We start from the raw sequence: 143720 nt of genomic DNA, 5'->3' as shown, positions 1-143720 counted from the left end.
GCCAGGCGCCCCTGGGATTCATGCTCTTATACAAGAGCCCCACCGAGCTCTCAAGCTTCTCCCTTCTGCCCCGTGAGGCTACCAGTAAGAACTCTGCAGCTCAAAAGAGGACCTTCACCCAAGCAGGCTGACTTCCTGATCTCACACTTCCAGTTTCCAGAAGTATGAGAAATAAGTTTGTGTTGTTCATAAGCACCCAGCCTGTGCTAATTTGTTATAGCAGACGGAACACACTAAGACCCCCATTTCCTGGGCCTTGAAGACTGGTACAATATTTTTTCTGGAGTTAAGAATTCTGGGGCCAGAGTTAATGTTCCATTAATTATTTGCCAGACACCCAGCTTCATTGTGGTCCCTGATTTTAAATACACCACCCAGAACTACCCAGACCAGAATGAAAGTCTTGCCCCTCATTGGTTCAGAGTTGCAAAGACGTTAAAAGAATCAGGGACGTAGCTGTCCTTGAACGTTCAGGGGTCAAGGGTGGTTTGAACTAGCAACAGAGCTGTGGAGCGAAAGTCGATAAACAACTTGTTTCCCAAGGCCTTTGTGTAGCCCGCCCTTCCTCTCCTCCGCTTTTCCTGCTGCGTCCCAAGGGACCTGCGCCCTGCGCATCAGTTCTGCTGGAACAAGTTATGGTAAGGGCGGCTTCGAAAGAAGAAAACAATTCACAAGTGCCCTTGCCGGTCCCTCCAATGCAAACATTTTCCAAAGTATTTTTTCCACATTTTTGCATCTCTTGTTTGAATAAGTCTCCATTTACTGCTGCTGGCTGAGCCAGAACAGTCTACACATCCCAGGGGAGGGCCTGCCCCAATAGAAAGAATTCCAGACTAACTAGCTGAAGAAATAAGTATTTGGTAATGAGCGTGCAGAGGACACTGAGCCTGCCTTCCCAAGCTCCACCTTGGGCTTCCTGTGGCTGCTACTGCCAAGAAAACAGCTTCTTATCCACTCTGGCAGTTAGGGGAAATGTGACAGCCCTGGATCTGGTGCCTGCGAAAGGTGTTTACTGGGTCCTGCTCCAGATGGGAACATTCAGGCTCAGTCCCCTCTTCTACATTAAGTCTTCACTCATCCTTTGACTACACCGCCTTTCTGGGGCCTTTGTCATCTGGGGCTGCCTGGGGGAACTGAGCCTGCCTCATCTCCATGGCTAATGAAGTGTCCCAAGGCACTGGTTGCCCCCCTCCATCCCCCTCTAAGTCATGCTTCTGTGGGAGGGGTCCCAACCAATCTCCTGTCCTTACTTAAACTTCCTCCTTTCAGAGGATGACAGAGGCACATCTTTGGGCACCAGGGCCCCTCCCACAGAGAGGCTGAGTACTGGCCCTGGGGGTCGAGAGTCTGGGGAGCAAGAGAGCCAGGAAAAAAACTTGCACCCCGGCTCACAGCCTGGCCATCTTGCTCTGTCCTGCCTGTTAGCTTCAAGCATAATAGTCCTCAAGGAAACTGCCTGTGCTGAGAGGTCAGAGGCTATGACTGGACATACTGTGTATTCCCCACCACTGGAGAGACCACTGCTCACCTGTCTTTCACCTCTCCTTGGGGGTGAATTGCATTTTCCAAAGTTAGCAACAAACGGGATCTCTAACCAACTGAACCTTTGATCTTTGTACAGCCAGCTCTGACCATCCTCCTGCAGAGAGGGAGGGGCTATTTCCCCTTCTCCCAAATCCAGGGATGGTGCCACTTTGGGGTAAGTGATGCTATTTGACTTCTGAGGCCAAGTTACAAATGACGAGACAATTTCTGCCTGGCCCTCTTGGGACTCTCCACTTTGAAAAAAAAATTTTTAATGTTTATTTTTTGAGAGAGAGAGAGACAGCATGAGTGGGGGAGGGACAGAGAGAGAAGGAGACATAGAATCCAAAGCAGGCTGCAATCTCTGAGCTGTCAGCACAGAGCCCGATGCAGGGCTCAAACTCACAAACCATGAGATCATGACCTGAGCCGAAATCGGAGGCTTAACCAACTGAACCACCCAGGTGCCCCTGGACTCTTTGCTTTGAAATGCAACTACCATGCTGTAGAGAGGCCAAACCTGCACAGAAACCACATGGAAGTTTCTCAAAGCAGTCCAAGCCAGCATGTGAGGAGGCAACTCTTCAGGTGAGCAGCCCCAAGTCCAGGGATCCCCTCAGGCTTGGAGTCCTCCCAGTGAGGTCCCAGATGCTGTGAACAGATTCTAGCTTTCCTTGATGTTGTCTTTCCCAAATTCTGATGCTCAGAAACATAATAAAATGATCTAAGCTGCTATGTTTGAGGTAACTCATTATCAGCAACAGTAACTGCATCTTTTCTCTTACAGAAACATCACACTTCCTGCCCCCTTGAAATCACATGTGGCCCTGTGACTTGCTGTGGGCAATGCAATTTGAGTGGAAATGATGTATGACAGTGTTTCATTGCTTGGCTCCATTCTTTGCCTGTTCTTCTGGAAGACATGGAGATGTTGTCTCTGTGGGTCACATTGGACATACAGTAGGAGGAAAACACAAGAGTTTTTTTCTAACCACTGAGATTTGGGGGTTGTTTGTCACCACGTCATATTGTGTCCTGACTGATACACACACTGTTCAAGATGCAGTTGCCTGGCTCAGGGGAGACCATTGCTTATGGACTGAACACTATAGACTCTGGTGTCCTGGTCCCCTACTTGTCCTGTCTCATGGCTTTCCCATCAAACTTAGGGAAGATTCTCTCAATGCAGGGCTTACCCTTTTATACTTTTCCAGAAGCTCTTCAGTGCCAGAAGAACATGCTGTTGACCAGACCCAGGACAAGCTGGGCACATCCAAGTTCTGGTCCAGCCCCTGGAGACAGCGGCCTCAAATATGAGGGCCATCTGGGTTCAGAGGAGCAGACAGTTGGCCATGCAGCCAGAAGAAGGATAGGGACCTAGGAGCTAGAGAGCTAGGTTTAGGTCCTTGCACTGCCTTGGGTAAGTCCTCTGCTTATGAGCCTCAGTTCCCTCATTTGTAAAATGGCATAACATCAGTGTCTTGGTCTGTTCGGGCTGCTGTAATAGGATACCATAGACTGGTGACTTCTAAACAACAATACAGATTTTCCCCCACTTAGGATGAGATTAAATCCCAGTAAACCCATCATAAGTTGAAAATACCTTGCACCAAGGAGCACCTGGGTGGCTCAGTTGGTTGAGCATCTGACTTCGGCTCAGGTCATGATCTCGTGGTTTGTGAGTTCAAGCCCCACATTAGCCTCTGTGCTGATAGTACAGAGCCTGCTTGGGATTCTCTTTCTCTCTCTCTCTCTCTCAAAAATGAACATTAAAAGAAATATCTTAAGTCAAAAATGCATTTAATACACCTAATGTACTAAACATGATAACTAGCCTAGCATACCTTAAACTTGCTCAGAACACTTCCATGACCCTATAGTTGGGCAAAATAATCTTACACAAAGCCTATTTATAATAAAGCATTGACTACCTCATATAATTTGCTGATTACTGTACTGAAGGTGAAGAACTGACCGGCTGTGGGTGTGTGGGTTGTTTACCCTCATGATCGCATGGCTGACTGGGAGCTGTGGCACCCGCCACCACCCCGCATCACAGGAGAGCAGCATACTGCAGATCACTAGTGCAGGAAAAGATCAAAATCCAAAATTCAAAGCATGGTTTCTACCAAATAGATGTTGCTTTTGCACCATTGTAAAGTCAAAAAATCATTAAAACAAACCATTGTAAGTCAGGCACCTTTTGTGTTTATTTCTTACTGTTCTGGATACCAGAAGCCCAAGATGAAGACACTAGAAGATTAAGTGTCTAATAAGAGTTCTCTTCCTGGTTCATAGATAAGTGTCTTCTCGCTGCGTCCTCACATGGTGGAAAGGATGTGGCAGCTCTCTGGGGTCTTCTTTACAGGGGCACTAGTTCCACTCACGAGGGTTCCACCGTCGTGACCTAATCACCTCCCAGAAGCCCTACCTCCTAATGCCATCATATTGGGGGTTAGGATTTTGACATATGAATTTAGGGAGGACACAAACACTCAGACCATAGCATAATGTCTTCGCTCACAGGGCTATTATTTAGGGGATCAAATTCCCATGTGAAGGGCCCTACCCAGGTCAACAGCACAGGTGGCACCATTCAGTGGCAGCCATTGTTCCTGAACGTGTGCTTTTACACACAGCACACACCATCACATCCAGAAGGAAAGGTGCAGTCCCCAGCCACATGCTCCAAGCAGACAGCCCATTAATTACCTCCTTCACCTCCCCAGACCCATGCCTTGTCTCACTCAGGCAAGCTTGGATGGTTCAACTCCTTGTCCCCAAGGGACCTCCCTGTGCAGGTGGGCAACACATTCAAATAACTCTATCTGGAATGACTGGCAGACTTAGTGAAAAAATCATAACTTTGCAGGATAAAAGATAATGTCTCTTCTTCTTCCAAGGTTGGGCTTTTGACTGATTACTGCACCTCCCTCAAAAGGTTGCATGGAGGTGTCAGTAAGGTAATGGCAACTGTATGCTGCTCAGTGCTCAGGCCATAATCTTGGAGCCACTTCATCCTCCTTCTTTTTTGCATGTGTCATATCCACCAAATCCAGTCATTGGTCCCTTCGCAGTGTGGTCAACATCCATCAACTATCACACACACACACACACAAAACCACCACCACTACGCACACTGTCTCAGGACATCTCCCCAACAACTGCCTCCTGCCTGGTCTCCGGCTTCCCCCTTCCCCACCCCTCCTTTCTCCACACAGCACAGTGAGCCATTTAAAACCCAAGCCGGGGACTCTAGCATATTTCCCAAAGCCATCAAGCAACTCTCCAATTCTCAGCAAACATCAACTGGATGGATGCCCCACAAATTTAACTCAATTCAGATATGACCTACCTGGATACGGCATCAAATCCCACAGCTTAGGGGTTCAGGCCCATGAGAGAGGCCCCTACTTCAGACACCAGTTACAAGTCCAGGTTGTCACCTGTGCTTCTGACCACCTGGCTGTAAATCAGAGTTCCCATGACCTCCTTCTTGGGTTCAATTAATTTGCTAGAGCAGCTCAGAGAACTTTGAGAGCACTTACTTACAAGTCCCAGTTTATTATAGAGGATACAGATGGAAAACCAGATAAAGAGGTATACAGGGCAAGATCTGGAAGGGTCTTAGATGCAGGGGCTTCTGTCTCTGAGGAGCTGGGGTATGCCACCCTCCCCTCTTGTGGAGGTATTCACTGACCTGGAAGCTCATCAAATCTTGTTGTTCAAGAGGTTTTATGGAGCTTAATCTGCAGCCCCCCATCCTTCTCCTTCCCAGAGGTCAGTGGGAGGGACTGAAAATTCTAACCTTCTAATTCTTCAGTCTTTCTAGTGACCAGCCTATCCTGCAATCAAGCAGGTGTCCCACCCTAAGTCACCTCATTAGCATAAACTCAGATGTGTTTGAATAACAAAAGACACTCCTATCACTCAAGAAATTCCAAGGGTTTTAGGAGTTTTGTGCTAGGAGCCAGGGACAAGACCAAATACGTTTCTTCTTATACCACAGGGCCAGTCACCCCTCTGCTCTCCTCCAGCCCTGGGCCTAGGAGCTGTCCTGCCCACACCTTCATCTCAAGACCTTGAATTTGCCCTTCTGTCTGCCTGGAAACTCTTCACCTGGATATCGGTAAGCCCCATTAACTCAGCTTTCTCAGATGTTTATTTAAATGTCCCTGTTCCAGGAGGGCTTCCTGGTCAACCCATTTAAACCTGTAGACCACCCCTTCCACTTGGGGTCCCCTTCCCTTCATTATTGTTATCTGTTTATCACTATCACCACCTGACACACAGGTGTTTATTGCCCCTTGCCCAATTAAAATCCAAGCATGAGAAGGGCAGCTGGGTGGCTCAGTTGGTTAAGCGTCTGACTCCTGACTTTGGCTCTGGTCATGGTGTCACAGTTTCTGAGTCTGAGCCCCACATCAGGCTCTGTGCTGACAGTGCAAAGCCTGTTTGAGATTTTCTTTCTCCCTCTTTCTCTCTGCTCCTCCCCTGCGCTCTCTCACTCTTTCTCTCTTTCTCTGTGTCTCTCAAAATAAATCAATAAAATAAACTTTAAAAAAATAAAATGAAATAAAATCCAAGCATGGAAGTGAAGGCAGGGCTTCATCTTCATCCATTCCACTGCCCTCACTCTGGCGATTCCTGGGAGTAAATTCATGTGGGAATGCCATTTTCCCACTGACAAATGCCAAGCAGGGGGACAGGAGGGTGAGGATGGCAGGATGAGCAGGACCCAGCACCTGGCAGGCAGATGAGAACCACTTGCTACAGCTTCTGTGGATCCAAGTGGCACTGAGAGAAGCCTGGAGGTCTGAGTTACCCTTCCCACAGCAAGTGCAGTGGAAAGCCCCTGGGTAAGGGTCAGAAACAGAGTTCAAAGGGGATCGCTAAAGATGCGAGGGGTTGGTCATCCAGCAAAAGGGCCCTGGAACCCTCAAGGCACTGACGTGGGGGACCCAGTGTGGAAGAAAGCCTGGAACTCAGAGCCAAGCTCTCACTTCCTCCCTGGCAGACCCGGACGAAACATGTGAGACAGAACAAGCCTGAGGCCCATGTGAGCACAAAGAGCTCCTGGGCCACAGGACCCTGCCTGGCAGTGGTTGGTGCCCCTGTGCCCTGCAGCAACCCCACCCTAGCACACCCACCCATGGTGAGCTAGCTCTGACTCAGACTGTCCTGCACCCAGCCCATGGATGGTGGTTGGGCGGTTTTCGGCACTCTTGGACCCATCTTGGAATAGAGGGGGCAGGCCCAGGCCTGGACCAAGAGCAGTGGGTGTCAAGGAACCCCCAGAGGCTAGCCTAGCACCTGCATGGGCCTGATGGCTCCAGGAAACCAAAAGGATTATCTGGTGGTTTGGCACAGTTGACCCCAGAAAATGCAGGGATGCAGATACCCTGCCAGGTGAGTTTTCACCCTTGTTCCCCCCATCAATCCTTGGCTCTTGAGGACCTGCCAGGCTGAGGCCCCTTCTATTTCCAAGGGATCTCAATTCCCCTCAGAGGGGTATTAGATAAGCATGGCTGAGGGGGTCTTAGCTCTACCTCTGACCAGCGCTGTCCTCCTCCAGGACAGCCTGCATCATCCTCTCCAGAAAGGCAGTGAGAGGGACCTTGGACTCTGCCAGGGACACACAGGGCCCTGGGGCCAGGAGGAGGCTGGTCCTCCCCAGTCACAGTCTCCAGGGAAAACCTCACTGAGGATGCAGCCCCACCCAGCGGGCAGATCAAAGAGAGTTGCGTGGGCGAGTTCAGTGGGGCTGGCCCCACACTTCCAGGCCTGGCTGCCCAGTTGTCCGCCCACTGGGCGCCTGTGGCTGCCCTGGCCAGGAGGGGAGAGGGGTACTGTGGTGAGGCCCGCCTTCCTGCTTCGTAGCTACACAGCTCCAGGGCCTTGGCCTCCTGCCTGGTCTCTCCAGGGCCTGGGGTCCTGCTCCAAAGTCAGTCCTGATGTAGCACTGCAGCCCCGAGGCAAAGATGGCTCAGAGAGACTTGTTGCTGAGCCCTGGGGACAGGGGGCACCTCCCTTCTGGAAGGGGCCCAGAGGTCAGTCAGAACTTGCTCCAGGGCATTCCTGGATGGCAGGCAGGCAGGCAGGCACCTGCATGGGGAGGGGGACAACAACATTGAACACATCCCTGGAACAGACACTGAACTTGAGCCTGGGAGTGTACAGTGGGGTTGGCCCCACAACAGAGCTGTCATGACTCCCACCAGCCACTACACACAGATGCCAAGAACTGACTTGGAGGTTTCTCCCCTCCTCTTGTAACATTTGTCAGTAAAGCTCAGGTTTGGTCTCTTCTGTCCCCTTGCAGCTCTGTCCCCTGATGCTTGCTCACTGGGGAGATGCTCTTGCTTGGGAGGGCTGGGCTCCCACAGGTTATAGGGGGAGGGAGGAAGCCTGGAAAACACCACAATTAGGCCCCACCCCGAGCACGGTGTGCTTTGTGATGGGAACCTGTCCAGGCAAAGGCCTTATCCTAGAGATCTGGCAAATTACTGGGTAGCCATCAGAATGGAGCCAGAGCACAGACGTGCGTGCAGCAGGCACCTTATTAGGCTAATTATGAGCTGTCTCCTTGGCCCACCGATACTGTGTAAAATGTAAAATAAACTCAGGGTTGGCCTAGAAAGCCACTCCAAGGTGGTGTTTTCCTTGGGAGGAGTGCTTGCCAAAGGTCCTCTGGCTGAGGCCCCCGGGGGGGAAAATGTGGAAGAAGTGTCAGGGTGGAGAACCCCAAAAAAAGCAGAGAGATCTGCAGACCCAAAACCAACCTACAAACTGCACGAACCCCTCCCCCACTTCCTTATCTGTAAAGTTCATCCCTTCACACGTATGATGTGCCAGGAATTCCTGGCCCCTGGGTTTGGTTGATATGATAATGTTACTAATACAACTGGCTCTGCACTCTACACCGATTAGCTCATTTAATCCTTGAGGTAAACCCATTCTCTTTTCACAGATGGGAAAACTGAGGCCCAGAGATGTTAAAGAGCTTGCTGACAACTGTCAGAGCCTGGAACCAAGAAGCAGCCCAGCCCTAAAGGACAACCAGGCCCAGGAACTTCCCAGAACAGATAAGCCTGTGGGATGTGACATGCTGGGGAGACCAGCGCCCCTCCCTGAGGGCCAGTCCCCGCAGGTTCATAGGCAGCCCCTAGGCCTGTCAACTGACAGCCAGCACGGGGAGTCACTGGGAGGGAGGACGCCAGGCCCAGGCCCCAGCATGTGAATGCTTGGCTGCTGCGGAGGCTGGCAGGCAGGGCGGTGGCCAGTGGCTCCAAGTCAGGTAATCACACTGGGCACCCTGCACACCCCTACCCCACCTGATCGCACCAGCCCCCACCTCCCTCAACACCCTCTCTTGAATTTGGCAAATTCAAGCTCTTGGGAAATGAGCGCTGAGGCTGTCTCCTGTCAAAAGAAAAGTAAGGACATAAAGAAGGAAGGTATCCACTGGGACCATGGGGCCCAGGAAGGGACACTGCCCCACCCTCTCCCCTAAGGCTTCCATGACCCACCAAGATTCTACATCCAGTCACCTGGTCCCTTTCCCTTCCCAACATACAATGTCACACTCACAGGCCTGGCTGGGTCAGTACCTCCAGGGCCCAGCCTGTCCCTTGATGCCTATGCACTCCCCATGGGCTTCAAAGCTTTGAGGACAGAGATGACCAGGTCTCATCCACACCCACGGTAGGACCCAGTCAGGGTGAGACAGGACCAAACACAAAAGGCCAAGGGCCCCTCCCTTGGGGGCCATCAGAAGTCACTCAGAAACCCCAAGTCCTTCCCCAAGGTCCCTTCATCCACAGGGCCTGGGGTCTTTTAAGAAAAGGAGGGCGGGTGTCTGGGTGGCTCAGTTGGTTAAGCGTGGACTTCGGCTCAGGTCATGATCTTGAGCTTCATGAGTTTGAGCCTCACATTGGGCTCTGTGCTGATAGCTGGGACCCTGGAGCCTGCTTCAGACTGTGTCTCCCTCTCTCTCTGCCCCTCCCCCACTCATGTGCTCTTGCTGTCTCAAAAATAAATAAACATTAAAAGAAAAGAAAGAAGGAAGGAAGGAAGGAAGAAAAGAAAGAAAGAAAGAAAAGAAGGGAGCACATCAAGTTCTAAATTGAACCTAAGGGGCTTACCCGGCTTTACCCATCTCTTTTCACTCTTCTTTTCATTCAGTGAAAAGAACAAAGGGGCACAGCCTTGTTTTAGTGACCATCCTCAGAGTATATTCTGGACCCACAGCCACAGCAGGCTTGGGAAATAACTAGGCTCTCCCCAGACTTCCTGGGTCAGAAACTCTGGGAGTGGGGCCAGCACTAGGTTTTTAACAAGCCCTCCAAGGGGGTCTGGGGCAGGTACAGTGTGAGAGCTCCTGGCTAACAGCTTCCCTCTTCCACCCTCAGACACCCCCCCCCTCAGACCGCCCCCATTGATTGCCTCAATTGGTTCTTCCTAGCAGAGAGCCCAGAACCCCAAAAGGCTTCTTTAAAGAAATACCTCCTAAGGGATCCTCCTAGTTTTTGTTTTGTTTTGTTTTGGTTTTTTGTCTAAAAACCACACCCTGGCTGATGCCTGAAATTCTAATCTGTCTGAATGTCCCTCTCACCAATGGTGGGACTGGGGCAGGTGGGGGACTTGAAGGTCAGATCCCCTCCTTAGCTCACAAACTGGAAGCCCCTTCCAACAAGGCCAGGGGCTTCCAGATCTGTCTCAGTGTCTGATCTCCTTTTCAAAGGCAGTGTTAAGCATCTAAGTGAGGAAAGAATAGAACATTCTGCAAGCCCAGCCTGCCTGAGAGATAAAGAACAGAAAGGAAGTGCGGAGGTGGCGGTGGCTTTCACAGTAAGTCGCCTGGACCTGTACCCCAAGAGGCCACCATAGCCTGCCATGGCACCCCAACTGTCCCTCCACTGTCCCAGATAACAGAGTCGGGGCTGATGGGATGATTTTTCATGGTCCAGCCCTGACCCTTGTGCCACGGAGGGAGGTGTGCTCACCCTGCCTCCTGTCAGTTCTCCATGCAAATATGAGCTGAGTTACATAAGGTGCAGGAGCCCCCAGGAGCTGCTTCACCCCACTCCCCAAATCTCAGGGCTAGAGCTCTGTATGTCCCTGTCTCAGCCCCACCTGGTAGTGTATCAGACACTGCCTCGGGCACCCAGGAGGCATCTATATACACTCGACATTCTGATTGAGGACACACGAACATCAGAGAAAAGGGACAAAAAATGTTAGGAGGAAAAGGGAAAGAAGATACAGTGACTACCAGGACAGAGGGCTCCCTCAGACTGGGTGGTCAGGGGCATCTGCCAAGGAGAGGAAAGGTAAGAAGGAGCTGGTGGGTGCAGGAAGAGGAAGCATCCAGCAGCACACAGCAGCTAGTACAGTCTCTAGACGGCAGCCTCTCAGTGATTCCAAGGACAGATGGGAGGCCAGAGAGGGTGGGTGGTGGGGGAGGGGAAACAGGGGACAGATGGCCAGAGAGGGTGGCAGGAGCAGTGTACAGAGCTAGGGTTTTATTCCGAGGGTGACAGGAACACATCATGAGATTAAGCAGGGGTCACACTTTTAAATGGTCCCTCTGGTTGCGGTGGAGATAGATTTAGGACTGACCACAGTAGACAAGACCACTCTGGGCCAGTGCCTGTGGCAGGGCAGTCCTGCTCACCCTGGGAACACTCCTGGGCCCCCGTGGGCCAAAGCAGTGAAAGGAATTCTCCCAGAGCCCTCTACCTCACTCCAGTGCAACGGGAGATTTGTTTTATATCTTCAAAGGGTACATTTTGTCAATAAAATTCAGAGCTTACTTTATTTAAAAATTAAAAAATTAATACTCAATTCAACAAAGTCCCAGATATAAAGGGACTAGTTCTTCCTTCAGCTTTTAAATTGTCTTACTAAATGGCTTATTTTATACATAAACCTAGCAAGTTTTAGTCATCACTTTGTTCAGGAAGGGCTTTGATTTATGTTTTGGCCCATCCACATATTTTGTTAATTATACTCCTTTAAATGTTTTAAACTACATTTGTGCATTTAATTTTAATTTGATTTTAACTACTTCAATTGTATCAATGAAAAAAAAAAAAACCTTCCCAAGTACTTCAGTACTGTTTTATAAATCTAATACATTAAACTATAGAGACTCACATTCTCAGAGTATTCCAATACTGTATAAGAACTTAGATTTCTAGTTAAAAATCTCAAGTCTAAATTAATTACTCAATTATGGCTTTAAATTCTAATTAGAAAGTTGGTCTATGAGTCTAATCGCCCAGATTATCTTAAACATGACGAATGCTGGAAAGACCAAAAGCATCTGTTTAAACAATGTTAAAATTGTGGGTTTCCTTCTCTTAGACATTTGGATTGACAATTCTACAGTTTTGTCATCCAAAATAATATCAGAGTTACCTTTCTAAGAAATGTCGGGCTGTGTTCTTGGCTGGCAGAACATTTACTGTTGGGAGAGGTCCTGCCTCGTGCCTGTCTGCCCGGCAGGCTGGGCCTGACCTACAATTGCTCTTCCAAACCCTTTTCAATTTAACAGAGAGCCAGTCTTCCCAGTCAAGTCTCTAGACACGAGTCACCTGTCATCTAATTCCTGTCTCTATTCATAGATGTTTGCAGTCCCCACACTCCTGACTTTACACTTTTCTCCAACTGGCCTATGTACTGCTTCATTCAGTTCTGGATTCTTTTCCAGGTCTTCCTATCTGTTAGGAGGCATTTAAATGGCATCTGGCTGACTGTCCCCCAGCCTGGTGACACCTGACTGCTGCTGCTCGATAATGTTGTCCTCTGTGTTCTGGCCGTCTTTCCCTAACCAGTCAAGTAGACTGTGCTGTTTGGTGGCCCCAGCCCACCCTAGACAGATGTCCAGTAGCACAGACAAGATGACAGGGGTGTCCCAAACCCCTCCATGGATCTGGAGTACCAGTCTGTGTGAGGAGAAAGCCCCAGCCATGGGCATCCCCTAGAACCAGCCTCCTAGCAACAACCCCACTCACCCACTCACCCAGCCTGGTATATTCAGAGATGGACAATAACAAGTGTGAGAACATGGAGGAATTGGAAATCTCATTCATACACTGCTGGTTGAAATGTGAAATGGTACAAGATGGAACACAGACTGGCAATTCCTCAAATGGTTAAACATAGGGTCACCACATGACCCAGCAATTCCACTCCTAGGTATAGACCCGAAAGAAATGGGCATATGCCCACATAAAAACGTGTGCATGAATGCTCAAAGAAGCATCATTCATGAGCGTCATAAAGTACAAACAACCCAAATGTCCATCAACTGATGAATGGATTAAAAAAAAGTGGTATATCCATTCAATGGATAGTTATTCAGCCATAAAAAGGAATGAAGTTCAGGGGCACCTGGGTGGCTCAGTCAGGTAAGCGTCCAACTTCAGCTCATGTCATGATCTTGCAGTTCCTGGGTTCGAGCCCCGTGTTGGGCTCTGTGCTGACAGCTCAGAGTCTGGAGCCTTCTTCAGATTCTGTGTCTCCCTCTCTCTCTGCCCCTCTCCTACTTGCAGTCTGTCTCTCTCTGTCTCTCAAAAATGAATAAACGTTATTTATTTATTTATTTTTTAATTGGGGCGCCTAGGTGGCTCAGTCGGTTAAGTGCCTGAATTCGTTCAGGTCATGATCTCATTGTTCATGAATTCAAGCCCCGTGTTGGGTTCTCTGCTGACAGCTCAAGCCTGGAGCCTGCTTCATTTTCTGTCTCCCTCTCTCTCTGCCCCTCACCCACTCATGCTATGTCTCTCTCTCTCTCTCAAAAACAAATAAACATTAAAATTTTTTTTAATTAAAAAAAAAGGAATGAAGTACTGATATGCCCTATAATATGGATGAACCTTGAAAATATTATGATAAGTGAAAAGAAGCCAGACAAAAATGCCATATATTAAATGGTTCCAATTCACATGAAATAGTCAGAATAATAAATGACTGTGGGGGGGGGAAGGGGAATAGTGGGGGTGAGAGATAAAGGGTATGTTTTAAGGTGATGAAAGTGTTCTAAAATTGTCTGTGGGGATGGTTGCACTTATCTCCAAATATACCAAAATCCATTGAATTGTATCCATGAAGTGGGTGAATTGTATGATATATGAATTATACCTCAATGAAACTGTTGTATCAAAAAATGTGTGCCCAGAGAAATCTTGTTTCCACTCCTACTCCCTCTGCCTGTATCCACAGGACTTCTTTTTGCAAAATAGGTGAAGTGTATATATATATATACATATTTTTTTAATGTCCCCTACTTTCTTATAAAAGTAGTGGTGTCTTATGTGAACAATTTGGCACCTTACTTTTTTTTTTAATTTTTTTTTTTTTAACTTAACAGTGTATCCTAACGCCAGCTGTTTCCATGTCTCTCCGTCTTTTCGATGGGTACCCAGGACCTCCTGGTGGGGGGTGTCATGCACCACTAGGAACACCCATGCCTACCTGTCGCTTCATCTCTGTCCTGGTGGTTCACTGGGGGAGGCTCCTGAATCCAGGCACACTTGAGCGCTCTTTGGTGGCTATTGCGCACTGCCGTACCCTCCAGCTCCGTAGCTGGTCCCTGCCACCTCCAACTTCTCACCTGCAAACCGGCTGTTGTGGGAGTCAAGCAAGTTGATACTGGTCGAAGACGTAGAACAGTGTCTGGGACATAATGACCATGATTTAAGTGGGAACTCCTATTATCATTACCCTCACCTTCAAGGCCAAGCAAGCCAATGTCTGGCTGGGAAGATCCGCCTGCCACCTGGCCCAGTGCCTCCTCTTTGTGCTTTGAGGGCAGAGGCAGCCGACGCCTCACCGCAGAGTACAGTGGGGCTGAGTACAGTAAAAGGGGGAGACAAGTAAGGGCATGAGCAGGGGCCTTCAAATGGAAGAACAAAGGGTGGGACAGCCTAAGTGCATCCTACTTCGGTCAGAGTGATTCTGGGAGGGGCCGAGAGTGATGGGGCAGGTGTGCTCCCCTCATGAGGAGCATTTGTGCAGAGGCCTGCACAGAGTGAGGAGCAAACCTTGCTATCTGGGTCAGAAATTTCAGAGGCCCCAGGCAGGGTTTACTTGCTGTATGCCAGACTCTGCAGGGAAGCCCGTGTGGTTCCAGCAGGGTAGGGGCTGGCAAGAAGGTAGAGGTGAGGCAAAGCTCTGGGAGAGGCACATGCCAAGTCAAGTAGGGTCTGGCTCTGTGTGAGTGGGAAGGGAAGCCACCTTCAGGTTCTCATCAGAAAAGGATCCACCCATCTGCCTCTAGAGTTGTAAGGCTCCTGGGGGGGTCTGGGTTGGACATAAGTTGCATGTAGCTTGTCAGTGGTGGCTGCTCTCTTAATCCAGGGAGGAGAAGACAAGGTCTGGAGCCAGAGTGGCCTCTGGGGAGGTGTGGTAAAGCCTTCAGAGAAGGATCTACTTTGATGATAGGGCCAACAGAATTTGCATCTGTCCATCTCCATATGCAGCAGGGCCTAGCTGAGCCCTGGGCATGTATCCAGAGTTGTTAGCACAAGCCTATGTCTGCTGCAGAGACCTCCCGGAAGCTTCCAGAGATAAGAGGGTAAGAGTGTCAATAGAGGAAATGCGTGTGGATCCCCAGATGGGGCTCTAGGCCCAGTTCCCCCATGTGACCCATGTCTGAGGTCCATCCAGAGCCCACATTGTTAAAATAACATGAACAGACTCTACTGAATTTCCAAAATGACACCTGTCCAAGCTACTCTGGTCCTCCCCAAGATATCCTTGGGGGTCCTCTGGACATTATGGCCCCAAGGGCTCCAGAACATGGAGGAAGGAGCCCCATGGGATGAAGCAGAGCAGCAGTGGCCCCAAAGGACAGGCATGAGGGAGCAGAAGAGTCACTGGGATGCGCCTGCAGACCTCTCTAGTAGGTGGAGGACAAAGGACATGTAATCGTGGACCAGAGAAACCTGGGGATTCTGGTCTGGTAGGGGAGGACCCTGGGGCCACTGTCCTCACAGATGGAGCATGGCAAGACCTTGAGAGGGCTCCAGGCTCAGCCCCTCGCTGTGGCCACAGCCAGGTATGTGGCCTGCGGAGCCTCAGTGTGCCTTCTGTAAATGAGGATGGAGTCTCCACTCCCTGTCTCCGGGAGGATCATCATCAGCATTAAATGAACTCATGTGAGTAAAAGCACCTTAAAATTGCAAAGTGCATAGAAGTATGCAAGTTACGATTATCGTCACTGTTCCCTGAAACTATGGCATCCTCTTTCTATCACATAAGTAGTGTGTGTGTGTCCCAGAGTGGATTATATTCTCAGAACCAGAGGGTTGAAAGACATTTGGGGGTTAGAAATACAAACTGCAGCAGCAAGGGCAGCATCTAGGAGTCCTTGGGCCCGACCTTGGGCGGAAGCTGAACGCGGAAGCCGAAGGGCGCTTCCTGGGGAGCAAAGGGCAAAGCCAGAAATCCACCCCGCTCTGGTATGGAAGTGGGTAGATAGTGCGAGGGTGGACTGGGGCACTCCTGGGGACACGGGATGCAACGGGAGAATTCAGATGTAGGTGGAGACACTGTGGGTGCCTGCATGAATGTCTGGTGTGGGAGGGCCCACGGGTGTGGCGGGAGCCTGAGACAACACGGAATGTCATCTCACATGGAACTAAGTGGAGCTGTGAAGGAAAGCAGAGCTTTGGGAGGGGTGAACCGTGACGAGCGGGGTCTGGTTTAGAGGGAGAGGCTGGATGTGAGCACCCAGCCTCGGTGAAGAAGCCCCCTGCCTCTAGCCCTGTTGTTACATGAGCTGACTCTTTGACAACTACCTGTCAGCCCAGACAGGAATCCTGACCCTTCCTGGTTTCTACAGAAAACCCTCTCGCTGGGAGCAGTTGATGAATTTCAGGAATTTACTGGAGCCTTGGGAAGCAAGGCTGGCTTGCCTGGCCCCTCTCGCCTTCCTCCTTCCCACACCTCTTATCCCCTCTCCCTGAAAGTTTCGAGGAGCCCCTGAAGGCCTGGACGGTGCAGTGTCCCATAGCCTCAACCCACAGCCCCACCCACGGCCCCGCCCACAGCCCCGAAATCACCGCCCACCGTCCCGAAAGCCCCGCCCAAAGCTTCACACATAGCCCCGCCAACAGCACTAGGAGCTCCGCCCACAGTCCCCAAAGCCCTCACAGCCTCCACAGTCCTGCCCACAGCCCAGCCCACAATCCCCGCAGCCCTGCCCACAGACTCGCCCACAACTCCGCCCACAGTCCCCCACCTCCCCGCCTATAACTCCACCCTACAGTCTCCCAAACTCCCCCACAGTACCCCCTACAGACCCACCCCACAGTCTCCCACAGCCCTCCACCTGGTAGAGGAGGCTCAGGCGGTGAGAATCCCGCATCCTTTCCCGCTTTGGTAGCCTAGTTAAGAGTCAGGACAAGGTGCTTCCAGCCGAGGCGGCCTGGGCACTGGCTGAGGACAGGGATGCCAGGGAGGGCTGGAAAAGAACAGGAGTGTGGTCTGGGTCTTAGAGGATATGTGAGATTTGAGTAAAGAAGCCCATTCCAACTCAGCGAGCAGACCAGGAGGTAAGAGGGAAGATAAATGAGAGGATAATCCAGGACAGAAAAAGTGAAAGCAGAGACAAGAGATACAGAAGGCTGACTCTGTAAATCTACCTTCAACTACTATGAAACAAAAAAGGAGAGAACATGAAGTGAGGAAAATTTGCAACAAAATATCAGAAGAAAACATTTCCAGGTCTAAAGAGACACATGGGACAAAGAATGAAGGAAAAATGACCTGCCCTTAGAAATATCTGCATGAAAGCACAAAACAACAGGGAGGAAGAAAAGGTTGAAAGGTTGCAAAAAGGGTAAAAGTAAACGGTTTGCTGCAAAGGAGAATCACAGTGGTTCAGACTTCCCATCAGTAGCAATGGATGTAAGAAGACACTCGGGAAGTAATTTTGAACCTAGTTTTCTATACTTGACCAAATTACCACTCAGAGTATGAGACAGAATAAATATATCTTCACACCTCCAAGGATTCAAAAATACATATACACCTCACAAATATCCTTCCTTGGACAGTTACTTGAGGACATGCTGCAGCAAAGTGAGAAAGAAAACCAAAAAAAAAGACACGGCATCTGGAGTATAGAGTATAGAGTGACCCTCTCTGGGGCAGTAGAGGGAGTCCCAGGTAACAGCTGTGCAGAGTCAGGGAGCAAGCAGCCAGATTGGGGCAGGAGCAGGGGCCATGCTAGGGAGGAGGCCTTGGGAACAAAACAGTGGTAAAATTGACGCTATGGCAGAGGCACCTTATAGTTTGTTAATAAGAAGGAAGAAAGGTAATTAAAAACTACAGAAGAGGGGCACTTGGGTAGCTCAGTCAGTTAAGTGTCTGACTACAGCTCAGGTCATGATCTCACAGTTTTGCAGTTCGAGCCCCATATTGGGCTCTCTGCTGTCAGTACAGAGCCTGCTTAGGATCCTCTGTTCCCTTCTCTCTCTGCCCCTAACCCACTTGGCACTCTCTCTCTCTCTCTCGAAAATAAATAAGCATTTTTTAAAAAGCTACAGAGGGAAAAATGTATATAATGAAATTAAGTCTCAAATATAAAGCAAACTAAAAGAAGATATGATTTTAAGCTATTGATGGAATGAAGGAATGAAATGTGTTCACCCAACTTGCCCTGGATGCTAAGAATATCCTTCTGTAGGCTCACAGAGAAGGAAATGTCCCCTAGTCCAGGGACTGGCTGTGCAGTGAGGGACATGTAACACGTAAATGCTCTCAGCCCTGGCAGGTAGAGGCTCCCACTGCTGTGCCACCTGAATCCACCTTTATTGTACAGTTTGCAGGAGTACATGACGGGGGGGCAGAGAGGGGCAAGAAGGGTGGATGGTAAGGGCCCTGGGACCCTCACCTTCCAGAAAGGGAAGTAGAGACATGGGCCAAAGGTAGGGTCACATCTATGAGAGAGAAACAGCATTTTGTAACGCTTCAAAGGGAACCTACAGAGTTCAAACATTCCTTGTCATGTAAGCACAGGGTGGATAGATGGAATTAATCAATCTTCTTTCATATCAGGAAGCCAGTCTATTTCGTCAAATGCTCATAAATCACAAAGCAGGAGGACAGACAAGCATTTCATTGAGGCATAGGGAATAACTAACAAGATATTTAAAAAGAGAAATGATTAAAAAAAAAAAAAAAAGGGTTAGCCCTGGGGTGGTGGAATGTTCGGTGACTGGGGGCCGGGGGTGGGTGGGGAGCAGGAGGAGAGAGATTATTTTATCACTAGGTTTACTGGTATTTGTTTTTTTAACCTTGTATTGCTTTGATTAAAATTCGTAAATGTTAAAAGTGAAACCAATGACTGAATTACTTCCAAAGTCCTTGAACACCATGACTCAACACCCCATAAAGCAAAGTAAACATATTTTGCTGTTTTACTGGAACTTTCTCAATCAGTTTTGCAACCATCACCAAATGTATACAAAGCATGCCTTCCTTACTCTACTGTATACATGAAAAAAAAAAAAAAGCAGTTCCAAACATTTACTAAGGGTACAGTGCCAGCTGGGATGAGGAATAATGAGCCCCAACCTCCACCCCCAGATGGCGCCTCCAGGTACCACAGCAGGTAACCAGGACCCTACCCTGCACTCAGGGCCTGCATCCTTCCCTAGTCTCAGATCAATGAACACTTCTCTCCTTGCAGAAACTTCCCATCCAGGAGCTCACCTCCTCCCCACCCCCCAGCCCCCGCCCTGCCGCTTCCCTCTGACTGGAGCAGTTCTATTTTTATTTCTTGTGTTGTACAGCTTCTGTCCCAGCCAGCAGCCATGCTCCTGGTGCCAGGCTTTGCCCAGCTTGGGGGGTAGCCCAAAGCCATCTCAGCACACTTCAGGCTGCACATTGCAGGGATGGCCCTCAAGCCTGCCTGGACAAGCTCAGATGCGGGAACCAAATCCTTGGACCATATATAAAATCGTCAAACATTTTACATCTAGAGCAAATATGGAGAAAGAAAAAAAAACCCTTAACTCCCACCACCTAGCAGGTACAGGTGAAGCCCTCTGAGCCATCTGCCCTGACTTCCCCAACATGTTCTGCACACTTGGCTTATGGGTATGGATGCACGAAGAACGCATGTCATTGCCCTGTGTTTCCAGCACTCACAAGCATGTCACTCTATGACAGTGCTTCATTTTTGCAGTTTGCTTTCTTTATGCAGCACTGCTTTTGGATAAGTTTGATGCACTTGCTTCTGCATTGTGCCTTTGCACAGTTGTGCAGACAGCCACTGGGCACGTTCCTCCTTGCATGTATGCATGTTTAGGAGCCCTTGGGGTGTGTTTTGCTCTCCATAAGGTCACAGTCATGGACGCCAGTGGACATCTCCTGAGGGGTGGGAGGTGAGCTTCCCAGCTTACCTTTGACAAGCTCTTAGCTTCATAAAAGTGCTCTGGTAGTTTTTAATTACAAAAGTTATACCTGAGTGGGTGTGAAAACTTAAAAAAGAAATAAAAATAAGTAAAGAAAAATAATTTGTAATTTCTACTAAATATAAAACTGCTTGAGCTTTGTCTCTTACCAGTAATCTTTCTATGCATATATATATATACACACACTATATATATATACATATATATATTATTATATTTTTAAATAACAGATGAGAAAAATTTTTAAATAACAGGTGATTATAGTTTACAAACTGTTTTTTTTTTTAATTTTTTTTAACGTTTATTTTTGAGACAGAGAGAGACACAGCATGAACGGGGGAGGGGCAGAGAGAGAGGGAAACACAGAATCGGAAGCAGGCTCCAGGCTCTGAGCCATCAGCCCAGAGCCCGACGCGGGGCTCGAACTCGCAGACCGCGAGATGGTGACCTGAGCTGAAGTCGGCCGCTTAACTGACTGAGCCACCCAGGCGCCCCACAAACTGTTTTATAACCTGCCTTTTTTTTACTTAATATATTGGATACTGGAGATAGTAGATGTCACATAGTTAAGTCAATCCCCTATTCATATTTATGCTATTTTAAACATTTTGGTATTTTTAACAGATAGTTTTCTTTTAAGTGTTTTATTATTTAATATTTGCTGCATTCACAAGTGTGAATGGAAGTGTAATGGAAGTGTGAGTTTTGACACCCCCCCCACCCGGCACCCACCCAGGCACAAGCCGGTCACCACTGACATTGACCCTGGGCACCTCACAGGGTCCTGTGCTCCCCACGGTAGAGGTACCCACTCTCCTCGATGTGGGCTTTGTGCTTCCATTATGCAAAAAGCTCAAGCACTAGCCGCAGCTGCTCTCCCCAAGGTGAAAGATTCACATAAGCGATTCCCTGGACCATGGTTGGGAGAGAGCTGCAGAACCCTGGATGGAGCCACCCTCCCTGCTCTGGGTGTCCTGCCCTTGCAGGCCTGCGATCAGTCTCAGCTAACCTTCCAGAATGGGCTTATAGTTAGAAAGGGCAGGAGACAGGCAAAAGACAGGGCATAGCTTACGTTCATCAGAGCCAGCATTCAGTAACCATTTTCCAAAAGCAATAATAAATCAATAAGCAGACCTCATGGGGTGCTCTGCATGCTGAGGACTCCTCTGAGGAGGAAGCCTATTGATTATGCAAATCATATTGATATTTATTGTTGATACTCACCCAGTGCTCCTGGGGAATTAATAAATAACTCACTGCCCTGCTGTGAGAATGGGAATAGAAAACACTATGACAGAGTGACAGGGACGGGGGCAGAGAAGCAGACTAAATCCCTGAGTGCGGCTTCCCCAGGCCTCACGCTGTCATGGAACCCGTTTGTCACTGAGGGTAATGACTGCAGGGCCATCTGTCTCCGGTGTGGGGAGCAGGTAGTCATGGCTGCATAGGAGCCTTCGTGGGAAAAGGGATCTGCTTGGCTGCGGGGGCCCTAACAAGAGGCCTGAGCCTCATAACTGCTGGTGACTTGGAGGTTGCAAGTGGGAGTGGAGGCCAGGCCGGAGGGAGCCTGGGCACAGGCGCAATTCCAGCTGACTTGGCGCCTGACATCTGGGGCCTCCATGCAAACTTCACAACAAACCTGTGTGGCCCCCGGCCATGGCTGCTTCCCTGCTGAGGAAGGCAAGGCTTAGAGAAGGACCTCTCTAGGGCTGTTCAGGTGGCACGTTCAGAACTGAAAGCTGGGTCCAGCTGTGTCTGGTGCAGAGACTCAGCCTCGCTCTGAGTGAGATGGCTGCGAGAGGGACAATCACTTTTTTATTTTTATTTATTTACTTTTAAATGTTTATTATATTTTTGAGAGGGAAAGCATGAGCAAGTAGGGGCAGAGAGAGAGAGGGAGACAGAGAATCTGAAGCAGGATCCAGGCTCTAAGAGCACAGAGCCCAACGAAGGGCTCAAACTCACGAACCGTGAGATCATGGCCTGAGCCGAAGTCGGACGCTTAACCAACTGAGCCACCCAGACACCCCGCTTTTAAAAAAAGAACTCAAGTACAGTGACTAATATTTTCATTGTTGTTATTTCCACTTTTCAGAGCTGACAACTGAAGGAAAATACTGTGAAGGGCTACAAAATGCAAGTGGCAGAAGCCCAGTCCAATTTAATCTACTGTGTGACCACAGGGTTCTCCTGCCACGCGGGAGTTGATCAGGCCCAGCGTTTCTCGGCTGTAGCCTGAGTGGCACTGTGCTCTCCCTTGGCTCAGGGCGGGTGCAGCAAGGCTGTGAGGACCGGGGCAGGTGGGGAGATTATCCCAGACTTGCTAGATGGGCCTGATGTAGTCACAAAGGCCCTTATAAGAGGGAAGTTGGAGGTCAAAGAAGAGAGAAGTTGCTGTACTTTTGGCTTGGAAGATGGATGCAGGGGCCAGGAGTCAAGGCATCATTTCTTCAATCAAGAAAAGATGTTCCAGAGGGAACCAGTCTTGATGACACCTTGAGTTTAGTCTTATCAGATTCATTTCAGATTTCTGACATCCAGAGCTATGATGAGCAGAGCAGAGAATAGAAATGTTTTGCCTTAAGCAACTACGTTTGTAGTGATTTATTACAGCAGTAATAGGAAACTAACACAGGCTGTATGCTTCCAACACCATCTCCATCAAAACCTGCCTGTCCTGTGCACCACTGCTGTGGAGTCTCTGATCCGTGACGGTGGCAAAGTTAGTGTGGAGGTGGCCACCTTGCCAGGAGTAGCCAGGTGCCATCACTAGGCTAAACCATTTTCCTCTCATCAGACCTTAGAAGTGGTGCTAATGGCGGGAATTTTATCGTGGGATATGTGAGGTTTGATTAGAATGTACTGAGCCACCCAGGTCCTTGGAATCAGTTACACAGTCTAACGTGTTATTTGAAGCCCTCTGCAGTCAAGCCCAACCCACCAAACACCAGCCTGCACCCCCAACATGACTGACAAGGCCACAAAGAGATAGTTTAAGAGGATCATGCCCCAGTGGGTCCTCCTGAAAAATACTGCAGCCTTAGTTTTGCCTACTAAACAGGCTCCCATCCAGAATTCTTTTATGGCATTTGTGGCCAGTAGCATTTCAGCCTCTGCTTGAATACCTCCAGCAGTGGGGTGGTCACTGTTTGCAAGCCAGCGCCAAATGATGGTAAGTTCCTGTAGTTTGTGAGCCATGGCCAGCCTCTGCCCTCTGACAATGTCTCAACCAGATGCCAGCCTCCACCTTCTCAAAGACAGCACTGTCTGGTTACTCCCAGGCCCTGTGTCCCCCAGAGACCTGCTGCAGGTCAGCACCAACCAGCCATAGGCTGGATCGCCTCCAGATTTGATGTGGTAAGATGGGTCTATCTTATCTGGTATAGGCACACTTCATCTTGCTGGCTATGATCAGGGACTTGCTGTCCTTCTACTGGCTGCCAATGTCATTTTGAATCCTCACTCTGTTATCCAAGAACTTTACTACTACATTCCCATCCAGGTGCAAACCCTCCCTGACACTGCATACTTCACCTAACTGCCCCAAGTTTGACTTTGTAATTCAAGGTCCTGATAAAAAAGCAGAGGGTGTTGGGCAAGGAGTGTCTGGGGGCTGACCACTCTGTAACACCCAGTACCTGCTCAGTTCTGATATCCTATTATCACAGACCCTCCCCCCACACTGCTTATGTGCTGTTTATGCCACACGCAATACTGCATTGGTTTTTTTTTTAAGTTTATTTATTTTAAGAGGGGGGAGGGGCAGGCAGAGAGGGAGAGAGACAGAGAGAGACAGAGAGAGAGAAAGACAGAGAGAGAGAGTCCCAAGCAGGCTCTGTGCTGTCAGAACAGAGCCTGACGTGGGGCTCAATCTCAGGAACCATGAGATCATGATCTGAGTCGAATTCAAGGGTCAGTCACTCAACCTACTGAGGCACTCAGGTGCCCCTCATTGCATTGGTTTTTTAAACACCAGGAAAATCTATCGCTTGAACATTTTCTTCCTTCTATGCTACTGGGTGCCTCTCAAGGTCTCAGGACACCCCTAGGGCTTGAGATGGAGGCTTCCTGAATGCCAGGCCCCCATCTTCTGGAAAGGAACACCAGAAGGAACCCAAAACTTCTTGCAAACCTCAGCAGCGATGTCACAACTGATGGCTGCATTTGCCTCCACCCCGTTAATATTTATAAAGCATTTGGGCTCCTCTCAACACACACCTATTTATGGAAGTGAATCTATTCAGCTTGCCGCAATCAGGGAGTTCCTGAGCAAAAAGGAACAGTCTCTGAGAAGGAAGAACGATCACCTTCCTGGGAAAATCCTCCAACCAAGACTGGGCTCTGTCTCCATATTAAAAGTTTTTTGTTTGAAAACAAGCCCTGTTTTCCTAACAGGTGTCAGTCCCCTAACAGGGACTTCACAGCTCCTCCTCCTAATCTATGCTGCAGAAAAGATTTTATCAGGAAACACCTGCCAGTGTAGATGTTTTCCAGGTTTAGGAAAAATCACCTTTGATTGACTGCAGTGCTTTTCGTTATTACTATTTTCCATTTCGTGTTTTCATGTGTTCTCTCAACAGTAGGCGATCACGTAAGAATCAGGCACAGACCCGGATTCAGTCCTGGATGAGAACCTGGCTGGGGGCTGCGACGGCAGGGCTGCACCTGCACCTTCCCTCCATGCTCTTCAGGCACAGGTCTGGGGCCCATCTCTTCCTGCCAGCTACAGGCTTTATACTGCCTGCTATGGAAATGCCCTGATTTGGGTGGTAAGGGAGCAGCCAGGGGTGCTTAATTATCACAGAAGACTTGAATGAGCTCTGGTATCAACACATACCATGCCAGTCCCCAGCGCCCCAGACCTGGCACTTGTGGCAGTGTGCTTTGGGGTCCGTTCCCACAGCCAACCTCAGGGTCTTCTGTGGCTGCAAACAGGTCACTCTTTGGACCCTGGGCAGGGGCAAGGGGAGCAGGCAGCCATCTGGCTGAGTGACAGTGTAGTCTGACAGACTTTCAGACCCTCGGAGGGCAACTGGAGTTGAGAAATGGGGCTGCTGCCCTGGGGAGCAGGTGTTTATGGGGGGGGGGGGGGGTTCTAGGGACCAGCACTATGCCCTGCTCAGGGTCCTGTCATCAGTGCCTCCCTGGGGTCTACCTTTCTCCTTGATGCTCTGAAGGATGGAATTGTCAGGCTGAGCTTTTTGTGGGGGAGGGAGAAGAGTTGAGGGGTGGGAATGTGATAAGCTGAAATAGGCAGGGGATAGCCAGAGGGGCACCCACTTTCTGCAAAGCCTTCTATTCTATAAAAGGCCTACAAAGCTCAGGGTCGGTTACTGCCCCTCAGGCAATTACATATAGCTGCTGGAGTTGGTCCATTTTGGTCCCTCCCCTCCCCCACCCCGGGCCTCTCCAAGGAACCAGCTCTGGCAAATAAAATAATGAATCATAAATTTTATTTCAAAATGTAAACGTCACTAAACATGCATACACGTTAAAACAATAAAATTTACAATTTAGTTAATTTTTTTTTCTTTTTGCATAGGACATCATTACAATATAGAATCTATGCCATACAAAATACATACAAAGTTTTATCCGAGCAAGCCAAGGCCAGATTGGGAACTGTACAACTGTAATACTTCACTGTAGTGATCCAGGAAAGATGAAACGTGGCCTTCGGAAGCATGGTGTGGTGCTGGTTAAAAAGAAAAAAAAAAAAAATGTTCCTACAGAAAAGGAAAATGTGTGCTCCATGGAAATGGTCTTGGACCCTTGGATTCTGCCTTGGGATTTTGGCAAACGATTCCAGAGAAACTCCATCAATGGCTTTGGATGGGGAAGGGGTCATTTGTGTGGGTCTGGGGTGGCTGACTCATGCACCCAACATATCCACACAAGTTATTCCTGGTTCTGTGGGAACCACAGCAAGCCCCAGGCCCCACAATGCATAGCTCGTGCTGACGCCGTTGAGCCCTTGGGATCCCCGGCACTAGGCACATGGACTCTCCGGGCTGAGACTAAAGAGCGAAGCCACCCACCCACCCATGGGCACCCTGACCAGGAATGGCCACCACACTGCTCCCCAAGTGGTGTCTGAGCCGCCCTGGGAAATGACCCTCTCACCCCACACAGAGGGCAGGCTGGGGAGGGATCCGGCCGGTACACCCAGCCCTTGTGCTCTGAGTGGGAAGGAAAATCTTTGACCAGACCTGTGGCTGTCTTGCAGGCATTCAGCTCACACATACTTGGGTTTCTAAGTGAGCGTGTACAGCATCCTGTCAATGTGTCACTGGGAAGCTTCCCTTGAGCCCTAGGAGAAAGCTGCTCCTGTGGTCCACTCCCCTCCCATCCTGTTCATCTTTAAATAAAAGTAGTAAGGTTTTAAAGCTGCATAAGAAGGGAGAGGCTGGGCAGGGCCAGCTGGACGCACTGCCAAGTCCAACATTGCTACAGGGGGTCAGTAGAAACCAAGAAACCAGGTATGGCCCCTCTACCCTCATGGATCCGGGGCTCACAGCTCCCACCACCGAATCCAATCTTCTAACCAGTGAGGGACAGGACAGTGGGTGGGGGAAGGGCCTCTCCCTAAATGACACTCAGGCATTTATCAGTAGTAAGCTGGATTGTACATCCAAATTCTGGTACAAATTCTCTGGAATGTGTCTTGGACAAACCTTCGAAACCTAACCTTAGAATGAGGAATATCAGTCATAGAAGCAGGCTTTTCCCAGGGCAACCCTGCATTCAGAAAGTGTTAGCCCACACCCTCCATTTTAGCTTTGGAAAATATGGCCACCAGAATCGCATATGCAATCTTTGGATAGCAAAAAAGATGTGGGTGACCTACAAAGCATTTCTTACTGGTATCAATGTGACCAATACATCAGACACTTTAAACCTTCCAGCACTGTGTTTTTGACTGAATGACTTTGTAAAAATGGGTTTAAAAAAAAAATCCATGATACCTGCCAGAAGTCAAAATCATCAGGTAGCCTGGTAAACAAGCCCAAATCAGGAGTCAGAAAACAAGGGGATGCTATTGCTCAGATCACACTTTCTTGTTAGGTGGCACTCCAGCTTGCTGAGGATGAAGTCCCCAAGGAGTGCTAGGATCCTGTGCTAGGATCCTGTGCAGTCCACCTTAGCACCTGCTTCTGGCAAGAAAGGAGGTTGGGTCTTCTGAAGACTGGGCTGGGCAGCAGAAGGCTCAAATGGAGACCCCAGTTCTGCCACACTCCTCTTGGGACCCTAGAAAGCCACCAGCCCTCTCTTCATGCCCCAAAAAGTGGGCTGGGGGCCACCTGTGGCCTGTCTGTCCCTATCTCTGAATCACCTTCCACTGGTCTGAGCGGAGAGCCAGGGCATGGTGAGATCTGGGGACCCCACTGCCACTGATGTTTGCACCTGGAGGCTGCACCGTGGCGAATCCTGCACCTGCCCGGTTGCATGGCCTCAGAATAAAGGGTGGTGGGGGGGTGTCCTGCACCTCAAAGTGCCATAAGTGGGGGTGTAGTGGGATGCAGGTAGGGCACCTCCAGGACTATATTCCCATCAAGGGCATCACTGCCTGTTCCTACATAGCACCCTACAGAAGAGGACCCAGGGCCCTTTGTGGAAACTGCTGTGTTCATGTTTCTTTCTGGATGGCTGTAGGATTCAGTGGGCATATGGGGAGCCAACAACTGGTCCCCTAACATGGCTGATGCAAAGAGGGGCTTTCTTATTTGGGATGTGAGCTAAACACCAGCCTGCTGATGGTTGGGTCCAGGGTCCCTTTTAGGACTTTTTGGAGGGGAACTCTTCCTTTGTTCAGGCATCCTTCATCTTGAGACCTCTGCCCCCTTGGCCCTTGAGAACAAGTCTGCTACAAAATAAAGGTCTGAGTTTTCACTATTATTTCTAGGAGTCCTATGGGTTCCTCAATCACACTGAAGCTGGGCAAGCATGGCCATAAACCAGAAAAATGAAAGACCCTGAAACAGACCCAGGCTGGGAAGACATTCTACATTTCAGAAGAAAATGCAGGTTGTTTCAAGAGGGTCCACACCTTTCAGCAGAGGCCCAGGGGGGCCAGCTTTCCAAGGTCCACCGCCCCCTTCCACAAGCACTCATTTCATGATGAGATGCCAGTGAGAGCCCATTTAAACCTCACCAAGGTTCATGGATTTTTCCCACCCTTCAAGTGAGATGAATTTTAGCCCCAGATGAGTTGGCATGGTCCGACTGGAGCCCCAGGCCTAGTGCCCAGGGGTGCCAGGCGGGAATTCTCTCCAGGTGCCCTAAGTCAGCAGAGCAGTGCCCCATCTCCCAGGCCAGGCCCCTAGAGGAAGGACCGCACCCTGCCATTAGACCAGCACTGCTTTGGGAACGAAGACACACTCATTTGCCAAAAATAGCCAATGCCTGCATATTTCTGTTTTAAGGCAATGTTACCCTTCCATCTATCCGACGGAACAGCCCTGGGTCATTTAGAGGAAAAATTAAATTAAGTGCTCTCTTTGGAAACAGCAAACACCCGCTTTCCCTCCCCCACCCCCCACCCCACCTCTAAAACAAACCAGCTCTTCTTTTATTCCAAGATGACTGGGTTTAGAGTCCTTACTCCCCTTCTTATGTGCAGACAGAAGTGGGGTTAGAAACCCTCCTTCTGAGATGCCAGTAGGCAGATCACAAGGAGACTCCCGGCTCCTCCAGAGGACAGCATTTTGGCCTCCCAGAGACCCACAGCCTCCTCTCTCTGCCTTCGGGGACCCGTGGACGGTGAGCACACCAAAGGACTTTGGAATAAAATTCCTGAACCTGGAATGTGAGTTCCTGAGACATGAAATGTATTCAGAGTGTGGCTTTCTCTGCCTCACACGGAAACAACTTTGGGAGGGGCCCCTGAGGGCCTTCCGGGCCTCACTTTGGAACTGGGCAGGAGGATTTTTCACACTGAGCACTCAGGGCGCTCTTCTGTCCAGGTCTCTACAGGATATTCCACCCTCTCTCCCAGACCAAATGCAAGCAGGCAGCCCGAGTAGGGCCCGGCAGCCAGGGCAGTGAGCTCTGCACCCGATCCCCTGGCCCTGCCTGGCTTCCACCCACAGCAAGAACAACGCTACTGCCCAACCTGGTACCTAACATGCTACTTGGAAGCCACCACCATGCCACCCGTCAATCCCAGATGACACACAGTGGAGTTAGAAAGGGGCACCCAAGTGCTGTCAACAGCAGACTGCCACCCTTGTGGTCACTATGGACAGAAGGTGCTGGCCCAAAGCAACGGCCACAGGCTGTGAGCACCAGCCAGGCCTGGGTGTCTACGGCTTCTCTGTGCTGCACCCCATGCCGTGACAGGGTGAGGGTGGAAGCAGGGTGGCCACAACCAAGGCACTCTGGGCCCAGGAAGCCCATCTACAGCCCTCTGAGGTCCCAAGGGTCATTCCTCCTCACCAAAATGAGCAGAGGTCTCTGCAAGATACCCCAAGTCCACCCCAAACCCACCCCCCACCCCAACACACACATACACACACACACATACACACACACGCACTGTCCTGGGGGCTTGTATTTACAGGCCCCAAATCTCAGGAGGAAGGAAAGGGTGGTGCCTGGGCAGCACTCAGGTGGAACCTCCAAATGTCTGCAGAGGAGCAGCACGCTGGAGCCCAGCCTGACTGCCTCACCAGGGCTCAAGGTTGGGGCTCCACGAGAAACTGCTCAGCTCTCTGCTCCTCCTCCCCTGGCAGGAGAACGCTGGCGATGGAGCCCCCACAGCCCTAATGTGCCACAGGCAGGGTGTGGGCTGAGGCCTCCCAGGCAGAAGGGGAGAAACGGGAGGGAAAGGGAGAAGTCCAGGGGGTGCAAAGCTCATGGAGAAGCTGGAGGTTTGCTAATTCTGAGCTGGGAACACGGTGGGTCAGAGCAAAGTATTTCCCACAAGTTTCTGTCTGGTGTTCCCTGGGGAGCAAACAGAATGCATGTTCTCTGACAGCATTTCCCATAACATCTGCTTCACCACTCCCGTAAAGTTCCAAGTCACAATGTTCCGGTCTCTTGCTACAGAACTGTCTCTGTGAAGCACTGAGTGATGCTGCATGCACGACCACACACACGGGGCCTCTGGCAAGGTGGCCCAACAACCTTCCCCATTGTTTCCAACAAAGGTGTCTTGATAGCAGGACGGGTCCAGGAGAACACAGGAACTGGAGGCACCAGAGACACTTTCAGACATCTTTGAAAACACCAGGATTCCTAGCCTCTATTTTCCAGTCAGAGAACATGATAAAAGTGAGAGGTCCCCATGTACCTTCTGCAGGACACAAACTAGCCGGTGTCCCTGTGCAGGGCATGCGCCTCAGGCAGGCCAAGGGTGGGGCAGGTGTGGTCCGGGCCCTGTCACATTGGACTTCGGATGGTGCAGTGGTCTGACTGGCTGGGGCTTGCACCTCTGCTCCCAGTGCTGAGAGGCCCAGAGAGAGGCTCCTGGAGGCAGGGACAGGGAGACTGGCAGGGCCCCGCAGAGGGGAGGCGCCTCTGTGGTCTCCCCAGATGGAGTGCTTCTTTCACCCAGCACAGCTTAAGGCATCCCTCTGAATCATTTATGTCCTGAGCCCGGCCGGGCTTCTGGGGCAGAGGCTGGCGGCTGCGTGGAGACTTGGGGCCCCCTGCTGAGGAATCTGGCCTGGAAGCAAATGTCAGTGACCACATCCGCTCAGAAATGACTGACGGACTAACCCAAGGGCCAGACACTGAGCTCCACCTGCATTGCTCAGTCTTTGTCCCCAGTGTGTTCCCGAACCTAACAGAAAACTCCAGAGTGCAAATCTATGTACAGAATAAGGCGGCAGGAAGGGGGTGTCCTCACTGACCTCGTGGAACATGTCCATCCCTGAGAAAGGGGGGGGAGGGGTTCAACACCACTGAATCTCACCTTTGTGGGTATGTTTATTGTGCAATTTGTGGATGGTGTTTTTTGAAAATTTTTTGTTTCGTTTTTTTACAAATTCACTTTGACACCTGAGGTGAAGAAAATTGTCTGTTGTGTTGTTGTTTTGACTCCAGAAAGTTCTTTCTTTCTCATTACAAAAGGAAAAGACACGGCATCACAAAAGGAAGGGCGAGCATATCTGCTCATGGCTGTAGTTGGGGCGGAGGGTCCTCGCCGGCCAGGGGTGGGCGGGGCCCGCGGAGGGGTGGGCGGGGCTGTGCTGCGTCGGGCTGCGGCCGCGCTCAGGGCGAGCTGGCCGGGCTGATGGTGGGGCTGCTGGCATCGGAGCGGCTGTAGTCGCTGAGGGAGCCGGTCCGTGAGCCCCCGCTGCGCCGCTGCAGCATGCCCGGGTGGAAGTTGGCATGGCGGCGTGCGTGCTTCGTCAGGTGGTCGCTGCGCATGAAGCGCTTCTCGCAGATGGGACAGCTGAACTTCTTCTCGCCTGTGTGTGTGCGGTAGTGCCGGGCCAGCTCGTCGGAGCGCGCGAACTTCTTGTTGCAGTCCTGCCAGCTGCAGGCGAAGGGTCTTTCACCTGCGGGGCGACAGGGCAGCGCATCAGTCACCGGTCCTGGCCCTGCCCTCCACGCAGCCTGCTCTTCCCCATCCCTAGCCGCGTCCCCTCCCTCTCCACCGGCCTGTAACCAACCCATCAGGGCAAACATGTGCCATGCCTGTGCCCTCCAGCCAGTACCCAAGGAAGGCAGCAGGCATCTCCCAGGATGAAATGGCAGCTTCTCAGTAACTGTGATAGCAGGGCCCAAGGCCCCTGGCGGTGGCAGTCCCAAGCACACGGCAGAGCATGACCCCCAACAACCTGTGCAGGCACCCCTGGCCCTGGCCCAAGGGCAGATCAGGCCCATCTTCAGGCTCTGAGATTGGGAATCCGGAGTAAAGGGTCTAGGGCCCAGGGAGGACTTGCAGGCCTACCAGGGAGGGTCCAGCTGCCTCACACTGGCCTGAAGGGAGCCACACTCCAGAGCCCCACACCCCTGCAGGGCCAAGAGACAATTCCCAACCTGAGTGCTCTACTACTATTCTGATCCTCAGTTTCCTCATCAATAACATAAGGAGCCCAGACGAGGTAATTTGCTTCTCATGTTGCTCTTTCAACCTCCAGTGTGGCCAATAGGTAACAGCCAGCAGAACAAGAGGCTGCAACAGGCTCTTGCAGACCCAAACACAGTGACAGACAAGGGTGGCTACCCAGAACACTCCCTGAGAGGGAGGTAACAAAGGTAGACTTCAATGAGGACCTCACCCCTCCCATCCCTCAGAGCAAGGAACAGGCCATCATTTACCCAGGCAAACTCTGAACCACAAAAAAATGGTATCAACTGCTCAGGGAGAATCAGCAGGGGCTCCTGGCACCCCAGAATGCAGCCCTTATGGCACTGGGGGTGGCCACACCGCCACCCTTTCCATTCTCCGCCCCCCACCCCCAGGCCCTAAAGCCTTCAGCCAGTCCTTGAAGCTGGTGCACCTGTGCCCAGCAGAGGAAATCCATGCCACCCACCCTAAATGAGCCCATCAACCTTAAATGTAAACACTCAAGGATGGCCAGATGGCCAAGGAAAACCAGCAAGATGAAAGGGAAAAGGCCAAGAGCAACAAAACAAAGCTGACTCCAGAGGAAAAAGAGTGAAGCCAAGGGACAGAAGAGAATGTCAACCTAAAACTTTGAATTAGTATTCTGAGAAAATTTTCAGACAAAATTTTATGCATAAAGTGAACATGATACCATCAAAAGGAAGTTCAGAGGACAAAAAATAGTGTTTAGAAATTGAGAGTATTATTGCCCAAACAAAAATTTCATAGAACAGATGGAAATATACTGAAGGAAATAACCCATAAAAAATGGAACAACATCAAAAAAGCTCTGAAAATATGTGAATGTTGCAGTGTTCTCTGCCTCCTAGTAATGCTGAAACTAAGAGCTCTGTGTGGCTGTATATGTTGTTACATGTTACATGTACATGTTGCACATGTGATTTTACAGGGGCTTTGGGGGGGAGCAGGAAAGGGGGTGTGTGGGAGGAGAATTCAAAATCAAGAGAGCAAACCATCATATCCCAAAACTATCTGATAGTTACAAATGATAGTTCAGAGTTACAGGGAATCAATCCTGGGGGTGCAATATATTTAAATAATTTCTGTTCGTTAGAAAAAAGAAAAGAAAAAATGAAGGAGAGTAAATTACCAAAGAAACAAGAAAACAGTATCTGTCAGAATCAAACAAGACAGGAGAGTAACATGGAAAGGGCTGGCAGAGAGGTGGGCAGGGTAGTAAGTAAAGGCTCCTGCTGCAAGAATTTCTGCAATGCTGAGAATTTCTGCAAAGTCAGAACACTGGGTAAAATGAAGAGATCACAAAACTTATTAGAAAGAGGTGAGAACAAACACCAAGTCAACCATGAGGGAATACCAAACTTCTTGTAAATCACACTGGATGCTCGATGAAAAAGAAACAGGGTCTTCCAAGTTTACCTCTCAAACTCCAGCAAAAATGGGAAAAGAAAAAATGAGAAGCCAGAGAAATTAGTGAAAAATGAAGGGGCATCTCAGGATAAGAGTGAGGCAGAGACCTGGTGGCCACAGAGGCAGGATTCACAGGGGGATAGTTTCAAGAAGAAGGTGAATTCCATGCATCAGAGTATGATCAAGAGGCTGAATAAACTTCAGGACACAGTGAAGGCACATACTATTCTTTGGTTAAAAGAAAAAAGAGAGGAAATTACAAACTCCAGGAAGAATAGAAGACATGCAAGAAAACTGGGATCTAAATTTGAAGCAATCTAAAGTGCTACAAGATATAAGCCAAACACTGTTCTACGGGCTTTTTGTATGTTATATTTATCTTTCACAACAACCCCATGAGGCAGCAGGAGGGAATGAAATCCCACCACAGGCCCTGGCATATGGAAGCAATCTTTACACAGTTATGGTCATGTGAACCCTAGAACTAGTTGTCAGTATTTAGAATCAATGTTATAGACAAAGCCCATACAACTGACTCATGGCCCCCAGTAGAGAATGTGGATTTAAGAGAAAGGTAGGAACACACACATGCACAAAGGAAATGCCTAAATGAGGTTAAAGTTATAAGGATAATCAACAACAAAAAAATATATAATATATTCATCAATTCAGGAGGAGGTGAGGGGAGGGGTAGAAATGAGGTAAATCCTTCAATTTCATGGCAGGGAGATAACGCATCATATATAAATCTGATACATCAAAGAACAGTAAAAAATATATATATATATATGTATGTATGTATGTATGTATATATCATATAATTCATTTATGGCGGTAACTACCAAGACAACTAAAATCAGAGCAGTGTTGGTCTCTAGAAAGTGATGCCTCACTGGGAACAGGATTTTTTGTTGTTGTAAGCTCTTCTGTGTTATGTGTCTTTTTAGAATTGAATACATTGTTAATTGGTTCTGGAGGAAAAAAAATCTCGTCAACAAAAAAAGTTTGAGAAATGCTACATGCTAAGTCCAGTCTAGGAACTTCACAATGCACATTGGTCATTAGATGTTTGGAAAGGTCCAGCATTAAACACAACAGTTTCATTTTCCTGTGACTAGGTGCTGAGTTCAAGAGCTTGGTGTGCCACGTCTGACAGATGAGGCCTAGATCTGTTCTCACAGTATACTGATGTGTGTGGCCTCAGATAAGTACCTCATTGCCTATGGTGGGGTAAAGAGTGCTCCCCGAAAAAGATGTCCCAGTCCTAATCCCTTGAACTTGTGATCTTATTTGGAAAAAGCGTCTTTGTAGATACAATTAAGGTAAGGGTCTTGAAATGAGATCACAAGTGTCCTTTAGAAAAGAAGAGAAGAGAGGGCCAAACGATGACAGAGGAAGAGACTGGAGTGATGTATCTATAAGCCAAGAAACTCCAAAGACTGTAGGGCAGCCCCCAGAATTTAGGAGAGAAGCATGAAATGGATTCCATTCCCCCACCCCACCCCCAGAGCCTTCAGAAGGAAAAGAGGTGGGCAAGGTAGTGAGCTGCAAACACCTTGATCTTAGACTTCTGCCCTCCAAAACAATGAGAGAGTGAATTTCTGTTATTTTAAGCCACCCAATTTATGGTAATTTGTTATGGTAGCCACAGGAAATGAATATACTACCACATCCTTATAGTGGGGTACACATGGTGATCCCATGGGCTCACACACACGACCAGACCTTGGCACTGTGCCTGACACATGCCAAATGCTACCTATGAAATGTTAGCTATTATTATTGCTCTCATCCACTATTTTTTACACCTGTGTCTTTTCAAATTTAGGCCCATGGTGGCAGTAGGGGAAGACCAACCCAAATTCAGACTCACCCTTGCTTTCTAATAAACCCTGGGCCCTCATTGGGAGCTTGTCCTTTTCAAGGTCCTTATGTTTGCAGCTCTGGGAAGCATCTGAGGGGTATAATTATAGTTGGGCTACAATGATGTGTGGGCCACACAGAACTGTAGCATCCAATAGGATGGGATGTTGGTACCAGGTAGCCTGGAGTGGCAGAAGGCAAGGAAAGTCCAGCATCACCCCTAGGCCAGCACACAGCTCTTGGTCCATCTGGGTAACAGCAGCTCAGCACTTTTATTGAACACAGACTCTCTGTCTGGCCCTGGGGACAGGGTCATTATGCAGAGTCCCCCCGATTCCATCCTTTATACCTCTGTCAGCCCATTCCAGGAGGGTAGACAGCAATAAACAGATGAATAAAACACTCAGAAGTTATGATTCATGCTGGCAAGGATCAGCAACAGGGTCTGGGTGGGCCCGCCTCTACATGGTGACATTCAAGCAGCACCCAGGAGGCTAATGAGGAGCAGCCAGAAGAATCGAGAACAGCTGGGGGAAAGGCAGCCTGGACAGGGGGACAGAGTCACCCACAGTAGCGCTCATACTTGTAGTGAGGGACCGAAAGAGTATTTGTTCATGTGGGTTATATCCATTGATATTTATCATATTAGAAATTAAAACTGAAAAAAGATTTAAACTCAAGCACATGTGCATTCCTGTAGCTGTCAGGGGGATGTCATCACACATCATGTACCTTCTGGAATATTTCATTGTATTCTTTTGAGAGAATAAGGGACAAATATTATTATTATTTTGAAAATAGTTTTGAACTCATGGTCTCCTGGAAGTATCTCAGGTACCTACAGGTGTCCCTGGGCCTCACTTTGAAAACTGCTCTTTTAAGGACTGACTCCAAGGTGGTGTGGCTAGGTGGAGTGAGTATATAGGGATCGTACACAGAGTGGAGTGGGGCCCAGCAGGGAGCTGGCCACCCAGACTAAATGAACCCTAGCTTCCCTCCTGCTGGGCTCAATTCTGAATCTGCCTCCTCTTGGGCATGTGATAGGAGGACACAATATTACCACAGGGCCACCACAAGGAGAATGCTCAGTCTAGCTCAGAAGTGACACTGGCCCTCTCAGGATAGGAAACCTGATCAGAGATTCCAGAACCCTGAAGGGAGATCAGCCCTTCTGCAGCATCCTGCCTGATGCCTAAGACTGGGATGGGCCCACTCCAGTCCCCCTGCCCTCACTTTCCAAAGGCAGGGCTGCAGGAGGCCAGGGTTGGGGATGTGGGACAGAATGGTGAGAGGGACTTGGGAGGGGGAGGCAGAGTGAGAGCAAGGGGGTAGAGGTCAGGTCTTGTGGGGTACAGGGTGCACAGGGAGGGAGTGAAGGAAGCTGGGTGGGGAAAGGCTGGGTCACTGTGGGAGGGGGCTTGGGAGGGGCCAGGATGCAAGTGGCAGGACTTCGAGACGGGATAACTGGTCGGTACAGGGCGGGGTACTGTTGGTGCACCGTGAGTAGGGCAGCTGGGCAGCAAGGGCGCCTGGGCCAAGGGCTCACGGGGCGCAGGGCGGGGGTTACATAAATGTTCCTTGGCGCTGCGATGAGGCTGTGAGAGCGATTGCCTCATCTTATCAGGGAACACTGTGTCCCACATGCTCCTCTTGCCCAAGCCACAGGCCTGGCCTGGGACAGTGTGTTCCTCCCAGAAGCTGCAAGAAGCCAGGCTAAGAGGACAGGGGCTTTCCTCCTGCCCAAGCCCCCAACTGAGCGCCCAGCCCAGGGCCCTGCCCCCTGCCCCCTTCCTGGCAGCTGCACCTGCACGTGCAGCTTGGGAAGTGTGCATGTTTCAGCTCACGCCCTGAGCCACTGAGAGACTCCCTCCTGCTCTGACCCCTGTCCAAAGGGCATGCTACCAATTTTCTCAATTGCGCCAACCAGTTTGGGCCAGACTGCCAGCTCCCACAGATGATTGGGTCCCTCCTGGCTCCAACAGCACCTGCACATGGCAGTTTTTGGTCTGTGAGCCCCTTGTGGGCAGTCCTGGGGGTCCTTTTGCGTTGCAAAAAAAAAAAAGACCCGGAGCCAGAACAATGTCTGTAAACTAGTGCCTCTTCTGCCGGTGGCAGTAAGTGATCTCCCCAGTTGGCCCCTTGGCCTCCCGCTGGCTCTTCTCAGCTCAGGCTGGCTGTGCCAACCAAGGCTCTGGGAGGCCTCGCTGAGCTCCCCTCTGTGGAAGAAAGAAGGGAGGGGATGCATCTCTGAATAGGGGGCCCCCGGGGAAAAGGGCAGATGGATCCATTGACTTAACAGGGGTACCTAAGATCACATGAAGAGACCTCAGTGAGCACAAGGAATCCCCACGGATGTGTGTCTGGGGAGCGTGGTGAGGGGTGGGGCTGGTCAGAGAGAAGCTTCCACAGAGATACACCTTTTCCCAGGCTCCCAGGCCGCAGCACCCAGGTCCTGAAAAGAATGGGCTGTCACTCATCAATACATAGCTCTGTTCAGTGGCCCCTGGTATGGGGCCACCTCCAGCTCCCCACATCAAGACTGACATGTTTTTCATACCAGCAAGTCCCTCCTGCTCACCCTCCCATGCTGGGGCAGGTTGGGAGATAGCCAACCATTGGGGCCAATCAGCTGTCAGCCTGCAAGGAAACCCAGGCCAACAGGCAGCCTTGGGGTCAGCAGAAAGGCCTGTCCCCATTATGGAAAGCAGACTTTCCTTTCTTTAGAAGGCCACTGGCTATTTCATTGATCACTGAAAACGCCCATGGTTTATAGACCCACGTGGAGCTGACATGCAGATGCCCTCTCCTGGGAAGCTCCAGCTAGAAGCGCTTACCCCCATGGTACAAGTGGAGGAGGTGAGGCCCCACTCAGTGGGGACCCCTCTTGTCCTAGGACTCTGCCTGTAGCCAGAGAGGTGCTTTCTGCATCGAAGTAGCCCTGCACCCACCCCACCCCTGCACCCCTACTCATTTGTCGATGGCTTCAGGGGTTGCCATCTTGCCTGTTTCTTCTCACAGTTACTGTGAGGGTTAAGTGGGAGCACATACCTGCTCATAGGAGATACACCACTATCACCGGTTGTGGGGGGGCGGGGTGCTCCTGGGCTACTGAGCCCCTTGGACAGGGAGCTCTCATGAGCAAGTCAGTGGCAAGTGACCGTGGTGGGAACCACTGGTTGCACGTTCGAGCCCCATACCACTTTGTGTTCATCTTTGCTGGAACAGCCGCAGCCCTGGCCCTGGCCCTGGCCCTGCCCCAGGGCACTCTGGTCTCATGCTGCCATTACCGGCGCACAGGTGTTGCTGATCACATGCTGCCTTACACTCCTGCACAAGCAGAGCTGGCAGGATGAGAGGGGGAGGTGGCACCTGGCTGTGTGCAGCAACACACTACCTTGGGGGCACAGTTCAGACAAAATCTGCCTTCCTACAAAAGATGTAAGTGTATTTTTGAAGTAGGCATTTTGGGTGTTGCTTTGTTTTATTTTGGAATAGGAGAACTAGATCCTAAAATTCATACAGAAAAACAAATAGAAGCAGCTAGGAAAACTTTGAAAAAAAGAATACTGTGAGGGTACCAGACTGCCAGATATTCAACATACTGCCACAGAAGCTGATAACTGACTGGTGGGGAGGAGAGGAAATGCCAGAACTAGACCCCAAAACACCAAAACAGTGGGAAACACACTTAGCACAAATTATCATCTCAGATGGGTAGAGGAGAGAGGGTCCAAAAAACGTGTAAGGACAACTAAGTACTTTCTGGAAAGAAAGTAAGGACCATGCTAGGATAGAAGTTCTTTCTATGAATCAAAGCCCAGTAACTATAAATGAAAAGATTGATAAATCTGACTATAAAAGCCAGACATGGACAAAGTCACCATAAGCAAAGGCAAAAGATAAATGACAATCTGAGAAAAAAAAAAATATTTGCAGCTCATATCACAAAGGCCTAACCTCCAATACAGAATGAGAACACAGAAATTAAAAGACAAACCAACACTCAATAGAAATATGGGCAAAGCCCATAAGACAGTTGATAAAAAGAAAACACAAATGACTCTCAAATATCTGAAAAGATGCTCAACTTCACCTGTCAGAGAGCAAATGCCAACAAAACCGCACTGAAATCCTACTTTTTATCTGTCAGGTAGCAAAGCCACAGGAATACGCACTCTCACATTTCGCCAGTGGAAATACAAAGTGCCCCAACCCCTCTGGAGGGCAATGTGGTGATGCTGATCCCAATTACAAATGTGTGCAACCTTTGACCCCACAAAACAACTTTTGGGAAACTATTCTACAGATACACCTGCACACCTACAAAATGGGATATGGGCCTGGTCATTCAATGCAGAAAAAGCCTCAAAACAACTCCTGTCCTCCAGCTGGGGCCTGTGAAATACGTTATGGAAACCCCATGTGACGGAATACTATGAAAAAGAAATGGAATGGACTCTTTCTGAACTGATGGGGAGAGATCTCTAAAGTGGTACTGTTGAGGAAGGAAAGCAAGGTTCTGAGCAGAAGGAACAGTGTGTGTAGACATGTGCTTTTGCTTGTAGAAAGGTCCTCTGGGAGGATACAGACTACCTGGGGACAGAGGGGTGAGGAGAGGGTGCCTTGAAAACTGCGTAAATCTCCTGGATTTCAAAACACGCAAATGTATTTACCTATTCACAAAGTTAAAAACAAGAATCCACAGCAAACTAGGAAATGCTAGCCACAAATAACGCAAATTTTATTTTATTTTTTTAAATGTTTTATTTATTGTTAAGAGAGAGCATGAGCAAGGAAAGGGCAGAGAGAGAAGGAGAGAGAGAATCCCAAGCAGACTCCACACCGTCAACCAGTGTAGAGCCCGACATGGGGCTCAAACACCCAAACTGAGAGATCGTGACCTGAGCTGAAGTTAGACGCTCAACGGACTAAGCCACCCAGGTGCCTCAATAATGCAAATTTTAAAACAGGAGCTGACGGAACAACCCTGTGAGTTCCTGGCCAGACCCATTCACACCACATGTGGCCGTGCATACTCTCCTCAGCACATTCTGAATACAATCCCCAGAATTCCCCTTAAAATAGATTCCCCTTAGAATGGGGGAGGGGGCAGGGGAGCTCCTTGGAATATGAGAAATTCAAAAATAGCAGTGAAGTCCAATCTACCTTTCTGGAAGGTGCTCCTGGGGACGGACCTCCAGGATTCAAGCCCCTGGGTCACTCTGCAAATTGTTTTCTTGGAGGGTGCTCCCTGATCAGTGGTTTGACAGACCCAGTGTGACTTAAAAGGCAAGGGAGAAGAATCTGACAGCAGCAGACCCAGAGCTGTTAACTTGCATGTGTTAAAGGTCCCTTCAGCCTCCTATATACCATGTTCCTGTCATAATTATCACTGGGTCCGCCCTCACAGGACTGGCGAGAACCAGCCTCGGTGGCTAAGCCAGGCTCTGGCTGCTGGAGAGGTGCTGCCAGGTGAGTTCGTCCAGCTGTCAGGACACAGACCACAAGTTCAAGGCAGGAGACTCGGTCCCTTCTGCCAGGGACTGGTAAGGAGGTGGGAACTAGGGAACGGGTGCAGGCTTCTGGGAAGGGTTTTTCTCTTGGACCAAAAGAAAGGAAAAGGAAGGAAGGAAGGGAGGGAGGGAAGAAAGACAGAGGGCCGGGCACGGATGGGGTGGGGGAAACGGGCACAGTACAGAAAAGCCTCTGGCAGGCTGTGCTGGGCTGTGACGTCTGGGGTGGCACCAGTCATTGACAGCCACATGGGGAAGTCCGCAGAGACTCAGAGAGAAGCCAAACTGCTCCTAGACACAGACAAGCCTTCAGCCAACTTGAGGCTGCCTGCCTGCACTACCCCCTCCCCAAAGAAACAAAAGTCTTCAAGGTCAGCCAGGGCCCCTGGGAGAGGGCATGGAGCAGAGCAAACGACCCCCTTCCTGCTGCCATCTGCCAACATGCACAACCAGCTGCCTGCTCTGTACCCCAGGGCCCCATGCCCACACCCAGGGCTCTCTAGGCAACCAAGGGAGGGGCCCTTCTCTGTAGAGCCTTTGGCAACCATTCTGTCCACTTCCTCTTCCTGTATCTCTCCCCTCCCCCAGCCTTCATTTCCTCACTCTGGTCCTCTCCTTTTTGCCCCCTCAGGTGGGTCTTGACAGCAGGGCCCCAGCCTGGCCACAGCTGCCCCAATGGTGGGTACAACGCACAGCACACACACCTGCAAACATGGAGCTTCACAGGGAGGCAGCCTTTACTTCCAGCATGCACAAGCTCATTGACTCTACCCTGAGGGACAGGAGTTGTGTCAAGATCTTAGATATGAAGACTAAAAGTGGACAGTCAAAACGACCTCACCAAGGCCACACACCCAGAAAGCCTGGCACTCCCAATCCAGATTTCACTCAGAAGGAGGACATTCTTACAGCCTCTCCCCACCATGGAATAGGAAATGTTCTGACAAGCTGACCTCGGCCATTAGCATCCTGGGGGTTGAGAGCCCAAAAGGGACCATCAAGGCCAAGGGCCCATCTCACAGATGAAGGCACTGTGGCGCAGCACACACAATGTAAGGTACCACCCTCGTCACCCTGGGGAGAAGCTTCCCAGTGGCACCCCCAGCCCAGTTGAGCTGCACTGGGCCACTCTGCCTGCAGGGGACCTTGGCAGGCAGTCACCAGTCCCTCTGCAGCACGTAGCCACACCTAACATGTGGACGAGCTGGGCAGTTCCTTTTCAAGAGGCCCTGCCTGCCTGCCTGCCTGCCTGCCTGTCTGAGAAGGTCTGAGCACCCTGAGGCAGCACGTGGCCCCTGGGGAGCACGTGCTCTTCCTCCAGACCCAGCACCTACACTGGCCTGCTCCAGGTACTCAGAGCAGAGGGCCATTTCCTTCACGAAAAAAAAAAAAAAGTCACAAGTTTCAAACAGAACATAGTAAAACAATGTATTTGTCAGAGTTGGTTTCATAAAGCAAATAAATCGAAATAAAAACAAGTAAGTCATTTTTCTATAGTTCTAAAATGCTTTTGGTTTTTGAGGGAGCTGATGCAGCGGGGAAAAAAAAAACATCCAGTCACTGACCTACCTTTTCTAGAACAGCTGAAGTCCTGAGGAACAGCTCTAGACACTCTGGGAGGAGCCTCTCCTTCAGTAGCCCAGGTTACCGGACCCAGCAGAGCCTCAGCCACTTGGACAATTTATACCCAGTATGTTTTAAGAACACTCTTTTGTTCAAAAGAACCACTTGCAGAGAACAGGATACTGGAACAGTAAGCCAGAGGCCTTGCTCCTCAGTAAATCTGAGTTCCACTGCCAGAGAGGAGGTGGTCACCCACTGCCCTCACCACCCGTCCCTCTCCCTACCTGGAAAAACCCATGCTGTGGTGTAGAAAGAAGAGCATTTCCAGGGCCTTTTGAGGCTCAGGGCACTAAGGCCAGCCGCTTCCCTGTCACAGGGCCTGCCCACCGCTTCTCTAAGCCTGTCTCTTCCTCCTCACATCCTGCCTAGTGCTCAACCCTGATCCTATGTCCTTCCCCAGCCTAGCGTGGAACAGGTCACTAAGGGAGCTGACCCTGAGGACACCAGCCAGGGAGAAAAGCTGACACCACTCTGCTTCCCAGCCCCCACAGTCCCCCAGAGTGACCCTTCTTCAACAGCTCTGCATGGGGACACTATGATCCAAAGGCTACCCGAGTCAGCCTGAGGCCAAGGGAGGGCCAGTGAAAGCTGGGGCAAGCTGCCCACCCCTGAGGTAGGGTGTGGGGGACTGGGTGCTCTGTGGTGTTACCCCTCATGTGTCAAGGTTAGGTAGGCAGACAAAGGAAGGGTTGGCACGGAGGCCACCTTCCTGTCCCTCTCTAGAGTCTCATAAGCCACAGACAGGGACCCACTTATATGTAGTCTCATTCCAACCAAGAAAACAGACCCTCTGTCCCAATGCCTGTAGGAAATGAACATGCCTCAGAGCCAGAGCTGCAGGAAGGAAACACAGCCGTTATCTTGGGAAGACAGGATTCATGCGTGACTGTTCGTTCTGCATTCCTACACTTTTCAACTGAGCTGCTGTTTGCTGTCAGAAAGAGTGCAGTATGTTATCTCACAAAGTCGGACATAAACACATCATAATACATGTGTATTTATGGATATAGACTACAAACTTCTATTGTGAAATAATAATAGCTCACCCAAAGCCCAGCTCGCTAACTGGGCCTGCTACCATAGAACCCAGCACCTCTGGCCTCTGGTGAGGGAGTAGCACTAATTTACACGCACAGGTGCACATGCCCGGAAAGGTCAAAAGACCACATGCCAGAAATTTCATAAAGGTGTTTTCCCCCCTTTTGCTAAGGGTTACAAAACACATTTGAAAATTTCCGTTCCCAAGGTCTCATGTAGAACAGCAATAATAAAATACTAATGATTTCTGCCAGCAGGCAGGCAGAAGCCACCCCAGACAAGGGCTCTAGAGGTCCCCCACCACCTTCACACACACACACACACACACACACACACACACACACACACACACACATTCTCCTGAAGAGACATACAGAGAGAGATCAGCTCCCACCGCCAAACACTTCCAGATCCTGGACTGCAATAGTCTGCCAGATGATCAAACGTGATGCGTGGACTCATGTGACATGACCCCAAAGAACAGACATGTCCATTTCTTTCCCCTCTATTCTGATGGCCACATCACTAACTGTCTCCAAGGGAACCCAGGAGCACCTTCCCTGAGCTGAACAGGGAGCATTTGAGCATGCTCTCAAAGGGAGCATTCTCCTGCTTCGGAGGCCAGAGTGCTGTCACCAGCCCTGTTCTGGGAGTATGTGATCTACTACTGCACACCAAGCCCTTACAGCTGCTGACAGCCCAGGAATGACATTTCAGTTGGTCTTTTCAGAGATTTTTCTCAAACTACAAGGACATGAATCTGGAATCCACAATTAAAGATTCAGGTTTATTTACTTGATAAAAATGTTCATTTGAGGCTGACCAAAAGTAAAGGAAGCTCATATTCAGAATATATAAAGAACTCTTAAATCTCAACAATAAGCAAACATCTGATTTTAAAAATGAACAAAAGATCTGAACTCAACCAAACAAGATACACAGATGGCAAACAACTATGTGAAAAGGTGCTCAATATCATCATTAAGGAATGCAAAGTAAAACAATGAGGCAGCACCATACATTTATGAGAATGGCTAAATTCCCCAAAACCAACAACACTAACAGCTGGTGGAGCAAACTGGAACTCTCATTCATTGCTGGCAAGAATATGGTGCAATCATTTTATAAGATAGTTGACAGTTTCCTATAAAGTTAAATAGAGACTCACTCTACAACCCAGCAACCCCAACCCTAGGCATCTAGCAAGTGAGTTGAAAAGCCATCCACAAATGTTTATAGTAGATTTATTCATAGTCAGTGAAAACTACAAATAAGCACTTTCTACAGGTAAATGGATAAACAAATTGTGGTATATCCATACAATGGAATACTATTCAATGATGACAAGGAAGTAGCTATTGATTCACAAACACAAAAATGGTTGAATTTATGCAAAATTAAATGCATTTTGCGAAGTCAAAGAAGCTAGACCCAAAAGTCTATATACTTTGTATGACTCCATTCATATGACATTCTGCCAAAGGCAAAACTGTATGGACAAAAAACACAACAGGGGTTGTCAGAGTTGGGGAATCAGGAAATGGCTGACCTCAAAGGAGAATTTTTAGGGTGATGGAACTGTCCTGCCTGGTCCTGGAGTGGTGGATACAAGACTGCATTTGTTAAAACCCAGAGTACTGCATATCGCAGTTTACATTTTAACGTATGCAAACTTTGAGCATATAAAGGAGGTTGGGGGATCCCAGGACAGAATACACACTGTGACAACAGATTCCAACCACATTACAAATGTATGACATGGCCTCTCAGAGGGGGGTGGGGAAAAGCAGCTGACCTAAGTCACTTAGGAAAACAGTGTTTTGACTGGAAACCGAAAGATTCACAGACAAAAGCAACTGTACCTAGCGCTGCTCTAACTTCTCACGACAGAAACAATTATGAAACTGCTTCACTCGAATGCTGGCACTTACAAACAGGTGACCACACGGTGAATGGTGGGAGCCAGTGTCTCACTGTTGGAGACAAAGGTTACAGATCAGTAGGGGGAGGTGGGAATGAGTCCTTCCTGAGGGACTGGCCCAGAGACTGAGACATCAGTGTGATGTGTGCTTAGCTCACGTGCACAAAGAGGGCCAGATAGAGAAATTATTAAAGGTATGTGTGTATAAATGGGCTGGGACACAGACATGTTTTCTGGCTCCATCCACTGGGAGAGGCTAGAAGCAGTAACACCCCAAGAGCAGAAAGCACACCCAGGTCTTGGTTTCTAAATACCATTTCCAATAACAGAAGTCAAGGCTCCTTAGAGAAATGGCTGATTCTAGGACTAGAGCCAGAAAAATACAAGATGAACCTGACTTATCTTATTAATGCCAGAAAGTAAGGAAGTGAACAAAAAACAAAAATGATGGGGATGTGTTGAAGGGACACAGGAGCCAACCTGATAGAGTTCCTGGCCAACGCTGGACCAATTGAGCAACAAAATAAGTATCAGTGGATATCATTCTCCCACTGATACGACGTGATGAGAAGGGCACTTCACCTCTAGTATTTTTCCCCAAAAGCCACAAACCCAGTGTAATCATGAGAAAAACATCAGACAAATGCAAACCAAGGTACAACCTACAGAATATCTGGCCACAACCCCTCAAAACTATGAAGGTCATGGAAAACAATGAAAGTTTATGAAACACCATGAGGAACCTGAGAAGGCATGACAACTATAGTTCAGGTAATAAATCAGAGAAAACCCATTTCACTCAATTGTCGTGATCACTATAGCAGTGACCATGTAGCTCGTTTCTAAGTAATAAGTCAATACTTCTTAGCCAGTACAAATGGCTGATACGGCCTCACTTGTTGGGGAACAAAGTAAATGCTGAAGAAAGTACATGATTTCTGAGGTTCTTCAAATGCTTTGGGAGCACTGGCTCATGCAGTGGTCACCTTTGCCAGCTGGACACTTCTCTGACCAATGCTTGCCCACCTTGAGGACAAATGCACAGGAGTCGCCCAGCAACTGCAACAGTGACAGCAAAGTGCCAGCTGGTCCAGCACCCGTTCTCTGTGTCTTCTTTCCCCAGAGAACATGACTTCAGTTTGTAGCAACAATGCACCAGGTAAAAATGGTTCCTTTCCGACTCCCTTGCAGTTAGGATTGGCTTTGTAAACTGACTGTAGCCAAATGAGCTCTGGATAAGCCACTGGATAAGCCTCGTCCTGATAAAGAGGACCATGTGCCTGCCACCATTCTTCCTGCCTGGAGAATGTTCCAAGGTTGTAGAGGCAGCAGCTGTCATGATAACACGGGTAGAAAGCACAGCCTAATTCACACATCAACAATGACTGAAGAGAAAGAGGTGATGAGCCTCGGTCTCTGATGGCATCCTGGAGCTCCCACACTGGCCCTGGATATCTACTTTGGGATCTGTAACCAGAGGAAAAGAAACCTAAAGCTACCAACCTTAGGTTTAGACCTTCTTCTTTCCCTGGGCAACTGTCTTCCTGTGAGCTGCTTTCAGTTGCTTCAAGATTATTGCTCATTGTAGCTCTGGCTGTAATTCCAGGATAACACTGTTGGATAATAACCAAAGGGGGACACTGGCAACTGGAGGGACTGAACAATTTGGCTCATGCAGAGGTAGGAGGTGGGAAGGGATTCTCCTGCTGATGAGGGAGGTCCTCATCTTTCCCTCTCGTCTCTCCCTGGACCTCCCTGCACTGGCCCACATGCCAAACAGGAGCTCTGGATAAAGATAGCAGATCACTACCTTCCCATCCCCAGATCCCTCTAAAATGAAAGGAAAGGCATTTTAAAGGACTAAGTGAAAGGAAAAGGAGAAAACAATAGTAATTTGGAGGCTGGAAATCCGAGAGATGGCAGAGAAAGCAAAGAAGCATGTGACCCTGTACAATGTGACCTCCCACAGGCTCAGGAGTCCCCAGCAGTGGGGGGACACTGGGGCTGAAAAAGGAGGCACCTGAATGTTAAAGAAGCAATAGACACATCACAGCCTTTTGTCTACTTCATACACAGCTGCCTGCCTTACCTGTACCTGTCGAAGAACAATTTACTGTCTCAGTGGGTCAGGAGAGGTGGGGGATCTGGACTGGAGACCACAGAGATGGCTCAGGGCAGGGCAGCCTCCTGAATGGGGGCCTGAGGAACAGCTCACCTACTCCATGCTGCCACTCCCAGACCTCTCCCCACCCAGCCCTCTGAGCCCTGCAACCAGGATGACATCCCCAGGCAGGGACGGAAAGTCACCAAGCCCATCTGTGCACCAGGCCCAGCCTCTGGGCAGTGTCTCCAGACACCAAGGATCATCAGACAGAGAAGAGCCTCTGACCCGGACAGCTGGGTGAGAGATCCAAATCAGCAAGCAGAAAAAGGCAACACAGAGGATGCAGAAGCCAACTCCAGAGCTGTCAGTCATCCTCAGAGGTAAGAAGCATCCAGGAAGCAAGGACAGGATAGGATCCTCCTTATAAAAGGAGATCCAAAAACCTGAGTCTGAAAGTAAAGACACAACAGGGGAATATGGCAGAGGTCACGGTTGGAAAAGAACAGAGAGTTTCACAGAACACAGAGCGAAAGACAAGTAAAATGGATGATAGGAGGAAAAGGTAAGATAAGGGAAGGATCAGCCAACCGTTCCAGCTCCAGATAAAAGGAGGCCAGAGAGCCCAGAGAGCACAGAAGGTAGGCTGTCATCTGGAGTACGAGCAAGAATGAGTCCCAGGGCCCGCTGGGGGACAGAGCCTTGGACCCAGCACTTCTGCCGCAACTTATTAGTCTAGGAGCAAAACACTTCCAGACATGGAAGTCTCCACAACATGGCCTCCTCTCCCTTCACCAGAAGGCACAGGCATGGGTTCAAGGAAACAGGGCCTCAAACAGCAATGGACAGTCTGGGAAGCTGTTAAAGGTCTGGAGAGGAGACCTCCACATCAGCGAGAGCCACATGGCCACAGGGCATGGGGACAAGCCAAGGATGACAGCACTCAGAAAACCAAGCAAAAGGAGCAACTATTAATTCTATGGAAAAGAAACATATGACACTAGGGTCACTGTCAACTAGCATTCAGTTAGTCCGGGTCATCTGTAAACACTGAATGCTGACCTAATGCAAAATACCCCACTCTTCTGGGGGTGGGCAGGGTGACAGGGACCTCACTTCTCATCTGCCACCATGGGAAGTCAACACATGATGTTCAAAGCTGAAGCACAGAGCAGAGCCCCCATGGACATGCAGGGGAGAGTTAGGGCAGTAAACACCGCAAGAGGCAACTGAAGAAGCCAACAGGGAACTCTGCTGGGAGAGGGAACAGGAGAACAGGGCACAGCCAGGTCCCTCCCTGTGCATCACAATAAAATGAGCTGGGTGATTTGGTCCTTAGGCTACATGTGTTACTTGGTGCATTACTCTAATATTTTTTAAAATTTTTAATGTTTTTATTTATTTTGAGAGAGAGACTGAGAGAGAGAGAGAGAGAGAGAGAATGAGCAGGGGAGGGGCAGAGAGAGAGGGAGACACAGAATCCAAAGCAGGCTCCAGGCTCCGTCCGAGCTGTCAGCACAGAGCCTGACATGGGACTCAAACTCATGAACTGCGAGATCATAACCTGAGCCGAAGTTGGGACACCTAACCGACTGAGCTACCCAAATATTTTTTTTAAATGATTTACAAAATGGGACAGATCTAACGTTTGTGGCAGCCAAGCATTTCCGTGGAGAACCACTAGGCTATCCCTGTCACCCCTTCAGAAGCTGTGGGATGGTGTGGGCCCTGCCGGCACCCAAGGGGCATGGGTCTAACACCTGCTTTGCTCCTCCCTATCCCCTCGCACCAGAGGAAAGCCCTTCCTAGGTAGCTGGGCCTCCTCCTTCTGTACCTGTGTTACCCTAGTAGCACTTTTGTTCTTCTTTGTTGCTGTTGCTTTCGATTTTGATAAAAACCTGTGTCCAAAACGGTTCGGCACTGGGTACCTTCTGCCTGCAATGAAGCACCCACATGAGGGGTGTGGCCCACACCACTTCCCGAGACTAACCAGTGGTCTGGGGTGACTTCAGGCTGTGGCTTTCTTTATTTCATGTTTAATTAGTGTTATTCTAGCATTAGACACATTGGACTTGATTTTAAAATGTGCAACTGAAATATTAATGGATAAAATGGTATGGTGTCTGGGATTTCCTTGAAAACAGTGGAAAGAAAAGGATGGAGGGGCTACTAGGGCTGTGGGCATTTGTTACATGTTCCTTTCAATCGGGGTGTCCGCCTGACACTCTCCCTACTGTACAGATGTGGGGTGCAACCACTTGCCTTAGGCCTCGCCAAGAGGCCACTCTGCTCCCTGGATTTCATCCTGGCTCTGGCTCTCCCTAGGCTGCTCTCTGCCCGCCCTCCCGTGGGCAGGTTGACGCCCTGCAGGCCTGGCCAGTGCCCTGGACTCACCACTGTAATTGGTCCACACAGGCCCTGTGTTCGCTCCCACGGCTGGGAGAGCATAGTGCACTGGGGCGGGGACTGGGCCTGGCCAGGGCCCTCCAGGCTGATGCTGTCTCCTGGGCCCCACTGTGGCCAAGCTCCACATCTGACCCGAGACTGTGCATGTCCACTTGTTCCTGGAGTCTGGGAGCTCTGGGGAGTGCCTGACTCTTAGCGGTCTGTATGCTACGCATGGCTACAGGGATGTTTTTTTCCAAGAAGCAGCCTGGTTTCTGTTTAAAAGGAGAGACATTCAGATAAGAGTCCTTCTTCTTTTCTGCACGTCAATGCCTGTGGGTGCTGGGTTCTTGGTGAGAAAGGGGCCGGGGGAAGGGGAGTCCTGCCATCGAGGGCTCCCCCCAGACCCACCCACCAGGGGAAGGCCGGCTGCATGGAACTGCCCCATGCGCCCTGCCAGATCACTGTGGGAACTCTGGCCACAAACACCACAGCCCCCCTTCCCAGCAGCTATTCTTGGTTTGTGTCTCCCTTTGGTGGGGGGAGGATAAGGGTGGAAATGATCAGAAGCTAAAATTAGCAAACGGCAAACAATTGAGGCCAGGAATCTGAGGTCAGCTGAGGATAACGGTTTGTTTTTTGCGGCCCTGAGGTGGTTTGAGCAATAAAGGGAATTGAAAATGAAAACAAATCTGGAAGCAGCCCAACCCCTGCCGGGACCAAGGCAGACACCGGGTCAGCTGCGGGTAGACCAGGCCAGATGGCAGGGACTTTGCTCAGCCCAGGACCCTTCCAGGGCTCCCCTCCTCCCACAGGACTTCCTGCTATTTCCCTGTGAGCTGGTCTACAGCCAGAACACCTACGGCTGTGAGTTACAGAAGGTTCGGAAGGGTTCCCAGGCACTAGTCTGGTTCTGAATTCCACTCCTGGGAGGGCCAGCATGAGCAGTTGTAAAACCCCCAGCAACTGTGCCGTGTAACCAAGGCCACCAGCCCCTGCTCTGGTCCTATGGGCACTTGCCTTTTAACACAACCCAGTAAACTGCCTAAATCACGGTGCAGGCAATCAAGCCCAAGGAGGGTCTGTGACATGCCAGGTCACACCGCCACCAAACAGTGGAGCCACCCTGAGCCCAGTTCCTTGCCCAGTGCCCCTGCCCCACTTTCTGCAACCCTTCCTCCTCTGGAAGGCCCACCTACACACTTAGGGGCCCCTAACCCTGACACAACATAGCCCAACAGAGCCCCTGACCACAGCAAGGCATGGCTGTGAGGCCAGGGCCCTGGGCCCCAAGTCCAAGGGATGCAGCAGTTTTGACTCCTGGCTGTCCCAAGGTAAGCCAGCTGCACGATGACCACAGACAGACAAGGGGAGGACGGCCCAGCCTCAACACCACTCCATGGTCAGGGGCCACCTTCCCCCAGAACTCCCAAGTAGCCAGACTGGAGGTGCCACTGCCCAGTGGTCTTGGGATTCTATCTTGATGCTCGCAGCTTGGGACCTGGAAACAATGTCCTCCCTTAACTCCTAGGATACTCAGCTTGGCCATGTGATGCACAGGACTTAATACAGCCTTTGACTAAAGCACACAGGAGCCTGGAGACACAGAGCCCTGGCCCTGAGGATGGGGCTCCTGTCTGCAGGACAGAGCAGGTGCCCAGAGGCTCTTCCACGGGGCTGGCCCAGGACCAGGGGCTGGAGCCACACCAAGTGGCACCACTGTACACGTGTGCTAATCTCAATAGTCACCAAAGCTGCCAACAGACCTGTTCCCCAGCCACACCTAGGCCAGGCAGGACTCACATGGCTTGGGTCTGACCAGGCCTTCCTCACTGGTGGGCTCAGAATAACATTCTACCGTGGGGACTGCCCTGAGCTGCATTTATATCTCCAGCAAGCTCTGACCAGAGCCCAGCTGGCCACCATCCTGGCCACCAGGTCTATGCACTGAGCAGGGCTGACGCTGGGAACCAGGGGAGCTTGGGAGGCAGCATCTCGAAGTCCAAGGCTGCCTTTTCCTGTCCTTGTCCCTCAGGGCACATGGAGGGCCCCAGGTGGACCCCAGAGCTAAGAGGAGTGATGGAAACCCCTGGGCGTGGCTGGAGCCCTAAAGATGAGAAATGCTCCCAACAGCCACCTTCCCAGGTTGGATGATGCTGTAGGAAAAACTCACCCTTCCCTGGTTAGATCTCAAGGCCCCTGGTGTCTAAGGCTACCTATACCACATACCCTACAGCCGTGAGGGTCTGGAGGTGGGGTACACAACAGGACAGTTTAAGGGCAAAGAGTGGGTCTGGGGCTTTTGTTTTGTGAACTCTACACAACACAGACCTTGGTTCACCGCAAAACCCATTTGGATATCTCATAATGCCCTCCCTGCTGCGGTGCCAGACTGGGTGCTCGCCTGTGCGGCTGTGGGGGAGGGGCTCGTTCTCCCTTTCTAGAAGGCAATTTGCCCCTGACTGCACATTCCGTTACTTGCTCCCAGGAGTCCATGCTGTGAAAATAATGAACCTGAGCCCACTGTGGATGGCTGTCAGTCATGAAATATTCCAGACGAGCAAGTCACTGGACATGTCACAGCCACCCAACCTTAGGGCCTGTTTAGGACACTGGAGATGACCAATGAGGGTTCATGTGGCAAGCGCAGGTAGAAGAGCCAGTCATCAACTCAGGGATGTGATCGCAATGGAATGTTACCATGGGAAAAGTACGGATCATAAGAGGACTTCCATCAGACAATCCCGAGTCTTTTTTTTTTTTAAGAGAGAGAAGGCACAAGTGAGCGAGGGGCAGAGAGAGACAGAGAGAGAGAGAGAGAGAGAAGCAGTGCTCACCAGGGGCTCATGTTTTTGCCTGAAGTGGGGCTCGTGCTCACCAGAAGCGGGACTCAGAGCTCACCCTGTGTGGGACTCGAACTCACCAACTGTGAGATCATGACCTGAGTCAAAGTCAGATGCTTAACAACTGAGCCACCCAATCCAGAGTCTTATACTAAAGACTCAGGAGCCCCAATCCTGAGTCTTATACTAAAAACATACAGAGGCAAAAATGTTGACTGTGGTGACTCATGGGCGGGTGTGATTAAAGTTATCGATACTCCTTTTTGTTAATCTTTGTCTTAATACTTTTCTGTTTCCAAAATCCTTTTTCACAAACACGCTCAATTTTTATAATCGGAAATGAAAATGAACACACTGCACTGAAATCAGTCCCTCAGCAAGCCAACTTCTTATGAGAAACAGGAACACACATCTGACCCCCTCCCAGAGCACCAAAACCCAGTACATGCTATGGGTGGAGCATGCATTTTCTGACTGTTGACTAGACCCAACTCAGAAGCTGCCACGGGTTCAGGGATGGTGGATTTGGGTCATCTGGAAAGGCAAGTCATTCCTGGAGATGCTGTGGGATTCTCCACTTGGATGTCCACCAATATCCTCCCATCCAGTGTCCTGACTCTCACCCTTACCCCCATGTTCTCACAGAAAGACCATGACAAGGTAGCTATAGCCCCCAAAGCACCCTGGGCCCTGGGTGTCGGCCTGGCCATGAGGCCTCCTCTGAAGCCCGCCTAGAGGGCTGTACCTAGACCAAGGTTACCCTGTGGATCCTTTCATGTCAGACCAAAGGCTGCCTTACACGCCAAACCGCACTTTCTAAACACTGTGTGGGTGAAACAGGTGCAGAGCACCAAGCACTGGGCCTCATTTCTTTTACCCCACATCCTGGGGGACACAGTTCCCTACACCTCAAGTTTAAGCATCTGATGAAAACAGAACCTAAGGGGAGCATCCCTGCCTGGAACCTCATACACTTCACCCTGAGATCTGTAATGAGATGAAGTTCCCAGCCATCCCCCTGTGGCCCTGGCAGAGGAGCCCAGGGCAGGTTCTGGCCTGGCTCCACCACCTCTTCTCCCCTCCCCAAGCCAGGATCCCTGGGCCCAGGAAGCCCACTTCCCCACTGTGACTTGGGCAGACTCTTCCCCTTCCAAGCTTCCAATTTGCATACTGGCTTGAAAACAGAGACCACAAGCCACACCACCCTCCATGTTCTGGGAGGTCAGGGGAATTCTCTGTAGGGCTTCACTTGGTGGAGAAGAGCCACATCACCCACAGAAATGTTCACATATTCTGTAAGAGCTTCTTGAAGGACTTGGGAATTTCAGCAACTCTCGGAGTACTCCTGGTTCAGCCAAGGACACATGGCTGATCACTTGTTCTACCATCTAGCTTCCTGTGGAATTCCAGGGACAACCGAACTCATCTGTTTTTTGTTAATTCGTGCCCAACTTTGCACTGGCAGGAGGGTACTGGAAGTTGTGACCCCCCTCCCCCCACGCCCTGGGGAGCCCTCCAGCCCCTGGAGAAAGAGGCCTGAAGGCACTTCAAACACCCAAGGATCCCTGCTCCTGACTCCTGACACCCATCTTTCTGGCCCACACTCAGCCCCCAGGGGCCTGGCGGCCACCCATTTCCTCCTCACCACCAGCATGTTCACATAGCGAGAGGCCTGTGGAAGTATCAGAGGTGAGGCAGGTGAGCAGAGGCTGGACACCACCGATGCCTAGTCAGGGCCTGGAGACTCAGGTCCAGAATCAGGCACAGCAAGGGGCAAGTGCACTTTCAATCCCTGGTCCCCCTGACTGTTCACCATTCAGCCCACACAACAGCCACTACCCCCCACTGCAGCCCAGCAGGACACATGCTTTCCAAATGGGCCAGGCCAGTGGGTGGCCCACCTGCTGTTGGCCTATCCCCAGTCGGACCATTCCCAGCTCTGGGAAAACAATGCCAAAGCCAGGACCTGCCCAAGTAAGGAAAGCAATGGGCAGCATTTCCATGGACCCTAGGATTCCCCCAAATGGAATTACAGTCACAGACCATAACTCTCCAAACTCAAGCATCAAAAAGCCCCTTCAAGTGGGGGCAATGAGCCCACAGGGAATACAGCATCCTGCCCCACACACATCTGCACTCCTTGGTTCCCGAGTCAATATCGGGCCTCCACAAATGGCCCTGGATGATGCCAGAACCAATATCAGTGGCTGAGGCTGTACACCAGAGCCCAAGGCACAGGGGCCTGGCATGCAGTCTAAGCCCTGGGCTCCCAGAAACGAAGCTGGCCACGTCTGGTGCAGGCAGGCTGTGCACCGCCCTCACGGTCAGCCATGTTGTGGGTGCCAGGAGGGGCTTCCTGGGGCTGAGTGTCTGTGAACTACAGGTTCACTGGAGGTCAGAACAGGGCCGAGCAATGGTGGTCTCAGGTAGGTAAACCCGTGTGTGCTGCTTAATCTTTTCTTTGAGCTCTTCTATATTTTCTGAATTGTTGCAGTTCATGTATCGCTTTCAATAAAGATGTATGTGCATGTGTGTGCCATGCATGATATTTTTCTTCCCAGAAAGCACTCAGGCTGGGCTGACACACCCCAACCCTTGGGTTCCACTGTCACTTCTGCACAAAGTCAAATTCAAGAGAGTAGCAGGAGCCTCCCACCACCCTGGCCTGCTTCTGCTGCATGCTCTTCCTTTTCTACACTTGACTGCTCCTGTGGGCATCCTGACAAGAGCTAAGCAGCGTGTCCCACATGCCAGTCCTGTGTGTTTTCCACTTTCCTCCACCAATAGGAAAGCCTGGGGTCAGTCCTGATAGATGACAGGTGCCCAGAATGAGCAGGAAGAAGCTGCCAAAGTTGAGGCAGATCCTCCAGGGCTGGTCAAGAAGGCAAGGTGGGAAATAATCACACAGGAGACACCAGACATGACGTTTGGAAACCCACCTTTCTTCCTCACGTGCGGGCCATCCTCAGGGAAGGCGGGGCAGATGTTGGCCTGAGGAATGTTCAGTCTGGGAGAAGCCAACAAAATTCCTGAATGTTCCACCAAAACCGCCCACAGAGGGGACATGCACGCAGCCACAGAGCACAGAAGCCAGGGGACATGGAAGGGCAGGACAGGCCAGACACCGTGACACCCACTTCCTTCTTCTCCCCTTGGTTTCCCAATCATGTGGCCTTCCTATCTCATCTCCCCTCTTCTGGTGCTTCCCCCACCCAACCCAGACCCCAGGGGTAAAGGGCCGCCCCAGGAAGTCTCTCCCTACCATCTCTCAGGAGCAGCACAATCCTCTCTATCTCCATGCCTCGGGGCTGGTCTCTCATTGCCAAGCAATGCCTCTCCCTGTGGACGGGTCCCCAGACCTCCCACAGACTTGCCCTTTGCTATCCAGCCTCTGTCATGCTCCCCATGGTCTACCTCCACGCCACCCCCTCAACTACACAAGCCTCACTCAGAGCTTGGAAAAGACCAGCCCCCCCCCACCCCCCCCCGCAAGCATGAGGGACGCTCCCAGTCAGTCCAGCTTGGTCTCAGAGAAACTAGTCACCTGGTGGCCCTGGACTCCCAGGCAATTCCAAGACCCTGCTACAGAAGCCTTCTCCTCAGACTTGGTGCTGCCGGCACAGCTCTGGGGTGGGGGTGAGGGGGTCCAAACCCCAACTCCTCGCCTAACCAATCTAGTTTCTCAAGCCTGCAAATCCTCCTACCTACTGAGCTTGGCGCCCCGACCCAGACCTGACCCCACCACAGACCCAGCTGAAGACCAGTGGCCAGGTGACCTGAGATTCCTACCCAGAGCCCCTCCTGTGCTTGACACCCCCTTTCCCCTACTGTCCACCCAAATCACCATTCCAGTTTGACCTCCCTGACTTCAGCGGCCTGGCTGCTGATCCCCAACTTTAACTGAATTCAGGAGGGTGGTGAGGAGTGGAGGACAAGGGTGGGCCAGGCCTAACTGCCTGGCATTTCCCTGTCTAGAAACTGAATGGTTTTGAGGCACAGGTGGTGTTTTCATTTCTTCTTCCAGTTGAAGATGATGCCTTTGCAAGAGAAAAAAAGGTACGGAAGTGAACCACTGTGACAAAGCAGGTCATTGCGTCATGGGAGGCCTGCCCCAGAGCAGAGGCTGTGGTTGTGGGGGGAGGCAGCAGGAGTCTTTGAGCCCCTGGCATGGGAGCCCCCGGGGACCCTGAGAGGCCAGGGGACCAGGTAGGATAGGCGGAGAAGGAAGAGAAAGGAAAGGTGGCAGTGGGTCACCAGCAGGACAGGGGTGCAGGGGTACCAAGCACAGGGCCCGTGGGAGACGAGACAGGGCCACACTGTGACTGGGGGATGGCCAGAACAGGGCCAGGTGTGCAGCCTTCCCTCTGCCATGAGGGATGGCCCAAGCCGGCACAGTGAGGGGCCCACAGCTCTGCTCCTGAGTCGGCGAGCGGTGGGGGAGAGAAATCTCCAAGTTTCAGAGAAACGAAGAGGGAGTTTTCTGGAACCACAGATGGGTGATCCTGGATGATCTTCCCAGAAACAACAGAGTTGAGATCATCAACCTGGTGTCCTGTGCAGAACAGGCTTGGATTCCCACGGGGACAGGCTGGAGATTCATGAGGGGCACTGGGCAGTAGGTGCATGTGCCAGGACTGGGGCTCATGCTGGGTGCACATGGGTACTCAGGTGTCATATCCCCTCTGCACGCAAGCTCCATTTGAACTCTGGGGAGGTCACGAGAAATGTCTGCCCTCTGATACTCTTCCTTTAGAACCAGGATCACAGCATGTTTATCAGAACGTCATTATTGTCAGTAGCTGAGAACTTTATCCATGGGGCGGCAGAAGTGATAAGCTGGTAGGAGTGCAGGGGTGAGGGGCCACAGGAGCCAAGGAGGTCGGCCCATTATAAATGGGTGGGGAGAACAGGATTTCAGTGGTTAAAAACATTTGAAGACTTTCCACCAGGTTGGCTGAGCAGACACCCTGGTCAGAAGTGGGCACTGGCTCAGCACTGCTGTGGTCCATCCTGTGACAGAGAGGTTACCACCTACCCCCAGCTGTGGAGACAGCACGCTGGCACCGCTGGACACAGCAGCCTCGGGCTGTGGGAGACCTAGCATGGCATCACCGCGATGACGCCCCCGGGCACAGTACACCCATCCGGGGACATCGGGGTGCTGCTCCAAGCACTAGAGAAAGGCAGCCACAAGAGCAGTTCACCTCTCTGGCTCTCCTCACACTCGCTGAAGTGCTTTCTTTCACTTCTGGCTTGTCCACTCATCACACACTGCTAGACACACAATGGTCACTTGGGCCTGGATCTGCCCCCAAACCCACTGCTTTCTGAAAGGCATCTGAAGGAGGGAAAGGCCTGGCTGAGTGGGATGGGTGGGAGTGTCCAAGGTGAAGGAAGGGCTACAGCAAGGGATGCAGACACCCACACCCCACCCCACCCCGTGCCCCTGCCCACAGCAGCATGTGGGGATGAGGTCACACGGCGCTGGACTCAGACACCAAGTCTTCAAGGGGCAGAAGCACCAGCCAGAGCCAGGACCCTTGTGGCATTCAGGGAATGAGTGACAAAACCCCATGCCTTATGTCCCCCACCCTGACACTGTCTGCTGACACCCCACAAATGCAGCTTTACACACCAGTCCAGTGTGTGTCAATGGCGGGGTCAACCCCACCCCCACACCTGCCAGACCGTTGCCTTGACCCCTGGCCACTTTCTCTCTCCCATCTTGAGAGCCCAGTGCTTCTGAGCCAGGCTGCAGGGTGGGTTGAGACTCCCCTGCCCACCATCTTGTGACCTTACGTGCCTCTGTCCGCCACACCCTGCCCCATGCTCTGACCAGGGTCTCATCACTACCTCTGCCTGCTGGACCCCATAGAGTCCCAACCCAATCACCCTTGATTAAAGCCTGGGCAGCCAGAGTGACACCCTCTGAAAAGCAACAGGACACTGACCACAGACCCCAGAAGAACCTGCCCAGACCATAAGGGCCCAACTCCCTGGCCCAGCCCCAAGGGTTAGCCTGCACCTGTGGCCTTGGGGGCTGACTTCCATTCATCTTGCTTCCTTCCGCCAAGTCACTTAGGTACAGAAGCAGGACCCTATGCTAGCCTCGGGACAACACAGCCAACCCCACTGGGACTGTCTTCAGGGTACGTGCAGGGTGCCCAGGACTGCTCAGTGACAGAAGGCTCCACAGCCAAAAATCCCTCCAGCGCCAGACAGCAATCCTCCCCAACTCGGTCCTACACTGGAATCCACGGGATTTGGTCGAAAGAAAGATTCTACTGCTTTTAGGAGAAAAAAACAAAAACCTGTAAACTCAAGGACCAGAACTCATTCCCCACATTCTTGGGACAAATCCTGTTGACCACCATGTTTGGCCCTGGGATAGGGCATGGAATGACAGCCCAGTCCTCCAGGAGCTCTCCCTTCTCACTGGTGGGAACAGTACCTTCAGGCCAGGCTCCTGAGAAGGGGGTGACCCCTCATTGCACTGTGGGTCCAGCCCATGACAGGCCACCCCACAAGGCAAAGGTCACCAGCTAGGGTACTAAGGAAGCATGTCTGGTGAGTGCCTAGGGGGCTGCTGGTTCCTGGCCTTGATCTCAACACCCCCAATCCCCTCCCTGGAACCCCTGTGAATTGGATGCTTGGAAAATTCTGAGCCACAGCCCATTTCAAGTGTCAACATCCTGAAAACTCAGGTGAAGGGAGTGATGAAGACATACTCAGGAGACTCCTCTGCTGACATCAGCCCTGCTGCAAGGGAGGGAGGCCAGGTGGGAGACTAGGTGCAGGCTGCTGTCAGGATAGACCTGGGGTGCCCCCATCTTCAGGGGCAGGGCTGGGAGAATAAGTCCTGCCCCTGCAGTTGGAGTGACAGGCTCTGGACTTTGAAGGCACAAGGCACTAATCTGAGGTAGTTGGGGAAGTGTTGCTGAGTATTTGCCCAAAGGAGTTGGGGAGCATCTTCGTTTGCTCAGCCTGGAACAAAATACCACCAACGGGGTAGCTTACAAACAGCAGAAATATATTTCTCACAATGCTGGAGAACAGGAAGTCCAAGATCAAGGCTCCAGCATGGTCGAGTTCTGATGGGGGCCCTCTTTCTGGTTCATAGCTGGTGTCTTCCCACTGTGTCCTCAAAAGGAAAAAAGGGCAAGGGAGCTCTGGGGAGCCTCTTTTATAAGGGCACTAATCTGTTCATGAGGGCTCATGACCTAATCACCTCCCAAAAGCCCCACCTCCAAATATCAACACATTGGGCATTAGAATTTCAACATAAGAATCTGGGGTGGGTGGTGGGGTGGACACAAACATTTGAATAAAAGCAGGGAGCATCCCCCAAGGTCAACGTCATCTCAGAGAGCCAGTTATTTGTGCCACGAGTATTTGCTGGGCAGGCGTGGGCCTTTCACTCGAATCCGTGTGACCTGCCTCGTTGGGAGGAGACTGTTACGCAAAACTCAGCCACAGGAAAAGGAGGTGCAGAGGGGGCAGTGACAAGATACTCCCTCAACAAAGATACATTAAAGCAGGATGACCACGTGGAGTACCCCGGGGCTGGGCAGGAGCCGCAGAGGGGTGACTCTGCCCTCCAGAAAAACTGAGATGGCAGACACCTCTGGCCTTCCCAAGCTGATTCAGAAACAGATGACACCAGTTCTGTGCCTGAGAGCCCAAGACGCCCTGGGGTTTTCTGCCTTGGGCCTTTGCATGACTATCTTCCATGGAGTCACGGCAGTCCAGAGTCAGAACCTCCAAAACCCAGAGAGCACACTGAGCACCCAGGGCTGGCCAGCTCTCAACAACGGGCAGTATAAGCAGGAAAATTTCCCAGGCCATTTCCACGTTGTTGAAAACTGTACCCTAACATATGAAATCCAGTTTACACCACTGTAGCCCAGGATGCGGCTAGCACAGGTGGGCCCATGCCCTGTGAGGGCTCTTGAGCACCCAGGCCAGCTACTGGATGAAATGCCTCCCCACGCTGGGCCCCACAGGAGGCTGGACACCCCTCCAGCCCCCTTGCCTTCTCCACACAGGTGAGCACCCTGCAGGCAATCTCCCCACTCACCCGGGGTGCTGACTGGGAAAGCACAGGTTGCAGAGGCCAGGTCAGCCACCTCTACTGGAGACTGCACCTGTCCAGGCTGCTGCACAGACAGCCCTGGCTTCTGCTCCCCCACCCCTATGAGAAGGACAGGGGACATGCCTATCTCTACACGTTGAAGGGCATCCAAACGTGGCCACCACAGACCCGGTCGCTGCTTCTCCCAGGTGGCATTGAGCAGACAGCTACAGCAGCTGCACCTGAACCAGAAGGGTCAGCTCAGGGGTCTCACAACAGCCCACTCACTCAGAGCCAAAAAGGGAGGAGGCCCACTTGGCCACTCCAGCAGGAGACAGAAACAACACAGGTCCCTGGTGGCCTCTCCTGTCTGAGCAGAGGGGCCGGGTGGGGTCCACAGGAGGAAAGGGAACCCCTCCCCCGACCCAATGTTCACAAATATCCTCTGGAACAAGGAGATGCCAGGAGAGAGCAAGGAAGGCCACGTTAGTGCCCAGGTGTCATCTCAGACTAGATGCCCTCAGCCCTTACATTCATTCAAAATAGTCACTCAGACCACACAGGAAGCATCTTGATGCCAAACACATTCACACGAAGATGAAAAGCAAGCAGGAAAAGGGTATGAAACTGTGGTTCGACAGCTGAAAAGCCAGCCTCAAGAACGCTTTCATGCTTCCCTTTAGGAAACAATTCTCATATCTGTGAACATAGAATTGCTGCCCCAAAAAAGAAAAAAAAAAATAGAGGGGAAAAGAAATCCACAGATGGCCCAAAGCTCATGAAAGCAATTACTCCTGCAAACAAGAAGCAGAATGAGTGCTGAAACCAGAGAAGCCCAGGAAGTTACAAAAATAGCAAATATGAGTCCTGAGTGGGATTCCCTGGCTGCGCGCGTCCGCGTCTAAGCGGCTCTAGCAGCAGAACCAGGCGCTCTCCACTTGAAGGAGCCACTGGGAGTGTTGGGTGAAGCAAGTTTCACAGCAAGCAGGATTTCTGCTGCCCTCGGACTCAAGAGCTAGGCTGTGGGTATGAACTCAGTCATCGTGCTTCTGGAAGTCTCCCGCAGAGCACACCTGGACACAGAAAGTCCTTCCATTTAGGTGGAGTCACTGGGCAGGGCTGGCACAGTGTCTGTCACCACGAGGCTGTCTGACGCCATGGCAGGGAGATGCTGCTAGGCCTGAGTCCACCTCAGGCTGTTGGGCACACCCAGAACTGCTCTGGTGACCAGTGACGGGGTCTTCCACCTCAAGGTTCCCGTTCAGCTGCTTCTGCTCTTTAAAAAGCGTCAGGCCAGGTACAGCTGGCTGGGGCCTGGGAGGGCTCCATTACGGTTACCCAGTAACAAATGAGGCTCACCTGAGAGGGGGCCGTCCTAGCCTGAGCACAGCTCCCCAGGAAGCAGGTCTCCATAGCAACAAGATCCTCAAGGAACCTGCCTTTCTGTGGCAGGCTCCTGCTTCATCCTCCCACAACTCAAGATGGGCATTTTATGGACTGGGGCGTGGCTGGGGCCACAAGGCCAGTGAGGGTCACCCCACATGTGGTGCCAGAGGGTGGGGACGTGAGCTGGCACCTGTTTCAAAAAAGTAGTTCTAAATTGTCTGTTGTTGTTTGTTCTGTTCTTTTTTTTTTTCCTTTTTCAAAAGAGAAGGCAGCAAAAATGTTCATTCGGGTGCCCAAGAGCATCACTGTAGTGGGTGAAATTCTGCTCCTGCAGGTTAAACACACAGACACACACCACACAGACACATACAAACCCTACCCCCACTCAACACAGATGCATACACCACACATTCATACGCCACACAGTCTACTCGCACACACACTCCTCCTCTCCTCTGAGGTCAGCATGCCCCAACCTGCTTTACAGATAAGAACCCTGGCCAGCTCAATCTGTTCTCACTCCAAAGCCTGGAGTCCTCATCAACATTCCATTTAGTCCCTCTGTTTAAATGACAAAGCATAATCAGGCAAAAAGGACTTTCTCTGATAAAAACACTGAGAGGCTCCCTCAGGAGCTGACTGTAACACCGGGCACACAAACTTGCCCGCTGCTGGGAGGAGAGGGCAGTGGGGTGGGGCCCAAAGTCCAAAGCCCAAATTGTTAGGACTGACAAAGGGCACACAGACGCACTGGATTTCTGACAAAACTCCCAAATGGATTAGGGCTTTGAACTTTCAACACTCTTCAATGCCATTTCAACACCTTTGTGTTTTTTCTTCAATGTCATAAAAAATGTAAATTCTTCACCAAGAAAAAAAAAATCTAATTCTAGGTACATCCTTGAAAAAGGTCTCGTACAAAGGGAGAAAGGATGACAAGGCTTCTCAGTGACCAGGTAGGGAGGCTGCCCAGCAACTGACAGAAAAATCTGGAAAAGCTGAAAGGCACAGTGCATGAACAGGTAACACCAGAGACTCACCACAAATAAATGCAACAAATACAGACATTTCCTTCAGTTTGGGGTTGGTGGACTTCAACCCCACCCCCCACCCCCCACCCCCAGTGATGGCAACAGTCCCGCTGCAGGGAAATGCTTTCGACACAGGTACACACAGGGTGTTGGCCATGAGGCCACAGGGCAGCCCGGCCCAACCCAGCAAGAATTCAGCCTATGTGGAGAGAAGGGGACCCAGGGGCCCTGCGTGCCCAGGATGAAGAAGGGACTCTGGATGCAGGCCTAGGTGTTAACTGCAGAGCAGTTCGAAGGACACACCACCAGCCAGGGCCACCTGGATCACCTCTACCAATGATAAAACGAAGGAAGTCAACTTTCAGCCTTCCGATGTACTCACTGGGCTCCTCCTCGATGGGGCAGGTGACTGTACTGGGTAATAGACAGGGGGATGGAGCAGAGAGGCCCAAGGAAGCCCCAGGTAAAGGGCAAGGCCTGCACAAGAACCTGGGGCTGAGCTTCACCAGCACCTCCCAGGGCCCTGCGTGGCCTGGCACTCCCTCAGACAGCCAGCAGGGTGGCAGGAGGCCACCCAATCTGGCACATCCAGCCCAAGCTACGCACATATGGGCAGTTACTGTTTAACAGCAAACGCGCTGAAGCGTCACCTTGTACCAAGATGTAAAACTAGTTCACACCTTGGCCTCCCAGGAGAATCTGGCATCGGGTGAAAAGAACACTGCTTAGGCTCAGAAAGACTTACAGGTCTCTCAGAGGACTTCTGGAAGCTCCAGTTATGGGGATCTGAACACCCCAAGATAAGAGAGGCATTGCCCCCAAATTTTCCATGGAACATAATCAACCTCAAAACCAGTACAATCTTGGTGTGGTGTTTACATAAGTGCGCCCAGGGCCTGGACCCTCGCCAGCTGGCGTGGCTGTCGGCAGTGGGGGCCCTTTGTGCCACCCCCACCCTGCCTCGCCAGGGCCTTGCCATAGTCTAAAAGAAAAAGTCAATGAATCACTGGAAGAAATGTTCTTCCTATGAAGAGAATATAAATGTTTATTAAGAAATTATAGGAACCAGGTCAGTCATTTTGGTATCTTAGTCACTCCAGCTAATTAAAGAAAAAAATCAAAACAGAACGCCATCCCAGAAACTTGAGACAATGAGAACTTCTCTTGCCACAAGCACTTTGAGCCCCAGCTCAGCCAGTTGCCAAGGTGACCCACTGTTTACCTCTCATTGTGTAGGAGGCTGACAGCCCACCAGGCTACCTCCCAGGGAAGAGCTGCCAGGGCATCCCCAGAGGGTGCAAGGAGGAAGCCACAGCCGCCCCACAGGGTCTCCCAGGCTGAGCCTGGGCTACAGCACAAAGGAGAGGTATCTTCACTGGTTCTCCTCAAGTTCCTGGGGCCCTACTCCCCCAGTACACCCTCCTGCCTTAGTCCTGTGGGCTGGAAACCCCTGACGGCAAGTTAAAAATGTGCTTAGTCCTGGGGTGCAAGGAGGGAGAGGAGAGGAGAGGGGGAAGGGGAGGGGGAGGAAAAAGAGGAGGAAGGGAAAGGAGGAGGGGGAGAAAACGGAGAGGAGAGGGAAGGGGGTAAGCAGAAGAGGGTGGAAGGAGGGGGGAAGGGAAGGGAGGAAAGGAGCAAGAGAAGGGGGAGGTGGGCGGGGAACAGTAGGAAAGGGGAGAAAGGAGGAGAGGAGGGGAAGCAAGGAGCAGGAGGTGGTGGTGGAGTATGAGAAGTGAGGGCACACCAGGTTGCACACTCGGCTGGGTAGGCAAAGAGCTTCCATGCACCTGGCCTCATCCAGTCCCCCATACCAGACTGTCTGCCCCAGTGAAAAAGGTCAAGGGCAGAATGGCCTGAGAAGGAGAACTCCACCAGGGACCTGGACTGCACACCCTCCAGCTTGGCTCCTGGGTCCCCACCCTATCCAGCACATACTACTCCCTCCTTCTCTGCTCTTGCAAGGCCCTGGCTTTGAGGTGATACAGCCCCACTGGGGGTCATGAAGAACAAACCATCCCTGCTGCAGCCTGTGCCACCTGGCCAGATGCCTTGTGACTGGCTTACTTCCAAAGGAACAATCTCCTGAGCTTTGGGGGCAGCTAACAGTGCATGCACGCACGCGCGCGCACACACGCGCGCGCACACACACACACACACACACACACACGCACACACACATAAATATCTGTCTTCTGAGGCCACGGTGCAGTACTGAATGTGGGACAGGAGGGCCTGAGTGTGGGAAGGAGTCTCAGCTCAGATTCAAGGAGACCAGTGAGATCAGGGAAAGGGAAATGAAAGTGGAAGTTTTTCAAAGGCTAAAGTTAGTACACTTCAGAATGAGGCAACCCATCCAAAGCAAAATGCTAACATGTAACACCCACCAACCATCAAGGAAGAACAGCTTCAAATCAGAACCTAGAAGAAGCCGAGGCTGGATTTCCTTTGAGACCCAAAGACCTAACAGCAACTCAAGACAATGACCTTTGTGCTTACCACCAGGACAGCATAAGGCCTCCGATGGCAGACCCTAGCCCCACCCCAACAGAGAGGGCATGGCATAAAATTCTGATACTACATCTCCTCAGGATAAAAGACAGCAACCTGCAAAGCCCCTGGACCTTCCCCTTCACCCTAGAGGCCTATGGCCAATCAGCAAAGTAATTTTAGAAAGCAGGACATGCCATGCAAGCAGCCAAAAAGATGCACTCCGGAAAAGACTAGGAAACCTTGGGAAACTGCCCTTAACACACAGGGCTGCAAGCAGGAGTCCCTTCTGGGTCCCCACAGGCTGCTATGAGGGACCGCCTCCTCCACCACACCATTCAGAGACAAAAATGGCAACTGATGAATAAGCACAAGGAAATCCAGAATGTGAAGCCACTGGAAGGAGCAGGCAAGATCTCCATGATGGGATGGAGAGGACCACTGCATGGTGTCTCCAGGGCCCAGGTCCCCACCTACCCCACCACCCGCCATTCAGTATTCCCGGACCATGGAGGGGTGTGGGGAAAGACATGGGGACCACAATGAACAGTGGACAAACCAGATGTGGCCAGTCGAGGGAATGAGGCCAACAGGCAGTAAGGCAGGGAAGCAGACGGCAGAATGTAAACTAAGACAACAGACTGCTAAGTAGCCAGATTGTCCATCACTTGTTAGAAGGGCAACTATGTAATTAAAAAAAATAAATTAACATTTATTATTTCTCCTTCAATGAAAATACATTTGAGTTTGTTACCGGTAAGATGTCTGAGGTGCACCCATGGTGCCAACCCCCAGTTCTCAGACCCTTCCCTTAATCCCAGACATGGTCTTGAACAACTAGCCCAGCCAATGACCCAGGTCAAACATCACTCTGTGCCAAGGACACACCTGGGCGCCTAGGCCCCTACTTCTCTCCCCTAAAGGGCTGAGCTCTAAGGCTCAAGTATGCCTCTTCTGTTTCCTCTCTTTCCCAACACTTCCTTGCAAAAACCTCTATTCTTGATCTGCCATTAACTAACTTCTACCTCTAGCCCCAAACCAAATTCCCTTTATCCTTTGTGTGTGTGTGTGAGCAAGCATTTATACCATAAAAGAGAGTTAAAGACAAGTGAAAAAGTCAGAGAGGAAGTGTACAGGGTCCTACACATACTCAAGGAGAATGACATCAGTCCTACTAACACAAGAGTGTCAGAAGGCCCCAATTTAGGCCCTTGACCACCAGCCAAGCTGTCTAGCCATCGCCTTGCTGATACCCCTCCACGTCGATGTGGTGGTCCTGGGTAGGGAGCAGGAAGCCCCCTGAGCTCCTCTAAGCCCACTTCATCCTCCTCCCATTCCCAAGCTTCCTTCCAACTGGCCCCATGTTTGCAGGAGACAGCCATATGCCAGAACTCCACCTTCAGAAGCTCCTGGGACAGGAGCCCAACAAAGACACTGAACCATGTGCTCTCTGGTGAGTGATTTTTAATTTGGGCCCCTATTTCTTGCAAAGCTCTTCCATGATGTTCCCTGGGCTCTAGCTCCAAGGAGATGAGCTTGTACCCTGTGCTCAGGGGACCATGGGTCACCCACCCATGCAGGAAGGCCACACCCCTGTGGCAGCAGCACAGGGACATTTAATCTGAGGCATCAATCCTCAGTGCTTTTCCAAACAGGTCACCTTGGGACAGACTGGCCAATCGCCACGGAGTGTGGCCAAGTTCCTGGTTAGCAAGTATTTTTGTGTGATGAACTTCAAAAAAGAAGAACAATAAACAGACGCCCCCAACCCCAACACACACACCCCAAAATAAAAACCTGTACCCTCTGTTCTGTTTGTCCAGGATGATGTTAGTTAAAACTATGGACTGGTCAAGGCTGCTCCCCTGACCATGCACATGATGTCCAACAGCAAACGGGATAATGTCCAGGCCCTGGGGCAGAAGGGGAACAGGAGCTGAATGGAAGGCACACCAGTGCCAGGGCACACTAAAAGGGGCAAGGGGGATGGCAGGGCAGATGACCAACCTCTTTACCACAGCCTAGTTTCAGCTGAGGGGACTCCATGCCTCCAAGAAGGCTGACTGGCACAGGGCTGATCCACAGATGTTGGAAGACAGGATTGAGATCAAACTGAGTAAATGAACCAGAATCACAGGTCCCATGTAAACACGTTCCGGGCTTGGATGCAACATCAAACCAGACAGCACATTTACGTGTGTGTAAGTGTAGCCAAATGACAGAGCTTTTGGTTGGGTGAAGATTTCTCTGTCTTACATCAAGTGCCTAGTGTCAAGTCACTGTCAAAAGAGTAAAAAATTAGCATTTGAGTCTCCATTATATTGACCTAGAGCAGGGGAAGGCCTTCCAGGCTCAGGGTCCCCCCCAGGGGCCATGGCAGCCAAACCCCCACCACCCCCATCCTAGTCCCATCACAGCAGTCACTTCTCAACTGCCAAGCTGGAGACAACACTTCAAAGTTTATTTCCATTTTGATGGGAAGTTGACTTCTCAAGAAAATGACCCCACTTGGCGCTATGAAAGGGAAGTAAAACAGGCTTGGGTGTGTGAACTTAGATCAATATTTATTTTCTTCTGGAAAGCATGTAGACACCCACCAAGACCCTAAGGGTATCACTGGCTGCAGGCCGACGCCCCCCCCACCCCCAGGCCTGGGGGATGGGTCACCTGTGGCCACAGAGCCAGGGTGAGCTAACTAAAAAAAAGGCTGTAAGTACCATCTGGAAAGACTTTCATTCAAAATAAAATCAGGGCGTGTTGTTTGTTTGGGAAGGGAGCTCCTAAGACTAGGCTGAGCTGTCCTTTGACTATAAAAGGACTTCCAACAGGAGGACCCAGAAATGCCAGCACTTGTCCAGTCAATGGACTGTCCAGTCAGAAGATGAAACAGAAACCTACCAGGTGGACCAGACAGAAGGGGGCTGAACAGAGATGGGCAGACACTGCACCTGCACCAACACAGCACCTGGCTGTACATGCAGGACCAGCAGCACCCTAACCCTCCAAAAACCCAGTCTTGGAGTGTCACCCTACCTACCAGTTACTTATTATCAGGAGGAGAGTGTCCCTTTATAGTGAAGAGACCTGGCAGATGCCACTTTAACCATGTATGTGATCCAGCAATCAGACAACCTGACCACACGAGCCTCCACTGTGGTGCGTGCAAGTGCCCAACATTATATGACCTGTGTCATATTTCCCACCAAAAACTGTTTATGCTAAATCTAATCAGGGGGAAGCAATCTGACAAATCCAGACTGTGGGATGTTCCACAAGACAACTAATCTGGATCCCTAAAATGCCAATACAACAAAAGGCCAAGACTGTCCCAGACTAAAGGAAACTAAAATGACAGGCCAACCATACACAACGTGTGATGAACTGGATTCCAGACCCTACATGGGACATCTTGGCGATCATTAGGAGAAGTGAATATGGACTGTATGTTACATAATATGTACTATTTAAAGAGAGAGGAGAGATAGGCAAGGGAGAAAATACAGTAGAGAAAGGGGAAAAAAGGATAAAAATAAAAGGGTGACAAATATTTAACTGAGGAGTCTAGAGGAACGTATGAGCGTTCACTGTATTACTCCCTTAACATTTCACAATAAGAATTTGTGAAGGAAGCAGTGTGCTTGGGACAGGAAGACTTCTAAATACCAGGAGGCACCTGCCCTCCCCTGGAACACAGGTCCAGGCAGGAAGAGCAGCCAGGCACAGCGGGCAGACCCAGACTCAGAAGTGTGGCTGCCCAGGCACAAACCTCAGCTCCCCCTTCATTTGCTGTGTGACTGTGGGCATATTTCTTAATCCATCTGGGCCTTGGCATCATTATTTGAGAACTAGTAATAACAACAGTACCTATTTCATAGGGTCCTGTGAAGATTAAAAAGCGTATGAGGAATGAATGCAAACAGAACAATGCCTGTCCCTAGCAAGCAGCCTGCTATTAGATACAACAGAGAGCTGAGTGTATCATCCCTGAAGTTTTCATTTCAAAAATGAGTTTAACTACTTTCTTAAAGCATAAACCAGACACACTTTAATAGTGCCCTGATATGTCAAGACCGCTGTTACAAATGTCAGTTATTATAGAATGCAGGCCTAGGGGACTACTGAGGAGGACTACAGGCCCCTCCACAAACAGCACCACATTCGTTCCAGCACAGTGTGGCTGGGTTGGGTTTCTTGAGTTATAGATTTAGATACACGTGCATACACACACATATACATATTAATAACTTGTTGGCTTATTTCCTTCCTTGGTTGTAGCTGCTATCTTATCTCCCCTTTCCCCTTTTAACTTGCTACATCTAGGAACCTAACGACCAACTCAATTCAGAATAAGGTCAAAGCAAACAGGCCCTTACAGTGTCGGGGCTGTCATGAGCTCATTTCAGTGAGCAGACTTCACAGTGCCAACTCTGAAGGGGCAGGGCTGTCTTCCAGATTTGAAGCCTTGCACATGGTACCTCTGGTTAAGTCAAGGGTGGTCCTGTCAGATTGCTCACACAGGAAGGGCTCCAGCCCTCTTTTAGCCAGGAGACGGACAGTTTCAAAAGGCATCACATCAGTCCCTCCCCCAGTGCCAACAAGCCAGGAGGCACTTCAGGGTGCGAGGGCACAGCTGACTGCTGCAGGGGTTGAGCCCTTACCCAGGCTAGGCTGCAGGGTAAGCCAAGTAAAGATGGCAGGAGAGGGGCACCTGGGTGGCTCAGCAGGTTAAGCGTCCGACTTTGGCTCAGGCCATGATCTCACAGTTTGTGAGTTCGAACCCCACATCAGGGTCTCTGCTGTCAGCACAGAGCCTGTTTTGGATCCTCTGTCTCCCTCTCTCTCTCTCTGCCCCTCCCCCCTCAGTTCTCGTTCTCTTTCTCTCTCTCTCTCTCTCTCTCTCAAAATAAGTAAATAAAATTAAAAAAAAAAAAAAAAAAAAAAAGATGGCAGCAGGAGAGCTGGTCATGAGCCATGAGAGAATAATGGTGGTTTTAGGGTTGTTTTAAATGTTCTCAATATGATGATCTCACATGTGCAAAAGAAGAACTGGAAGAAGTAAAAAAAAAAAAAAAAAAAAGTCAGCAACACAGCAGGAACTTCAGTACTGGGGAGACCAAGACCTCCATCTATTTCCTTTAAAAACATAATGTGCTATTTCCTTTAAAAACATAACATGTCTTTTAAGTTAACATGGTAACTCCACAATGCATGTAAATGCTGTCTACACTACTATCAATAACACTGCCAGGTCTCAATCCTACAGAAATGCCAGCTCCTCTGCACCAACACACATACTGGATTCTACTGCCACAGGCATGAAACGATAAAAAATGAGAAGGCAACATAACTATCCTTTCAAGATAAAGGCTAAACAAGTTGTGGTACAGTCACGCAGCCACACCTGGGAATACCACGCAGCCCAGATAAAGAACAAAGGTGCCTTGTTAAATAAGCACACCAAAAAAAAGCCTGTGGTAGAATATATTTGCTAGGATCCTACATGTATAGTTTTCAGATGTCTGTGTGGATGCACACGCATGCATACATGCAAATCCACTAAAAGGGTCTGTAAAGGGAAACACCAACAGGAGGTGATAGTGGTTAGCCAGAGGAAGAGAAGGCTGGCACATTCTGCCTACACACTTCTGCATTGTTTGAAGTTTCACAACTGGCCCACTGGCAGCCTGGGACTGTGAGGGAGACGGGACGGGACCCACCAGCGTGGATGTGTCCCGAACAAAGTGCTGGCCATCTGCCAGCATGGCTTTGCCCTGGGTGAAGGAGATCCCTGCCACTCACTCCCTGACAGGCTGCCTGTCCAAGGCAGCTGCACCAGGAAGCACCTCCGAGGGGTACATGGGAGGAATGTGGTTAGAAACCAGGCTCTATAGCCAGAGTTTGTGTTGGGGGAGGGGACCTAAATACCCTGAATACCCTGCCCCAATAATCTCACTCATGATCAAATCCCTTGTTCGGTGGCTAAACTTCAAACTAACCCCACCCAAATTATTACAGGAAATGGCTAAGAATGCAATCTTAACTCTACCTTCACCCGCAAAAAGAGGGCCAGGTGACCAGGCATGTCTCTCTCTGGATGTCTGCAGGAGGGAGGGGCTGTACACAACACAGTGCCCCCCTTTCCAGCAAGGCCCCCAGAGCTGCTGAAATGGGCCCAGCTCATGCAGCATGCAATTGGATTTTTAGCTCCCAGTGCTGCAGGGAAAACAGGGCACAGAGACATTCTGAAAACGATTCTTTGCAGGAACAAATAGGTAGGAATGTATTCAAGGCATCTCTGCCAAGAAAGACTGAGTGGCCATTACTGCTGGGGACCCGCCAAGCCCCACCACTCCAGACAACAAGCAGGAATCTCCTGGCTGGCTCAGGTGGAGATCTGCCCTCAGAAGGCCAGAGGCCTTTCCTTCTCAAAGTTCTTGAATGTTCACATCAAAGCCCTTCAGCCTCCAAGAAAACATGTTCCTGGTCTTGCTACTCCCCAAGGCAAGACTAAGCAAATTCCCAGATCTGGGCTGGAAATTCTGATTAGCTAAATAATAAGTGCCTTAGGGGAAAAAAAAAAAAAAAAAGCAGCTTGGGTTGCAAAAATGTGAGTGTCTTTGTTTGATCACGTGTTTGCTTAACATCAACAATTACCTAAATGTGACAGGGTAATCAGTCCTCAGGACACTGCCACACAACTAAGCAGTCCAGGCAGCTCTGGGAGATCGAAGCAGTCAGGGAAGTCCAGGTCTCCCCAGAGTCAAGGCTGAGGCTTGTACTTCCCAAAGGTTCTCAAACACACAGCCTCATTTCCCACAGACCTTCCAAGTGGTCAGGCGAGACATGACCAAGCTGCAGGGAGGTCTGTGGACCCGTCCTTGGTCACAGAGCTAGACAGAGCAAGTTGTGAACTGCCTTCTTGGCTAAAATGATTTTGATATTCACCCTCTGCCATGAAATTGCTGCAGGTGGGTTGGTTGGGGGGTGGGGGGTTGCTCCTAGTGGAGTAGAGGGCCTGGCATGACCTGAACCATTGTCGGCAGAGACCCCCCAGAAAGCTGCTGGAAGCACACAAACCAAACCACAGCTATCTCAGAACCGGGGGCTGCTGCTCAGGTCTTCCCAGGGTAGCCTGTCCCCTTGGTCACCCACTGTGGCCTGTGGGCTACCCTTGTCTCCTCTACGAACACCAGTTAATTATGTTCTGCACACTTGGGGGCAGGCTGGAAATGGGCTCCCTAGTCATGCCCTCCACCAGAAGCTGAACCAGACTCCCTCCAGAGGTGAGTTCTTGGTTCATAATCAGATTCACCTGGGGCACCACTTAAACTGTAGTGTTTGGCTGAAGGTCAGTATTTGGGACCTGGAAATCTACATCTCCTCCAGAGGTAGGGCCTCATGTTTCTGCACACAGGGAGGGCAAGCCCCGTTCCCTGCTCTTAGACACAGCACACTACAGTCAGAGTGTTGGTTCCATCCTCTTCTGCTTGCTTCGGGTTTCAGAGCACCCCAGAGAGGCTGGGTTCCACCCCACTGAGGGAGACCCGAGTTCTCATTGCCTCGGAGCAATCATCTAGCCAAGGGGCCCACTCAGGAACACTACAGCCTGGATCAGGGGGCAAGCAAACCCAGACGCTATCCTCCAGCTAAGGCCCCCATCCAAGCCTGCCCGGTCCGTGACAGCGAGCCCCGGCCCTCAACCAGCCCCTCCACAATTCTCGAACCCGACCAGCCGAGTGGAAAGCCACCGTGAAACAGGACGCAGAGAGTCTCCTATCCTTAAATTACCTGCCCAGTACTGGCCTCGCCCCCGCAAGGAGGTCCTCGAGCCACGCCCCATGCACTGCCCCCGCCCCCGTAATCTGGGTGCTACAGGATCCGAACGTAGTTTGGCCCCTCCTCCACGGCCACACCCACCCTGGCAGTAAGGTTCCCAGTCTGAACCAACACCCCTACACTAACCCCACCCCCTATCTCGGTCCACACACCCTAAATTCCGACTAAGAATGAGTAGAATGGCCCCGCCTTCCCCCTCGACCCCACCACCGGCCGAGCTATCCCTTGCGGCCACAGCAAGGGACCAAAACCGCGGGGGCAGCTTCTGAGGTAAAGGTTTGTCTGAGATCCGCTGGCCTTGACACCTGCAGACCTGGAGACAGCTCAGTTCCAAATTTACCAGGAGACGGGGGTCCTTCAGCTGCAGGGTCTTCAGGACTGCAGTTTTTAGCTAGCTTCCGAACTATTGTACAAATGTGAAGTCTAAACCTTTGGTAACAAGGTAACAGTATATTTATACGGGTTTTTTAACCTGCTCCAAATGCGAAAGAATTAAGTGTACCAGAAGACTTAACGTGAGCCCAGAGGAAATACACAATTCTTTAAGCCAAACTGAAAGAGAAAGGTTACCATCCCTTAAAACATTGTTCCCACCTTTGTGTTTAAAAAAAGAAAAACAACTACGAGGTCCCTGGTCCGCTGAGGCCGCCCGTCCCGGTGCTGGTGCCGCCCGCACGCATCCGGCACCCGGCAGGTGAGCAGGGCCGGGAAAAGGGAGGCGCACAAGGCCGGCAGTGAACAGGGCTCTCCTTTCTGGAGAAAGCGCCCCCAGGCCGAAGAGCCCCCTCGGGTCGGGCGCGCCCCCGCCGGCCGGATGGGCGGGGCTCCCACAAAGAGCCTCCGGCGGGGAACGGGGGCCGCCACCCGCGTCGGCCGCCGCTGGCTCTGGTTTGGACAAATTAAACCTTAGAGCGCTGGAAAAATTACAGGAAGAGGAGAGTGAAGAATGTGCCGAGTGGCTGGAGGGAGCCCTGTCCCCGCGTGAACTTCGCCCGCCGCTCGCCCGGGCCGGGCCGGGCGGGTCCCTCCCATCCCGAGCGCGCGCCCGGCCGGCGAGGGAGGGGCCGGTAGGGGAGGGGCCGGGCGAGGGCACCCCGCCTCCCCCGAGGCCCCGGGGCGCCCCCACCGCCTGTCTCCCAGAGCAGCACGCGCGGCCCCCACCCAGCTCGCCCGCACCTGCTCGCGCCGCCCCTCGGCCTCGGCGGGGTCTACGCCCGCAGCCTAGATGACGACATCCGCCCCCGCGGCCCCGCCCGAGAGTGCCCGGGGAGGGGGCGTGCCCGGCGGGGGCGCGGTCGCCGGGCGGGCGCCGGCTCCCAGCTCCCGGACCCGCCTCGCTCGGCGCGCGGGGCCGGCCGCGGGACCGTGTGGCGGGGGGGAAGGGGCGAGGCCCCGACCGTTCCCGGCCCCACTGCCCCTCGCGCCCGGCCGGCGGCTCCGGGGGCGTGGCCCGGTAGCTTGCGCTGTCCCCGTCCGCGCGCTCTGGGCGCCCGGGCGGCCCTACTGACCTGTGTGAGTTCTCAGGTGCGCCTTGAGGTGCGAGGATTTCCCGTAAACTTTCTCGCAGCCCGCGTAGTGGCACTTGTGCTTTCTCTGCGGGGATTCGTGGTCGGCGCGACTTCGGCCCCGCCGGCCCCTTTGTCTGAGGCCGGGTTCGCCGCTCCCCGTGGGCCCTGGCTCCCGCTCGGGCTCCAGCCCCGCCTCGAGCTCGGCCTCGGGCTCGCTCCACGCGGGGCTGAGGGGCGCGGCCGCCGCACCTTCGCCGCCGGGGCAGGCGGGCTCGGGGGCGGGTGGCGGCGCAGGCGGCAGGCGGCAGGGGGTCCTCGCCTTCCGGGCCGCGGCGCCCTCTCTGCGCTCCGCCGGGGCGGGCGCCGGCGCTTGCTGGTTGAGGTCCGCCAGGATCCGCGCCACCACGAAGAGCGAGGCGCTGTCTTTGCCGTCGCGGCGCTCCTCGACGCGGGGCAGCGTGGCGGCGACAGCGGCGGCCGCGCCTTCGGGTCCGGGCTCCGGCCCTTCCCGCGGCCCGTGCACAACCGCGCGGCTCGACATGGACACGAGGCACTCGGCGGCGAAGTGGTCCACATAGGCGGCGGCTGCCATGCTGCGGTCTCCGGCCGGCGGGCCGGCGGCACTGCTGGTCGCTGCGAGTCGTCAGCGGCGCATCCGCACCCACGGCCTCCGGAGAGCGGGCGGGGGGCGGGGGCGCGGCGCGCCCTCTCCGCGGGCTGGGCTAGGCGCGCAGCCGCCTCTGCCGTCACCCGCGCGGCTCCGCGTCCGCGAGGCGCCCGCCCGGCCGGGCACCAAAGAGTGAGCGCATGGGGGGCGCGGGCCCGTGGGGTCCCCGCGCGGCGTCAGAGGCGGCCTGTCCTAAGGATGCCGAGCAGCGACGTTAGTGACTGTCTCGCCAAGTCGCGGCCGCAGCCTCGCCGCGCATTGTGGCAGGCGGGACAGCCGCCGTGCGCGCCGCGGCTCGGTGTGGGCGGCCCGGCCCCGGGGGTGGGCGGGGCCGGGGCCACATCTGGACCCGACGTCAGCCCCCAGCCACATCCTGGCGGCGCAGGTTACAGGCGGCGGCGGCCGCGGGGAACTGCGCGCGCGGAGGGGGCGGGGATCCCAGAGCGCGCACCGTAAGGATAGAGCGGTCGCGCGCCCGCGCCTGGGGAGGGGGCGTGGCCTAGGGCAGGGGCGGACGCCGTTGGTTCGTAGGTAGGCGGCCGGACCAATCCGGGCCGCAAGAAGGACCGGCCCGGCCTCGGGGCCTGCCCTCGCCAATGGGCGTGCCCTCTTGGCCGGCGGGAGGAGGAGCGGAAATTTGAGCCGGGAGCTGGGCACGCTGACGCAGGACGTCCGAGGGCGGCAGGCCGGGGCGTGGCTGCGCGGGGGCAGCTCTCCACCCCCCACCCCCAAGCAGCCGGGAGCCCGCGGGGGCATTTTCCTGCCAGGGCTTCTGTATCGTGGCGGCCTGGAACCCCGGCGTGAAAGTGAGCCCTCGGCAGGGCGTCCCTTTGTCCCTCCATCCCTGCCTGTGAGGGGCACCAGGGATGGGTGCGCCTCGGCGAGGCTCGCCTCCGCTTCTCTTCCAGAGCGACGTTTGCACGGCGGGGAGGCGTGTCCGCTCAGGCTGGGCGCGAGGCAGCAGGCCTGGCCTGGGGGCGGAAAAACTCTTCGTGCACCCCGCCGCAAGAGGGTTCCTGGGTGGCCGCGTCTCGAGACCCATGCCGTTCGCCCCCTCCGTGCTCTTTCTCTCCTGAGCTCCGGGCAATGGTGCGGCCAGGCTGGGAGCGAGGTCACGGGTGGGGCGGGGCCTCTACCAATGGAAGGATTGGCTGCTCCCCAAACTGGTCCCGGGCGGCTAGGGACCCGGAGGGGACCGCGCTGCCGGTGAGCCTAGGTCAGCCGGAGCCGAACTGGCCCCAGGCTGGTGGTTAAGCTGGCAACGTGGGTGACGTGCCCACCGCGTCCTGTGCTTGCAGGAGTGAACTACGTGCTGGTGCAGCCAGCGCCGCTGTTCAGGGAACGCGGGGCCCCTTCCTCCTCCCCGCCCCAGGCCTGCAGCCAACTTCTCTAGGCTGCCCCTCTCCCACCGCGGTGGAGAAGGCTTCAAACGCCACCAGCTGCGAGGACCCCGCCCACCACGCCCCACCCACCCACTGTCTGGGCCTCCCGAAGGAAATACTCTACTGCGCCCAGTCCGCGCGCACTCCTTGCCCTGGCCCTGCCAACTTGCCCTTGACTTTCACAGTCGCCCCCACTCTCCAACCCTCGGCCCCGCCGTTCTTATACAGGCCTAGGCCATCACTGGAGAAGTCAGTACATAACTTCCTACTGCCGCAGAATGGAGCGCAGCCACCGCTGCTCCGTACCCTTCAGGCAGCCCCTGAACCACAAGACACCCCCCCCCCCCCACAACCACAACACCGAGGCCTGGGACTGCAGTCCCTGGGTGGTTTGCCTTAAAGGACGTTCGCACGTGTCAGCTGACAGCGAGGGAAGCCTGCTGGATGAAGGCAGCCCAGGCACTCAAACCCTGTGGACCTGAGAAGAGTGGTGGGTGGGGCAAGGTCATCCTGCGCACAAATTAAGACCAGCCATTTCTCACCAAATTAATTTGGGGCCTGGATAGAAAAAACTTCTTTCCAGGTAATGAAGAAAGAACAGACATTCTCTGTTTCATGTTATGGTGAACCGTAAACTGGCCTGGACGACTGAGCACCCTGGGTGTCTGTAACTGAAACCCTACACTTCCCTCTCACTGATAATTTGGTGCGTCCTGGGAAGACTATGGGACAGAGGGGGGGTGAGGGGGGAAGGAGGCGTATGCTGGGATGGGCTCTGGAAAGGCATCCGGGTCAAGTCCCTCTAAGAGGGGTTCTTCTTGGCAGGAAGTAATCATTTTGCCAGGCAGATTGTGTTGATGACATTTAAGAGATTTGTGTTCTGACCAAATAATGATTCAGAATGTTCCTCTAATCCCACCACATGTCACAATCAGTCACTTCGTTAAGGATGGAGCTGGCCCTACACCGACTTGCCGGTACCCATCCCCTCTCAGCCAGGGGAATTCTGCCCAGTTTTTGAGGTACCACATCTCTCTGGTTTCTCCATGACCCCTGCTGATACATCCCAGCCTGCACACACTCTGGAGGTCCTCCCACAAGTATGCACTGTTCTAGACATTGGGCCACAGCCATGGACAAGACACCTGCCCTGGGTGAGGTGAAGCCAGCCTGGGTCAGAGGTCTTCTGCACTGACACACAGCCCACCCCCATCCACAGCCTAAAGCAGTCCCTAGGGCTCTCCAGGAGTGCTGAGTGCAGCCTTCCTAAGGGTTTCCCCTTGTGCCCTGTGGCATTCTGGATGCAAAACTCAGGGCTTTGGCTGGCTTCTCTGGCATTTGATCCTTGTTCACTGAAAGCCTCAGGCCCTGCAGCCTTTACCGTGTAGAAATATCTTCCAGTATCCAGAGATACATTTCTTTTCCTCAGAGCTAGGAGTCCATGTTTCTCTTGCTAAATAGGATTTTGTCAGACATAGCTCATGTATAGACGAGGATGGGTGGGGATCAAGTGTCAGAAGAAAGTAACAGAATATTCAAAAGCAGAGTAGGGAAGATCAGATGAGAACAAGTAGATGGAGACATGTCTGGGGAGTAAAGAGGTTAAAGACTGAAAAGGTGGCTGGGGTTTCTGGTAAAGGTGGTGGACTGACTCTTACCTTCTAGAGCCCCCTGAAACAACAGCAGGTTTGTTTGTTGTAAGACAGAAATTGGCAAGGACGGGGAGAGGAAGGGAGGATGTAACGACGACACAATTTTTGAAGCTGAAATACTTAGCAGACCAGAGTACATGAAATCCCAAAACGATAGCCAGGAAAGAAAGCCAAGAACAAACTGGAATCTCCAGAAGTTTCACGAATGGGTGGCAGTAGGCACCTCTGGACATGAGTGTGAATGAGGGGCTAAAATAAGAATAAGGCTGAAAGCCTTATTAAGAAGACTTGAGTTGCCCAGATCCCCTCCCTAATTCTGTGCGGCCTACGCCGTCCTGGAAAATTATTATCTAAAGAAGGTAAAAGGGAGCATCTTGGTTGGGAGACACCAGGCACAACTGACAGCTTAGGAACAGGGAGATTAAATGAGTACATAGATACTGGATACTGAGACCAACCTCTGTCCCCCTTTGGGATTGCAGATTACAGGAGCCAGGAGACAAAGGGTCTTTTCTGGGGCATCAGATCAGGCCAAGGGGAACACCTAAACTTCCTGACATCTGTGGTTGTCCAGCCAAGCCAGATCGCCCAAAGGAAAGGCCACTGTTAATGAGCCCCACACATGTGTACAGAGTTTCTAATCAGTCTTTTACAGACTGCCAAAGCTGACCTGGCATCTCAGGAAAGCCTTGTGTCATAAAATCTAAAGCCCCAGTGGATTTTTTTTTAAACAACTTGGAAGAAACAGAGACGTACACGTCAACATAAGTACCAATAATGTCATCAGAGAAATTAAGATATTGCAACCCATGAAGGCAGGACACATATAAAGAAACATTCAGAGAACAAACAAGCAAAAACAGTTCTTGGAAATTGAAAATAAGATATCAGAAAGGAAAAAGAAAAAAAAAAAACCCTCAAGAGAGGGAATGGAAGGCACAGGTGAGGAAATCCCTGTAAAAGTAGAACAAAAAAGAACCCCAAAAATTGGAAATAGAGAAAAAAGAAGACCATACAGAAAGTCCATTGATCAAATCATAGGAACCATGAAAGAATGACCAGAGAAAAAATACAGGGAGTGGGCGGAGTCATCAAGGAATTAATCCAAGAAAAGTCTCCACTACTGAAGAATGTGTGTTGAAAGAGCCCTCAGGGAGCCCAGCACATTGGGAAAAAATAGCCCTACCCCAAAGCAGATCTCTGTTCAAGTTCAGAATAATGGGGACAGAAAGTGTCCTGACAATAGAAGCAGGTCACTTAGAGACTGTCAGGAGTCAGAATGGCTGTGGGATTCTCCATAACAAGTAGAAGTTAGAAGGCAAGGGGCAAAGCCTTGGGAAATCTAAAGTAAAATTATCTTCACGCAGACAAAGTACAAACCAGATGTTTTGAGATGCATGATATCTCACAAAATTTACCTTCCATGCATCCTGTGTCATTGTAGGAAGCTACCAGCAATAACGATTCTTCCAAAATGAAGACTTCAGCCAATAAAGAGGGAGGAATGCAGTCCAGGAAGCAGGCAATCCCCACAGGAGGGAAGGAGAGGCACAGGGGGCCACTAGGCCAAGCTGGAGCAGGTCAGAAGCTCTGGGGACACCTCTTCACAAGGTAAAATAGAATCCCTATAGCAGTCAGGAGAGGCTGGGCCATGCTGCAGTGCAAACAACCTCCAAATCTCCAAGGTTTATTTCTGGCCATGCTTCGAGTCTATAGTGAAGCACCCAGGGACAGGTAGGTTGATGAAGCAGTCCGTCTAGAACATGCTGGTCATCATGGCAGACCAAGACCCACGGTGAGAACCCTGACCCAGACGTGTCACTCATGCCTTCTTTCCCACACACAAAATCTACTCTCTCCCACCCCAAGTGGGCCTGACCCACTTTCATGAGCCTTTTAAATTTGAATCTAGAGGCCAGGGACAGGGAAATCCAAAACCAAAAGATGACAGGGTTTCGAGGTGAGGGAGACTCTGCAGTCTCCCTGGAACATAGTCCAGTTCCATAAGAGGCTCAGTGGTTTCCTCATGTGTGTGGTTCATGTGGCTGGCTCTTCTTAGTCTAGAAACCTATGATCTGAAGACCAGTTGTCTGTGCCCTCCACACCCACCCCAACGCTCCTCAAATACACAATCCCAACACACAGTGGTAGAAATGGACAGGATAACACAACAAACTCCCTGATTCATAAAGCAGAGGAGTGGAGGAGTCCCAGTAGATGGTGTCCTTAGCAATTCTAAAATCCAGCTAGGCAGATGTTTTCCCCTGCTCAGGAGTGAGGATATTCCTGGAATTATCCCAATCCTGCTGTCTGGGAGGGACTGGCCAGTCACTATTCCTCGGAGTCTTGTTTCACCCTTAGGGGTTTTCTTCGTTATCATCTTCCTCCTCTGCACTGGTGGGGGGGGCGGGCATTGGAAATACACCTTCCTTGGGGGCTGGGCAATTCCCAGCCCACTTCTGTCTGTAGAAGGTTGGAGATTAAGGGTAATTATAAATTCCAGCCACAAGCTCTATCAGTCCTTGTACGTGGTTTCTTTGGCACTACTAGTTTCTCTCAAAAATATAGTTAGCTTCTCTTCTTTTTATTCTTAAATTACTATATTTTCAGAATATTTTCAACAGAACACTGATGTAAACATGGGGAAGACAAGAAATATAGTCTATGTGTGTCATTTAAAAATAGAACAGATGTGAGAGGCATTTTAGATATGATTTCTTAAGATACATAGGCTCTAGAGCAAACAGTTAAGTTTTTACCATTTTAATCCATATAAGAACGCAACGAAATTCAAGTTTCAATGTTGATGGCTACATGTCTCTTTGGTAAAAATATTATAACCAAGGAAGAATTTTGAAATATTCTGCAATGACAATAAAAAGGTAACTATAGATGGTGTATTTATACAGCATATGAGATGCATATTTAAAGGTATTTTTAATGTTTATTTGTTTTTGAGAGAGAGACAGAACATGATCAGAGGAGGGAGACACAGAATCCAAAGCAGACTCTGAGCTGTCAGCACAGAGCCCAACACAGGGCTCAAATTCAGGCACCACAAGATCATGACCTGAGCTAAAGTTGGATGCTTAACCAACTGAGCCACCCAGGTGCCCCTATAGGTCTTTTAATGCCTTAAGACTTGAGAACACTAAAGATACAGAGGGACATTATCAACTTGCAAAGTCATAGGTCTGGAAATGTTATTTCTCCATGGTTTCACTAATGTGTATGAATATTTTAATTTTTATTTCTCCCTGTTGTGTCCTCCTTATCTGTGGTGTGTCTCATGACTGTTGTGGACATTCTCCTGTGGTAGCTTTCCTCTGCTATTTAGATACCCCTAGTCAACACTTGGGTACACTGAATGGCCTGGCAGCTGGGGCTCCACAGCTGAGGCATTGAGACCCACATCAAAAGGCTGAACTTCACAGGTGCCTGGGTGGTTCAGTTGGTTAAGCATCCAACTTTAGCTCATGTCATGGTTTCACAGTTCATGAGTTCAAGCCCTGTGTCTGGCTCTGTGCTGATAGCTCAGAGCCTGGATTCTGCTTTGGATTCTGTGTCTTCCTCTCTCTCATTTTAAATATCACTAACTGATTCAATTAAATGTGGTTAACTTCTTACCTAATCTATTTGATTCCAGTTAGCTTCATTGTTGAGAGCTGCTTTCATGGTGGTTTTTAATACATGCTTTTCTCTCTCAACTTAATTGCAGGTTCTTTGAGCTTCTTGATCTTTGATGGTAGAATGACACCCTTGTCTCTTTTCACTAGTTCTTCCAAGTTATCCCAGGTGACAATTTAACAAATATTCTACCATTGGATACATGATGGTCAACCCTTAAGCCAATGCTACAAATATTATTTTTTGTTGCAGCAGCACCCCATGTTTGGTTAACCTTCTCTATCAGTCAGGAGCAGCTAAGTTATGCTATGGTAACAAATTATGCCAAAAGTTCCATCACTTGAAATACCAAAAGGTTAGTTTTCAATATATCAAAGGTTGGCTGGGGAACTACTCTGGTGGGTGATCACCCTCAACCCAGCATCCAGATCAGTGGGGCAGCCATTCTCTGGAACACTGACAGTCCCTTCTGTTCATAACAGTCATATGGACTGTGCTACCCACAGGGAGCCAGGTGCAGACCCATCATGTCCGCAGAAGGCAAGGAGCTGAGCTATTCAGTGAAGCATTAACAGTTTCCACAAAACCTGTGACTTCTACAAAATGTGACTTCTGAGGCTATTGAGAAAACTGGCAAAGAGTTTGGGATTGACTTAATGGTAAGTAGATAGAAAATTAAATGAACAGAAAAGAAGACAAGTCAGAGCTCCAAAGAAAACAAAATGAAAGTCCATTGTAGTTGACCACTTGGCTCAGTTACAGGGGGCATTTTCATAATAAGAGTAACAAACATGGAGCATTGATCTAATGAACTATTCTATATTACTCTAGTGGGGCCTTTTGAGGAGTACATGTGGGCAGAGGAGGCAAGACGAAAGGAAGCTAAGTCCACATCTACATATGGGGAGATAACCAACAGCAACCCAAACTAAAAGCCCAAGAGGTAGCAATGTGATCATGCTGTGGTAGATAGAGTTCCAAGATGGCCCCAACATTCCAGCCCCTGGTCTACACATACCTCCTCCCATGTAGTCAAACACTGATGCAGGTGTTTCTGTGAAGGCATTCTACAGATGTGACCCAAATCAGCTGACTTTAAGATGGGAAGGTTATCTGGTGGGCCTGACCCAGTCTCATGACCCCTTTCATCTGGGTCTAGGGGTCAGAGATGGGAGGTCAGAGAGATAGAAAGCATGAGAGGGATTTGAGGTGGGGAATATTTTGTGTTGCTGGCTTTGAAGATGGAGGAAAGGTTGTGTGGCAAGGAACCTGGGTGGCTGAGAGTGGCCTCCAGATGACAGCCAACTGGAACTGGGGACCTCAGCCCTATGACCATAAAGAACAGACTTCAACCACAATCATGTGAGCTTGGAAGAGAGCCCTGGGCTCCAGAGGAGAATATGGCCTGGGTGATACTGTGATTTTAGCCTCATGAGAACCTGAGCAGAAAACCCAGCTGCACCAGCCCTGGACTTCCGACCTACAGAACTGCCAGATCATACATGGATGTTTAAAGCTGCTAAGCCTGTGGTAATTTGTTACACCATGGAAAACTCATACACACCCTGTCTGAGTTACAGAAATAATCAGGGAAGAGAGGAAAGAGGGATTGCCTCTGGGGAGGGGGAATAAAGGAAGGAAGGGAAGTTAAAGACTGCTGTGTTTCATAACAAACCCTGCACCTTTAAGGTAGCCTCATGTTTAACTTTGATGTAAAGAATAATCACAATTAAAAGATTTATCAGAGACTACCAGCACCCAGCTGCTACAGACCGAATGCTTGTGTCCCACCCTGCCAAATTCATATGTTGAAATCTACCCCCCATCCCCACCCATAGGAAGGTATTAGCAGGCGGAGCTTTGGGAGGTGGTTAGGTCATGAAGGTGGAGCCCCCGTGAATGGGATCAGCACCCTTACAGAAGAGACCCCAGAGAGCTCCTTTGTCCCTTCTGTGTTGTGAAGACACAGTGCTTTGTGAAGTTCCTATCTGTGTACCAGGAAGTGTGTTCTCACAAGACATCAAACAGACTAAGACACCAACAAGATCCATCCCCAATTTCTATACCAGTGACTGACCACGTTTCCCACACAACTGTGCAGTCGGCCAGGTAACCGAGTTCTCCGTCTGGGAATGTGAGTGGAGGGCTGTGGGGTTGCTTCTGCACTGGGACTTTTAAGAGAGTGGGTTTCTGTCCTGCCTGTTCTCTTTCCCCTGCTGCCAACTGGATGATTATGACAACAAAGCTCTTGGGGATGATGGAGCCCCCAAATAGAAGAGACTGGGACCCAGAAATCGGGCCTTAAGTGCTCTCCTGGATGGCCACTGTATTTCAGCCACAACAATTCAGGGCCCACCTGTTAGTGGAGCTTCGCTCATCCTAGCTAATATAAAAGTGGACGTGAGAGCAAGGGATGGAAGAAAAACAAGAAAACAAGGTGTACGAAGAAGGGGGCTTGGTCCCAGGCAAAGCAAGGGTTGTGCATTGTGCTACTGTGTTATTCTCTAGGGTTGGCTTCTTGGTGGCAGTCAGGCCGTGGGGTGCCCGGTCTGGGCATCGTCCTCCTACTCCTTCTTCCTGGGGCAGCCACAGCCTCTAAGTCCTGCATCTACTCAGGGCCCTGGCCTTGAGCTGGGCTGAGGGTGGCTGGGGTTTATCTAGGACCATCTCATGATGTCCTGATGTTTGGCACCCCCCACTCACAGAAGGCAACCAATGTTCTCTTCATCCAGCCCAGGGGCCACTCGTAGGCTCCCACCTGTCCCTGTCTCCTGACTTAATCACGCTATCATAAAGAATTGCTTGCGCCAAGGAGGACTTTGACCCTGAGGTTTTGCAGTCCTCAAGTCTGACCATTTCAGAGTTGGATGGGGGGATCAGAAACTTCTGACTGAAACTCTCATCACAGTCACTGATGGCGTGATGCATGAAAAGGAAAACAAGCCATTCTCTGTTGTATGACATGGGGGTGGGGTAGAAAACCGTTTTCATGTGCCATCTCCCAGTGGTCCTGGAGTACAAAATAATTCATCAGGTCCTAAATGATGAAAGCTGACTTCACATCTGGTGCACGCTTACATGGTGAAAGATTAAAACCAGAAATGCTTCTGAGACCAGCCCTCGAAAGACCGAAGAGATATTTACAGTGTCTGCAACAAATGTAGGAGGAAAGCATGTTAAAATGATGGATGGTCCCTTCCAGGCTTGCTGGAGCAGATGGCTCCCACTCCTAAACACAGCAACTGACATGGGATCCCGCCTTCCTTCCTGATAATCGGGGAGGCTCTCTGGTTGCCATGATAATTGCCTGTTCTGTGTGCCCCTTCCCAGTCTCACCCCTTGGTTGTGTGCTGTTCATAATTTGTGATCCTCTCCCTGGGTAGGTGCTCAGGGTCAAATGCTGCATTTCATTCTCTTGACTTAACTCTGAGATTCCTGCCAAGCCCCAACCTTTGAGAACACTTCAGAGCTCCCCTGATCCATTGACACATATGAAAATGCTACAAGGAGGGTGCCATTCCTTCCTATTTCACAGGTTAGAAATCTGAGCCTTAGTCAGCTTGAGAGACTTCCCCCAGGCCACACACAGCAAGATGCAGAGCCCAGCCCGGACTTCTTTCGCCTCACATTGGTGCCCCCACCCCCTGGCCTAATTAATGTGGGGATTTATCAAATCAATTAAATCAGAGCAAGGCTGGTCCATTCTGGACTCTGATGGAAATCCTGTCTAATGAGTATTTCCATTAATGGGATTGGGAGGATTTACAATGGACAATATAGGATAAGACCGTCTTTAATTCTTGGCTGTTTGCATGTAGGATTTAGTGAAGAAGGGAAGGATGGTGAGGATAGCAGATAGTATACAAACGAAGCAGTGTTCTTTTATGCTAGTGCCCCAGATGATACTACTTAGGCATCATAAAATCACAGAAAGCAGGGCTGGAAACAGTCTGCTGGGTCATGCCCACATGACTCACAGTCAGGGGAGCTCTACAGTATGGGCACACGGGGTCTGTTGTCATCTTTGCGGGGGTGGGGAGGGTGGGGAACATCCATCCGTCCATCATCCACACCTGCCATATGTTCAGTTGGTTTCTAGGCTTTGGGTTTCCTAAGTAGGATAGTATGTCAAGAGAGTCAGTAGTGATTATACCTGGTTTTGTAGTTAAACTAGTTGACTTAAAATATTTTCAAAATGTAGTATGAGTTGGTTCTTTCTATGCAAGCCTTTTTGAACTGGAGCTTCCGAATCTGATATTTGGTATGAAACTTCTTTCACAGGTAAAGCTGATGTCTGTAAAACCAAAGCTATTGATATTCCAGGGGGAAAAAATGTTTTCCACTCCCAAGGAAAAGGAAAGGAGAAGTTGAAACTGAATTAGTTTTAATCTCATTACATGTAACTTGAGAGCAGCCAAGAGACTGCCATCTCTGACCAGAAATCATTTCCCGGAAGTCCAGAAGGAGTTTCTGGAAATTGCTGACTAGGGACCCTCTTTGTGGTCAGCCTTGGGTCTGGTGAGTGACCATGAGGGAGGCCTTCTGAGGGCTCCTCTCCAAGTGGATAAGGAGGCCCCAGCCCTGAGCCAGCCCTGGGGTCACTTACTGCACAATGCTCCACTCCACCTGCCCTCTGTGACCAGTGCCTCAGGTGCCTTAGGAAAACAGGTGCCCAGTGAATGGGGGAATTCTTCGGCCACATTCTGTTGTCTCCTTAAAGGCCCCCCCCCCCCGGCCCCCGATGACCTTTATCCACCTAGGTGTCATTATGAAGCAGTAACTCTGGGACTGAGAAAGCTTGACTCTCACTCTGCAGTCCAGACCCCCAGGCTGGCCAAGAGCGGGAGAGGCAGGTGAGCAGCCCATTTTTTGCAGACCCATTCAGGAGGTGCACACATGCTTCCACCCACAGCACCCCCACCATGTGCTGGTGACACAGAGGTCCAGATGGTGCGGGAGCTGCCGCTGCCCTTTGCGGGGAGGCCTGCAGAGCTAGCCAGGAGGAACCAGGGATGCCCTGAGCCTCCAGGATGCTGGCAAGCTAAAGGGGGAAGCAGAATTGTTGCAATATCACAAGACAGTTTTAAATATTGCTGCAGTATTGTTGCAGTTTTTTTTTTTTTTTTTAATGGCCTCAAAGTTTTTTACACTTCTCCCATTAGATCCAGGGAGTTCTTGACTGCTTTAACGCATAGGGAACAGTGAAAGGGAAGCTATGTGTAAAAGGCAGCCAACTTCCACCTGGCTCTCTTGGGGGGAACTTTCATATGCTCCCTCTTGGAGCTCTGAGCTTCCATATGAGAAATCCAACTGCCCTGACCTGGAGGGTGATCCCCACCACAGTTCCAGGCATGTCAGTGAAGAAGCATCTGGGCAGCAGACCCTCAGGTCCTCCAAGCCTTCCAGACCTCCTAGCTGAGGTCCCAAACATCAGTGAAGCAGAAGCAAACCATCCCTTCCAGGACCTGTCAAAATTCTTAATCCACAAAAGCAATGGTTCTTGCTGTAGGGCATTGTGTTGGGGGTTGTTTGTCACACGACAGTGGAAACGAGAACAAACATGGTTTCTTTAAACCAAGAGATGACTGGCCTAGTGCTCAAAGAATGATCTCTCTCAATCCTGGGGGGACCATTGATGGGAGCCTTAGGTCTGAGGACTGGTCTCTATGGGTCAGCTAATCAAGGGGACATTCTGTGTTTGACTGGGGAACTCACCTGAGACTTCCCTGGTGTTCATGGCAGCCCAGTAGGTGCTGTCAGGGACCCCAAGCCGCAAGCTCTCTGCCTTCTCAGAGCCTTCTCTGACACAATTGGTGAAGGCTGTTCTGGATGCTCACCTCCATGCTGCACATGACACATTTGGGGGTCCTTGCAGCCCAGCCCTGTCCTCAAAAGGACTGGGGACCATGGACATCCTGGGCCTGTCCCTCTGACACATTCTCCAAAATTCCACATTTCCACAGCTTCCTTATTGTAACATTATTTAATCTGAAAAACACTGAAAAGCTGATTATTGCTGTTTTCTCCAGGAAAAGAACACTTTCTTTTCTCTTTTCTGCTATCTCTTCCATGTACAGACCAGTTTTCTCTATTTACTCGTTTTGACAGCTCTTGCTAATTATTTACTGTGTCAATCAGCTATTGCTGCATAACAAGATATCCCCAAACTTAGTGGCTCAAAAGAACACTAGGCATTTACTATGACTCACAGTGTCTGTGGATTTGGGAATGGCTAAACTGGGGAGTTCTGGTTTGGGGTCTCTCTCATGAGATTGCAGTCATGACGTTGGCTGGGACTGCAGTCATACAAAGGCCTGATTGGGACTTGAGAATCTGCTTCATGATGGTTCGCTCACATGGCTGGCAGGTTGGTAACAGTTGTTAGTGGGAAGCCTCCGTTCCTTCCCACTTGGTCTTTTCCATGGAGTTGCTGGAGTGTCCTTACCACATAGCAGCTGGCTTCCCTGCTTCCTGACCTAGAGCAAGAGATTTAGAGAGAGAGCCAAGTGACAGATATCCTTTTTCTGACATAGCCTCAGAAGTCACATAGTATCACTTCTGCCACATCCTAATCATTGGCTCTTCTGAGACTTGCTAAGTATGGCCCAGATTCAGAGGGGGAGGGGAGTGGAGATTAAGCTGTACCTTCGGAAAGGAGAAATGTCCAAAAATTTGGAGACATATTTGAAAAGCACCATACCTACCCATTATTCAGTGTCCATTATCCCCTCATCCTATAATTTTATGCTAAGCAGCAAGATACCTGGCTAAAAGATTACATTTCCAAGCCTCCCCTGAAGCAAATGGAGATTAGTGAGATGTAAGCAGAAGTTGTTGGGTGAGGCTTGCCAAAAGCTCTTTAAGAAACAGCTGGCATTTGCCCTATGCCTCTTCCTCTTGTTGACTGCTTGGGGTGCAAATGTGATGGCTAATGCTGCAGCAGCTATTTTGTGAATATGCAGCAACTGCATATGACTGGAAGGCATATGCAAAAAATCAGAGAAAAAACTGAATGGTGCTTGAGTCCTTAGTGACATCATGGAACCTCCCATAACTGACTTGAATTGTCTAACACTGAACTTCTTTTATAGGGAGGGAAACTAGCAGTTCTCGATATTTATACCAGGTTTACTAACGGATGAACACAGATCCTAACTGATAAATTTATCATTGTTTTTTCTTCAAACCTGGCTTGCATAGGACTCATCATTGTATTTCTGAGCCCTCTTCCTACATGATGTTCTTTTGCAAATGGGCTGGTTTTCTGGTTGTCTGTAAGTTAAGTTGCTGAAGGAACTGAGTGATCCAGATAATCACAACAATCCATTTGGACACTGCTTCTCCTGTCAGACTCAGTCATAGGCTACCTAAGGATGGGGAACTTTGGGGATTGGTCCCACTCTTGATCCAGTTTCCTGTGGCCTCTGGGGATAGGTAACATTGTGCTGATGTCTGCCTAGAGCAGAGGGCTTGGATGAGCAGAGAAGGGCTGTGCTCCATTGTGGGTGAGAGAGAGGCAACATGAGGGGCGCTCTGAGTCTGCCATCATGTGAAAGGTCTAGGTCTGTCCAGGCAGGAACCCCAGGTCATTTAACAAACCAGGTCACCTGCATCACATACAGCTCCTCTGATCTCTGAGAACCCATTTCCTGGTGGTATTTCAGTTCTTCCCACTCTGGCCAGCCAGAACATGTATCTCCTGCTCAGCCATCCTGGAGCACAAGAACCATAGTCAGGAGTCCTGGAGGCACGTCTCTACCACACTATCCCTTTGTGGAAACTCATTTGAAATAGAAGATGCTATCGCTCCATAAAAACCACCCAAAATGTAGGGGCTACAATAGCAATTGTAGTTCACTTTGTTCATACTTCTGCAATTTGGGCAAGACTTGGCTCATCGCTGCTCCTTGCAGGGTCAGGGGGGCGCCTCAACTGCAGAAGGAGAACCCACTTCCAAGATGGCTCACTCACATGGCTGGCAAGTTAGTCCTGGTTGTCCACCAGGGGCTCAGCCTGGGCTGTGGGATTGGGGCCTTGATTCCTCTGCAAGCAGGCCTCTCTATAGGCTGCTTGGGCTTCCTTACAGTGTTGTGGGCTGGTTTCCAAGAGCACGTGTCCCAAAGATGGAAGTGTAAGTCATGGCATTTCTATGACCAGGCATCCAGACGTCACACAGCAACTCTTCCCACCATAGTCTGGGTTGCGGTAGTCACAAAGGCCAACCCAGATTCAAGAGGAGGAGACATGGACTCCATTTCCTGATGGGGAAGTAGGAGGGTTCTAGAAGAGCATGTGGGGTAGGAGATATTATTGTGGCATTCTTTAGGAAATGCAACCTGCCACAGAAAGTGTGCCTGAGGCCCTTCATTGCTAAAGTTGGAAAGTATCTGATTCTATTGCAGTTCATAGGACATCAGAGAGGCCTGAAATGCCACGGCTCAATCCCCCTTCCTTCTTTTCAGGAAACCAAAGTTCTTTTTGAGAAAGAGATATAGATATATATTTTCTTTTTAAAGATAAGCTATAATTTCCCAAGTGCCAAGGTGAGATATTCACCTTCTACAGAGCCACAAGCAATGTGGAGCTGGGCCCATCAGGGAAGGAATTTCTGTGGTTCAAGAATTCACTCCTGGGGCGCCTGGGTGGCTCAGTCGGTTGAGCGTCCGACTTCAGCTCAGGTCACGATCTCGCGGTCCGTGAGTTCGAGCCCCGCGTGGGGCTCTGGGCTGATGGCTCAGAGCCTGGAGCCTGCTTCCGATTCTGTGTCTCCCTCTCTCTCTGCCCCTCCCCCGTTCATGCTCTGTCTCTCTCTGTCCCAAAAATAAGTAAACGTAAAAAAAAAAAAAAAAAAAAAGAATTCACTCCTAAGATTGCATCCAAGGCCACTTCCCAGAGGGATGTGTTGAAAGTGACCCCCACTCAGAGCCTTACTACACCCTAGATCTGTCCCCCAAGAGCCTCTGATGCTGAGGGAAAAAACCCTAAAATCTCTGGCTTTCCCAGCCTCCCCTGGAGTTAGGCATGCCTTATGACATTTGGACCAATGGGATCTTTGGGACCCATGGAGAGAAATACCACATCCAAGAAGCCTTCATACAGGGAGAGGTGAACCCTTGCTGCCTTCTGTTCTCCCAGCACCCACTGCCCATGACCCAGAGCCTTGTTGCAGCTTTAGAAGCTGCCACAAGGGCTGAGGAACACCCATATCCACCCTGCTACTTACCTCTGGGCTGCTTTTATGAGAGGAAATGGAGCTCTTCCCTTCTTGAAGGAGGCTGTATTGGGTTTTCTGGAACCAGGTGTGGCTTCTCTTCAAGGAGGCAGTAAGCAGAGCCCTCAGGGCCTTGGTTGGGGGCCTATGGTGGGAAGACTTGAGGAGGAGGGTAGGGGACAAATCCTGGGGAGGGACTACAATTGGATTAATGTCCTTAAAAGAAGAGGAAGACATTGGAGAGAGTATTTTTTGACTCTCACTACCATGTGAGGACACAGCAAGAAGGTGGCCATCTATAAGCCAAGAAGAGAATTCTCACTAGATGTCAACTCCTTGATCTCGAACTTCCAGCCTCCAGAACTGTGACAGATAAATGTCTATTGTTGGAGCCACCTAGCCTGTGGTATTTTGTTACAGCAGTCAGAGCTGACAGAGAAACCCTGTGATGCTGGAATCATGATCCCATTGCAATGGGGGAACGAGCTCTGACAGGCATAGTGGGCCACACTAAGGCCACATCCAGGGTCTAGGTTAGAGCCCTGTTCAGATTCCCAGCTCAGCTGATAAGTTAGAAATGCGATGGGCTGCAAGTAACAGAACCCAGCCAACGATCACTTAAACAAATGGAGGTCTCCTGTAATAAGATGTCAGGAAGTAGGCCTTCCCAGGGCTGCGGGAAGGGGTTCAAGGGCACTGACAAGGACCCAGCTCCTTCCCCCTGACCCTCCAGACTCCTTGTGTTCTGTTCTACAGACATCGGCCACAGCTCCAGTCTGCAGTTAGGGCTAGAAGCTGGGGGACGGTGGGGAGGGTGTTGGGAGCACATGACTTGTATATGCTCTATGCCGCAACTTTCCCAGAAGACTTCTTCACTTTACGTGGCCATGTCAGCAACAGGGGAGACTGAGGAAGCACGTCTCTGACTTCCCCGTTCTTATGGTGGGAGGTGGCATTGGACAGGTCCTGAGGATGCCCAGCATTGGTCACTCCTGGCATCTCATTACAGATCCTGCTTTCTGACTCAGAGTGTTTGTCAACTTGGGACAGTCTGGGGGAACTCATTCAAATTTGCAGTGCCCTGTAAGGTTTGACTGGCTACCTAACAAAAGAGCATGCTCTGATGAGTGGGTGTTTATGTTCCTGGTGGGTGGGGTAGAGGATGCACTCTTCCTAATTCCCTACCTTCAGCCTGCCTCAGATACCGCAGGGATTTCCTGATGATGGCTGCTGGCTTCTTTGTCAGCGGGCAGCAAGGGCATGAAATTTGTAAGTTCTCCATGGGCTTGCTAGAGGCAGCTGTAACCACACAGAGCCTCCTCACAGGTGGGACAGGGGATCCCCTGCATCTAAAGGGAGCACATCCTCGGGTCCTTCTTCCTCCAGCTGTGCAGCACAGTTCTATCTTCTCCTCCTAAGATGAGTGGTCCTGCACAGGATTACCTTAAAGCCCACCATGGCTTTGAGGGAAGCCCTTTCTACACAGTTGTTTCCTGGTTTAAGGCACTGCCCTGCCCACCCCACTGGGACTTTAGGGGGGTGCCTGGCCCCTCATGTGCTCTTACTGTCCTGTAGGTTTACCCTGTGGTTGATCTATGCTGCTCATATCCTGTCAAGGCCTCACCAGTCACTCCCTGTGGGTGTGTGGGTGCATTTGCATCTGTGGCCAGCATAACCCTGGCCCCTTCAGGTTAAACTGGAGACACACAGAGAGTTAAACATCTCTCCTGAAAGCCAGAGAAGTTGCAGGGTTCTCATGTGGAATACAGTCATAAAGTTAATTTAGGTCCACAAGTGTTGCCTGATTGTAGGCACTGAGGTGTGGCTTCTAGGCTAAGTACCCAGGGTACCAATATGCAGAAGGAACTCATGGCTAGGATGTAGGACTCTGTGCAGAGAGAAGGCAGCAAAGCTTGGCAAGAGCATGAAGAGGCATCCAGGGAGGCTGAGGTATGTGCAAGCCTGGGTGGGTTTACGGGAATTTGCAGGTCTCTCGGGGACAAAAGGGAATTCGGGTGTGATAGTAGAGGCAACCCAAGATCAGCAAGGTGTGCTCAGGGGTGGGGAAGCTCCACCCAGCTGGGAGACAGTGCTCCAGGAGGCAGGTGACGCCTCTGATGCCAGGGGTCCTGTCAAGCTTGGCAAGGGCAGATGGTCACGTACCGCAGGAGCTCCTGACACAGGCAAGAGTCAGTGTGCTGGCCCAGACAGCTGAATGCCACGCAGGGACACAGAGGAGGCATAGGAGGGAGAAAGAAAGTTGAGATGCTCAGAAAGGGAAAGGGAATGGGGCTCCTGGGTGGCTCAGTCAGTTGAGCATCTGACTCTTGATTTCAGCTCAGGTAACGATCCCAGGGTTGGGGGATTGAGCCCCACATCGGGCTCTGTGCTGTGTGGAGCCTGCTTAAGATTCTGTCTCTCCCTCTGCCCCTCTCCTCACTCACGCTCTCTCTCTCTCAAATTTAAAAAAAGCGGGGGGGGGGGTGGGGGAGAGGAAAAAAGTGAGGGGTGGGAGAAGCCTCTGGGATAGCCAAGAAGAACAAACCTTGAGGGGATGAGTCCTTCGAACCTCAGCTCAGCTGTGTGATGCTGGGCTGCCTAGTGAACCTCTCTGAGTCAGCTTCCCCATCTGAACAGTGCAAAAAACACCTGGTATGAGTGGAGCTGAACAATGTAATATTTCAGTGTGGGTAGGGCACCCACCCTGTGGCAGGTGCACGTGGCATGGCAGTTACCTTCCCTCCTTCACGTCTGGGGTCACCGTTAGTCACCAGGTGACCTGGAGACCTCATTTCATCAGGTCTCTCCCTCCTCAGTGTTCCGAGAGGCCCCAGGCCTCTGGTCTGACCATAGCAGTGGCCGGGTCCGTGGCAAGGGCAGCATTTGCACTGAGGAGCCTCAAGGCCCCTGGGCGGCTGCACAGATGCCGGCAGCTGCTGCTAGCCCCACAATGCAGCTTTTGTGAGCCAGGGTGGCAGTGGAGCCCAGGGAACGACCTGTACTGGGGAACAATTCCTGAGGCTTGCCCAGCGCAGCCCAGAGCTCTCAACAAAGCAGACTAGAGAGGCTGCAGGGAGGCTGTGGGCAATTGCTTTTGTTATGCAAATGAAGGAGGAGGTTCCCAGCAATCTCTCCCCTCCGCACAGCTAACTGTTTTGTGATGCAGATGAAGGTAGGTCTCCAGCACCCCACCCGTGTGTTCCTAGTCCCAGAACTTGCCCTCCTCCTCCTCCTTGCTGTCCTCCCTGCCAGGCTTCGTGAGCACCCCCCGCACCACGCAGGGCCAGGACGGGGCTCTCTTGGGGACTCTCAGTCCAGCCAGGAGGTGACAGGACCAGAGAAAAGAAGCAAAGGCAGAAGGACATTACCTCAAATTGTGCATCCAGCCGGGAAGAATGAGACCAGGCAGCTGGGAGAGGCCCCTCTGATCAGGCGTCGCTCAGGCTGAGCTGGCCAGGCTAGGGGCAGTGTCTAGGGTAGAGGGACTATATGCGCCCAGGCTCCAAGGTGGGGTACCTGGCTCCAGGGGAAGACTGGCAGGTGTGAGGAAGGCCCATCCGCGGGCTCACTGGCACACAGAGCTTGCACAGAGCCTGCCCAAAAGACACACACTACAGTGATTTGGCAAATTTCCAAATTTCTCTGAGCCTCAGTTTCCTCATCTGTAAAACAAAGAGAGGAATGACCTCTATCACAGGGCTGTGGAAAGATGGATGAGCTAATCCAGATACAATGTTGAGTCTTTGCCGGGCACATAACAGGCATGCAATGGGTAACAACGATGGACAGCAATTTGGCAATATTTACCAAGCTCAGAAACACATACACTCATTCCACAATAATGTTACTTCTAGGAATTTAGTCTGCAAACACTCTCACATGTGCAAAATGACGTATGTTCAAGGTTATTCTTCAAAGATGTGTAGCAGCCAGAGATTAGAAACAGCCCAAGTGTCCATTTGTGGGGGTTGGTTCAGTGGATTATGGTCTGTCTGAGAGGGACTTGCCCAGGACAGCACAGAAAGCTCCCCCCAGCTCTGAGGGCCCCCCCTCACCCCCTATGCTCAGCCTCTTACAGGGGCCTACTTCCCTAATCAGGGAAATGTAAGTGAAGAGCAGCTTCTGGGCTTGGAAATCTCCAGCTGAAACAAGAATGAGGGTGTTCTCTTGTACCGACACAGGGGAATGGACTGCACAGGAGCTGGGTGGGGTAAGCCAGCACCCTGCCCAGCACCTTAGGAAAGGAGTGGGGCTGAATGTGACTGCGCTGGGCCCAGGGAAGGAGGGTGTGTGTGCCTGGAAGAGGGGTGTGCAGGGCCAGGTTGGTGGCTGTTCTACACACACCTGGAGGCAGACATTCACTGTGCAGAAACGGACCAGACCGTCTAGGAGCGAGGTGGTGCACGCAGCCCAGCAGTGATGGAATAACACAACCGGTCACCATAGCAACAACCGGCAGTTGTAATTTTCAGGAGGCAGGCAGCCCCCAGTGCTCCAGAGAAAGCTACAGGCCCCCTGCAGGGCTGCCTCAGGGCAATACCTTGGTAACCCCAGGTGTGCTCCGTGGCCAGGCAGCGTGACTCCCCGGGGCCTCAGTCTCCCCATCTGTAAAATGAGGATCTGACCTGTGACACATGTGCACCTCTGTGCCGGGGAGGAGAGGCTGAGTAAAAGGCTGGGAGTGGAACATGCTTTAGAGCAAGGCACAGGGCTCTACTGACTCAAAGCCTGTTAGCCTCCCACGGCAGGCCCAGAGGGACAGCTTTGTCCCTTTTCTGTTCCCTATTGCCCTCATTAGAGTCGGCTGTGTGCAGCCCTGAATTTCTGCCACCAGAGTATCTTCCAGATAAATAAATAATGACTATAGAAGGGGAAGAAGGCAGATTGCATTTCCTTTGGGCAGGAGGCTGCCCAGGGGGCCCTCTGCAGGAACACAGGTGTGAGTCTCCTGCCTTCCAAGCCCCTTGCTCCTGCCCCCCTCCAGCCCCCAGCTCTTCCAACTTTGAAACTGCAAAGTCATTCCCTTTCTCCTGTCTCCTTAGGAAGGCACCGCCCAGACCACTGGCCTTGCCCCATGGCATGAGGCCAACCTCTTGAGGGACATCAATAGCTGTGCTGGGTGGGCTATGCTCAGCACCTTCAGACCTGACCCTGCTGGGAAGGGCAGCAGATGATCTCTGACCTCTGCGTGTGGCAACCTCGGCCCAGCAGGCAGCCCCTCCTCTGCCCCTTGTCCAGGATGCACAAGGCACCTTTTTCCCTGTTTAGACTGGCCTGTAAATCAATACAGGAGACAGGAGCAGGCAAGGATGGTGGGGGCCGCATGGAGAGGAGGGGCCTGGAAGGGCTTCTGAGGGCACTTCCTTCCTCCCTCCATGCCAGCTGGCTCCAGGCAGTGGTCTCCCTGTGCCCCCTTCCCCACCACTATCACCAAACCTCACAACTTACTCATCAGGTCTGTGAGGGCCTCTGTACTTGTCCCCACTTCCCTTCAAACCCCACCTTCTCCACCTCACTGCACTCACACAAGTGCCAGGGACCGGAATTAGGAGGGGCTGGGCATAGGTGGTCAAACTAGGAGCAGGAGGGCAGGGGCCGTGAGCCACACTGAGTATGCAACAGTGACTACTTTGAAAGAACCTTTAAGAAATAACTAAAACAGGGGCACCTGGGTGGCTCAGTCAGTTAAGCATCTGACTTCAGCTCAGGTCATGATCTCACTGTTGGTGGGTTTGAGCCCCGTGTCGGGCTCCATGCTAACAGCCTGGGGCCTGCTTCTGATTCTGTGTTTCCCTCTTTCTCTGCCCCTCCCCTGCTTGCTCTCTCTCTCTCTCTCTCTCAAAAACTGAATAAACATTTAAAAAGTTTGTTTAAATAAATAAAAAACAGTTAAACACAGGAGTATTATGAATAGCATAGAAAACCCATGCGACATTCCAGGTAAAATGGCGGCTTGGCAGGATGCCCCCTCTTGGATCTTATTAGCTCTTGGTTGTTTGGGGGACATGGGTTTGGGGAAAAGCCTGATATCCTCTACCCCCATGGTGTGAATTGGTATCTCCATGTCTTTCACAGACACCTGTGCTAGCACATAATCACCAATCACTGCGGGAATAGTTTTGTCTCCTGCCAAGGGATTTCAGGGTTGGGCAGAACAGTTTTGAGTGGCAAGGATCTGCAGGAGCCCGAGGTCACCTGCCTATTCTCTGAAGCCCCTCTTCTAGCCAGGTGGGCCTGCCTGAGCAAGGTGCAGGGTTCTGGGACACTGGCATAACCCAGCCCTCGGCACAGTGATTCCTGTGGGTTCAGCTTAGGGGGCCAGTGCTGCCCACAGTTGTGTTTGGGGTATGGTCTCTCTCTCTCTCTCTCTCTCTCTCTCTCTCTCTTTCTTTTTAAGTTTATTTATTTTGAGAGAGAGAGAGAGAGAGAGAGAGAGAACAAGTGGGGGAGGGGCAGAGAGAGGGAGAGAGAGAGAATCCCAAGCAGGCTTTGCACTGTCAGCTCAAAGCCCTATGTGGGGCTTGAACTCATGAACTGTGAGATCATGACCTGAGCCGAAGTCAGATGCTTAGCTGACTGAGCCACCCAGCCACCTGGAATATGGGCTCTTTATGCTGTACAGCAGCTCCAAAACACATCCACCATGGTCTTGAACAAACCAAGAATATCTGTCCTGGCCTTAATGACAGAAATATTGTAAGACATTAAGCATCTGTCATTCAGGTATTAGACTCTATTTTTTTAGACTCTATTTTAGAGTCTAATTCTGTTGAGGGATTACTTTTCTTTCATCCTAAATGCCCCCTGTCACTTTGAAGCTTAGGGATAAGCATGCCACCTCTCTTGGCCTCAGTGGCCTTGTCTGAGATTCAAGGGGAGACTCAGACCCCCTGCTCAGCTAGATGCTTAGAGCTCAGCATGTCCAGCTAGTCTCAGAGAATTTCCTCCATTTTTTGGTGTCATCCCACTACCCTCAGCTTCTGTCACACCCCTAGTCCTAGGGCAAATGGCGCTCAGGCCTTCTGCTTTTTGCCTTGGCAGTGGGTGTCCTAGAGGGAGTAAGGTACCAGAGGCCTCTCCCTAGTGTCTGACACAGAAAGCCCTGGGACCCCACAGCAACAAGGCTCACAAACAAGTACATTGCACCTCACCTCTGGGCCAGGAACCGAGCAGCAACACCAACCCAAAACGAGGCTGAGGAGGCACACGGCCCAGCCACCCTGAGGCAGGTCAAGAGCCTGTCCTTCCATGGCCCCCCCTACCCACCCACTCCTGGCAGGTGGCCTGGCTGCCTCACACTCCCAGAGAACATCTAGTGACTCTACTAGCCTAGGAATCTCTGCACCTTGAGCGTTTTGTGCATGGCTTTGTTTTTCTCCCCTAGCGGTCTCCACTGCACAGATAAAGACGAACAAGGTTGACCTGTGCCTCCTCTGGCCACTTCTGAACTGTTGGCCACACCCCTTCCTTTGGCCTCCAGGTATGTGAGTGGCCACTCCTGGCACCCTAACTTCCCGTTTCCGGGGAAGAGTCAGGGAGTCCTGCTCTGCAGAAGCTCATTCCTGGTGAGGTGGACTCAGGGCTCAGCTGGGGAGCATGGAGTGACCCTCCAGTAAGACTGCACATTGCACTTTGCACAATGAACCATTTCTTCCAGCCCTCACACACCCTGTTCCCTGGTCTGCATAGATGAAACACCCCCTGAACATCTGTTTTCTTTCCTGGGTGCTCTCTCTGCCCCTCCCCCCGACTTTCCCAGCAACCTCTGCAGTAATTTTGGCTGTTTTCATTCATTTGCCCACCAGGCTTCCCACTAAGCTGTGAATTTCTCGGGCGCCGAGCTGGGCCCAACGGTCCCAGCACAGAGCTCACAGCATCTGGGGAGGGCCTGCCCACTGCCTCTGCCCCACAGTCCCTCCTTCCCCACAATCAAGCACACAGAAAGACCCAGACTGGGCAGTGGGGACGGAGGGAATGATTTCCAAGCCTAGAAGCTGTTCTTCACCTACCTTTCCCTGATTAAGGAGGTAGCCACTGTGTGTTCCTATGGAGCCTGGTGAGAGGCTGGTCAGGGGCCCTCAGAGCTGGGGGCCTTTCTGTGATGCTCTGGGTAAGTCCATCTCAGCAACTACTCTCACCCGTTTATCTGCAGAACTGAAATGAGTTAAAATCTTGGGAGAATCAAGCCCTTTTAGCATTTGAAAAGGCCTTTTAGCATTTTTTTTAAAAAGCTTAGTGCAAATCCAACTCAAAGAGGAAACAAACTTATCTGAGAATAGTTTTTCTTAAATTAAATTTGACATATTGCTACATCATTCGAAAAGAAGAACGAAAACAGACACCCCCCTGCATTTGTTTCTTAAACACTTCAGTAAATGAAAAGCAATGTTCCTGCTAGGCCTTTCTAGGGAGAACCCCGTTCTCTGGACGTTCCCTCCAAACGGCCTAATCTGGTGGGGTCCAACCTCGGGCCTGACAGAATCTCCTGGTGGGTCTGGAGGTCATTCAAGTCCCTGTGTACCCATGTGACTGCAGGGTGTCTGGCTGCAGGGTCCTAGAAGAATTCTGCAGCTGGACAGCTGTGGCATATGGGCTGTCCCCTCCTGTCCACACAGAGCAGCCACCCCCACCAGGCAGGGGACAGTTCGGGCCTTCTGGCTGAGGGGACTCTGCCTGTCTCAGAGCAGGCTGGGTTGCTCAGGTGAGAAGCATTCCCCTTCCTCCCAATACTCTACTTGAAGAGCATACTCAGGCAGCTATGAAGAGTCCCCCAGCACTACCTCGTCCTCCAAGGTAAGAACTGAGGAGGGGTCTTCCTGTTCTGGGTTGAAGCACATCCTGGCTCCCGACTCTGGCCCGGCTCCCACACTCTGCCTCACACAGACTGGAGGGGAGCAGGCTGTACATGAGGGTGGAGGCAAGAGGCAGGACATTCACCCTCCTCGCTGGGCACACACTTCATCTATACCTCGTTCGGCAAATCAGTCATAAGTGAGGAACCCCAATAGTCAATACTCTACCTGGTCCAGACGGTACAAGGCCCTGGGTGGAGGAACCCACTCCCTACCCCAGTGCCAGCTTCTGGAAACTCTGGAGAATCCCGCACCCAAGGGCCACCCACAGGCGCCTGACTGCTCACCACCTGCTCTTTAACAAGGCTCCAGCCAGCCTCAGCCAGCACTGTAATGTCAGCATTTGGGGGCTTCGTGAAACAAAACTTTTTTTGAAAGGGGATGAAAATAGGCTTGGCAACATTTTATTTTGTCAGTTAAGGGTGTTTTCACAAGACAACCTCTTTGTATTATAATCGTTTCATTCAAAAAGGATGACTTCACATCTGAAAAAAAAATATTAAAAAACCAGATTCAGGGGCTCCTGGGTGGCTCAGTTTGTTAAGCATCCGACTCTTGATTTCGGCATAGGTCATGACCTCACAGTTCATGGGTTCAAGCCCTGCATCAGGCTCTGCGCTGACAGCACAGCCTGCTTGAGATTCTCCCTCTCTCTCTGCCCCTCCCCTGCTCGCACTGTCTCTCTCAAAATAAATAAATAAGTAAACAAACAAACAAGCAAGCAAAATAAAAACAAAACCCAGATACATTCAGCTTTATAAAAATTGACCAAGCTGCCCTTGTTTTCTCATTTTATCTGAGACTCTGTTGGGGGCCCCAGAGGCAGGCTGAGTTGGTCCCCCTGAGAGGCCTAGTTATGCCAGGTGGCCCTAGAGGCCGGTTGGGGGACTGATGGCCAGGCTCTTGTTGCCTGTTGCCTCTTTCCCACACACAGCCCCCAGGGTCCCAGGTGTCATCAGAAGCATCAGCCCAGCCTGGGTGGCTCAGTCGGTTAAGTATCCAACTTTGGCTCAGGTCGTGATCTCATGGTTTGTGAGTTCGAGCCCCGCATCGGGCTCTGTGCTGACAGCTCAGAGCCTGGAGCCTACTTCTGATTCTGTGTCTCCCTCCCTCTCTCTCTGCCCCTCCCTCACTCATGCTCTGTCTCTCTCTGTCTCAGAAATAAATAAACATTTAAAAAAAAATTAAAAAAAAAAAAGTGTCAGCCCAGTTGTTTCCTGGAGAGGCTGGGCAGGGTGCATCCTCTCTCCCAGGCATCTCTGGCCTCCATGGCTGGCACTGCCGGCCAGCCAGGGCTGCCCCATACACGCGGGGAATATTCCGAGCCAGCTGCCACACAAAGCTGCTTTGTGGGCCTTGCCTGGCGGGCAAGCACGTGACTGCAGAGGGTGGGCGTTGGGCCAGACGGGTGTGCCCCATCGCCTTCCTTCTGATCAGGACTCTGCATCCTCACATCTGACCCCAGCTGGAGCCTAGCCAGGCAGGGTTTGGGGGACCATGGAAACAGGAGAAAACACAGAGTTGTAAAACAAGAGAAGGCTTCTTGTCCAGGGTGCTCTGCATGAACTGGGCTCCTTCTGGGGTCTGCTGGGCACCTAGGCCCTAAGTTTACCCCAGCCTCATCCTTCTGTCTATGACACTGGCTCCTTCTCCCTGAGAGGGCCTCTGAGTCCAGCGTTCTCAGAGCCTTGGCCCTAAGGCACAGAGAGGGGCTGTGGGGTCACCTAGCCAAGAGTGCACAGTGGGGCAAAAGCCAGGCTCAGGGCCTGTCCCCAGCTGGGGCTCCCATACACTCCCCTTTCCTTCAGTCCAGAGGTGGTTGTGACACAGGGCCTCTAGCCTAGGCCATACTCGGCTGCAGGGAGGAAAGGGAGCCCCTGAACCCAGGACTCCAGCCACCCAGAGGTGACACCCAGGAGTGTGGCTTTGACACATAAAAGAGCAAGAATGCTCTGCCTATGTCCATGGACTCCTTCTCTGAGCCCGCAAATCTGTTCAAGACTCTCACAAACTAAAAACCAAACAACAAAAAATACCCAAAGAAAGCAGAAGCTTTTCCCTGGACCCAGTGTGTGTAAGCCCACCATTGTGTTCCTCTCCTTCCCAAACTCTGGACTAATGGGGATATGGTGGGTGTAGCAAGCCGTGTTCTACAAAATGGAATACTACACTATTTAAAAAATACATAGGGGGGCACCTGGGTGGCTCAGTTGGTTAAGCGTCTGACTTCAGCTCAGGTCATGATGTCACCATTTGTGAGTTCAAGCCCCACGTCAGGCTCTGTGCTGAAAGCTCTGAGCTGCTTCGAATTCTGGAGCATGCTTTGAATTCTGTGTCTCCCTCTCTGTCTGCCTCTCCCCTGCTCACTCTGTCTTTCTCGAAATAAACATTAAAAAAATAAATAAATAAAATACATATGAAGACCCCAAAAGAATATGGAAATCATGCACCCACAGCTGTTTCCCTAAAAAGTTCCATCTTGGTGAAGGGGCTACCATCCTCCTCCTGGCCCTGACCAGACCCCAAGATCACTCTCTAGAGTCCTCCTTCCCCTCCCTACATCTCTTTGTCCTACACTGTACGGAGGCCACTGCCACGCTCAGAGCCCACAAGAGGAGCTCTGTTCCAGAACCTTCCTTCAGCTGTGCCCCTCCCCACAGGCCAGGGGTCTGTAGGCCCAGAGAACATTCTCACTCAGAGCCTGTGTCCCTTCTAGGTCGTATAGCAGGCACCGGGAACCTGGAAGTTCCCTGCCAAATCCCCCCACTTGCTTCTGGGCTTTCATGGGCTTCCCCAGGGTCTCTTTTCCATAGGTGCGCACACCTGTGGGCCCAGGGTTTCCAGTGAAGGGAGGGGTGTGCTGGGCAGGGAGTGGGAGCAAAGGAAACAGGTGGGGCCAGGGCCGGCGCTGCTTCCTTGGGCTTACAAGGGAGTCTAGGATGCTACATTTGAGCCTGGCCTGTGGTTGTGAAGATGTGTGTGTGTGTGTATCAAGGCGAACAGATAGAAAGGATGTCAACAGCAATGTATCTGGCTTGACCTATCACTTTCCCACATTAGGATGTAGAGCAGGTAGAATCCCTTATGCTCTGCCCTGCAGGCATGAAGGGCACCTTGGCCTTCTAGCTCTCAGATCTGTCTCCTCCATTGGCATTGCTGCCGGAGCTGGAGGTACGGCTTCCACTTATGCTAACACAGAGGTCAGGCTCTGCTCCTTACCTGAGGCTCTGCATGCTGACAGAACAGCTCCAGCAAAGAGGAACCTCGGGACTCAGCTCCCACCCCTGCACTCTCCTTGTTCAAGGCATATTAACTTCTCTTGGTGGTCATCACCCCGTGCCCTTCCACTCCCCACCCCCACCCTCACCAGGTTTGACAAGTGACTTTCCCTCTTTGTCCCCACCACTCCCTTCTCCCTATCCCTGGAGGGCACAATGGGTCGCTGAACCCTCAACATTCCCCCTTTCCCTGCTATTTGAAGTCCATTTTGATTCAGGTCCTCTTCCTCTCTCCACAGACTCAGGGATCAGTCCTGCTGGGTTACAGCCAGCCATTCTAGCCGCATCCCCCTGCCAGGGACTGGTGACTTATTCTCCCAATGAGACGTGAGCAAAAGTCTGCTGGGAGTCCCTGGGCAAGGTTTTCTCTCTCAGATAAAATAGACTCATGGGAAGAAATGGTCTATCCCAGTCTGCTGGACTTTACCATCTACATCTCTTACAAGCTGAGGGTGAAGCCACACCTTAAGGAGGGCTATGCCTGGCTTATGGCACTTGCTGCTGTCCTTGCCTCTCCCTGCACTTCCTGCCATGAGCTGGTCTGCTCTGGCTGCTCCATCCTGCTTGAGCCTATGTCTCTGCCACTCAACCAAGTGCACCTCCCGCCCCCTGAAAAATCTCCCTGGGCCCTCCCAGGGTCAGCCCACCCTGTTATACTCAGCACCCTACAATGTGTCTCTGAAGGGTGGGGGTCATCTCTTACCAGGTGCCAGGCCCTGCCCTCCCCTACCCCTGCCCCCACCTGTTGGCTACAAACCAGATGCATCCAATAGTGTTCAAAAGAGTTGGTTAAAACAAAGTATTTCTTATAAAACTTCCATGGGTGAACCTGCCTGTTTTGTTGTGTAATATCCTTAAGGTCCATGTGGTATTAGATTTCTGAACTAGGAAAACATTTCTCCCTCTCTTGAGATTAATTAACAGCTTCTATTACAGGCCTGCAGTCTCTTATGCACAGTTCCAGAAATCTAAATATTTCTGAAAACCAAGACTTTTTCCATAAGTTAGTGGCAACCTGATCTGGTGGCAAAACCTGACCAGGTCAGATATAAGAATAATTAAAGTCTTAGGGTGTCTATATATTTCATCACAAAAAAAATGAATATGGTTGGTAATGGGTTATAGCCCTGGATCTTGTTAAAGTATTACTTAATGTATAGTATATACACATTACTAATGGGCTAAAATTCAAATGATCTGAATTCAGAAAAACATCCTCCCCCCAGGGCTTCTGATAAGGAGTCATGGGACTGTGTTAGAAAGCAAGAGCTTTGCAATACACTTTATTTTCCCTCTACTCTGGCTACCCCGAAAGTCAAATTTAAATAATCAAACCTATTCATAGCAACTAGCCTTTGTCTAAAGTTTCTTAGTACAACTATTCTGTCCTTTTATCGTGTGCCTTTAAAAAATTATCTGAGCAATATAGTTGCTTTGAATTTGTGTCTTTTATGTTAGCTTGCTTCACATTATTATTTTAAAAGTGAAAGGAGTATAAATTTATTATGAATGACTGAATCCAGAGGATTCTGTGGACTAATGGGACAGATGGTCCCTAATGTCCCTGTCTGCCATCCTGCCTCCTAGGGGGTATGGATGGGGATGGGGCTGACATGATTATGGATTCTCTCTGTGCCTCACCACATGCCCAGGGGAGACAACAGACACTCCCCAGCCATTCCTGTCGACCTCCATCCTCGGTGACTTCCCAGTCAATCCATCCCCCTCTCTTTACATACATGCAGCCACCACCCAGATGCAGAGACAGCCCGCTGAGATCAATGCAGCAGACAGCTTGCTCGCAGATCTGCACTGTTGACTAGCTTCTCCCAAATTCTTCCATCAAGTCCATCCTACTGGGGAACCTCAAAAATAATGTTTGCACAAGTCCTACATTAGGAGTCAATTCTCTCTCTCTTTTTTAAAAATTTTTAATGCTTATTTATTTTTGAGAGAGAGACAGAGTGAGAGCAGGGGAGGGGCAGAGAGAGAGGGAGACACAGAATCTGAAGCAGGCTCCAGGCTCTGAGCTGTCAGCACAGGGCCAGACGCAGGGCTCGAACTCATGAGCTGTGAGGTAATGACCTGAGCCAAGGTCAGACATTTAACCGACTGAGACACCCAGGTGCCCCTAGGAGTCAGTTTTCGTATAAAATTATTTGTGTGGATATATAGATAATAGAGTGAATGTGCTTATTTACTACAATAGGAATGAGGACAGTTGCTAAATGATAGGCATTATGAGTGATTTTTTTTACTTTCCATTATATTCTAAATTTTCAATGATGAGCATTACTTTTATAATAATAATAAGAAATACAAGTTTGTTTTTAATCTCCTTTGCAAATACTATTAGAGAGCAGTTTCTTAGGATATGGCAGCTTTCTGCTAATCAAAATCTTCACTGGATCTTCATTCATGAAGTCATTTCACATGGATAGGCCAGAAATCTGTCTTAAAATGCAATCCAACTGCATAAAAATTACTATAGTCAAGTTTCAGAGACTGTCTCCTTTCTCAGGTAACATTTGAAAAAAACTGACTAGAGCTTTGTCTACATGATGTCAAAGCAGTCAGATAATTCAATAATTCCAATGGAAATAAGCAGACTTTCACTTCCTGATATGATAGAGCAACTGGCAGCTGAGGAGTCTTCCTGCTGTAAACACATTGAAAACCAGGGGGAAAACATGAAATGACTGCAGATATTGGACAACAGGCAGTGTAGCAATGTGATCCGGCAGAAGCTAAACAAATGACAAGAGCCCTGTAATCTACCTGGCTTCCTGCCTTCAGGCATTTACTGGACCCTAGGACAGAGAGAGGACCCTAGCAAAGAATAGCAGTCTCATTAAGCTGAAGAGACAAAATTGGGGTTTGGGGAGGCTGAAGAAGCCAGACGTTGTGGGGGTAGAGAACTTGATAGGAAAGATCCAGGCAGAAAAGGGGTCCAGAAATCTGTATATAAGGTCCCTTTGAATCTTTGGATGAACACTAATATGACCTGCACAAGGTGAGATGGGACTGGGCAGAGAACAAGTTCAGGTTACCATGTAGGTATTGCAGTTGCCAGAGCTCACATGGGGTTGGGAGGGGCTTCAGTTCTGACCAGCCAGGGTGGGGGTGGGGGGTCCTCACTGACCACCAAATTAATTCCATAGAAACCCCAGACAGGCCCCATCTCAAGAATACAGCTGAAAAGACCCTGGGTAAAGGCTTAGCAAAGTTTAAAAACAAACCTTGAAAGGTTCAAGTTGGGACCCAAAGGAATTAAATGCTTGTCAGAACAAAATGTAACACATCGTAAAGCAAGACAACAAAATCCAGGACATTCAACAATATGATAATCTCAAGTCCAGCATTAAATAAAAATTATTAGTCATGCAAAAAGGTGGTGAAATATAACCCATAACCGAAAGAAAAATGATTTAATAGTAACAGACCAAGAAATAACAGAGATGAGGGAATTAGAAGTCAGTAATTTTTAAAAAGCTCATAAACATATTCAAGAACTTAAAGAAAAATGAAAACATAATGAAAGGAGACACTGAAATCATAAAAATATAGAAGCAAATGGAAACTCTAGAGCTAAAAAAAATATGATCTCTGAAATGAAAAATTCACTGGGTGGAGTTTCCTGATCTGGGGTAGATGGAACACTTAGATTTCACCATGTCTCTCCACTGAATGAAATTAGGATTCCTGGACAGAATGCATGGAACAGTTATCTGGGGACTCTGAAAAGTAAATGGAGTCAGACAGGAGAATGAGGCCAGAATTTGAGGTGCCAAGCAAATTGGTAGTAGGCTGCCTATTTATTTTTCTTCCATTATTGCCCAGCCTCAACTCAAAGGCACCCCAAAACTTGGAAAGGCACAGTGGGTGGAGACAAAAACAGCTCCAAGAGAAACCCTGTCTTCCTAGTCTAAAGAGCAGGAAAGGGGACTCCTGTCAGAGACTGAGGACAATACCCTGGTCATCTTTCTGTTTTCTCTTTCCCCAGTTCCATGCAGTAATGGTGGCAGTAGTGACAACAATGACAGTGGCTGTAGGGAGGTTGCCTAAAGCTCTTATGGAGGTGAAACCTTCTCTCTGACCAGGAGAGCTGTGGTGCCAAAGAGTGCGGGACAAAGTCTTACTGTGTCTTCTTTCTCTGTGCCCTCCCATAGATCGGTCTTGGGTGCTGTTGCAGTCACAGAAGTGTGCAACAGAATGGGAAACTAAACCCTGGCTTTCTGGCCACCAGATGAGCAAGGGAGGCCTTAGGGGTCTGTAGAGAATGAGGAAGAAGGAGCTCAAGAGAGCAATCCCAAAGAGTTATGTATGAATTCATGGTTTACCTCTGAGCTGCATATGCGTGGATCTGTCCCTAAACAGGCTTTGAGAACTGAGCTAAAAGCTAGACCACCACCCAGATCCTACACCGGATGATCTGAAGGATATATAGGCAGAGTAAATCCAAATAGCATTGCAAACTTTGGACACTGAGTTGGCTTTGGAACCACAATCAACAGAAGGTGGGTCAGAACTTGCAGCCTGAATCTAACCAGGTCAATGGTCTGCTAAAACAAAAATATCAACCTTATCTTTAGTATTTAAACAAGACACAGAGTCATATAACATGATATTCAAAATGTCCGGGACATAACACAGACTACTTTGTATTGAAGAACCAGAAAAATCTCAACCTGCAATGAAAAAGACAACCAAAACACATCAACCCTGAATGACAAAGATGTTGGAATTATCAAAGACTTGAAGCAGTTATTATAATCATGCTTCAGTAAGTAAGGAGAAATTCCCTTGAGATAAAAGGGAAGATAGGAAATTTCAGCAAAGAAATAGAAAATATAAACAATAACCAAGTGAAAATTTTAGAACTGAAAGCTGAAATAAGTGAAATTAAAAATTCAGTGAATGAGCTCAATATCAGAATGAAGAACAGAGGAAGGAGTCAGTAAACGTAAAGACAGAGCAGTAGAAATAATCTAATCTGAACAACAGGAAAAATTAATAAACAGAGCATCAGGATTCTGTGGGATAATACCAAAAGATCTAACTCTTGTATCAGTAGAGTTTCAGAAGAAGATAAAGACAGTGGTACTGAAATAATATTTGAAAAAATACTGGCTGAAAATTCCCCAAATTTGGTATAAGATATATAAACATACAGATTCAAGAATCTCAGTGAACTCCAAGCAGATGAACTCAAACAAATCCATGACTAAAACATCATAATCCAAGTGCTAAAAATAGACAAAGAAAAAATCTCTAACACATCCAGAGAAAAATGACATCTTAAATAGGGGCACAAGAAATTGAATGACGGTGGATTTCTCAATAGAAACCATAGAGAATAGAAGGATGTGGTACAACATTTCTATAGTACCGAAAGAAAGAAAAAAAATACTGTTTACCTAGGATTCCATACCCAGTGAAAATATCCTTCAATAATGAAAGTTAAGTAAAAACATTGTAAGGTAAAGGAAAACTAAGAAAATTTATTAACAGGAGACCTCTAAAAAAAAAAGAAAAAAAATCTGAAGAAATTTTTTAGATGAGAGGAAAATGATGCTAGGGGAAACTTGAAAGATCAGAAAATAAGGAAAAACACAGAAGCAACAAATATCTGAGTAAATATAACAGTCTATTTTGATTTCCTTAAATTCTTTAAAATATGCATGGCCACTGAACATACAAAATCTAACACTGTCGATGGGATTTGTAATGTATGCAGATGTAATACATATGACAATTACAGCATTAAGAGAGAAGGATAAAGAGACTATATGATAGCAAGACTTTAAAATTTCACTCAAAGTGATAAAATATTAATTCTATGTAGATTTTGAAAAGTTAAGAATGTGTATTGTAATATATAGTGCAACCACTTAAAAAAAGTTCAAAGAGGTAGAGTAAAAAACTCAAAAATTAAAATGAAATATTAAATACTAAAACATATTCAAATAATCCAAATGAAAGAAGAAAAAGAGAAACGCCAAAATGAAAAACAAAGGGAACAAACAAAATAAATAATGAATTAGTAGGCCTTAATACAAGCTTATCAAATATTCCATTAAATGTAAATGGTCTAAATGCACAAATTAAAAGAGATTATCAAAATGGAATAAAAAACACAAGAACCAATTATATGCTGCCAATAAGAAACCTTCTTTAAATATGATGCTATAATAAGATAAAAGTAAAAGGTTGCAAAGTGATATACCATGGAAACACTAATAATACAATTGGAGCAGATAAATAAATACCAGAAAAAGTAGACCTCATAGCAATGATAAAAGGTCATTTCACCAAGAAAATATTAGGTTTAACTATGTATGCATCTAACAAGAGAGCTTTGAATAAAGAACCAAAAAATAATAAAACTAAAAGAAAAAATGGACACACACAATTATAATTTGAGACCTCAACACTCCTCTCTCAATAATTAATAAAACAAGTAGGACAGAAAATCTGTAAGTATTTAAAAGAATTGAACACCACTATTTACCAAAAGGATCTAAATGACATTTATAGAGTACTCCATCCAACAATATCAGAGCAAAAATTGTGTTTTTTTAAGTGCACTTGGAACATTCACCAAAATAGATCATGTCTTGTGTCATAAAACAACCTTAACAAATTTAAAAGAATTTAAATAATTCAAAGCATAGTCTCCGACCACAGTAGAGTTAAACTGCAAATCAACAACAAAAAGGTAACTAGAAAATCAACAAACACTTAAAAATTAACACTTCTAAATACTCTATGTGACAAAAAATGTCTCAAGGGAAATTAGAAAAATATTTTTTAAAGAAACTGAGGGGCACCTGGGTGGCTCAGTCGGTTAGGTGTTTGACACTTGATCTCAGCTCAGGTCTTGATCTTGGGGTTATGAGTTCAAACTGCACATGGGGCTCCATGCTGGGTGTGAAGCCTACTTAAAAACAGGAAAAAAGAAATTGAAAATACAGTATTTCCAAATTCGGAGGATAAACCTAAAGCACTGGCTAGAGGAAATCGTTTAGCACTTATGCTTTTATTAGAAAAGACAAAAAAATCACATAAAAAAATCTGAGTTTCTACCTTCATAAAGTGACAAAGCAGAACAAAATATATGAAAAGTAAGAAAGAAATAAAGGGAAATCAGTGAAACTGAAAACAGAAAAATAATAGAGAAAATCAATACAGAAAGATGATTCTTTAAACAGGTCAATAAAATTAATTAGCCTCTAGCCAAACTCTCTCTCTCTCTCTCTCTCTCTCTCTCTCTCCCTCTATCTCTGTCTTTCTCTCTAACACACACACACACACACACACACACACACACACACACACACAGAGAAAGAGAGAGAGAGAGAGAGGGAGTACAAATAACCTATATCATTATTTAAAGAGGGGATATCACTACACTATACTCTCCACAGACATTAAAAGGATAAGAGAATTCTATGAACAGATCTATGCACATAAATTTGATAATTTAGATGAAATGAACCAACTCTTTGAAAGCTACAAACTATCAAAACCCACCCAAGAAGAAACAGACAATCTGAATAGTTCTAAGTCATTTGAAGAAATTGAATTTGCATTAAAAAAATTTTTTTTGGAAAAGAAATTTTCAGATCTAAAATAAAATTTTGAATTTCACTGGTAAATTCTACTAAACATTTACAGGAGAAATAACAACAAATGTTATATAATCTCTTGCCAAAAGAAAAATATAATAGAAGGAAAAACTTCTTAACTCAACTTATAAAGCTAATATTACTTTGATACTAAAACCAAACAATAGTGCAGAAAAAGGAAACTACCAATAATCTCAAGAAAATATTGACAAATAGAATCTAGAAGTATATTTTTTAAATTACCTCAGGCCTCAGAGGGTTTATCCCAGGAGTATAAATCTGGTTCAATATCTGAAAATCAATCAATATAACTTACCATACTAACATACTAAAGAAGAAAAATTATATGATCATATCAATTGATGCAGAAATGTTATAAAATTTCTAACAACCATTTATGATTTAAAGAAACTTTCCATAAACTAGCAATAGAAGATAATTTCCTTAATTTTATAAAGGACATTTATTAAAAACCTACAACTAACATCATATTTAATGATAAAAGACTGAATGCATCCTCCTAAGATCACGAACAAGGCAAAGATATCTGCTTTTACCACTCCTATTCAACATTGTAGGCAGTGCAATTAGGCAAGAAAAAGAAATAAAAGCATACAGATTTTATTTCTCATAAAACTGTCCTTATCCACAGGCAGCATGTTTGTCATTGGACAAAATTCTAATGAATATGCAAAAGAGATCCTGGAACTAATAAATTAGCTTTCAGGGTTTCAGGATAAGTGACCAACATGTAAAAATCAATTGTATGGGGTGCCTGGGTGGCTCAGTCGGTTGGGCGTCCGAGTTTGGCTCAGGTCATGATCTCGCAGTCTGTGAGTTCAAGCCCTGCGTTGGGCTCTATGCTGACACCTCAGAGCCTGGAGCCTGTTTCAGATTCTGTGCCTCCCTCTTTCTCTGACCCTCCTCTGTTCATGCTCTCTCTCTCTGTTTCAAAAATAAAAGAACGTTAAAAAAATTTTTTTAAAAATCAATTGTATTTTTTTTATATAGTAGCAATGAACCAAAATTTTTAAAAACATAGATTGTAGCTTCATAAATGAAATATGTACTATAAATATAACAAAACATATTCATATCTATATGCTGAAAAATATAAAATATTAATGAAAGAAATAAAACATATCTATATATAGATATATAAAGATATGCCATGCTCATGAATTGCAAAGCTCAATGATATAGTTTATATGTCAATTTTCCTGGAATTGTGCTATAGATTCAATACCATTCCAAATCCCAGCAAGTCTTTATTTTTGCATATATACAAAAGCTAATTCTAAAATTTATATAGAAAGGAAAAGAAACTAGAATACCCAAAAGAATTTTTTAAAAGAAGAATAAAGTTCAGGGATGTGCACTACTCAGTTTTGAGACTTACTATATAGATATTGCAGTCAAGATAGTATTTTATTGGTGAAAGGATAAGCACATAGATCAATGGAATAGGTTGGGGAGTCCAGAAATAAACCTACATAAACTTGGCCAATTGATTTTCTAAATTATTTCTCAATTTTAAAAATTGAGATATAATTCACATGTCATAAAATCCTCCATTTTATTTTTGTTTTATTTTTTAACATTTATTTATTTATTTATTTATTTATTTATTTATTTATTTATTGAGACAGAGAGAGACAGAGCATGAACGGGGGAGGGTCAGAGAGTGAGGGAGACACAGGATCTGAAGCAGGCTCCAGGCTCCAAGCTCCAAGCTGTCAGCACAGAGCCCGACGCGGGGCTCGAACTCACAGACTGCGAGATCATGACCTGAGCCGAAGTTGGACGCCCAATCAACTGAGCCACCCAGGCGCCCCAAAATCCTCCATTTTAAAGTGTCATTTGTTTTTAGTGTATTAAAAAGGTTGTGAAAAAATCATCAATATTTTGTTCCAGAACATTTTCATCATCCCTAAAAAAAACCTGTACACATTAGCAGTGACTCCCCATTCCCTCGTTCATCAGTCCCTGGAAACCACAAATTTCTGTCTCTATGGATATGTCTACTCTGGACATTTCATATAAATGGAAACATACTACATAATACATAGATTAAACTCTTTTGAAATTTGTTTCTTTCACTTAGCTAACTTTTTTTTGAGATTCATCCATGTTGTCACATATATCAATACTTCATCCATTGTGTAGATATACCACATTTTGTGTATCCATTCATCAGCTGGTGGACATTTGGGTTATTTCTACTTTGGCTATTTGAATAATGCTGCCAAAAACATTAGTGTACAAGTTTTTGTGTGGATATATGTTTTCATTTTTCTTGGGACTATACTTATGAATGGAATTGCTGGATTATATGATAACTCTATGTTTAACTGTTTAAGAAACTGCCAGACAGTTCTCTAAAACAGCTACACCATATACCACTCATTAGCAGTGTATGAATGCTCTAATATCTCAACATCTTTGCCACTATTCTTATTTGTCTGGATATTTGGGATTATAATCACCCTAGTGGGTATGAAGTGGCATCTCACTGTGGTCTTGATTTACATATCCCTGATGGCTAATGATGTTGCGTATTTTTTCTCATTTCTATTAATAATTTGCATATACTTCATATATTGGCATATTTGGGAAAATGTCTGTTCAAATACTTTGCCCAGAGTTTAATTAACTGGGTGTCTTTTTTTAAATGTTTATTTATTTTGAGAGAGAGAGAAAGCACAAGCAGAGAAGGGGCAAAGAGAGAGGGAGAGGGAATCCCAAGGAGGCTCCACAGAGCCCAATGCAGGGCTCAGTCTCATGACCGTGAGATCATGACCTGTGCCAAAATCAAGAGTCAGACACTTAACTGACTGAGCCATCCATGTGCCCCTAATTAATTGGGTTGCTTTTTGTTGTTGGGCTGTAAGAATATATGATATGCATAATCTGGCTAGTTGACACTTATCAGATATATGATGCGCAAATTTTTTTCCAGTTCTGTAGGCCGTCTTTTCACTTTGTGATAATGTCCTATGAAATACAAAAGTTTTTTTTTTATTTTGATAAAGTCCAATTTATCTAGTTTTTATTTTGTCACTAGTGATTTAGGTGTTGTCATATCTAAGAAACCATTGTCTAATCCAAGGTGATAGAAATTTACATCTTTGTTTTCCTCCAAGAGTTTGATAATTTTAGCTCTGACATTTAGATCTTTGATACATTTTTAGTTAATTTTTGTAAATGGTATGAGATAGGGGTACAAATTCATTCTTATCCATGTGAATATCCAGCTGTCTCAGCACATTTACTGAAAAAATTATTTCCCCACTAAGTTGTCTTGAAATCCTTGTTGAAAATGAATTGCCCATTAATGTATAGGCTTATTTCTGGACTATCAGTTCATTTAATTAATCTATGTGACCATCACTATTCCAGGCCCGTATAGTGTTGGTTACTAGCTTTATAATAAGCTCTGAAATTCCCTCAACTTTGTTCTTCTTTATCAAGGTTGTTTTATCTATTTTGGGTCTCTTATATTTCCCTGTGAATTTTAGGACCAGCTCATCATTTTTTGCAGAAAACTAGCTGGGATTTTGATAATGATTGTGATGAATCTGCAGATCAATCTGGAGAGTATTGCCATCTTAACAATGTTAAGTCTTCCAATCAATGAGTATGTGATATTTCTCCACTTATTTGGGTCTTCTTTAATTTCTTTCAATGGTGTTTTGTAGTTTTCAGTGAAGAAATATTGCACTTCTATCATTAAATTTATTCCTAAGTATTTTTGATATACTCATAAGTTGAATTGTTCTATTAACTTTCTTTTGTGTAGTGTACAGGAATGCAATTGATTTTGTATATTGATCTTGTATCTTACAAACTTGCTGAACTCATTATTAGCTGTAATAGTTTTTTAGTGGATTCCTCATGATTTTCTATATAAAGGATCATGTGCAAATAGAGACAGTTTTACTTTTTCTTTTCAATCTGGATGTCTTTTTTTTCTTTTTCCTGCTTACTTTCCCTGGCTAGAACCCAGATTATAATGTTGAAAACAAATGGTCAGAGTCTACAGCCTTGTTTTGTTCCTCATCTTAGGAAGAAGGCATCCAGTCTTTCATCATTAAGTATGATGTTAGCTGAGGGTTTTTAATAGATGTTCTTTATCAGTGGAGGAAATTTCCTTATGTTCCTAGTTTGTTGAGTGTGTTTTTTTTAATCATGAAAAGGTATTAGATTTCATCAAATGCTATTTCTGTAACTATTGAGATCATGTGGGTTTTGTCTTTTATTCTATTAATATAGTACACTATATATCTATATATCTATATGTATATATATATGGATATATATCTATATATATACATATATATACATATAGATATATAGATATATCTATATATATACATATATATATACATATATGTATATATATATGTATATATATAGATATATATCTATATATACTAGTTGCTTTTTATATGTTGGACCAACCTTGCATCCCTGGGATAAATCCAATTTTGTCATGGTACAAATATTTTTACATGTTGCTACTTTGGGTTCATTAGTATTTTGTTAAGAATTTTTGGATCTATATTCATAAGGGATACTGGTCTATATTTCTTGTGATATCTTTGATTTTGGAAACAGAGTAATCTTGGCCTCATAGAATGAGTTGTAAAGTGTTTCTCTTCTATTTCTTGGACAACTTTGTAAAAGATTGCTATTAATTTTCTTTAAATGTTTGGTAGAGTTCACTAGTGAAACCACCAGGTCCTGGGCCTTTCTTTGTGGGAGGTTTTTTTGATTACCAGTTCAATCTCCCCACATGTTATGGGCAAGTCTACCCAGATTTCCTATTTTCTTATGGCACCAGGTTCAATAGTTGGTGTCTTTCTAGTAACTTTTCTATTTAGTCTACAGTATTTAATTTGTTGGCTTGCAATTGTTCATAATATTTCCTTATAATCCTTTCTATTTCCATATGATAATAAAGTCTCCTTTCATTTTTGACTTAGTCATTGGAACCCTCTTTTTTTTTTTTTTTTTGGTCAGCTTATCTAAAAGTGTGTTGATTTTGTTCGAAGAATCAACTTGTGGTTTTCTGTATTGTTTTTCTATTCTCTATTTCATTTATTTCAGCTCTAGTCTTTATTACTTCTTTCCTCTGCTTGATTTGTGTTTAGTTTTCTCTACTTTTCCTATTTTCTTAAGGTGGAAGTTCAGGTTTTATAACTTGAGATCTTTCTTCTTAAATGTAGGTATTTATAGCTACAAATTTCCTTCTAAACTCTGATTTCATTGCATCAATAAGTTTGGGCATAATTTTCTTTAATTTGATTGACCTCAATGTATTTTCTGATATTCTTTGTGATTTCTTTTTTGACTGTTTGGTTATTTAGGAGTGTTTTGTTTCCACATTTTTGTGATTTTATCAAATTTTCTTCCAAATATTTTTTTGACAAGTGTGCCAAGGCAATGCAGTGGAAAAAAAAATTTGTTTCAACAAATGGTGATGTAACAATCGGACATTTGTATACACAAAAATAAACCAGAACCTAACCCTTACATAATATAATTTTTTTATGAATTTTATTTTTTATTTTGGAAAGAAAGAGAGAACATGCACAGGTGGGGGAGATGGGCAGAGGCAGAGAGAGAGAGAAAGAGAGAGAATCTTAAGCAGGATCCATGCTGAGAGTGGAGCCTGACATGGAGCTTGATCCCATGACCCTTGGATCATGACATGGGCCAAAATCAAGAGTCAGATGTTAAACTGACTGTGCCATTCAGGAACCCCATTAAAAAAAATTTTTTATTCCAACATTGATCATGAATCTAAATGTAAACAATAGTGTTATAAGCTTTTTAGGTGTAAACGTAGTAGAACATCTTCATGACCTGTTTTGGCAGAAAGTTCTTAGACTTGACACCAAACCATAACACATAAAATATCTAGAAATTGGAGTTCACCAAAATTTAAAACTTTTACTCTATATAAGGCACTTAAAAATTGTCCTTTCTGAACTCTCCTCAGTCCTTTCTGCATCAGGTATCTCAATCATTAAATCTATTCAATTTAGAACTTAATTGTAAGCTCACAAGTTGTTCTCCAATTTGTGTGCCATTTTTTCCATTTACCTTACTCAGTGGCTGAGCCAAACAGTGGCTTGAGATGACTTCCCCGAGTCACCCTAGATGAATATACAACCTAAATAAAAATAAGGTCTCATTATTCTCAGTCAGCTTCAAGACTATTTCCCCATGGTCCATTTTCAAGAGATTGCCACCTCCAGGCTCAGCCTGTACAGAAAGTCTTGAGTTGCCCCAGTTTCTTCTAGACTGGATGTCTTAGAGGATATGCCCTGGAGTACTAAAAGGCATTATTCAGAGAGTGAAAAGACAAGCTACCTAATGGTAGAAGATATTGTAAATGACGTATCTGACATATATCCAGAATATATAAAGAACCCTCAAAACTCAACATTAAGACACTAACAGTCCAAGTTTAAAAACTGGGCAATACCAAGTATTGGTGAAGATGCAGAGCAACAGGAACACTAGTGGGAATGTAAAATGGGTCATCCACTGTGAAAAACAGTCTAGCATATTTATATAAATTTAATCTTTACATTTACCATATGATCCAGCAATCCCACTTGTAGGTATTTTCCCCAGAAAAGAAAAACTTATGTTTATACCTGTACACAAACGTCTGTAGCAGGTTTTTTCACAGTTACCAAAAACTGGAAACAACCAAGTGTCTTTCAGTACATGAATGGGTAAGCATCTGTACAATGGAATGCTTCTCACTTAAAAAAGTAGAATTAGTGGGGTGCCTGGGTGGTTCAGTCAGTTAAGCGTCTCACTTTGGCTCAGGTCATGATCTCGAGGTTTGTGAGTTCAAGACCCACATCGGGCTCTGTGCTGACAGCTCAGAGCCTGGCGCATGCTTCAAATTCTGTGTCTCCCTCTCTCTCTGCTCCTCCCCACTCATGCTTTGTCACTCTTTTTCAAAAATTAAAAAATTTTTTTCTTAAATACAGAATTCAAAAAAAAAAAAAAACAAGAAAAGAAAAAAATGAACAAATGGACAAAAAGAAGATAAATAGCAAGATGGCAAATTTTAAGCCAACCATACAATGATTTTTAAAAATTAATGAACTAAGGGAGCACCTGGGTGGCTCAGTCAGTTGAGCATCCAACTTTGTCTCAGGTCATGATCTCACCGTTCGTGGGTTCAAGGCCTGCATCTGGCTCTGTGCTGACAGCTCAGAGCCTGGAGCCTGCTTCAGATTCTGTGTCTCCCTCCTTCTTTGCCCATCCCCTGCTCATGCTCTCTCTCTCTCTCTCTCTGTCTCTCAAAAATAAATAAATGTAAAAAAAAAAGTTTAAAACAAAGCTAATGAACTAGGGCACCTCGGGAGCTCAGTTGGTTAAGCATCAGACTTCAGATTCTGTGTCTCCCTCTCTCTCTGCCCCTCCCCTGCTTGCCTCTGTCTGTCTCTGTCTCTCTCTCTCTCCTCTCTCAAAAATAAATAAACATTAAAAAAATAATGAACTAAATTAAAAGACAATACTGTACTGAATTTTAAAAAACACCCACATAATATGTTATCTATAAAAGGTGCACTTTTAATATAAACCCCAGAAAGATAAACAGTAAAAGGGTGGGAAAATATGTATCATGCAAACACTAATTATACATAATATGAATTGATTCATTAACACCAGCTAAAGTAGACTTCAGATAGAGGAATCTTACCAGAAGTAAGGAGAAGTATTTCATGTTACATGTGCTACCAAAGCAAGCACAGGAGCACTCAACAGTATCTCCCCAAAATTCAGATGTTGAACTCCTAGGCCCCTCAGCGTGGCTGTATCTGGACATAGGATCTTTCTTTTCTTAAGCATTTATTTTTTTGAATGTTTATTTATTTGGGGGGGGGTGATGGTGGGGGAGGGACAGAGAGAGAGGGAGAGAAAGGATCCAAAGCAGGCTCTGAGCTGACAGCAGAAAGCCTGATGCGGGGCTTAAAATCATGAGCCATGAGATTGTGACCTGAGCCAAAGTCTGACGCTTAACCAACTGAGCCACCCAGGCGCCTCTGGACATAGGATCTTTAAAAGGCAATTAAGTGTTGGGATGCCTGAGTGGTTCAGTCGGTTAAGAGTCTGACCCTTGATTTCAGCTCAGGTCCTTGGAATTCTCTCTCTCCCTCTCTCTCTGCCCCCAACTTGTGTGCGGGTGTGTGCTTGTGCTCTCTCTTCCTCTCTCTCAAAATAAATAAATAAACTTTTTTTAAAAAGGCAATTAAGTTTAAATGAGGCCATAAAGGTGGGGCCCTAATCTAATAGGATCTTATAAGAAGAGAGAGACACCACAGCTCTCTCACTCCCTCTCTTCATGTGCACAGAGGCAAGACTATATGAGAACACAGTAAGAAGGCAGCCATCAACAACTTAAGGAGAGAGACTTCACCAGAAACCAAACCCTGTTGGACCTTGATCCTAGACTTTCCAACCTCCAGAATAAATTTCTGTTGCATAAGCCACCCCAGTCTATAGTATCTGTTACATTGGTCAGAGCCAACTAAGACACTATCTTAAATGCATATGCACATATTAAGAAAGCTTCAAAATACACAAGGCAAAAATAGAACTGAAAAGAGAAGTAGACAAATCCATTATTATAGTGGGACATTTCAACACAAGATACTTAGAAAATCAGTAAGGATATGGAAAACTTGGACAACACTATCAACCAACTTGACCTAATTGACATCTAATCCCACAACTGCAAGCAGTACATTATTTTCATGCACACATGGGGCATTCACCAAAACGGATCATATGCTAGATCATAAATCTCAGTACATTTAAAAGAGTGGAATTAAAGGTGTCTGGATATTCCCCAAATATTTGGAAGTTAAACAAAATCCTAGAAATTCCATGGGTCAAGGAAAAAATAATGAGAGTTGGCAAGTCTTTTGAATGGCATGATAATGAAAATTCAACCCTAGGAAAAATCTCAGGATTAAATAGTGTTTAGAGGGAAACTTATGGCTTTACATGCTTGTATAGAAAGGAGAAGGGTGGGTAATGGTGGTGTTTGAGAGGCATGAAGGCAGAATGTTAGCAGGCAGAGCAGCATAGCAGGGGATCAGGCACAGGGTCCTGAGCAAACAAAGGAAGCCAGAGAAATAAGTCAGTGCCTTGTGGGAGAGCGGGGGTTGGAGGCGTGAGCTCCTCCACCTCCAGAGAATTCCCTTGACTGCACTTTATGCCTGAAAATGGAATAATGCTTTGTGGTGCTCCCCACCACCCAAATGCCCAGAAAAGCCTGAACAGCAGTCTGGCTGGTGCTGGGAGAGGGAAGTTAGATCTGGTGTGGGATGGACAGCTGAGATCTGGAGGTGCAGCAGCTCTGACATCCAGCCTGAGTCTGTCTGAATCCCCACAGCCTCCCTCCTGGAACTGACTACCTCAGCTTTCCCCTTCTCGTGTCTCTGAGTGGGGGCAGGACGGGCTGCTGTGTTCTGACCTCCCAGTGAAATCTGAATAATTGATGTCCCAGTCTAATGTTTCACCCAATTGTCATAAAGCAAGAAACACAAGCCCAGTGTGTAGCAAATGAGGCTGTGGACAAAGGGCTGTTTTCATCACCCTCCTTTCCCCCCGGCCTCCAGCACATGATCTGTGACAATCGTCCTGTGTTCTCCCAACCCTCCCCAGGGGAGTTGAGGGAGGGATTATTGGGGAGGTAGCTCCCCCAGGACGAGGAGGAGGGCTGCCTCCCTGCCCCCACCTTGGCGTGTGTCATCTGGAGCAAGTGCCCAGCTGTTGCTGGATACCCACTTGGCACCACCTTCTCTCTGCTGAGGGCTGCTGGGAGGCTCTATAAACACAGAGCTCTCACCCAAACAAACAGTGCCAATGGGTCCCCAGGGGCCTTCAGGCCTCATGTGCTGGGGTGGGTGAGTATATGGAGAAAGGAGTGGGGGAACATCCTAGGGACTCCCTGAGCTCCAGGCACAAGGTGGACGGCCCAACCCTGTGTAGATTTCTGGTGCTCAGGGGGAGAGGACTCATTTGTCACACCCCGAGGGGGAAAACAAGCACAATAAATGAACTCTCAACACGTGGTTCCATAAGCAGGGAAGAGGTGACAATCAGACCTCTTCTGAGCTGGCACCCAAGGCCATGACAGCATGTCTAGGCCACCGTGGGGATTGCATAGAGGAGTTGAATCTGGTCACCATCCTAACTGCAGGAACAGAGCTGGTGGGGTAACATGTGGCTGTGTTCCCTGTAAGGCTTCCCAAATCACTCATATGTAGTATCTTGGAAAAATCACAAAAATCCTTGGTTAGCTCAAGTGAAACCCCGCCCCCCTTCCCACCTCCCCAGGTGAATAGAACCAGGCCCTGAAGTCATTTGTAGGTTTGGGGGCACTTTTTCTGGATGAAGGTAATTTAGTGGAAGTTAAGGTGAGAGGCCCTGGCCGAATGTCAGGAACGTGCTGGCCACATCTGGCAGCTCGCAGACCACGCTTGGGTTTATGGTAGTGAGAAAAAGTGTGCAGATCTGAGGGCAGGCCCCACCCAAAATAAAAGGGCAAGAACCTTCGTTCAAAAAACAGGGGGAAAGCACTTCCCTTTCTTTCACAATCTCTCTCTTAACCTGACATCGTTTCTGAGATTTTCTATTTAATACCACACTCCTTTGGACTCAGGGATACTTGTAGGGGTAGTACAGACCCTGTGTCCCCCACCATGTGGCCCGGGTCACTGAGCACTGGGCAGGGGAGTGGGCAGAATCTGTCCCCCACCCCACCCCACACCCACACATGCTCCACTGTCCCATTGACTTTACTTACAAAACACAAATCCGAGGATAAAACTATTAAGAATTTTAGATGGTGACAGTGGAGCACTCAACCCGAAGCACGGCCCCCTTTCTGAGCACCCGGCCTTGTGCATTGCTGGTTGCAAATTGAGCTGTGGCTGTCAGGCCTTTCTCCTGCCTTTCTAAGACAACTGGAGTGTGGGGCACCCTGCCTGGGGGGCTGTTGCAGAGCTGGAGGGTCTGGGTCAAGCCTTCACCCCAGGCAGCCTGAAACAGCCACACCAGTGCAAAGAATCAGATTTGGAGGCAGAGGGAAAGCCGTGTTGAGCTGGAGTGGAGGATGCGGTGCTCAGCCCAGACCAGATTCCTTCTTCAGAGCCCACTCCCACCTGCAAGAACGGTACCACTAATGGTTCACAGCCAAGTCCCTCTATGGGCACTGTCTTTACCTAAGATGATGCCCCCCAGGAGCCAATGACCACCTGATGCCGCTGGTACACAGGCCAACCCCCTTCCCCCATTTGGGACAGCAGTGGAGGCTCCAGGGATCCTGCAGGATCTGCTGAGGCCTCTGGTATAATGCCATCCTGGGTCCTTCTCCCCCTGTGCCCACTCCTGCCCTCCTTATTTCCTTACACTAGCCTGGTGCATGTCCCAGGAAGAACACCCTAAATGGGGTCATTGGCCAACAGCTGGCACTGAAGGTCACAAGTGGTAAGTGGAGCATGCTGTAGCCAAGGGTGGTAGCCCTCCCACAGGGGTGGGGCACCGAGGCATTTCAGGGAATAGGACCTGCCAGCCAATGGCAGAGAACTAAGAGTGTAAGGGATAAGAAAACATAGGCATTAGTTTCTTTGACATCAGCCATGGAAATGTGTTTCTGGATATGTCTCCTTTGGCAAAGGAAACAAAAGCAAAATTAAACTATTGGGATTACACTGAAATAAAAAGCTTTTGCACAATGGAACAATCAACAGAAGAAAAAGACAGCCTACTAAATGGGAGAAGATATTTGCAAATGCTATATCTGATAAGGAATTAATAGTACAGAATATATAAAGAACTTATATAATTCAATACCAAAGAGCCCCAAATGATCCAATTAAACAATAAGCAGAGGACATGAACAGACATTTTTCCAGAGAAGACATACAGATGGCCAACAGACACATGAAAAGATGCTCAACATGGCTAATCATCAGGGAAATACAAATCAGAACCACAATGAGGTATCACTCCACACTTGTCAGAATGGCTAAAATCAACAACACAAGAAACAACAGGTGTTGGCAAGGATGTGGAGAAAAAGGAACCCTCTTATGCTGTTGGTGGGAATGCAAGCTGGTGCAGCCATTATGGAAAACAGTATGGATGTTCCATAAAAAAATTAAATTAAAGGTAGAATTACCATATGATCCAGTAATTCCACTACTGTCTATTTACCCAAAGAAAATGAAAACACTAACTCGAAAAGATATATGTACCCCTATGTTTATTGCAGCATGATTTACAGTAGCCAAGATATGGAAGCAGTCCAAGTGTCCATCAATGGATGAATGGATAAAGAAGCGGTGTGTATGTAAAATGGAATATTACTCAGCCAAAAAAAATGATGAAATCTTGCCATTTACAATGATGTGGATGGAGCTAGAGTGTACTATGCTAAGTAAAATAAGTCAGTCGAAGACAAATACCGTATGATTTCACTTACATGTGTAATTCAAGAAACAAAATGAACAAAGAAAAAAGAGACAAACAAACAAACAAAAAACAGACTCTTAACTCTAGAGAACAAACTGATGGTTACCACAGGGGAGGTGGGTAAGGGGATGGGTGAAATAGGTGATGAGGATTAGGAAGTGCACTTGTCATGATGAGCACTGAGCGATGTTCAGAAGTGTTGAATCACTATATTGTACACCTGAAACTAATATAACTATGCTAATTATACTTGAAATAAAAAAAACTTCATTCCAGTAAACTAATAATTACACGTTATGAAAAATTGCCCTTTTTTACTAGTCACGGAGCAGTGAACTATCTGTTGTCAATACATTATCATTTTATGGAAACAATAGATTTGTAAACATAAATTATTTTTGTTTAATCAAGCAATGATTTATTTAATCATTTAAATCAAATATTTAAATCAAGGGGCACCTGGGGGGCTCAGTTGGTTAAGCATCTAACTTCGCCTCAGATCATGATCTCGAGGTTTGTGAGCTTAAGACCCGCATCAGGCTCTGTGCTGACATCTCAGAGCCTGGAGCTGCTTCAGATTCTGTGTCTCGCTCTCTCTCTGTCCCTTCCCCACTTACGCTCTGTCTGTCTGTCTGTCTCTCTCTCTCAAAAATAAATAAACGTTAAAAAATTTTTTAAAAATATTTAAATCAAGTAATGATTATTTTAACAAATAGAAAAACTATGAGGAAGTAATGAAAATATGATTTCATAGAAACTGATACTTATTTTTTCCACGGGAGGAAGAGATTGTGGTATGACAGCAAACACATGTGAGGATGCATACACTGAAGATTACTGAGTAATTGCCAACAATTTTTGCCCCTAATGCATTATCTATCTCTATCTCTATCTCTATCATCTCTATCTCTATCTCTATCTATCTCTATCTCTATCTCTATCTCTATCTCTATCTCTATCTCTATCTCAATCTCTATATATCTATCTGTCTTCAAGAAGCTGAAAATCTAATTTGGGTTTATATTTTATACAAAAGAAAATATAAAGGGGTGCCTGGTTGCTCAGTCGGTTAAGCATCTGACTCTTGATTTCAGCTGAGGTCATGATTCACCATCGTGAGCTCAAGATCAAGTCTAGCGTCGGGCTCTGCCCTGGGTATGGAGCCTGCTTGAGATTCTCTCTCTCTGCCCCTTCTCTGCTTATGTGCATGTGTACATATATGCATGTATGTGAGCGCTCTCTTGGTCACTCTCTCTCTCTCAATAATAGAAAATAAATAAAATATTTAAAAAAAGAGAACAAGATAAGAGAGGTAAGAACATAGGGCTGGGAAGGCCAGGCTACTCTGGTGGTATTCAGAAGAGAATGATTGAATAGAATCAATGACAGACCAATTCAACCCAAAATGTGAAAGCCAGAGGGCTTTCTTGGAGCATTCTGGGGGACCCTAATTCCTGGCACAGGGATAAAGGAGATGACAGACAGCGCAGAAGACAAGCCTCAGAAGTTTCTTATAGGACTGGTGGAGCTCTTGACCTTTGCAAGGTCAGGGCCATGGGACTCTGGGACCCGGGGTAGGGAGGTCTGTGTAGGTTCACATGAGAACCTTCCATTTCAGATACCTGTGAACACACGGGCCTGCAGAAGTGACTACTCCCCTTGGTAGGTGGTTGAGCTCCCCGCCCCCACTTCCATCCTGCTAGAAGATCACACAATGGACCCAAGCTTGGCAAGTGTCTAAAAGAGAATGTTTTCTCCTTCAGAATCTACCTCCACACTCCCTCTGGGCAGCCTGGCTGGCAGGGTCAAATCCCAGTGCAAGCTCACTGGGGAGCTGTGGAGGGGAGGGATTTTCTGGGAGTTTTTTGGTTTTGTTTTATTTTTTACTGTGGTAAAATACATACAACATAAAAATTACCATCTTAACCATTTTTAAGTGCAGAGTTCAGTGGCATTAACTACATTCCCGTTGTTGGGCAACCATCTTCACCCTCATCTTCAGAACCCTCTTCATCTTGCAAAACCGACACTCTGCCTCCACTAAACACTAACTCCCCATTATCCCCTCTTCCCAGTCCCTGGAAATTCCCATTCTACTTTCTGTCACTATCAATTTGACTACTCTAGTGCCTCATATAAGTGGGATCATATGCTATTTGCCCTTTTGTGTCTGGCTTATTTCACTAAGCATAATGTCCTCAGGGTTCACTCATGTTGTAGCAGGTGTCAGAATGGGAGAGGAGGGGTTTGATGCCAAAGGGGCTGCAGGCCCAGGCTGGACCTGGCAGGCTGATGGAGGGTGCCTGGGACTGGGTTCTGAGGGTGCAGCAGCAAGAAGGGCAGCATGCAGGACAAGGGGGAGCCCATCAATCTATAGATTATGGAACTTCACCCCTTGCCTTCGGAATGTGAGAAAATACATTTGTTGCTTAAATCAACAAGTCTGTGCTGTTCTGTTATGGAAGCCTGATATGTTATGTTCTGTTATGTATATATGATATGTTCTGTTATGGCAGAATGATACAGTGGGCTATACAAACCTCACCATTTATTTTTTAATTTAAAAAATGTTTATTTGTTTTTTAGAGAGAGACAGAGCATGAGCAGGAGAGGGGAAGAGAAAGAGAGAGGGAGACAGAATCCAAAACAGGCTCCAGGCTGTGAGCTGTCAGCACAGAGCCCAATGCAGGGCTCAAACTCACAAACTGTGAGATCATGACCTGAGCTGATGTAGAATGCTTAACTGACTGAGCCACCCAGTCACCTCCAAACGTCACCATTTGGAACTGCAATTCCAGAGGCTGTGTCAGATGCTGCCTCTGGGATAGAACAGATTAATACAGATTAATATTAATTAGGCACCCATCTGGGAACACCATCTTTTCCATCCCTGTAGAAAGGGGGATCAGAAGCAGTTTGCATTCATGTTGGGGAGACAACAGCACACATTTATCCAAAGAAGCTTGTGTTGTCTGGTCATTTCATGAATGGGCCATTCAGGGACATTGAATTCTAGCCTCCAGGCTTGTCAAAACCGATTTAGTAGTTTTGGGCTGGTCTAAAACATGGGTTAAAAACCACTGATGCCAAGGTTGGAGGGAGGCTGCAGAGAGGAGAGAGATGCTGGGGCCACAGGAGGGTGAAAGGGTCCAGACAGGCCCGCCCACTAGAGGCAGCTACAGGAAGCCAAGGTCTGGGGAGAGGAAAGGGCACTAGAGAAAGTCGCCATACATGTTTATGAGCACTCATGGTGGGCAGGATCGGGGTCCCTGCTCTGGCAGAGGTCCTAGGCCAAGTGGAGATGGGATCACTTTGCAGATCTACTGGATAGACCTCAGGAAGTTTCAGGGACAGGCTTGGCCGGGGCAGTAGTGCAAGTGGCTCAAGGCTGTGAGCATTCTGGCCCCACTCAGACCCTTGGGACCCTCCTTCCACCCTGGGGTCCATCCAGCCATCACTCCTTCCAAAGGGCAACTCCAAAGCTAGATATAAGGGTAATAAAAATGCTTCCACCTTGCTCCTTTGGGAACTGATCAGGAGGAGGGAGTAAGCATGTGGCATCCTCCCTGAATGAACAGGCCAGTCCCCAACCTCCAGGCCATGGGACTCTGAGAAGTGGGGTGATGAGGTCAACTGTGCAGCCACTCTTCCACCTGCCCCTTCTCCCCCAGCTCTGGGGCCTCCTGAACATGCCCCTCACTGACAGGAGACACAGAGGGAGGAGGGGTTGTGATCCACTCACATCACTTGTCATCTGTGGCAGGCCCAGGAGTGATGTGTGTCTTGGTCCCCTGCATCCTGCCCACAGATGCTCTTGGGCACTTCCAAGGGTGCTCACTAGCTTCCTGCTAGGCCTCTGGCTGGTGCCCCACCCTGTAAAGTACAGTGAGGAGCAGAAAGCATCCAGCCCTCACCTGCCAGGCCCATGAGGACAGTGGAGGGGCCTGGCCCCCCATCTCAGGGCTGGGTAGGGTCTAGAGCCTCACAGCCACTAGGAGCCAGGAGAGACCAGGCAGGGGCAGATAGAGGGCAGAGCTGCAAATTCTTAACAGCTGCCTTGCAAGTGGAGGGCTCCAGGCACTTCACATGCTGTGCACCTCACATACCTTTCTGTTGTTTATTTGTTTTACAAGGAGATCTTTCAAAGATTTGAGTGAAGATTAGGACACTGAATAAAGCCATATTTCCTTAATACTAGCTTTTGCCCTTTTGCACATTGGTGTAAAGGTCATTTGTCTGAAAGATTTGGGAAGCTATGCAGACCTGTTTTCTCAGCAATGACCTGGACACTTAAGGCTCCAGGGGACTGTATTGGGCAGAGAGCAGATCACTGAAGCAAATGAATCTTTGTGGCCTGAGCATCTCCGGAAAGAACAGGCCTAGTGTGATGGAGGGAGAGTCACACACCCAAGGGGTTCCTGGGGAGAGACTCCCTTGCCCTGGGCAGCCCTGGGGGTGGAATTAGGGGTATTTGGGCGGGGGGGGGGGTTGTAGGGCCTTGCAATTGTACGAAGGACAGAAGTGTGGCCCCAGAGATTCACAAGGGGGACAAGACTTGCTCGGAGCAGGGGGGCCCGCACAGGCCCTGGCCCAGCAATTGGTGTTGGCTGAGAGTCCTCTTCCCTCCCTGAGAGCACGTGCTTCAGGGTGTGGGACCACCCCACTTACTTCTCCTCTAAGGTATTTTATGGGTCTGACCAGGCATAGGAGGCATTTCCAGCCCCGTGGAAGCTCAGGATGGTGGCCTGGTCCATCTCATGGGGTCTGGGGTGGGATGGGCGGTCTAATCCCTGGTGGGAGGCCACCAGCCTCATCTCCTGGGAGGGTTGTGTAACTTCTGTGAGTTGAAGTTTCCTGGTTTAGAAAGTGAGATTACAATCACATGCTCCCCGCCCCCAGGCGTTTTGTGAGGAGGAAGCAGGGGAAGCTCTCTGCTGCTGTACCAGAGACCAGATTCCGTCTGAGTGGAGCTGCCCAGGCCCTGTGAATGGCAGGGCCTCCAAGCCCCACAGGAGGCCATGGTCAGAGTGTGCAGGTTCTGGGCAGACCTCCACAGAATAGCCCAGTACGCTCGGGGCTTGAAAAGACCATCTGTTGAGGCTTGCAGCTTGAGACAAGGAGGCAGTTCAGGACCCGTGTGGCCTCCCAAGAGAAGATAGAGCCCCAGGCCAGCCAGAAGAAGCTCCTCGGACAACAGCATCAATCCAGCCTGGTTCTGAACCCAAAACAGTCCCCTCCCCTTGGGGCAGGCGCATCACGGAGGCCTCTCTGAACACACACAGATTCTTAGTCCGAGGTGGTTTCTCCTACAGCATGCAGCTCCCAGCAACTTTTCCCATCAGGGCAAGGACATGGAAGAGGCCTTGGGACTTCTCTGGAAACTATCAGAGCCAAGGAGGGAGGAAGTCCTGGTGCAGGAAGCATGGGATCCCGGAGGCCCAGCCACACCCAAGCAGGTGCCTTTTACAGCTTGGATCCTGCCCAGACCACTACCAAAAGCCACCCCTCCCTAGCATTGTGGCTTATTTTTTTTTTCCCTTTAATTGCCAGTAACAGACCAGCCTTCTGCAGAGGCTTCCCAAAGGCTACCCTTTTACATCTCCAAGTCAAGCCTGACAGCTCTTTGGCCTGGTAGCAAGGTCTCTTACCATCTGGGCCTGCCTGGCTTTGCCAAACTATCACCTCTCTCCCTGTCCCCGCACCTGTTCCGTGCCAACTGGTCTCTGCACTGCTGCCATACTCCTAGCCCTGTACTCTCAGAGCTCCCATTAGTGCTGGGCTCCTGCAAAGAGAGAGGAATCACAGATGCAGCCCAAGCCTCTCAAGCCATGCCCCCCACTCGTGGAGTCTCCACTAGGGCCTCCAAACTGCCACAGTGTCCTCCAAACTGAGCTTGGCATTACTATTAGCTCCATTTTGCACTTGAAGTTTCTTTCTTTCTTTCTTTCTTTCTTTCTTTCTTTCTTTCTTTTTTTAATATTTATTTTTGAGAGAGAGACACACACACATAGAAAGAGACAGAATACAAGGGGTGGGGGGCAGAGAGAGACAGGGATACACAGAATCTGAAGCAGGTTCTGGGCTCTGAGCTGTCAACACAGAGCCCAATGCGGGACTTGAACCCTCAAACTGTGAGATTATGACCCAAGCCAAAGTTGGATGCTTAACTGACTGAGCCATCCAGGTGCCCCTGCACTTGAAGTTTCTGAAGCCAAAGCTGGAAAGGCTGGAGGTCAGATTGAAATCTAGGCTACCCAGGGCCTTCCTGGTGGCTCAGATCAGTGAGCAGCCCATCTGTCCCTTGCTCTCCGGCTAGCTGGGCCACATTTAGGCCTCCTGACCAAGCTTTACAACCTGGACAAAGGTCAGCGTGCCTCGGTTTGCCTCTCCCTGCCAAATGCTGGGCTCGGGTTGGGGAAGCAGGGACAGGCAGGCTGTGGCCCTCTACTTCCCCACACGATCATGAGTTAGCTGAACACCTCTATATGGCAGAGATGAAGGGAACCAGGAGAAGGACAGGGCGAGGGGGTTCAAAGAAGGTTTTTTCACCATTTGGCACAACAGATGCCTGAGCCAGGCATACAGTAGGTGCCTTTAATATCCATATAACAGATCATAACCAGGAGGAGCATGCCCAGCTCCAGGACCTATGTAGCCACAGAGGGTGAAATGTCCAGCCCAGTTTAGAACCTTCTTACCTACTCTTCCACAACCTTATTGCCTGAGCACCAGCACTGTCTCTGCCCTGGGGACACCTTGGACATTTACCCACTGTGTGCTTTCTGGAGCCAGCTTCGGCCCCTGAACTAACCTGTTATCCTGAGCAGGGCCTTGGCCTTAGCCAGATTGTAAATCATTTTTTCAGCAGCCTGCTATCCCAAGAATTAAGAACCTTTAAGTTAGTTTGTAAATGTGGATGCATTATTGAACCCCAATTCCCAACGCTGAAATTGTTTTAGTGTCTCCTGGGGATGGACAAAAAAGCTTCCTGCTCCCACCAAGCTCAAGTCCCTACATGTGATCCCTGCCCCATACAGAGTCCGTTAATGTCCACCCTAGGAGCTTCACAGCACCATCACATGGGGAACCAGATGAAGGGGGCTGTCTCTGTCAAGGTCCCAGCACTCAGTGGAGCTGGTGAGTTTAAGAACACTCCTTCCTTATTCTGACCATGTGAAGTCTCCATGCACAGGAAATACAAGCATATTCTTTATGAGCATTTGGAAGATTAAAATACATCTGCCTTGGGGGGAGAAAAATGAATAAATAAAAACAGTTGCCTTGGGTTTCAAATGATCACAATCAGAATAGGACTCTGCTCACACAGTCTCTGAGAGTTCCCTTTCCAAGCCACAGACTTGAGGTGAAGGCCTTGGGCTGTGGTGTCTGTGTGTGTGTGCAGGGTTATCTTCAGGTGATGAGAACAAAGAGGGCATCCCCTGGAGGCCTGTCTTCTCACCCCCAACACAAGCTCTTCCTCCTACCTACCTTCTCCTCAGCAGCACACACCTCCTGAGACCCAGGGTGCACCCCAGCCTCTCCAAGGTCTGAGAGGACCTTGGGTCCCAGGAGTGGAGGCTTGGAAATCAGAAATTGCAGCATTGGGCCACGCACTAGAGGCTAGGTGATGAACTGAGTCCAGGGTGTACCCACAGCACTGGCTCACTGCTCCTCCACCCCTGTCCCTTCCAGAAGCTCCCTCTTCCTGGACTCCTTCAGGCCAAGGGACTTAGTGCAGGGGCCTCTTCCCTGTGCTTCCCAGACCACAGTCAATGTATACATATTATCTATTCTGTTGGGTGGAGAATTTCAAGGTGAAGACAGGCCCATCGAGTTAAATTGGCGACCATTGCACTAGCAGTGGTGAGAACTACATTTCTCAGACGCTCTTGCAGCGGGTTTCTGGTTAAATGCTGCCAGTGGGAAGCCCTGGAAGTAGGTGACAAGGAGGGAAACAGGGAGAAGCCACTTCACCACTGGCTGCGGCGTCAATGGTGGCAGTCGGTGACACATCCTGCAGTTACAATGACAGTGGTCACAGCAGCATGAGTAACAGAAGAGTGGGTGGGTTGTGTGGCTCCTGCTCAGGGCTGAGCTGGCACCTCCAAGAGCTCCAATATAGGTGCAGAATGGGAGCAGCTCCAGATCCCTGGATGACATCCTCTTCACCTATTTGCTCCTCCAGCCTGTCCAATACCTTTATCACCAATGCCTTGCTAAATCCCCTCTGCCTAAAATAACTGGGTGGTTTCTGTTTAGCTGTCTGGAAATTAACTGGAAATAGAGCTGTTTGTCAATTAGGTGTCTCCAGGTCTAGGCCCCTGCTGTCTCCTGGCTGTCCCTGCTGTGACCATACCCTGGGCCTTTCCTCTTTCCTCTTTTCTTTGGAAAAGCTTGGGGCTAGACCAAGCCTCCTTTCCTCACCCTAGTCAGAACCATTTTCCTGTGGCCCACCCCTAGACCCTCTTGAAGCACAGACTCACTCCAGCTTGGGAGGCCCATGATCAGTGGGGAGGAGCCCAGTCTGTGACAGGCTTCCTGGAGTCTGGGCTCTGAGTCTGAGGCCCCAGTGTTTACAACTCTTCAACCTCCTGGGGACCCCAGAGCTCGCCCGACTTCAACATGGCATGTGCTGCCATTGTTCTGGTCCTTTCCCCAAGACTCCTCTCCCCTGGTTTCTAGGAAACCCTACACCCATTTTCCTGCTTCTTCTTTTTGTCCCCAAACCCATCCCTTTTTCTCACAGCTTCTTCCTGATTCAAATATCAAGATCACAGTGTGGCCCCGAGAGCTGCTGCTTCCTCTTCATTGATGACAGCATTCTCTGCAAGGTGACTGGTCAACTTTTCCATACTCCCAGGGGCTCAAAAGACACTACCTAACTGACTTAAAATGCTTCTGTTGCATATTGCTTCATGGTCCACCACCCCAAACTATGATCCATCATTTCTTGTGGTTCCAAGAGCTGCGATAGACTCATGGAATTGACGGAGATCACTTTTTCGACTGTGTTCAGTTGACATTGGCAGCCAGGCTGGGCTGGGAGGTCCAAGAAGACTTCCTTCACCTCTCTAGTGCCTTGGTGGTCCTCTGTGTTGCCTGTGTATGTGGTTATCTTGGGCTCCCTCACAGCATGGCAGCCTCAAAGCTCTTGGACTTCTCATGGGATATGGAAAGGTATGTGTGTGTGCCCTGGGCAGCTGAGGCAGTAGAAAGGGAGAAAGTGCTATTTTCTCAATGCCTGACCCAGGACGGGTGCCCACACTGTACTCTCAGGAAACCCAGTCTAATGCAGGTGTCCGGGACAGTGCTCTCTGAGCTCTCCCCTGATCCCATGGGTTCCCATGCATCACAACAATGATGGGAACAACAGTGCCCAGAAGATGACCAGCAAGCAGAACCAGTGCCCCCCAGAGGGGAGAAAAACCACAGGTAACCATGCAGCGGAGGTGCCAAAGACTATCCTTGACCAGACTCTAGCCAAGCTCCTCTGAGCCCATTTCTCAAGTAGGCCCCCACCTTGGCCTATAAAAACTTACCGCCAGCACAATTTTGTCCATTCTCCCTCCTCACCCCTCCCCACACAGTAAGAGATTTGAAGAAACACTAGCAGAGTTTCTAACAGCCCAGGGTCACTTCCCTAGGATGACAACTCCAAACCTTCAAGTTTCTGCCCAAGAAAGTTCAATGCTGCCAGGAGAATTTACTGTTTGTTCCACCCAAAACTTGGTGACGGGCAGATAGGCTCCTGAAACCCCTCTCAGAGCAGTTACTTCAGAAAGCTTCCAATTTTAAGTCCTTTCTTTGCCCTTTGAGAGGTAAACCTCGTACCATCCAGAACTGTCTCTTGGAAATGCAAGCATTCAAGAGCTAACTCTCCTTCCCTGTCCAGTCCTGTGGGAGAGAAGGGCCCAACCCAGGTGGGTGGGTGCCACGCTCTAACGTGCACCACTGTCTCCCATCATAAAGACATAAGAAGGTCCTCTTCCTCTGGTTGAGCACCAGTTAACAAACCTAAGTGGCCTAGTCCCTGCTGCCAGCACACTCCAGCCTTTAAACCATCTCCTGCCTTTCCTTTCTGGGAAGTTGAGTTTAAGTTCACTCTGGGCCCTCTTACCTATTGCAATAGTTATTGTGAAACAGAGTCTCTCTTACTGCTCTAACTAGTGTCCAGCTTTGTTTACCTTTGCTGGAGGCAAGAGCCAGGACTGGGGTCTCACCTTCAAGGTTACCTGCATGTGTGCCGGTAAGGCTTGGGCAATCTAGGCTATGTTTGGATGCTGTCATGCCTGTGTTCAAAGATTAGTGACACATTAGAATGCTGTTTTGTCATTGGTGGTGGTCACAGAACTGAAGGCATCAGTGTGCACCCAGTCTTTAGATGTATGCTTTCCTGAGCCTTCTTGAGCTTGGCTCGACGGAGACACGGTAAACCACAGACTGCAGGGCTCTCACACTTTTACAAAATGTTTCCAAAATTGAAGTGCAATTTTCCAATTAATATGCAATTTTGACCTTTTTTATTTTTATTTTTATTTTATTTTTGCAGTGAGAGAAAGTCTTTTCAGGACTGGGCTCCACCCCTCCAGGACCAGTGATTATCCTCCTGAGCTGGTCTGGTCTGAATTGGGTCTGTAACTCTGGGCATGTTTAGAGGAGGGCCAAGTTCACAGGCACAGCAGCCAGACTCAAGACAAATGTATATGTGAGCTTGGTGGACCCCTCCCCCCCCCCCAACTCCTCCAGGGGCTTCAGCATTAAGGTACAGAGTAGAGAAGCCTTAATGTTCAGGTGCCGGTGAGAACACAAGGCAGGGCTCAATCAGAGCAAACTGGGGTGAGAACCATGGGGCCACCCCTCTTGTGGACACAGCACAGGTGTCTGTCACCTGATAAAGGGCTGGGGAGCTTGAATGACCATGGATACTAGATGTGCATGTGGTGACATGGGCTCCAGCACCACTGGGGTGAGCTCATATGAAGTGAGGACACAGAGCGCCAGGGGAGGGAAAGCTCCAGGAGTGTGTGCATGTACATGTGTGTAAATGTTGGGGGTGTAGGTGTGTGTGGGGTGCATGGGTGTGTGTGTGCACATGCACATATGCATGTCAGTGTGTGTGTGTGTGTGTGTGTGTGTGTGTGTGTGCAAAGGGCAGCTTCTGCCTGTGGGGTGGGCACTGGGACTCGGGAGTCTGGGAAGGGCAAGAAAGGAGGTACTCAGGCAGGCAGCAGCCTTGGGAATACGGACAGCTGGTTTAGGTACACCTGAGAGGTCAGGAGGGGACAGGAGGAGTCCTTGGGGCTGGGGCCCATGGGGACACTTGGCTCCTCCCTAGGATGCCTGGAGTTGACCTTCTGGCTCTGCAACAGAGGATGGGCCTTAAATACATGTCCAGCACCCACCACCCCAGTGGCCCCAAGTTCCTGAAATGTAGCGTTTTTAGGAGAACAGGATAGTTCCCAGTCTGGGTGTGGGAGTGGACATGGAGACTGACCAGAATGCCTTCTGGAAGGAGGAGAACCAGAGCTGAGTCTCTGGTCAGTAGCATGGCCTTTTGATCCTAATGGTAAAGACTATAGATCCCCAGGGCACGAGATGGTGGGCTCTACCCCAAACTGCAAACCCAAAACGTACATCTCTGCTGAAACGAAAGCAGCTCCTTTCCAGACCTCCTGACTTCTGGACGCACCCTTTGCAGCTGCCTCTCCCCCAACTGCCTGTCTGTGGGGCTCCACAGCAGGGTCGACTCTGTCTCCTTGGGGGCCCAGCTCTGCCCTTGAGAGCAGAAGCTTCGGGTCCCGGGTGCACCCGAGAGCCCTGTGGTGAAACAGCTGCGTCCCACACCTGGGGGGCTGCTCCTCTCCTCTGCCCCAGCTACCCCAGCTCAGGCAGGGGCCTCCGTGTAGGTATCTGTCCAGGAGGACAGACTGCAGGTGGGGAAGCAAGCCCCATTGTCCCTAATCAAAGGACACTCTTCTCTGCCAGCAGGGAATCTTCTGGGGACTTGAAGACAGTCCACCTCAGCAAACCTCTCTGGCCTTTAACATAAACAAGCCACCAGGCAGACTGCGAGAAGGCTGAACCCTCAGGCCCAGCTGCAGCCTAATTGCATGTTTTTCTCTTCTTGTGGTTTCTTTTTGGGGTTAAGCAATGTTTCAATTCTCAGCATAAACGACCCACCAACCAACTGAGCAGGCCTCTCTCTGAAGTGTCAACACAGTCTGATCCGTGGGGGATCAGAAGGGGGTGCTGTAGGGGACAGGAGGGGTCTCCTCCCCAGGCTTGGGGTCTCTGGGGCACCTCCAAAGCCTGTTAGCAGTGAATGAATGAGAAGCCCCGTGTTCCCCAAAGGTGCCTGTGTGGAGGGAGAGGCTGGGGATGAGTGTTCTAGAGAGATTAGAACATAGTGAATGCCAAATGCAGTGGGCACCACTCCTGGGATAGACATTTATCATCAATTGCACAGCCCTGGTGTCTTGACTGGAGAAGGCCCCTGGGTGTGGGCCAGCAACCCCTCTCTTATGACTGGCCTGGGTTGGGCTGAGGGCGACCCCATGTCCCAGTTTCCTGGAAGTCAACCCCACCACAGTTCTTCTTGTCTCTCCCCACCACCCCAGTACTCCCAGCTGACCTCATTGCCTCCCTGAGGTAGGTGTGCATAAGCTGTTGTCCACTTCGGAGACTCTGGAGGTCACTGTAAGGCCACAGCAAGCTGTGGAGTGGGGCCAAAGCCCAGGACCCATGACTCTTTCCTTATACCACCAGAGGCCTACCCTATCCTCCTGTGCCCTGAGCTGGCCTGGTTGGGCTCCCACACCAGGACAGGGTACCCACTCAGCCAGGGCAGCAACTCCTGACCCTGAGGCTCTCACATGGGCTCCCTAGAGATTTGATCCAGTGGGCCACCCCACAGGGGTCCCAGATCCCTTATCCTCCTGCTGCCTGATGGACACCATCCAGCCTGACTGAGGCCCGCCTTACTGCATTTGCCCCTCACCATCCCCACCCACTCCCAGGTGTTGGCTGTGGCTGTGCTCTAAGTCAATTCCAACAGCCCTGTTCACTTTCTCAGCTTTCCCTACAGTGTGGGCGGCCTCGTGACCCTAACCATGGTCTCTGGGGAATCTTTTGCTCTCCTGATACAAGCAGAATGAATAGCCCTTGCTGTGCCCACACTGGCACAGAAACACAGCCCTTGCGCCTTTCTGTGCCAGTGTGTGCCTCCAGAAGCCAGTTTGACATTCTCCTCTCTGCAAAGGGGAAGAGAGAAGATAGGGAAAGCTCTCCAGGTGAGAATCTCCAGCCTCAGAACGCAGATGGAATCTTCTGGATCAGTTACTTTGTAACTAGGCAGGGTGAAGAGCACTTCCTGCCCCTTTGACAGTCTCCCGCCCCCAGTATCAGACTTGGGACACAACAGTCTTCTCTCTGCAGGGCTAAAGGGCCCCCACCCTAGTGCTCCATCCAAGATGGGGTGCCCCCCTGGAGGCTGGCAAACCATCCTGTGGGCTCCCTGAAGCTGCTACCCCTCCTTCCCCAGGCAGCCCCAGGCCTGGGACCTCACAGCCACCCTCTGCCTCCTGCTCAAAGCCAGAAATTTCTGCATCCTTCTCAGCTTCTTCCTCTGGGTCCTAAGCCCACAACTAACTTTAAACCTCAGTCTGCTAAGCACACGTTTCCTCAAGACAGCCATAGAAGCGGGGACAAGGAAGGGGCCACCAGGCAGCCTAGGTGATGCTCGGATAGATCCCATGGGTGCCAGGGACACACCCCTCACCCCCTGCAGGGCCCCCTGGGAAGACCGTGTCTGGGCCACAACAGAACGGAGGGTGCCTGCCCCGGGCCGTGACTGGGAGCCAGAGTGGGAACGAGAAGAGAGACCAGCTCAGGAAGTGGCGACCACAGTAGGGTTTCGGTTCAGCCAGCATTTGCGGAACCCCGGTCTGGGCCCAAGAGGAACGGCTGCGCTGCGGGGTGGTTGGGGGATACGCAAAGGGATGGCTCCCCAGCAAGCGTGCCACCAGATGGTGAAGGCGAAGTGAGGCTCCCCAGGCAGGTGAAGCCGCTCCCACCTAGGAAACGGTGCAGAGAGCGTGGCAGGCCAGGTTGCACGTGGGGCAGGGGGAGGCAGGGCCTGAGAAGGGCAGGGGACTGGACTTATGCATTCCACACACAGGAACCCTGTCAGGTCCCCAGCTGAGGAGTGGCAAGCTAAGGCCAGAGGTTCCAGAAGACGACACAGCTGCGGTGGCCTTCCATTGGGATGGGTGCAGGGGCCCTGTGTCATTGAGTCAGTCCAGCGAATCCCCTCGAGTGGCACGGGGAATGTCCCACCTCAAGCCAAGACAGCCCAGATGTAATTAAAACCTGGAGAGGACATTTACCCTCACAGGTAGAGATGCAAACCCAGGCTCTCACGCTCACCTGAAGGTGATACAGCATATACTGTAGAGCAGGTTTTGGGATAAAACATTTTCACGGTCTCCAAGGTCTTCATGCTTCTACGTCAGATTTTCTAAAGAAATTGGGCAATCAAGTCATGCACGGTTTAGGCCTTTTGCAAATAACCAATTCTAGCTGGCCTTACCCAAAACAGGAACTGAAGGCAAGAGAGCCACGCTGGAGTTTCCAGGAGCCTGAGGGCGGGGTACAGTGGCCTCTGGAAGGAGGGCCTGGAATCACAGCCCAGGGCATTGCAGGGTACAGGGGCCCCTCTGTCTCCCCTCTGGGTTCTCTCTGTATTGGCATAGAGCACCTTTCTCTGCAGGGGGGCAGAGTTTACATCTCTGCAAAGGAGCTGGGATCCATACCCCTGGGGAGAGGGCTCTGGTTGTGCTGGCTTGGGTCAGATGCTCATCCCCGGACAGACCCAATGCCGGGTAAAGGGGCAAAGTTCTTTTTACAGAACTATTTTTTCCCCAAACGAAATCCTTCCCGAAACTGGAAATATTCCAGAGGCATCCCTGAGAGGGGAGACAGATGGCACGGAAGAGCTCAGTGTCCTCCGTGTTTGCCTTTTTCCCTCCATCAACCCAGAACAAACCTTCAAAGCCAATTCAAAAAATACACAGATCTGGGTGCCTGGGTGGCTCAGTCAGCTGAGCCTCTGACTCTTGATTTCGGCTCAGGTCATGATCTCACAGTCATTGAAACTGAGCCCTACGTCCAGCTCCATACTGGGCATGGAGCCTGCTTAAGATTCTCTCTCTCTCTCTCTCTCTCTCTCTCTCTCTCTCTCTCCTTCTGCTGGTTGAACACTCTCTCTCTTTCAGAAAAAAATAATAATAAACAGGTCTTCTCACTCCCAACACAAGCTCTTCCTCCTACCCACCTTCTCCTCAGCAGCACGCACCTCCTGAGACGCAGGGTGCACCCCAGCCTCTCCAAGGTCTACGAGGACCTTGGGTGCTGGGAGTGGAGGCTTAGAAATCAGAAACTGCAGCTTTGGGCCAGGCACAGAGAGGCTAGGTGATGAACTGAGTCCAGGGTGTGCCCACAGCACTGGCTCACTGCTCCTCCACCCCTGTCCCTTCCAGAGGCCTCGCTCTGCCTGGACTCCTTCAGGCCAAGAGACTCAGTGCAGGGGCCTCTTCCCTGTGCTTCCCAGACCGCAGTCAGAGGTCCTGTGTTTTCCCACTGGGAGTGGCCCGTGCAGGAGCTTTCATATCTCAGCAGTTTTACAGAGGAGACAACTTGCAGAGAAGCCCAAGGGAAAGAAAACAAGTAGTATCTGTGCTTCTGCCATGTGTCAGGTCACTTAACTATCTTATTAATCCCTGCAATAAGCAGTGTCATTATAAATGAATAACCAGAGCCTGAACTAGGCCAAGTCCACAAGGTCACACAGGTGGTAGATATCAGAGCAGGAAGTTTAAACCAGATCCCCAAGGTTGTAAAGCCCTCACTCTTTCTGCAGCACTATGTTGTCCAGAGCAGCATAAACTGTCAGTGGCCAGCAGAGGCCCAGAACCCTAGGTCCTGGGGCACCTGGGTGGCTCAGTCAGTAAGCATCCGGCTTCAGCTCAGGTCATGATCTCACCTGTGAGTTTGAGCCCCACATAGAACTCTGTGCTGACAGGCTGAGCCTGCTTGGGATTCTTTCTCTCTCTGTCCCTCCCCCCACTTCTCAAAATAAATAAACTTAAAAAAAAAAAAAAACAGAACTCTAGGTCCTGATCTCCCATCCGTGGTCACCAAGCCATGCAGTTAGCACGTTTTATGGGTTAGCTGATACTAACCGTATCTCTTCCTGCTTAGAATCCCACAAGAGACCCTGTGCTGTGCAGACATGTCACATGCCTAAGCTGGGCCCCTGTCTACTTCATCTGCTCTTTGCCAAGTACCTTCTTACAGCTCATCCTGAATATGGCATGCCTTTCCTTGCCCTGTGCTGGTCCCCCCTACCAGCAGTGCCCTCTCTGTTACCCTACTGGATGAACTCCCCCCCACAATTTCATGTCCCAGTTTCTCCAGGTACCTGCAGCTCACAATACCTGCTTCCCAGGCTGCCCTTCCCCTCTGCAGCCCCAACCGTGCCCCACACTCTCTTGGGCTACCATAATGTTTGGGCCTGTCATAGGCCAAATGGGCTGCTGGGGCCTGAACTGTTCCCCTCTGCCCCAAATTCATATGTTGAATACTTAACCCCCAGTGCCTCATAAAGTGATAGTGTTTGGAGATGGGGCCTTTACAGAAGTTATTAAGGCAAAATGAGGTCATTATAGTGGGCCTTATCTAATCTGACCAATGTTCTTACAAGAAGGGGAGATTAGGAACAGACATACACAGAGAGAAGGCCATGTGAGGACACAGAAGGAAGTCGGCCATCTCCAAGAATCCAAGTAGAGAGGTCTCAGAGGAAACCGACCCGGATGACGCCTTGATCTTGGACTTCTGACCTCCAAAATCGTGAGCAAATAAGTTTCTACTGTTTAAACCTCCCAGTCGGTGGTACTTCGTTATGGCAGCCCTAGCAGACTATTAGACAGAAAGGTGTTTGGAAGGTTCCAACAGGGAACAAAGGCAACAGTTCATTCACCAAGCATAGGGAAAAAGGTGCTGGCCTGCGCTTCTCACACTGCCTGGCTCTCCTTAGGGCTGGGCCAGCTAAGATTCTGCTTAAGATTCTCTACTAAGCCCTTGGGCAACACCATGCCTGCTGGTCTACAGGCCCCACTTTGTTGAACAAGCATGTAGAAGGCTCAGTGTCCTATGAAGGACCATCTATCAAAAAGCTAAGCAGGATGCTCTTAACACCTGACCTGATGGCTGCTCGTAGTTGACCACAGTCTCGCTGAGACCTTCAGACTCATCTGCATCCCACAGATGAAGAGCGAGAGGCCCAGATGAGTGGAATGGCTTGGCTGGATCCCTCAATACAACAGGCGGGCTGGTGGGAGCCACCAGACACTGTGTGAGTCCAGGGCATGAGGGTCAAAGGGTGGGGAGGCAGCTTGGAGTTGAGGCATGAACAGGATTGAGCCTGTTCCAATACCAAGGGGCTCAGGGTCCTTGGGAAAATCGCATTATCTCTTTTGGCCTCAACCCTGCCTACCTCACAGAACTGGGGTGACATCCAACCTGATAACACGAGGGAAAAGCCCTAAAAAGACTGCTAATCACCTTTCAAATGTTTGTTTCTCCTGTTCCCTGTTAGAGCAGTTGTCCAAGTTAGCAAAAGACACTGACACAGACATTGAAACCCAAGACAGGCTCAGTGCTCTGCTTTATGAATCCTGCAAATGACACACGTCATGGCTGCCACTCCTCAGGGTCACAGCAGTTGGGAGGCTCTCCTGACCTTCCAGATGCAGTAGTAAGGTGATATGCTCTACTTGGCCTGTGCTGGGCTAGGGCCAGGGCACACAGAGGCACAAACTTGTGGTCCTGCCTCCTGGGAGGGACCTTGGTTTGAAAGGCATCCAGGATGACTATCCATCTGGCTTTCCTGGGGCTGAAAGGGTTCCTGGACTCAGGACTTCAGTTCTAAAACTGAGAAAGTTCTGGAAAGAAAACTCCGGAAGCAGCTGGCCTGGAAGAATAGATAATGACCTGCCCAAGGTTCAGTTTTGGCACCAGCAGAACACGTCTGCAGGGCTGGTACTGCCTAAAGATGTGTTACAGGCTCTGAAGCAGCCAATACCTGCTGCTGCTTCTCCCACAGGTCCAGGAACCAAGGGGTGGATGTGGGATGGGCTCCTCACAGTGCACATCTTTGCCGAGTGTTTGCTTCCCACCTCTGCCACCTAGAGATCCAACTATTTGAAAGTCTTACTCTTAGTCCCCAGGTAGGAAATGATTCCCCAGAGCACAGAACTAGAGTTCCACTGAATCAGTTGAGACCAACATCTGGGCACCTTGGAATCCTCATGCACCTGAGCCAACAGGCAAAGAAGGGGGCCCTCACTGTCCAGGAGTTCCATCCTGATTACCAAGGGGTTGTGCTTCACACAGAGGGCAGGGAGGATGGGTCTAGAAGCCCAGGGAGTCCCCAGGGTGCCTCTTAGTACCTCCTGTCTAATCACAGAGTCAAAGAGAAGGTCCAACAACAACAGGCTGGATACGGACCCTTCCCAAATAGAGCTTTGAACGACTCCACCAGGTAAAGAACCCAGTAGGTACAGACAGGGGGCAAAGGAGGCCCAAAATGGTTGCTGAGTGCAGCAAGTTCTAGTTGCTAACAGATCTCAAGACTAGTTACAGAAATGAAAACGAGCTGCTAAGGCACATATTCTTGTTTGGTGTGTGCAGGTTTACTATTTTTCCTTCTCCTTTCCCTATTTTATTTTTTTTTCAATTTTTTAAAATTTTATTCATTTTTGAGAGAGAGAGAGAGCAAGCAGGGGAGGGGCAGAGAGGGAGGGAGAGAGAGAATCACAAGCAGCCTCCACACTGTCAGCATGGAGCCTGATGTGGGGCTCAAACTCACAAACATGAGATCAGGACCTGAGCCGAAACCAAGAGTTGGACATTTAACCAACTGAGCCACCCAGGCATCCTGCTCCTTCCCTTATTTAAAAAAAAAATTTGGTAAGCTTCTTACTGAACTCTAATATAAATACAGAAAATACACAAATCATTGTGTACAGCCAGGAGCACACAAGTGAACCCATCTGAGCAACAGCACCCAGATCAAGAAACAGAACATGGTCAGTACCCCAGGTGCTTCCCCTGTACCCCTCCAAGGCCTACTCCACCCAGAGAAACCACCCTATTTCCTAACATGGTATTGTCGTTTTGCCTATTTTGAACTTCATATGCATGGACTCATACTGTCTGTTCTCTAACTTAGGGCCTGGCTTCCTTCATTCAAGTCTATGTGGAGAAGGTTCATCTATGCTGTGAGGTCATAGATGGTTCACTCCCATTGCTGTGAAGTTTCCTTTGGTGAAGATACAAGCATTTATTTATCTATTCTACCATTGTTGGATATTTGGGCTATTTCTGGTGTTGGGTTATTACCAAGTACTGCTTACGTGTCTTTTGGTAACATGTACATGCAGTTCTCTTGACTATGTTCCTAGGAGTGAACTGTTGGGCTACAGGTGTGTATATGTGCAGCTTGAGTAATACACCTGTTTTCTAAAGTAATCACACCAAGTCACACCCCTCTGCCCCCTGCCCCAAGCAGTGTGTGGGAGCTCTGCTTTCTCCGCACCCTCAGAGGCACTCAGGATTCTGTCTTTTTCAGTTTAGTCTTTCTGATGGGTAAGTGGTGGTATAGCACTGCAACTTTTTCTTCTTCCTTTCTCCCTCCATCCCTGTCTCCCTTCCTTCCTTTCTTTGACAAATTTATTAAGATACATTACTTCCATTTGAAGTGTACAACCCAGTGGGTTTTACCATATTCACTGAAATGTGCAACCATCACCATGATCAATTCTAGAATGTTTTCATCAT

The 143720-nt window shown here is 49.4% G+C and overlaps 2 protein-coding genes and 1 long non-coding RNA gene across 3 annotated transcripts; 2 read left to right on the top strand and 1 right to left on the bottom strand.

Annotated features, from left to right (window-relative positions):
- Nucleotides 1-25391: 25391 nt before the first annotated feature.
- KLF13 (Kruppel like factor 13) lies at nt 25392-76069 on the bottom strand. The gene is made up of 2 exons (XM_042941240.1): nt 75009-76069; nt 25392-31459 (listed from the first exon to the last, which is right to left on the bottom strand). The coding sequence occupies exons 1-2, from the start codon at nt 75598-75600 to the stop codon at nt 31170-31172; spliced, it is 882 nt and encodes a 293-aa protein (XP_042797174.1). The 5' UTR covers nt 75601-76069; the 3' UTR covers nt 25392-31169.
- Nucleotides 76070-77944: 1875 nt separating this feature from the next.
- LOC122221141 lies at nt 77945-82763 on the top strand. The gene is made up of 3 exons (XR_006203098.1): nt 77945-78079; nt 80154-80320; nt 82428-82763. It is a non-coding gene; the product is annotated as an uncharacterized LOC122221141 (long non-coding RNA).
- A 51260-nt stretch (nt 82764-134023) lies between these two features.
- Nucleotides 134024-139840, top strand: LOC122221713. The gene is made up of 2 exons (XM_042941239.1): nt 134024-134067; nt 135810-139840. The coding sequence occupies exon 2, from the start codon at nt 138361-138363 to the stop codon at nt 139291-139293; it is 933 nt and encodes a 310-aa protein (XP_042797173.1). The 5' UTR covers nt 134024-134067; nt 135810-138360; the 3' UTR covers nt 139294-139840.
- Nucleotides 139841-143720: the final 3880 nt, after the last annotated feature.

Source organism: Panthera leo, chromosome B3 (genome assembly GCF_018350215.1).
Source record: "Panthera leo isolate Ple1 chromosome B3, P.leo_Ple1_pat1.1, whole genome shotgun sequence".
Taxonomy (NCBI): domain Eukaryota; kingdom Metazoa; phylum Chordata; class Mammalia; order Carnivora; family Felidae; genus Panthera; species Panthera leo.
This window is presented reverse-complemented; position numbering and strand designations above follow the sequence as displayed.

Coding starts and splice junctions, on each gene's coding strand:
- LOC122221713 (XM_042941239.1), top strand. CDS start 138,361: ATGCACGGTTTAGGCCTTTTGCAAATAACCAATTCTAGCTGGCCTTAC.
- KLF13 (XM_042941240.1), bottom strand. CDS start 75,600: ATGGCAGCCGCCGCCTATGTGGACCACTTCGCCGCCGAGTGCCTCGTG. Junction 31,460..75,008: donor GCACCTGAGAACTCACACAG/GTCAGTAGGGCC, acceptor GTCGCCCCGCAG/GTGAAAGACCCTTCGCCTGC.